Here is a 144179-nt window from a genome sequence, read left to right as displayed (position 1 = left end):
CTGAAAGAAATCACACAAGAACATAATCAGTTAAAAGATATATATGAATGAAAGTATGTTTGGCGCTGTCACAACACAGAGTGGCATAATGGTTAGGAACATAGGCTTTGGAAGTCAACCATCTGTGCTCAAAGCCTAGTGTCACCACACAGCCATTGTGGGACACTGGGCCTCAGATTTCTAGCCTGAAAAATGGGAGAACAATGTCTGTCATATAAAGTTGCTGTAAAGATCAAACTAGATAAGAAATGTAAAATACTCAACAGTGCCTGACACAAAATAAACACCAATTAATGGTAGCAGGAAGAAAAGAGCACTCTTCACCAACATTTTACCTTCAGAAATTGGTTAAGAAGAAATGAGTGCTTAGGAACCTTCCTGTTAGAGCTGGGAACACAAATAACCCCAAGATATGACCCAACTGAGAAATGAGACACGAGAGTCAGCAGGTCTCAGGACTCGAGAACATATCATAGATCTGGGGCCAAGGGGACCTCCCAATACCCCAGTCTTGAATTAGCCAGATGTGCCTTTCAGTCCTTGGCTGAGCTGGACTGAGGCCTCCTCCAAAGGGAGAAATAAATGCGCATCCTGAAGAGAGCTGACTCTGAAAGAGAGAGAAACCCACAGAGGCTGAGTTTCACCAGTACAACTACTTTCAAGCACATTCCTCAGTTAAGTCATTTCTCTTCCCAAGGGGAGGACTGAATGAGCTTATGGTGAGAGGCTGAAAGCTTTTCTCCTTTATTTTTCCCTCATGGGAGAGGATGGAAGTGCTATCCTTTCTGTGGGAACCTGCAGACTATGGACGTTTCCCCCAGCAGTTGGCATTGACTGATTTATCTGCATGTTTCTCTGTTCACATCCTCTATATGAAGAATCGAAGTGGGAATAGCTCCCCAAGTAATCTGATAGTACCAAAGCACTGTTCTAGTTTTGTATAATTTTTAAGTCTCTTCTTTAAATTTTTCTTTTTGCAGACTCCATCCCAGACACAGCATACCAGAGTCTCCAAAGGGCTAAGCTCAGCAATCTATTCTCAAGCTCCCAACAGGAGTCTTATATAGTCAGGCAGGCAATGATCATATATGGGGACCATTAGAAATAATCTAATGCATACCCTCTGAACTTCAAATTTTTAGTATTCTCATTTTCTGCTCAAGCTCAATTTCAACACAGTTCACAGTTTCTCATATCCACCATGGCATTCTGCCAAGGAACTACAACTCGTGTTCTCTAAACCCATCTGTTCTAAGAATGCTGGGCTGGTTATCAATTTCTAATGTACCTGCTTAAACTTTCCTCTCTCAATGTGTCCCTGACTGAACTGCAGAAGACAGAACAACTGTACTAGCCATCTCTTTCTGCATATCCCATGTCCCCACAGAGGCCACTGTGTCTTCATAAAGCTAACTGCCACGATTTTCACAAGTGATATTTTTCCTTCATGATTTTCCATTTTCTACTTGAGCATTAAAATACCAGGGAGAAAAGGAAGATAATCGTTTAGCAGCTGGGAAAACAAGATATGTGCCTCAGCACAGTACATGCTAAGTATTCAGAATGTATAGTTATAGTAGATAACTATAAATTAGATAACTATTAAAATAGTTATATTAGATAAGTAATAGTTTTCTCATCTTCAAGACTTAAAAAGTTAACTGTTTTAAGTGGTATTCAAAAAAGGAAGGTACTCACTCACATCAACCCAATTAAAACCACATTTCTATAGCTGGATGTAACAATCTTAATCCAAATCATTCACCAAAGTTGTTTAACTTTCTTAAAGTAAGGCTCTAGACATTTGCTTCTTTACAAGTATCTTGCAAAGCCATTATGTGGTAGAAGAAAAGTTTAAATGCACCACATTTTCCTACTGCATTGTAACTAAAATTACTACTCACAGGATGTGTATAGCTTCTGCATTTTGGTCCATCACATTTTCCACCATCAAATGAGTGTACTCTTAAGGTTCTCACTTTATCATCAGCATAACATATTTTGCTTCCAGAATGCCCAGTAAAGCTGAAATTTTTCATTTAAAGTGATAAAAAAGTTCCCCAAATATCTACTTAACAATTTTAGGTCTGAGTTTTAGCAAGACAGTTTAATGCATACACAATGAAAACACTATATTTCTCACTCTCTCTAACACGCACAGATTAAAACCCCAAAGTTTTCACTATATTTCCTCTTTCTTATACAGCTCAATTTTTAACAGGCAGCTTCCTTATAATCTAAACATAATTTTAAATATGATTATCATAAAAATATTTTAAAACAGAGATGAAATGTATAAAGGCAGATATAGATCATCCATGGTTACATTGGTTACATCACATTTCTTTAGAAACAGAACTGTTTCTACTCCTGTAGACAAACTTTTCTCTCACACATTTAAAGTGAGGTTAGTGCTGACATAAAATTATCGCTCTACTCACTGTCTGAGTGTTTGCGGTACATTTTCTTCATTTTCACAGCCCCACCACTCTTGAGAGTATGAGTCAACAGAAGTTTGCAGGCTAAAACCATTCAATAATATTTTCATCAATACTGGAATGATAGTAAGTAACATTACACAACATCAGAGGCCAAAAATTTTTCTTTGTTGAGCCCAAGATTTTAACTTATTCTTCATTACCTGAAAATACTGTTCATTTAACCTCTTTAGGAAAAAAAAATATTCTGTAGATGAATAATTCCTGCCTTAATGCTTCACCCAAGACAGTTCCTTCATACTTATCCTCTGATGCTTTGTTCTTTTCATCCATTTGATGTAGCAGGCAACAAGAATCACCTTTCCTTTGGTGATCTGACATAGCGATCTCTTATGTTTTTGCTAATTGTTTGATAAATATTTAGTAAATTTTTCCACCGTATGTATGCACTGTTTTTTGTAGTTCCAATTCTAAAGGTTTTATTAATGAATGAACATTGTCATCCTAAAAGAACAATTTCTCAGTGCTTCATAAACAGCTCTACATGCTGGTTGCTTATCATCATAGTAAACACCTCTGTTCCCGTGAAAAATAAAGATTCCTTCTTCTGCTTCTTGGCAACTGCTTCCACATAGACAATGATCTGGATGACACTTCCATTGACACGGGAAGACAAAAAGGCTTTCTGGATTATGAAAAAACATGATATCCAACAGATCTTGATCACCCATGTAATGTTTAACTTGTACATTTTAAGCCATGTCATAAGTATATCTCCTCATTGTGGTCACAGTTGTCATATTATTCTTGAAATACTTCCTTCTCATTCAAGTCATGTTTGTCAACATAACTCCAGAGTTTACTCCAGCTTTTCCACAGTATGGATGCCTAGCAAAGCGACTATACCATCCTATTTGACGTTCCTTTTGTTCTGAGGCCATTGCAGAATTTGTGTGGAATTAAATTTCTTTAGTAAAAACCAAATATTATCAGCTGGTCTTTTAAAAAGGCTATCAGTGTGAGAGTCAACTTCTTTCAGGAATAACGGCAAGGACAATCTCTGCAAACCACATGGTTTAAAGAGTTTTTCCACTCTGCTGCATTCTCACTTGGAAAGGTTATGGAATATATTGTATAATTAAATATTTGTAGAAATGCCCCCTGTCAAGCCTTCCTTTAAAGCTATGATGTAGTTGATCTTCAGCAAAAATCTGGAATTGAAGAGGTTTGATCCTGAAAATAATAGCTGACTTCAACACGGTCATAGTTTCTTCCAGTCTTTCACCTAGATGCATTTTCTCAACAGGCTGTATTTTCAGACTACACCTGTCCCACCTGCCGGGATGCGCAGCGGGACCAGCGCTGCCCGCGCCTCTCACCGCACCGCATCCGCCTCCCGCCAGCCAGGAAGCCACTGCGGCCTGAGGCTTCCCGCCACCACCGCGCGCTCCTTCCTCCGGGGACATGGGGAGCTGGCTGAAGGCGTAAAGGAGCGAGCACAAGCCTCAGGCCAGACACAGCGCCACCACGCGCGGTAGCGCCGCATGGCCCCAGCTGCGTTCCTCGGTCTCCGTCTCCGCCGCGCCCGCCTGGCGAACTGGAGCACAGGGACCATAGTTCTGGAAATTTATCCTTTTTCTCTCCATGGATTCAGCAGCAGTGTCTAAAAGAAAAAAATTCATCAATCAATCATTTATATATGTTTTAATATAAAGATAAAACACTGCGAACCAGTGGAAATGGATAGAAAGTAATTAAGTTTTACAGAACACATCTGTTTTTCAGGCTCTTACTTTTCTTAAACATAAAAGAGCCATATATATTTCTGTGGAATTCCCCTTTAACTTAAGAATTCATTATCAGCCAATTAGTTTAACGAGGCTGTTTTGTTAGAGGCTGTGGTTGCATTCAAAAATTAGAATAGGAACAACGACTTGTAAAAATTCAACACTTTATTTTATTTTTGAGACAGAGTCTCACTGTGTTGTCCAGGCTGGAGTGCAGTGGCTTGATCTCAGCTCACTGCAACATCCGCCTCCAGGGTTCAAGCCATTCTCCTGCCTCAGCCTCCCGAGTAGCTGGGATTACAGATTTGTGCCACCATACCTAGCTAATTTTTGTATTTTTAGTAGAGAAGGGGTTTCACCATGTTGGCCAGGCTGGTCTCGAACTGCCAACTTCAGGCAATCCTCCCCCCTCAGCCTCCCAAAGTGCTGGGAGTACAGGCGTGATTTAACATTTTAACGTTTTAAACTACCACTTACTATATTCACTGTGTCTGTGATTTAATATATCTTTTTCAGTGGCCACAAAATTATAAAATGGATACAGAATAGTCTCTTCAAAAAATTAAGGAAGTTCTTTCTTTTTCTTTTCTTTTTCTTTTTTTTTTTTGTGTGTGTGTTTGAGACGGAGTCTTGCTCTGTCGCCCAGGCTAGAGTGCAGTGGCGCGATCTTGGCTCACTGCAACCTCCGCCTCCCGGGTTTAAGGAATTCTCTGCTTCAGCCTCCCGAGTAGCTGGGATTACAGGCGCCCGCCACCATGCCCAGCTAATTTTTTTGTATTTTTAGTAGAGACGAAGTTTCACCATCTTGGCCAGACTGGTCTTGAATTCCTGACCTCATGATCAGCCCGCCTCGACCTCCCAAAGTGCTGGGATTACAGGCGTGAACCACAGCGCCCGGCCGGAAGTTCTTTCTTCTTAAAAGGATTATAAATATAATTCGTACTGGCATGACACTTTTACTGATATAGATTGACTTTTTGCTTCAAATAACCCATTCGTACATCGAAACTAATTTTGGTCAGTATGTGTGTGTCTGGATGTATGTGTGTGTGGATGTGTGGATGTAAATGGCAGTAAAGGGTAAAAGGGAAGGTGGAAAAAAGGGAGATGGCCTAACATTTTCCACACATTTTTTAAATACACAAAAGATATGTAGTAAAACAATGGTGTGGTGAAAACAAAATATTGCGAACTAGAAAAAAGACTTAGCTTCCGGTCCTGTCGGATCCGCCCCGCGGCGGCGCCCTCCAGCCGTAAGCTCCACGCGTTCAACAAGGGACCCGCCTACAGGCTCTTGGCGGACGTCCAGAACAGGCTTCTGTCCAAATATGACTCCCAGAAGGAGGCAGAGCTCCGCAGCTGGATCAAGGGATTCACTGGCCTCTCCATCCGCCCCAACTTCCAGAAGGGCCTGAAGGACGAGATTATTTTATGCACACTCGTGAACAAACTGCAGCCGGGCTCAGTCCCCAAGATCAACGGTTTCCGTGTAGAACTGGCACCAGCTAGAAAACCTCTCCAACTTCCTCAAGGCAATGGTCAGCTACGGCATGATCCCGTGGACCTATTTGAGGCCAACGACCTGTTTGAGAGTGGGAACAATATGCAGGTGCGGGTGTCTCTTCTCGCCCTGGCAGGGAAGGCCAAGACTAAGGGGCTGCAGAGCGGGGTGGACATCCGTGACAAGTACTCAGAGAAGCAGAACTTCGACGACACCACCATGAAGGCCAGCCTGTGCGTCATCCGGCTGCAGATTACCAACAAATGTGCCAGCCAGTCAGGCATGACCGCATACGGCACGAGGAGGCATCTCTACGACCCCAAGAACCGCATCCTGCCCCCCATGGACAACTTGATCATCAGCCTCCGGATGGGTACAAACAAGTGCGCCAGCCAGGTGGGCATGACGGCTCCCGGGAACCAGCGGCACATCTATGACACCAAGTTGCGAATCGACAAGTGTGAGAACTCCTCCATGTCCCTGAAGATGGGCTACACGCAGGTCGCCAATCACAGCGGACAGGTCTTTGGCCTAGGCCGGCAAATATATGAACCCAAGTACTAGCCGGGTGGCCCAGTGGCCCACGGGGCTCCCTCCGCCGGCAACTGCCCAGGGCCAGGGGAGGCCCCTTAGTACCAGGAGGAGATCAGCTACTGAGGCTCCCAGCACGCTCTCTCCACACATGGTCTGCCCGTCTGGGTGTTGGGTTTTTCTGTGTTTTCAACTTTTTTTTTTTTTTAACCTGTTCAGTGCTGCCAGTCAACCGAGGGTCTGTGAGCGGCAGCGTGGGATCAGGCAGCAGGGTTTTTTCCCCCACCTCCCCTTGCTTTGGTTCCTTCGCAGGACTGAGCCACCGGGCTGTGGGGGAAGGGATCAAGGCCGTATCCTGATGCGTGTAGGGTGAAGGTCCCCGCTGGCACTTCCAGGCTGTGGGCTGAGCTGTGCTGGGGAGAAGAGACCTGGGCATGGAGGGAACCAGTCCCTGAAGGTTTCTGGTTGCCTCTCCTCTTCCCCCTTTTCTCAGCCTATCAGTAAGTGGTTTCTGTACCTGCAAAAGTTTCAGGAAGTATTAACAAAATAAAAAAAAATTTTTTTTTCCCCGAGGAATGGGGCGGGGACAGTGGAGAGGGTGCTAGGAAATGAGTCCCCTGGGAGAGGGGGCCCAGCCACGATGCTAAAATATCTCAGGCTCCTGAGTGGCTGGATTTCCCTAGGACCCTCAGACCAACAGACCTCAGACCCCTCAGACCTATGCTGGGGCCCGGTGAGGAAACTGAGACCCGTACAAGTTAGTGGAATTCTGAGTTGCCAGGATTAAGCCTGACCCCTCTCCATCCTAGCTCCCCCACCTCCGTGGCCCTCAGTAGGGTTTTTTGTTTGTTTTTATTTTTGTTTTTTTTGAGATGTAGTCTCACTCTGTCGCCCAGGCTGAAGCGCACTGGAGTAATCTCGCCTCACTGCACCTCGGCCTCCCAGCTTAAGCGATTCTCCTGCCTCAGCCTCCAGAGTAGCTGGGACTACAGGCACCCACCACCACGCCTGGCTAATTTTTTGTATTTTTAGTAGAGACGGGATTTCACCATGTTGGCCAGGCTGGTCGGGAACTCTTTCCCTCATGTGATCCGCCTGTTTCGTCCTCCCAAAGTGTTGGGATGACAGGCGTGAGCCACCGCGCCCAGGCCCTCAGTAGGTCTTAAGGAGCCCCGGCCCTCCTTCTCCCTTTCCGGGCCTGACCAGGTCTACTGCTCTATCTCCCCCGGCCCCAGGCCACGCCAAGTACTGCACAGAGCCCTCCCCACAGGGGCCCTGCGCTGTGAGATAATGTGAAATACCGACTGTGGACCAAACGCAATAAAACCTCTGTTTTTAAGAAGAAAATGAAAAGACTTATAACTGGCATTTTAAGACTTTATTATATATTATTAAATATAAATTAAATATAAATGTTATACACTTTAGCGCCTCTATCTCCCGGTCTCTGATTAGGAGCTTAACTTTCCTAAGCCTCAATTAGTAAACACTTCTGGCCTAGCCACGTTGACCCGCCTCTCTCCTAACATCATCCAGTACATTTCAGAAGCGCATGCAAAACTCTCCCACCTTCTGTTTCAACAGATATGTCAACTGATACAATTATACAATAATTGCATAAGATAATATTAGATTTAATCTCACAATCACACTCAGCTTGATTACTAACCCTTCTCTTACATCTTGCTCACCTAAATTTATCTACATTTTCTGTGAATTGAAATAGCTTAGAAATGTATGCCATCTGTGTATTATAGTGTAAGTTATTGTAATATAGAAATATGGACTTTCTTTAACTCCCATTTGCTGCCTAGGAAATACCAATATTTTTTGAGCATGGCAAGTGTTTCCAAGCATTCAGAAGTGGAGAGTGTAGGAAATCCACTGCAGAATGAGGTCTGCTTGTCATCCTCTCAGTCTCAATTGCTCTCCCTCCTTCATCTCTCTCTGTTTCATTGATGAGTATAGAAGATCAGGCATTTTTATATGAAATGAAAATTGATGGAACTAAGGTGTTGATTTGAATATCCAACCGACCATTTACTGAGTTTCCATTACAAGTTAAATTGTGTTGTAGAGAACAGCTCAGGAAACGAATGCTTGACATTGATGTTCATAACAGAAATACAAACATGCCATTAAAAAATCAGACCTCTTATGAGCATCCAGATTCTCATTTAAGTTTTGTGAAGCTCTTTCAAGATGAGAATGTAAAATTTCAAAAAAAAAAATCATTTTCACAAGTCATTCTTGAGACAGAAAAGTGGAAATAGAAGATCATATATGGTTGTTTCACTAGCTCAAATCTTAAGTACAGTTTTTAGTCAATTGAGAGCCATATCATTCTTATTTTATATGCTGTTATTCATTAGAAACTACAAATTTTAAAAAATATTCGTCTCATTCTATGAATCAATCTAAAAATTTCATTCATTTGCTTATATTTCTTCATTTTACCTGGTCTTGAATACTTCTTTCCTGCCCAGCATTAAGTTTAATTAATGTCTAATTTGTTTACTTGGTTTAGTTACTTTTGGCCACGTTCAGTACACTTGTTATGAAGCAGGCATGTAGGAATGTTGACAAGTTTATGGTCCTCACTCTTCCAAATCCCAAATGGCGGCACCCCAACAGACACATACCACAATGTAAACACATACACACATACACACACAATCCACACCCACCCATACTCACCCACCTACACACAGACACACACACACACACACACACACTCCAGTGGATCAACACATGAAACACTCCACAGGCAAAGACATTATCCATCAGGGATCTCTTAGTGCACTACACACTTCTGTAAATTATCAGGACTCCTCAATTGAGGTGAGTCTACAGAGATTTCAAAGGCTATTTGAGCGCTAAGCTATCTAACTACTGGTTGGACACTATTTAAATAATGCATTAAACACAACTCTTGAGGCTCTGAAGAATTTCTGTGCTTTCCAATGAACCAGGAGTTACAAGGTCCTGAAAACCACAAGTGTGTTACATCTTTTAATAGATAAAGCAAGGCTGATATTAATGTGAATATACTTTATATTTACTTCTATTCGTGTTAATTTTTCTTTGCCTGTAATATACATTTTTATATAATGGGGAATAAGAAACATCTTAGGAAAAAGAAAACAAAAAATAAAATTTTGCTGTTTTCACTGTGCCTTGGTCCAGTAACCCTGCACTGTACATATACACTTTAAATTGGTGTCTTGGGGAACCACTTCGGTATTTCATTTTAATAGTGCATCCTGGAGAATATATTTGAGTGGATCACATATTACAGCTGATTTAAATTTTGACCCATATAGAAATAAGTTTTCAAAAATATGTCTGAAGCCTGAATACTGTAAAAATGTTTATCATCATAGAATAATAAAAGGTTAGCCATTAGTTACTCAGAAATTGTTCAGTAAATCTAAGACAACTTAGACATAAATGGTTATGAGTGAATATAGTTCATCATTAATGTTTGCAAAAATTAATGCTGTCTTTTATGGTTGAGAAAAACTAGAAATGTAACTTAATTTGATAGAGATAAATGACATAAACTTTACATAAAGCAAGAGAATAATAGATGTGTAAAAATGTTTTATAGATAAGATTTTAAGATGAAATTGTGCTGAACAACATGAATCAAATGTGTTTTGCATACTACATCTGCAGCTACAACATCACAGCCTTTTACATATTTCATTAACTTCAAAATGTAACTTACTGCTGAAACAATCTGATTTAATGAATTGGGATAACGGGTAATGATTGGTGTCAGCTGAAAGCAATGGTACACTTTTAAAGTTAGATTTCTTTGTGTATTAATACAAACACCAGAGAAGATGGTCAATAAAGTAATTACTGTACAATGACTATCATAATACTTAAACCTGGAAGAAAATCAGTAAATGTTAAGTGAATAGAATTGGTGAATTGCTTCCATTTTATACAATTTTTTGTTCATTTTAGGGCTTACCAAAACTTGCAGCTCTGAATAAGGCCCAATTATTTACTCCTTCAAATAAAACAAGACTGCAAGAATAAGTGTGAATGCTTTGTTTTGTTTTGTTTTTCACTGAAATATTCCAGTCTGTAGCTGCTCCAAATCACACTGATCTTTCTAGAGTCTGATACAGGTCCTGGTCTCAAGGCCAGTGTTACCATAATCATCATCTTTTGTGCTTCAAGGTTGAGCCCTCCTAATTTACCTGCATGAAATTGGAAAAGTCCCATTTCATACTTTAAGCAACCCAGATGTCTCTTTCACTGAAAGTAGTATTCTTCTTGTGTGTGTGTTTTTTTTTTGCAGCAAATGATGTCAACTTCTACCTACACCTGACATCTCAATTAATTTTTGACATTTTCTTCTTCACATTTCCATTTCAAATCACCAAGTATTGTCAGATTTTACCTTCTCTCTATTTCTTGAATGAATTTTTCTCTTTCTATCTTCATTGCCATCATGGATTCCAGCCCATCACTCTCTCACCTGGGCTATGGTGAGCACCTCTAAAGTGCTCTCCCTGATTCTCTCTCCAAAAATAGTTCTGTGCTATATCTGGAAGGATTACTTGAAATGCAAATACAATTTGCATTGTAAATTGCTTTGCTTAAAAACTCCCAAAGACTTCACATTAGTACTAGGATAAATAGCAAGAGTCCAAAAATGGGTTCAAGCAGTACAAAATTTGTTTCCTTTCTCTTTCCCCCCTCTTGTGGCATGAACATTATTGAACTAAATGATTCAGATATATTTCTTCTTGTCTCCTGGACTTTGGTCTTCTTATTCATATGCTTTTCCCACTACCATCCCAGATTTATATAATTAGCTCTTACTGGGTTTTGTTTGTTTGTTTTTTTTGAGATGGAGTCTTGCTCTGTTGCCCAGGCTGGAGTGCAGTGGTGTGATCTCGGCTCACTACAAGCTCCACCTCCCAGGTTCATGCCATTCTCCTGCCTTAGCCTCCAAAGTAGCTGGGACTACAAGCGCCTGCCACCTCACCTGGCTAATTTTTTTTTTTTTTTTTGTATTTTTAGTAGAGACGGGGTTTCACAGTGTTAGCCAGGATGGTCTTGATCTCCTGACCTCGTGATTCACCTGCCTCAGCCTCCCAAAGTGCTGGGATTACAGGTGTGAGCCACTACACCCAGCCAGCTCTTACTCTTATTTTAGTTTGCTCTTCATCTTCCCCACGAAGGGAGGCCTTACCTGATATCCCTAAATATGAAAGGCTTTCATAACAGTGCATAGCTTTTCTCTGTTATTTATAATATTGTTTTTAGGTTTTTATATTTTTATTACTATTTATAATAGATACATCTGAGCATGCTCTTTGATAATAAGTCTAATAAAGTTTTGATGCATTTAGTAATTCAGTACAAAATTGTTTTCCATAAGCCATGATTCTAGAGATTGAGGGGAAAGTGCAGTGGTAATCTGTCTCAAGTGGAAGGACAAATAGCCAGGCAATGTTGACCTACCCATTCATCTCTCAAAAACAGGGTTAAGATATTGATTCTTCTGTTTTCAGGATGAAGCAGGGACAGGGAGTTTCTTGTTATCCTCTCAACTCACTCTTTTTATGGAAAAAGTAATTAATCTGATAAATGACCCAAAAGATTTTGATGTTTAAGGTGGTGATTCCAAGAAGTTGAAATAAAAAGACTTCAGAGCCCATCTCTCTCAATCACTATCTTTGGTCTCTTGAGGATGCTTGTGCACAAAATAGGGAGCACCTGTGTAAGAGCTGCATAGGCTGGCTCAGTCCGGCTACTGGTTTCATAAATCCAACTTTTCCAAGCATGATGGAATGTCAGAATCCCGTGAGCCAAAAGTTTTGTGATGAGAGAGGAAGAATGATATTTTACTCCCCAACCTAATTTTAAAATTAAATTTTAAACAAAGTTAATAAAGTTAACAAACCTGAATACACACATGCATATACCCATGCACACGCACACAGGCTTCTTGCATTCTTTTTTTGTTTAATCATTCATGAGAAATGGTTGGATTTTGTATTTTCTATCTACCAATACTTGCGGAAACTCTGGCTGCAAAACTTTTGTTGGTCAAACATCAGCATTTGGGAAACCACATCCCTGCTGAGAGATAGAAGATCTTGATACAGCCTTAACTACATCATCAGTAGACATGGGACTGTTTTTAACCAGAAGGAGGCAAATGGCTTCCAGATAGTTGTGTAGCTGGTTTTAACAGTAGCCTGCAGTGACTTTTTGACAGACATAAACCTTACTAGTTATTATTAGGCTTCAGAGCATTAGTATGAAGTTTTAATTTGCTTATGTTAGAGATGAGAAGGTAGCACTATCCTAGATGCCCTAAATATTGCTCCTTGTCACTTTTCCCCCACTGAATTCAGAGGTAATCTGGGGACTGTGTCTAAAATGGTCTTATATTCATGTGTTTGCCATGGGTTTCTGAAGCTTTCATTCTGAACATGGTCTCAACTTGGCTCTTGAGGACTAATTTCATTACACATGATCATAGGCATAAATTTAAATTTGTGGAGGATTGTTTTGTACACCCCACATGAAGGGGTGACCTGCCCCTCCACACCTGTGGGTGTTTCTCATTGGGTGGGATGAGAGACTGAGAAAAGAAAGAGACACAGAGACAAAGTATAGAGAAAGAAACATGGGCCCAGGGTACCGGCACTCAGCATATGGAGGATCCACGCTGGCACTGGTCTCTGAGTCCCCTCTGTATTTATTGATCATTATCTCTACCATCTCAGAGAGGGGGATGTGGCAGGGCAATAGGGTAATAGTGGGGAGAGGGTCAGCAGGAAAACATGTGAACAAATGTCTGTGTGCCATAAACAAGGTTAGAAAAGGTGCTGTGCTTTGAGGTGCACATACATAAACATCTCGGTGCATTAAAGAGCAGTATTGCGGCCAGCATGTCTCACCTCCAGCCTTAAGGCGGTTTTCTCCTTATCTCAGTTGATGGAACATACAATCAGGTTTTACACTGAGACATTCCATTGCCCAGGGATGAGCAGGAGACAGATGCCTTCCTCTTATCTCAACTGCAAAGAGGCCTTCCTCTTATCTCAACTGCAAAGAGGCCTTCCTCTTTTACTAATCCTCCTCAGCACAGACCCTTTATGGGTGTCTGGCTGGGGGATGGTCAGGTCTTTCCCTTCCCATGAGGCCATATCTCAGACTATCACCTGGGGAGAAATTTTGGACAATAGCTGGCTTTCCTAGGCAGAGGTCCCTGCAGCCTTCCACAGTGTATTGTGTCCCTGGGTACTTGAGATTAGAGAGTGGTGATGACTTTTAACAAGCAAACTGCCTTCAAGCACGTGTTTAACAAAGCACATCCTGCATAGCCCTAAATCCATTAAACCTTGAGTCAACACAGTGCATGTCTCTGCCAGCACAGGGTTGGGGGTAGGGTTACAGATTAACAGCATCTCAAGGCAGAAGAATTTTTCTTAATACAGAACAAAATGGAGTCTCTTATGTCTACTTCTTTCTACATAGACACAGTAACAGTCTGATCTCTCTTTCTTTTCCCCACACCACAGAATCTGGATTCACTACCAAGAGACTGTAGCATTTATCAAAAAGAAGATAAAGAGAAATAAGAGTTCTTGTTGTCTAGGGAATATATCATCTTCTTTGGGTAATGCCTATTAATGCTCCTCAAAATAGCTAGAGCATTCAAGCTTTGTAACGAGTTCACAATGAGAGAAGTAGCTTCTACTAGAAATTAAATATGTTACTTCTTTCAATGAGTAACTATTGCTACAAGAATATGTTTGCTGAATAAATTAGCACATTTATTGACATAATTGATTTGCATACTGTGGCAGCACTTCATGGACCAAACCCTAAGTCCCATGAAAAATTGAATAGAATTATTTGACAGTGAAGTATCATTGGAAAAGCCTGGCTCTAGTTCTCAGGAAGCAATCTGGTTGATTATGTGTTTTCAGTGTGTAGTCATAATACAACTGTATATCACTAGTGTACATCAGACACTTTGTGCACTCTACATATATTTTCTCATTTGATCCTTCAATACATGCATAACAGAAGAAATAGACGTGGATTTCATTGCTCCGCTAGGGTCAAAGACCAAAAACCTCATTACAATGCCAATGTTAGAAATTCTTCTTCCAATTAAAATAAAGTTACCAGAGACAATTGTTCCTGCCATAATGAGAAAATATTGGATGAACTTTAAAAAATTGTTATTTTTTTGTTTAAAGCCATCAAAAAATTGTGGGCCTAAAGTTTCAATGAACTAAATTTCAGAGAAAAACAAGCCCTTCCTTGGTGATCACAGATTAGCAGCAGAGCCCATCTCTGAGGACATTTGCTGGATCTGGGGCCTTGAGTAGGTAGAAGAACAAGCCTACAATGTGCAGAGACAGCTGGAACACTGGGAATAAGCAAAATAATCTACAGGGAACTGCAAGAGGGACTGAAAACTAGAAAGATCACATGTTCTCCTCGCACTTACTTATTTCCACTTAAGAGACAGGGTCTCATTCTGTCACCCAGGCTATGGTGCAGTGGAATAACCACTGCTCACTGCAGCCTCAAACTCCTCCCTCAGGTGATCCTCCTGCTTCAGCCTCTCCAGTACATGGAACTACAGGTGCACAACATCATGCTTGGCTAATTTTTAATTTTTTTTGTGTGGACACAAAAACCGACTAGGTTGCCCAGGCTGGTCTAGAACTCTTGGCCTCAAGTGTTCTTCCTGCCTTGACCCCCACCCTCTCCAACCAAGCACTGGGATTACAGGTGTGAGTCACCACATCTGGCCTCCCCTAGCATTTAGATACTAAACTGTTGGAAAAATGAGTAAAAAATAAATATAAGTAGCATTTTGAGTATTTTCTTCCCATACACCCATGGATTGTTTAGTGTATCTTACTACTTCATAAAGGAGACCATTCCTGCATCAAACTATATAAACTAAGTATTTAAATTTGATTTTTGCCCTACAATAAGCTCTATGCTAAAGCTCATTACATTTGATTTTGACAATCTGTTTTTATACCACAGTTGCAAAAAATTAATCACATTCTTTATTTCATGAGACATTATCATTATTGTTTCCTACAAGTTTCTCTGGTTTTACTTTTTTCATTTTTTTATTCCTTATCCCTTGTCACAGACAGGCATGCTAATGTGTTTGATATAGGTTCTTTACTCTTAAAGAATTCTTACAAGATAAGAAGGTTGTTTTCTGAGTGTATGTGTATATACATGAGTGTATACATTTTGCTTAAAGAGTATTGTGCTATAAATCTAATTTTATTTCTAATTTTTTCACAGAGCATAACATCCTTCATACATTCCCACATTGCTGTAGGTTATTTTTGGTTGTTTTTTCCCCTGTAGCTGCTGCATAGTTTTCAATAAAATGAATCAACCACATTTTCCCTATCCAGTCTTGCAGTAGAATTCACACTGATATCCTGCTACTGAAATATTCACTTCCTTATGGTATCCTTATGAAAACACTTTTTGGTTATGTGTCACAGTTTGTCAGGGGCTGTGTTAGTCTCTTTGTATTGCTATGAAGACATACCCAATGCTGGGTAATTTATTTATTTATTTTTTAATAAAAGAGGTTTATCTTGGTTCAGGGTTCTGCAGGCTGCACAGGAAGCAATGGCATCTGCTCTGGGTGAGGCCTCAAGAAGCTTACAATCATGGCAGAAGGTGAAGGGGAGCCAGTGTGTCACATGGTCAGAGAGGGAGTAAGAGAGAGAAGGGGGCAGTCCCAGGCTATTTCTAACAATCAGATCTCTATGAACTCACTGAGAAGAACTCACTCAAGTGGATTGTGCTAAACCAAGCTTGTCCAACCTGCAGCCTGTGGGCTGAATGCAGGTCAGAACAGCTTTGAATGTGGCCCAAATTTGTCAACTTTGTTAAAACATAAGAGTGTGTGTGTGTGTGTGTGTGTGTGTTTAGCTCATCAGCTATTTTTAGTGTATTTTATGTGTGGCCCAAGAAAATTCTTCTTCCATTGTGGTCCAGGGAAGCCAAAAGGTTGGACATTCCTGTGCTAAACTATTCATAAGGGATCCACCCCATGATCCAATACCTCTCACTGGGCCCCACCTCCAACATGGGGGATCACATTTCAGCATGAGATTTGGAGGGGACACACATCCAAACTATATCAGGGATATGTACCCATCATCAAGACAGGTTGTAGAGTATGCATACTTTCAAATGGGTCCTGTCATGTTATTTTCTGAAGTGGTTAATACCATTTAATTTCCCATCCATTGCCTATAAAGGTTGTTTTCCTCATATCCTCATCACTCAATGTTACCTAGGATTCTTATATTTTCTAAGCAAGTGGTGAAAATACAGATCTCATTTTATTTGTGTATATTTGCATTTGTCAGATTGTTAATAATGTATTGGAATTTTTTGGCTCATTTTTCTATTGAGTTTCCTATCTTCTTTGTTCATCTGAATATCAATCATATTCACTTTGCCCTAAGCAGTGTCAACATTTTCTATTACTCTGTCATATATCTGATAACTTTGTATGCCAGCCTTTATTGAAATGAGTCTATGATTTTTCTACTTCTTCTAAAGTTTATGTATTTAATTAAATTTGTTGGTTTAGTATATCTTTAAACTGTAACAACAGCCCCAAATCTATGTTTTGTTGGGTTCATTCAGATTTAGAATTCAGATAACTTTTTGGAGGATAAATTCTTTGTATCAAAATGAAGAATGGCTATCATAATGCAATATGATTATTTCTGCCAACGCTTATTGTTTCATAGTCTACTTTGTTTATGTGGTCAGGAGGAAAAGACCTGAATGCCCTTGACCAACTCAGCTTTCTGTACCTCCTAATTCTCAGGATAATTTTAGAATGTTCCAAGAAGACAATATCCTGAGATGAGTAGAAACTGTCTGGGACAGTCTGGGCTCTGTCCTTGTTGTTCCTCGAACAGGATATCCCTGCAACTCTTAAACTCAGAGAGCCAAGGTGCACATGGGGTGTGAAACCTAGGGTGGAGCACTCAGGGGTTCCTCAGCGCAGTACACAGTGGGGCATGTGCAGAGGAGACTCCGTCAACCCTGGGCAATTTTTCTGACCTCAAGGGTCAGACTTGCCATAGAACTTAGGCTTTTGCTGATTCTTCCTGCTCCTCTGTGAGTAATAAATTTGGTTTGCCTGACTTACTGTGTCAGCATTCTTGTTTCTGGCAGCTTGGTTTACATAAAAAACCTCCTGCTAGACCTATGAATCTATGCAATGTGGAAGTGTCATAGAGGTAAATAAGCAACTTAACTGAGTTGAAAACTAACATACATAACATGGGGCCACTGCCCCATGGGGCAAAATGATCCTGCCAAAAAATCACATGTGACCATTCCAGACATATTGTGGAAGAAGAAGGATGTGGAAACTCAGAGAGATCTGAAGATCTTATCCAAGCCAACAGGAGGCTAATAAAGCAAGAGAATTCCACTGTACTTTGAATCAAGAGTACAAGCTTCATCTCATAGAAGAGCAATGCAATGGCCCCAGCGATCAGACCAGAGAGACCCTCTGCCACAGAGAAAGCAGAGGTCTAGAGAACAGCATGAAGACAGTAAGAGACTTCAGATTCACTATCCCTTTGCCTTGAGGCCACAGAAAGCCCAAAGCATCTGAACATCTTCCTAGAGGCATTTAACTAAAAGAGAGCTATTGAAACTTGAAGAAAAATGTGAATCAAGAAGCTAAATTTAAAGATATGTTACTTTCTCCAACCCTCCCCCACCAATTAACCATAGGATGAGTCCAGTGAGATAAAGCATATCATTTATTCAAAATACAAAAGTTGTATGTTCTTTATGTGAGCAGAAATATGTTCTAACTTTACTCAATAAATGTATTTTGTTTTACTATTAGAAATAGTAATTTTCACTTGGTCATTATTTTATTTTATAATTATCTCTATTTAAATTAGTATAGCTCACTCCTGGGTACCTACCTAGAGGAAAAGAAGTCATATGAAAAATACACATGTACACACATTCATAGCAGCACAATTCACAGTTGCAAAAATGTGGAACCAGGTTAAATGTCTATCAACCAATGAGTGGACAAAGAAAATGTGTTATAGATACACCATGGAATACTACTCAGCCCTAAAAAGGAATCAAATAATGGCACTTGCAGCAACCTGGATGGAGTTAGAGATGATTATTCTAAGTGAAGTAACTCAGGAATAAAAAACAAATATTGTATGTTCTCACTTATAAGTGGGAGCTAAGCTATGAGGGTGTAAAGGCATAAGAATGATTTAATGGACTTTGGGGACTCCGAGGGAAGATTGGGGGGTGAGGGATAAAACACTATGCATTGGGTACAATGTACACTACTCGAGTAATGCATACACCAAAATCTCAGAAATCACCACTAAGTAACTTTTCCATGTAACCAAAAACCACCTGTTTCCCAAAAACTATTGCAATAAAGTAATATATATGAAAACAATCAACATGATAGTCTTGAGGTGCAACATTCACTGGGTTTCATATGGGAGAAAAATAGCTAAAATCAAACACATGGACAGGCAGTCAGAACAATGTCCATCACATACATAGTAAAATTAATACAAGAACAAACATTCATGAGTGGAGTCCATTTGGAATAGCCCGCAGTGGAGACATATGCCTTAGGGCACACATAACTCAGGGAGAAAATGTATAATTTTACTCAATGTGAAAACATCTTCAGAAATAACTCAGTCTATGCTGTCCAGATGCAGTCCTGTACTGTAGAGATGAAGAATAAGAATCATCAAAGTGGAAAAACCTCTGTCCCTGCTCCAAATTCTGGTTCACACAGGAGTAGTACTACGGGAGAGAAAAGCTGTACGTGTCCCAAATGAAGGAAAGCCTTTAGGTATCAGTCATTTCTTATGCGACATTATGAAAATTCACACTGGGGAGAAACCTTATGAATGTAACAAAAGTCAGAAAGGCTTTAGATCTTCCCTACACCTTAATAAACATTTAAGAAAGAACACTTTGGAGAAGCCCTATGGATGTAAGGAATGTGGGAAAGCCTTCAGCAAGCCTCAAAACATGCACATATAAGGAGTCACGCTGGAAAAAACCCTATAAATGTGGAAAAGACTTGCAAAGTCATCAGAATTAAAAGCCATCTTAAGATTTACAATAGTGAGAAGCCCTGTGAGTGAAAGGCAGGGAAATCATCATTAATTTTTCACCAAACTGAACATGTGAGGGGTACATACTGGAAGGGAGCTCAATGAGTTAACATGCATGAGAACATCTTTCCTGAACTCTCCTATCTTACAGAAGTGTGAAAAGAAACCCTCTGAAGGTAAAGTCTATGGAAAGCCTTTCATCTTCCTTCATCTTGACTAGGTATTTGTTCTCACTAGAGAGAAGCTATGAAAGTAAGGAATATGAAAAAAAGCCTCAGTGTTGCCTCAGACTCATAGTTCATACAAGAACTCACACAGCAGAGACTGCTTATGGAAGTAAAAAATGCAGAAAATACCTCTTTAAACACTATCCCTCCTTTATACATGATTCCACTCCCTGGAGGGAGACTACAATTGAATAAATATAAGAAAGCTTTCAGTTCCAGCTCTTCACTTATTGGGCATGAATGAGCACAGGGTAGGACTGAAGCACAGTAAATGTTAACAATTGTTGCCTTTATCATTGTTTTATCCCTCAATTAGAACTCAAATTCATAATTTTGTAGTTTTTCCTTTCTTAAAAAATGGTATGACAGATATCTGTCTTAGCACCCTTTCCCCTCTGCCACCTTAATGTTGCTATGTGATAGCTTTGTTACAAGTCACTTACATACACATGGTTTCATTTTCAATGTGAAGCCCTTCTGAGCTCCATTCAATTTAGATTTAGAATTCGTATGCTCCATGATACTTTTTTGTCAGTTTGTTTTTGTTGGTCACAATTTGACTGCATTATGGTCACATTATGTGGTTTTAATGGTACTGATTTGGGGTACCTGTTATGACTTTCATTTTGGTCTAATGTGGCCAATGCTGTCCATTTCCCTGCTATATCCGTTATTCTCATCTTCTTCACTAAGGGAACATAGATTCACTTTATCCAAGGAGCACTGTTTAAATGTATTTATGTGTTTATCCACATTTTACTATTTAATTTATAATTTTTTGAAAAATGGTCTCACTCTGTCTCCCAGGCTGGAGTGCAGTGGCATAATCAAAGCTCATGCAGCCTTGAACTCCTCATGTGATCTCCCAGCTCAGACTCCTGTGTAGGTAGGACTGCAGGCATAACAGGTGTGCACCACCGCACCCAGCTTTTTTGTTTTGTTTTGTTTTTGTAGAGACTGGGTCTCGTTATGTTACCTGGACTGGTTTCAAATTCCTGTGCTCAAGTGATTCTCCCACCTTGGCCTCCCAAATTGCTGGAATTACAGTCATGAGCCACCATGCCTGGCCCTGGCTTATGTCTTTAAATGAGTTTCCCAGTTTTTCTCGTAACTGTAGTGAGCAGAGCTTATAGTCCTGGCCAATGTGAAATGCAGAATTCACTGCTTTGGATTTCTGAAAATCTGTTTGGAAAGGGGAGAGTTATTGTTCTTCTTTTCTCTTAACCAAGTTCCCTTTGCTCTCTCTGCTTGCTGCTCTCTTCAAATAAGATGAAGTGCCCTGAGTTGGGTTTAGCAACTTGAAGACAATTGGAACGATTGTCCCTACAACAAAACCTTCAATCTACAAGATTTCTCCCTCCCCAATGGCATGTAGGGTATCCCTGGCTGCCCTGGACTATTTCTGGACTTATTTCATGAAACTAACCCCTAGTAGAACTAAGAAACATTTTAGGAGAGATGTTTATAACAGATTAAATGATAAACCTAAAAAATGAATAAAACATATTATAAAAATAAAGAGAATAGACAAAATGGGCTTGCAGATGCTGACTGGCCACACTCATCTCTGGCACTCGCCCCCATGGATGCCTCACCGACTGTGACACTTGGAGAGCTGGCAGCCATCACTCAAAAAATCAGAACACAGTGGCCTCTACTGCAGCATCAGGGAATAAAAACTAAGCTTGTCAGCTCACAAGAAACATACTTATGTGTGTGTATATATATGTGTGTGTGTGTGTGACAAATTTATTCAGTGACTTTGAGGTATCTCATGCTAAACAGGTAAAATGAATTAAAACTAGTGCAAAGTTATGGCAACAGTACTCCCCATTATGTATCCAGGGCATTGAAAATTGGCACACATCACAGATCCTTGTCATTCTCTGAACCAGGAGGAGAATAGAGAGAGCTCACTGTATGTGCCAGTCACTGGACTGAGTGCTGTGCCTACAGGATCCCACTTGATGCTTGCAATAACCCTGCAAGATGAAAGTAAAAACACACACACACACACATAAATTCACACACACATACACACACACACATAAACACACTCACACACACAAACACACACACACATACTCACACATAAACACACACACACACATAAACACACACACACATATAAACTCATACAAACACACACATAAACACACACATATAAACACACACACATAAACACACACAAACACACACACACAAACACACACATAAACTCATACACATACACACACACATAAACACACACATACACACTCAAACACACATACACACAAACACACACATACACACACAAACACGCATAAACACACATAAACACACACACAAACTCACACACACAAACACAAACACACACACACACGCATAAACACACACACACAAACACACACACATACACACACAGATACACACACACAAACTCACACACACACACATAAACACACACACACACACACATACTCAAGCACACACTAGAAACTACAGAACAAAAAAGCACTGACAACTAATAGAAGTACAGTGCTGGCCAAGCAAAGTGGCTCATGCCTATAATCTCGGCACTTTAGGCCAGGAGTTCAAGACAAGCCTGGGCAACATAGCAAGACACCATCTCCACAAAACATTTTCTTAAATAAAAATCATTTTCAAAAACAGGTATAATGCCTAAGGACTCAGGGAAGCAATACCCCTGCGGCTGTATGGTAAGCAGCAGGCAAGGCTATTTGTGAGACCAAAGTGGTAGTGACTCCAGGGTTCCTTTGCACACTTAGCCAGGAGACTGGCTAGCTCAGCACTGCCTGGGTTCACTTTACCCTTCTACAGCTCTAAAGCTCTGGCAGGTGGGACCTAAGCATCAGAGAAAGTGCTATTATGCAGGACTCTCTTGACTGCAAGTGACTGACACCTAACTTGATCCAGCAGAACATTGAACTATTTGGCTCTACTTACTTAAAATGTCCATAAGTAGATGGGCTTCTGGCTCAATGGGATCAGGGGTCAACTAATATCAACCAAGGCTCATTCTGTTCCTTCATTTCCTGTGTCAGCTCTGCTTTTCAAGTGGCTGTTTTGAGACAGCAGCAAAAATGGCCCCATAAAGTTCACATCACTTACTTCCTTGCAAATAGCTATGCCAATAAAAAGAAAGCACCTCATTCCCAGCAGTTTCATCAAAAGTTCAGGGATGACTTCCATGAGCCCAGCTTGGATCACATGCCCACTCCTGAATGAATTACCCTGCTGATTGCCCAGGGTGGGTCAGCCTTCCCAAATGACATGGACTAGACATGGAGAAGTGGTCCTCCCATGGGAAAAAAAAAAAAAAAAAAAAAAAAAAAAGGAAGGATAGTGGCAGAGGAATATGAGTGGGAGGGCCTCATCTCTATATAAAAGTATGAGTGTATTTGTGTTCTTTTGTACATTCATTTGTAGTCACTGGGAAGAAAATGAGAAAAACCCACACATGACTTTCTACATGCCTCTGTGCTTTGTTTTGAACACTGAGCTGTGAGAAATTTAGTTATTAAAACAAAACTTTGAAACAATATAACAATTTGGGACAATGGAGACACTTAGCTGATGCAGCACAGGTGAGCAGTTCTTCTTTTGTGCCCATGAGGACACAATTCCCAGGAGGCTACCTGGGGTCTCCTAGGACAAGCATGTGGGCACCCACTGGCTGCAGTTCCACCTTTCCTTCCCTGGACTCTCAGGAAGACACGAGTTCTGGATTCAGCTGAACTGAGCTCAAGTTCAGGCTCTGTGACTCACTGGCTCTGTAATTCTGGGTAAGTCTCTTGCTCTCCTTGAGTCTCATATAATCCTTGGTAAAATGGAGAGGTAGAGTTATTGTTAGGTTTTGAAGGCAAAGCTAGGGTTAAAGAAAGACAGAGAGACATGGTTGGTGGCTTCAACAGCAACACCTTTATTACTAGCAAAACCCTGCAGAGGAGGAAACCAGCTTAGTGCCATCACCAACTGCCGCTCACAGGCTGGGGCGATCATGGGACTGGGAAGGAGGGGTCTGGGCGGTAGAGCTTGCTGCCCGGCAGGATATGGCAAGGATGTTCCTGCAGTCAGGCTGTTGGGCCTTCGCCCGGGAGGATGCGATAAGGATGTTTCCGCAGTCAGGTGGTCAGGAAGGATGCTTCTCATGGCCCGAGTTCCCAAGGAATGTTTCATTCTGACCAGGGTCTGCAAAATGGCTGCAGGTTTACAAAATGGTACAGGTTAGACTAACAGCAATGTCTCCCAGGTAGACAGTTCTATAAAGTAAACTTCCCTTGAGCATCTACACTGTACCAGACATGGTGCTAGGACCCAGGCCACAGGAGGAACAGAACAGATGAGGTCCATGTCATCCTAGTGCTCATGTTTGATGAAAGAAGCTAACAGGTCATAAGACCAGCTCAGATGGTGGTGGTAATGAAAGACATTACCAGAGTGAGATGAGCTAGAAAGAAACCAAAGGAGCTGTTCCAAACACAGTGACAGGGAGAGACCCCTCCAAGAGGTGACTTTTGAGCAGAAACCTGAGATATGTGGAGGGGGCCATGGAGAAGGACCAGCCCCTGAAGCCATCTCAGGATTAAAGACCCAGCAGCAGGAGGGCAATAGAATGGCCTGACCTCTGCGTCCTTCATGCTTCCTTCCTCAGTGGTGCCCAAACAGAAACATGGGACAATTCTGTGCAGGTCCATGGAGGGAGCATGAAGCAGCTGCAATGAAAAGCCAGGGTAGGGATAAAATCAGGCCCAACAGTAAAGCTAGAAGCAGGTGCTGTTTACTAATGACCGCAACACAGGTCATGAAGCATAACCAGTCCCTGAAGGCACGTCCAGGGCCAGACCAGCTGGTTGGGCTGCCAGCATCTTAGTAGAGATCCCAGGAGATCAGATGAGCTGGTTAGGGGGAGAAGAAAACAGGAAACCTTCAAAAAATTCCAGAGGATCCATGACACTTAGAATGAACTTCCCCGGAGTGGGATGTGTTTGGCATTGCTGGTTCTAAAGAGTTCGTCCCACCATCCCCACCTGCCCGTTGTCCCACCAGGGGAAAACTCAGGGTGGGGTCCACAGAAACAATCCCTGTGGAAGGGAAAAGGTTGTTTCCCATCCTAAACCAAGGGAGGACAGCCACAAAACACCACTCATAAGGAGCAGAGGGACCTGCAGGGAGAGACAGGATTCTGCTGCTCATTTGGGTATCTGCTTCCCAGTGGGGAAGGGGACCGTACAGGATAGAGGGGCTAAGTGGACCCTGGGCTGTGGAGCTAGGGGAGCTGCTGCTGACTCACTGTTGGAGCTGAGCCACAATAGGAGGCTTAGAACCCCACTCTGCAGCCTCTCCAATCTAATAAGGAGATGGTAGTGTGGTCGGTGGGGGCATCCACACGCAGTCAAAGGGCACAGGGAGTGATGTGTCCCCTGGCCGCCTCTTTCAGCTGTAGATTCTCTGAGTTATTGGAACAGCTTCTCCATGGCCCCACCAGCCTGGAGTGTGGTGACAGCTCCCAGATGACGCTAACACCAGGGCCCTGCGCCATCCCTCATGGTTCCCCTTGGCCCAGCCCACACCTTTGTAAACAGCTTTTTCTTAATGATCCTTCAGCCACTTCGAGGTCCCTGCCAGCACCTGACTGCCACATTCCCCAAAGGGACCAGACTCCTCGGCACAGTAGCTGAGGTTTCTATAGGCACAGAGAAAACACTGTCCCAACTGTTGGAATGGAGTTGGGAGTGGAAAAAAGAATGTTTTTTCTCAGTGCTTAGACTTACCAATTGCTTCATTTTATCACATGAAGGCTGTGTGGCACTTTGAAGTAGAATTAGTAATTTACATAATTACAAATTATGTGTTTTTTTTGAGATGGAGTCTCACTCTCTCACCCAGGCTGGAGTGCAGTCACGCCATCTTGGCTCACTACAAGCTCTGCCTCCCGGGTTCACGCCATTCTCCTGCCTCAGCCTCCCAAGTAACTGGGACTATAGGCGCCAACCATCGTGCCCAGCTAATTTTTTGTATTTTTACTAGAGACGGGATTTCACCAAGTTAGCCAGGATGGTCTCGATCTCCTGACCTCATGATCCGCCCACCTCGGCCTCCCAAAGTGCTGGGATTACAGGCATGAGCCACGGCGCCTGGCTACAAATTATGTTCTTAAAAGAAGCTGTTCAGTGCCATGCCTGACACAAGCTGGAACTCCACGATGAGATATGTGTGAAGCCAGGGTGCCATGGTTACAAACAAGGACTCCAGGTGCAGACTGCTTGGTTCAAACCTGGACCAGCAGTATGAATTTTTGCAACTCTCTGTATTGCTCTTTGCCTCGGTTTTTTCATCTAACAACTAGAAGTAAAAACAAGGTTATTGTGAAAATTAAATGAATTAAAGTAAGCGGAATGCCTACAACAACACCCCCAGGCACACGGTCAGCACTGAGCATGTTTTTCATTACTACTCTTAATGAGGTAAGAATGAGAACACAGGCACCAGCCATGAGCCTGGGGTTTCTCTGGCAAAGGCCTCAGAGACCCTACTTTTAACATCCTCCATTCATTCATTTGACCCTGATAAGGGAGGAGTCTCATAGGAGAGGAGCAAGCCTCCACCTTGGGGCCAGACATCCCATGGTCAAAGTTGAACTCTACCACTGTTCAGCTGGGTGACTTTGGGCAAGTGACTTTCCCTCTCTGATTCTCATGTTCCTTTTTGATAAAAACAGCACAATGTCAGGCCTATGGGGATTGAAGGAGCCGATAGAAAAATGTGTGTCTTAGTCTGAATTTCCTAGAAGTAGATCCTAAGGCAAAGATTCAAATATAAAAATTTTATTTGGAGATAACTCTAGGATATTAATTTGACTGCCAGTTCTTCCTTAGGGTGCTAATCCCAGGAAACACCAGTAGAGGAGTGGGGAACAGAGATAGGAAAGGAATGCAGCAGTTAAAGGGACTTTCATCAAGAAAGTTTCCACTGTGGCAGCCAGGACTCAGCCCTGCCAGGTACCTCTGAGAGACGCATAGAACATGTGCCTCAGAGTCATCATACCCAGAACAAGGGAACTGGGGTATTTATCCACCAATACCCACCAGTCACTCCTTGGGGATCCTTCCAAGGTCATGATTGCTCCAGAATGTCCTGCCTGCACTGCAAGGGTCAGACCTGGGGTTGACGGCAAGGCCCCTGACAGCACCTCCAGCAATGAGCAAAAACACAGCCTGGTGTGCACAGTTTCAGTCATGCAGTGACTCCAACACACAAACACACACACATTCCCACACCGCACTCCAACACCAACAAAGTATATATGTATATACACATAAATGCATACATGACTGTTACCCACATAGATCCTAGTGACTCCATGGGATAGATGATAAGCTGGGAATCAGAGGAAAGAGCAAAATTAAGGGGAGTGAAAGTCTTAAGAACAAAATGCAAATTTAGGCTGAAAATGAAGGCGGAAGAGGAGTGGTCTGGACACCAAATGCCTGCTGCGTGGCACCTGCTCTACACACACTGTCACTAATTCTCCAAGCAGCCTCGTGGTGTAAAAGAAATTCCTCTCAATTTACAAATGACAGAAACATAGCTCAGAAAAGAAAACTGATTTTACTAATGTCTCAGCAAGTTAGTGGGTGATATGGACTCCCAGATCTTTCTGTCCACAAAGCCTACAAATTCTCCCTTGTTAGGCAGGCTGGGTACCAGGCCCTGCTTCTGGGCTCTGCTCCTTTTCCTGCTAGGCAATCATGGCAGAATTCACAGAGACGTCATCCCCCTTCACCACCTGTAGCAGAGCCTATGAGAGGGGCTGGGGAACAGCCACGAGGCCTGGCACCCACCATTCAATGTCTTCAGAATTGCGGTCCCTCAGAACTCTTGCACCACATGGTGGCAGCACTCCCAGTGTCTGGGTGTCTTCTGAGGTTGTACAGGATCCAGTAGAGGCCACTGGCTGTGCTGTCATATCCTGAGTGGCAGGCTTGGGTCTCTCGGCTGCTTCAGCACCAGAGGTTGGACAGCGCCCATGCACTGAGGCCCTCAGAATGGGAGGGAAAGGAAGGGCAGAATGGAGTGATGTAGGGTCCATCCACCATGTCTCTGGATGGAGAGACCCCTATTCCCACAGTAGTCCACACCAGGACAACGATTGGCACTCACGAAGATGCCAGCCTTCATTTATATGTTCTTGTCTGACAACTCCTTCTCATTTTCATCCTGGAGGCAAGACCCCTGAACACACTAGCTCTGAGGACACCTGAGTGTAACCTGAGACATTCCCTGAAGACCTTTCATCCAAGCAGGATCCCTCCCTTGTCATCTCCAGACCTGCCCCACAAGCTCCCTCCCTGGTCTCCTGGCTCTTGTTCACTCCTTCCAGGCAGCCTTCCACAGTCATCTCTAAAACATATACGACTGTCCCTCCTTTATCCAACAACTTCTATGGCTCCTCAGAGCTCTCCAGATCAAGTTCAAGTTATTTGATCAGACACTTGATCTCAAGCTGCATTCTACCTCCTGAACTAAAATCCCAGAGAAGCCCACCTTGCTCAGCAAAAATGCATCACTGAAGTCCAAAATCTTGACTGTGGCCTTAGCCTTGAGGAAGTCATCAACACCCCGGCTAGTGAGGGTGAGGTGCTGCTCCAGGATGATGGTGTCTAAAGTTGTGCACCAGGTCATAGGCCCTGCGGAAGCATCTCCCCTCAGGAATGAGATAGTACAGGAAGTCTGTGCACAGGCAGATCTGCTGGTACCATTACACTAAGAGGGCACTGAGCCCCAAGATGGTAGCAATATATTCACTGGGATTCCTGCAGGGTGAGCCTGGAGAGAGGAAGCAGCTCCAGAATACATATGAAACGCTGGAAGCGCTTCCCAGCCAGAAACTCATGACCACATTACATCCAGATACGGGTGCCCTCTGAGCACACTTGTCTGTCTCCCACTCTGAGCTGCCTCCTGGCCCCATATGCCCCAGCCTGGCCCAGGGCTTGGAGCCCAGTGGGTGTTCAGTCCATGGTGTTGGCTGCTCCCTGGGCCAGGAGAGCCCTTGGTGGCTCTGTGACTCCTCCTGTGGAACCCCTCCCTCTGCCTTGAGACCTCCCAATTCCCATGGAAGCCCCCACAGCTCTGGATTGCCCCACCTGCCCTGGGATCCTCCAGCCCCATAGGCCTTACTTGATGCCTTAGCCCTCCCAGAACATGATATGTTTCTCAGAATGTGGCTGATGTCCAGGGCCATCGGTAGATGTTTGCTGGGGACCTCTTGCTGTTTTCCTTTATGGTCTGTAGGGCAGGGCCAAGAGGAGAAACCAGCCCAATCTCAGAATGGACAAAAGGCTCACTGCCCCAACAGCAACCACCAAACAGTCAGCAGTGCTTCTGGATGGAAAAGAGGTTTCATTCTGCAGAAAGCTCCTTGTTTGGCTTATTTTTGAAGCCAGGGAGGGGTACCAAGCTCAGCTTACCCGCGGTGCCTACATTAGCATCTGTGCCTAGGATGTGTGATGGGCTCCCACTGCAGGGTTGACATTCCTTCCAGCTGGAGACCTGGGCTCCTGATACCACCTGGCCTGTTTGTCCTGCTCTGGATGAGGGTGGAAAGGCTGTACCTGGTATTTCCCTAGGTCCTTGGTTTTCACCTTCCAGACATCCAGCAGAGTGACCATGCCCAGCCCCACACCTGAAATGGGACTCCCTTGTAGAGCAGCTGAAACATCTACGGATGGAAGAATGCTCTGGTGAGACAGGCCACAGGGGTCCCTGGGGAGGATTGGGGGCGGGAGGATTGGGGGCGGGAGGATTCTGGAGGTTTCCAGCCTTGGGCACTGTGGTTCCTCAAAGAGGTTAGGTTTACCTAGGACTAGGCCTCCCCTCCCATGATTCAAAGAGTGGATGAGTGCCCAGCATCAGAAACTCTGTTCTGCACCTATTTTTTCATTTAGGTCACCAAGAGACAACCCGTAACTCCCAAGCTAGGGACGGTCCAAGCTCTGGCATGAAATTCTCTTCCAGCAATGTGATGCTTGCAGGGACAGGGAGAACAGCCGGTGGCCAGGCCTGCTGTCCCCCAGGTAAGGACAGTGTGCTACCCAGAGGCAGGTGGTGCCAGGTCACTGCACTGGGTGCCTGTACCCCTGGCTCTGCAGACACCGGTCATGGAGGTCCTCCCCTCTCCACATTACCTTCTTGCTGCTCCTCGATTTCTTCTAGTCATTAAGCACTTTGAGCCATTTTTCTGTGCAGCTGATATGATATTTTCGTTATCAGATGAAACATGACAAAATAAGTCAAGCCACCAGGATTTCTGGAGGGAACCTTGGATGCTGCATCTTGGGCTCTAGGGCTCTGATGGGACTGAACCAGAAGAAGCCAGGGAAGGAAAAACACTGGGGCTCAGGCCGTATGACCCAATGGCCATTGGTGGCCTGTCCTCATGGCCCCAAGACACCCTGTCCTCAGGCCACAGACACCATGGGCATTGGTCAGGTCCCAGCTTCCCAGTAGTGCCCTGGCATTAGCGGGTGCTGACCCCCAAACCACAATCACAGTTGTGGGTTATGGGTTTGGTAAAACCACCTCAGGGAGACTTCTGGGGTTGGGTTTGGCAGGTGCCTCCAAGGTATGGTGTGTCACTCCTACTTGCCACGAAATGTGCACACAGGCTTTCCCACTTCCCAGCCCATCCTGCTGGACAGGATGGAGGAAGTCAGGGAACAGGCAGGGTGGACATCTGGGGTGCAGGGAGAGGCAGGTGCATGCTGGGAGGACAGACCCTGTGAGGGCTGTGGGGGCATCAAGTGGAGTGGGCTCCAGGTGCACCCTCAATGCACTGGGCAGGTCTCAGGCCAGGCTCCCTGGACCCCAGCTGGGTGATGTGGTCACTCCCTGGGGACTGCTGTCAGGCCCCAGCCACCCACCCTGGGCAACACCTTCCTATCTCAGGACTGGACTTTCTGAGTCCTGAGACAGGACAGTGCTGTCCAGGCCTGACAGATTGGGAGGACCTGTTAAGTCCTCCATCCCTAGACCAGCCTCGCACACAGCAGGGACAGTCTCTTACATTTACCTTCAGAGCACTGACTGATCCATCTCACTCTAAGGCAATCAAGGCAGAGCTGAGGACCTGTGCCAGGCTGGGAACCAGTCCCCTCCCTAAATGGGCCTAAGGAAAGCACCATCCCTGTCCCAGTGCGCCGCAAGTTTCAGCCCAGGAGACATATAGGGAAGGGAGGACTGGGCCTCCCTGCTGGCTGACACTGGAAATGTGGGACCTGGGAGAAAATGGAGCACAGGGCTGGCAGGTGATGCTCCAGGACCATGGAGAGCTCAGGCTCCACCAAGGGGCTGCCCCTCCTGGGCTGGAGGCTGTGCCCTCTGCAGGATCTGAGGAAGTCCAGTCCTGAGATGGGACAGTGCTGCCCATGGTGGGTGGCCGGGGCCTGACAGCAGTCCCCCAAAGGAGTGACCACATCACTCGGCCAGGGTCCAGGGAGCCTGGGCTGAGACCTGCCCAGTGCACTGAAGGTGCACCTGGAGCCCACCCCACCTGACGCCCCCACAGCCCTCACAGGGTCTGACCTCCCAATATGCACCTGCCTATCCCTGCACCCCAGCTGCCCACCCTGCCTGTTCCCTGGCTTCCTCCATCCTGTGCAGCCCATAGACTGTGACCATCTCTCCGACCACTCTGGCCCTTCCTTTACATTTGTCTTGTGAGAATCTCTGAGCAAGATCTCCCAGGTCCATCCAAACACCTGCTTTGTCCACTTTTGACTGGGCCATTGGACACCACTGAGCCATCCCAGCTGTCCACAGGGACCTTGATAACATGCATTTCCCCTGACATCTCCCATCAGGGCTCAGCAGTCCCCACTGACCAGGTCCCTGCTGACCAGATCCCGCATATCAGGTCCTCCTTGACCACATCCTCAGTGATTAGACCCCCATCACCAGGCCCCACTAACCAGGCCCCCGCTGCCACGCCCACAATGACTAGGACTCCATAAACCAGGACTTTACTGACAAGGCCTCACTGACCAGGTCCTTACTGACCATGTCCTTACGGACAAGATCTCACTGACATGGCCTCACTGACAGGGGCCTCACTGACATGGCCTCACTGACCACATTCTTCCTGACAAGGCCTCACTGACAGGGGCCTCATTGACATGGCCTCACTGACCACGTTCTTACTGACAAGGCCTCACTGACAAAGGCCTCACTGACAAGTGCTCACTGACCAGGTTCTTACTGACAAGGCCTCACTGGTCATGTTCCACCGATCATGACCCTATTGCCTGGCCCCACAGATGAAGTCCCACTGACCAGGCCTCCAGGGAATAGGCTGCCAGTGAACAGGCCCCTACTAACCAGGACTGAGGTGACCAGATGCCCCTGAACGGGACCCTAATGAGTAGGCCCCACTGAACAGGCACGCACTGCTCAGATCCCCACAGACCAGGTCACCCCGTAGACCAGTGCTACAAAAGCCACCACTGATCAAGTCCTCTCTGACCAGGCCCCCACTGATTAGGTTCCACTGACCAGGGCCCCACTGACAAGGGCCTCTGCTGACTAGGTCCCATGTGACCAGGCCTCCACTGAGTAGCACCCCTTAACCTGGTCACCAGTGACCCAGCCCATGCTGACAAGGCCACCACTAAGCCCCAGCTGACCAGGTCACCACTGACCAAGTCCCACAGCCCAGGTTTGCACTGACCAGACACCAAACATTTGTCTGCCACTAGGTCCCCACTCACCAAGACCTGCACTACTAGATCCCCCTAATGAGACCCTCTCTATGCAGACCCCTGCTGACCATGCTCCCAACTAAATAGGCCTCACTGACCAAGCCCCAACTGACTAGGTCCACTGAGCAGGCCCACACTGATCAGGGCCCTCCTAAACACACCAGAAGGCCAAGCGGCAATGAGATGTTTCACATGGCAGGAGTAGGAGCAAAACAGAGAGAAGAAAGAGGTGCCACATCCTGTTACACAACCAGATCTCATGAGAACTCACTATCAGGAGATCAGCGTCAAGAAGATTAACCACTGGTGAAGGATCCTCCACCCACACCACCGCCCACTGTTTCCAGGCAGAAGCCTCCTGCAGAGGCAGAGCCTCTTGAGAAACTTCCACTATGGCAGTGCAGAAGGAAAATATGGGCTTGGAGGCCCCACACAGGAGGCCACCATCCTCCAGACCCCAGATTCATAAGCCCACCAACAGCTCAAACCCTCAGTATGGAAAAGCAACAGGCACTTAACACCAGTCCAGCCCATGAAAGCAGCCATGGGGGCTGAAGCCTGCAAAGCCACAGGTGCACTGTCCTAGTAGTTTTTCCATGAGCCTCTGCCTCTGCAGCAGGTTAGTCCCCCTTCCTACTACCCCCTACCCTCCCACCACCCTACTGACAGCCTACTCCTCCCCACCCTACCCCTCCTTTTCCTTCCACCCCAACCCCCTCCCATCCAACATCAAATCGCCTCCCACCTGGCCCCACCTCCAACATTAAGGATTACAATTCCACGTGAGTTTTATAGGGACACACAGCCAACCCATATTATTCTGACCCCTGATACTCCAGAACCTCATGTCCTTCTCACAGAGCAAAACACAATCATGCCTTTTCAAAAGTTCCAAAAGTCTTAACTCATTCCAAATGTAAAAATTTCAAAGTCTCATCTGAGACAAGGCTATAGTCCCTTCTGTCAATAAATCCCTGAATTTAAAAGGGATTTCTTTTCTTTCAAGGTACAACAGGCATTGGGTAAAGTTTCTCAATCCAAAGGGAAGAAATTCCCCGGGAAAATAACACAAAGGCAAGTCCAAAACCCAGCAGGACAGTATTTACTCAATCTTTAATCTCCATAGTCATCAAGAGAACTCACTATCACACAGACAGCATTAAGGAGATAGTGTGTAGCCATTTGTGAAGAATCTGCCCCCACCCTCATCTTTCACCCTCATCCACAAAATAATCTCCCCCATTCTCCCCACACCCCTACACCAACACCGACTCTTCTCCATGATTAAATCACCTCCCGCCAGGCCCCACTTTTAACATTCCCCATCACTATTCCATGAGAGTATTGGTAGGGACACAGGGCCAAATCATGTTATTCTGACCAGGGTCCCCCCAAATCTCATATTCTTGTCACACTGCAAAATACTGTGATGCCTTCTCTCCCCGAAGTCTTAACTCATTCCAGCATTTACTGAAATGTACAAAACCCAAAGTCTCATCTGAGACAAGGCTGCCTTCCCTTCTGCCCCGAGCCTCTGAAATACAAAGCAAGTTAAACGCTTCCAAGATACAATGGTTGTACAGGCATTGGGTAAGCATTCCCAGCCAAAAGGAAAAATTTTGCCAGAAAGAAGCACAAAACACAGATGGGACTTACAGACCCCATGCAAGTCAAAAACCTGGCAGGCCAGTCATTGAATCCAACAGCTCCAAATCATTTTTTCTGGATCTACATCCCACATCTAAAGCACAGGGGTGGATGGCTGGGCTCCCAAGGCCTTGGGCAGCTCAGCATCTGTGGTCATGCAGGGTCTATCCCCCACAGCTGCCCTCATGGGCTGGGCTGGTGTTGAGCACCTGTGGCTTTTCCACACTGAGGGTGCAAGCAGCTGGTGGGTCTATGAATCTGGGGTCTGGAAAATGGTGCATCCCTGTGTGGGGGCTCCAACCCTATGTTCCTTGTGTACTTCCCTAGTAAAGTTTTCCCATGAGGCTCTGCCTCTTGGAAAAGCTCCTGCCTGAACACCCAGGTTTTCCTGTACATACTCTGGAGTCTAGATGAAGGCTCCCAAGCCTCTAGTTTTGTGCTCTGTGCACCTGCTGGCTTAACACTATGTGAAAGCCACCAAGGCTTGAAGCTTGCACCCCTGAAGTACTGACCCAAGCTGTACCTGTGCATCTTTCAGCCATGGCAGGAGCTGGAGCCGGAGCTGGAGCTGCAGGGATGCAGGCAGCAGTGTCCTGAGGATTGACACAGCAGCACAACCATGGGACTGACCCAGGAAACCATTCTTCGGTCCTAGTCCCCATGGCCTATGACAACGAGCTCTGCTGCAAAGGTCCCTGAAATGCCTTCAAGACCTTTTAAACACTGTCTTAGCTATTAGCATTGGGCTCCATTTTATGCAAATTTCTGAAGCCTTCTCAAATTTTCCCACGGAAAATCAGCTTTTCTTTTTGACCACTTGGCCAGGCTGCAAATTTTCCAAACTTTTAAGCCCTGCATCTCATTTAAATATAAGTTTCAACTTGAGGTCATTTATTCAGTCACACAGAAGACCACAGGCTGTACGATACAGACAAGACACCTCTTGAGCTTTGCTGCCTAGAAGTTCATTTCACCAGATATACCCTAAGTCATCACCCTCAAGTTCAAAGTTTCGGAGGACTCCAAGGGAGGGGCACCATCCAGCCAAATTCTTCGCTAAGGCAAAACAAAAGTAACCTTGGCTCCTGTTCCCAGTAAGTTGTTCATTTTCATCTGAGACCTTCTAAGCCTAGCCTTCACTGTCCAACCTTCAGTCACCATTTTAATTGTAACTATTTAACAAGTCTCTATAGTCACTCTTTTAATTGTAACTATTTAGCACATCTCTACAATAGTCTAAACTTTCCCTCATCTTTCTGTCTTCTTCCAAGCCCTCCAAACTGTGCAGCGTCTGGTCGTTACCCACTTCTGAATCTGCATCTACATTTTCAGCTATCATTGTGGCAGCCTGGCAATGTGGAAAAAGAAAAGTTCATTTTCAGGGGGAAAATTCAAGAAGGTTTCAGATATTTGCATATAAAAGAAGGCAAATGCTAATAGTAAAAAAATAAGGAAAAAAACCTTGAGGGCATTTCATAGCTCCACTCTACAGTACAAATTCTCTGTAATATTATTTTAAAAAAAGGTTTAAATGGCTCATGGTCCTGCAGGCTGTAAAGGGAGCATAGTGGCTTCTGCTTCTGGGAGGATTCAGGAAGCCTCCCAATCATACCAGAAGGTCAAGCGACAATGTGATGTTCCATACGGCAGGAGTAGGAGGAAGACAGAGAGAGAAAAGAGGTGCCACACCCTGTTATACAACCAGATCTCATGAGATCTCACTAACAGGAGATCAGCATCAAGAAGATTAACCAATGGTGAAGGATCCACCCACACCACATCCACTGTTTTCAGGCAGAAGCCTCTTGCAGAGGCAGAACCTCTTGGAGAACCTCTAGTAGGGGAGTGCAGAAGGAAAATACGGGCTTGGAACCCCAACACAGGAGGCCACCACCCTCCAGACTGCAGATTCATAGACCCACCAAGAGCTCACACCCTCAGTATGGAAAAGCTACAGGCACGCAACACCAGCCCAGCCCATAAGAGCAGCCATGGGGGCTACACCCAGCAAAGCCACAGGTGCACTGCCCTAGTAGAGACTTTCCATGAGCCTCTGCCTCTGCAGCAGGCTACTCCCGCCTCCTACTACCCACCACCCTCTCACCACCCTACTAACAACCTACTCTTTGCCCTACCCACCCCTTTCCTTCCACCCCCGGCCCCCCTCCCATCCGTGATTAAATCACCTCCAGCCAGGCCCCACCTCCAAAATTAAGGATTACAGTTCGCATGAGTTTTGGTAAAGAAACACAGTCAAATCTTATTATTCTGACCCTGATCCCCCGCAGTCTCATGCCCTTTCTCACAGAGCAAAATATATTCATGCCTTTTCAAAAGTTTCCAAAAGTCTTAACTCATTCCAACATTAACTCAAATGTAAAAAATTCAACATCTCATCTGAGACAAGTCTACAGTACATTTTGCCTATGAGTCCCTGAATTTAAAAGGATGTTCTTTTCTTTCAAGCTACAATAATAGTACAGGCATTGGGTAAACTTTTTCAGTCCAAAGAAAAGAAATTTCCCAGGCAAAGAATACAAATGGGACCACAGGCCCAATGCAAGTCCAAAACCCAGGAGGCCAGTATCTGTTCAAGCTCAGAGCTCCAAAATCATGAAGAGAACTCACAGTACAGCAGTAAGGAGATAGTGTTTAATCATTTGTGAAGGACCCACCCCCCACCCCCAATTTTCACCCCTAACCCCCACCATAATTCCCCCATTCTCCCTAACCCCCATCTTCCAACCCCCAGTCTCCACTGTGATTAAATCACCTTCCACCAGGCCCCACCTTTAACATTCTGATTACAATTCCACATGAGTTTTTGTAGGGACACAGAGCTAAATTTTATTATTCTCTCCCTGGCTCCCCAAATCTCATGTCCGTCTCACATTGCAAAATACAATGCCTTCCCTACAGTCCCCTAAAATCTTACATCATTCCAGCATTTACACAAATGTTCAAAGTTTAAAGTCTCATCTGACACAAGGCTACAGTAGCTTAGGCCCATGAGCCTCTGAAATACAAAGCAAGTTAACTACTTCCAAGGTATAATGCTTGTACAGGCATTGGGTAAGCATTCCCAGCCAAAAGGAAGAATTTTGCCAGAAGAAAACAAAACACAGATAGGACTTACCGGCCCCATGAAACTCCAAACCCAGAAGGCCAGTCATTCAATCCTACAGCTCCAAAATCACCCTCTTTGAAACCTTGTCCCACATCCAGGGCACAGGGGTGTGAGGGCTGGGCTCCCAAGGCCTTGGGCAGCTTGACACCTATGGCTTTGCAGGGTTTATGCCCCACGGCTGTCCTCATGGGCTGGGCTGGTATTGAGTGCCTGTGACTTTTCCACATTGAGGATACAAGTTGTTGGCGGGGGGTGGGGGGGATCTATGAATCTGGGATCTGCATGATGGTGACCTCCAGTGTGGGGGCTCCAACCCCGTATTTTCCTTCCGCACTGCCCTAGTAGAAGTTTCATATAAGGCTGTGCCTTTTTGGGATGCTTTTGCCTGGACACCCAGGCATTTGCATACATCTTCCAAAATCTATAGAGAGGATCCCAAGCCTCTAGTCTCATGCTCCATCCACCAGTGACTTAACACTGTGAGGAAGTTACCAAGGCTTCTAGTCTGTACCATCTGTAGCTTGGGTCACCCAAGCTGTGCCTGTGCATCTTTCAGCCATGGCTGGAGCTGGAGCTGGAGCTGGAGCTGGAGCTGGAGCTGCAGGTATGCAGGCAGCAGTATCCTGAGGCTGCATATAAAGGGGGGTCATGGAACTGGCCCAGAAAACCATTCTTCTCTCCTAGGCCCCAGGGCCTGTAGAGCAAGGGCTTCTGCAAAGGTCTCTGAAAGGCCTTCAAGGCCTTTTCCTTATTGTCTTGCCTATTAGCACTGGGCTCCTTTTCATGCAAGTTTCTGAAGCCTTCCTCAATTTTCCCCCGGAAAATCAGCTTTTCTTTTTGACCACTTGGCCAGGCTGCAAATTTTCCAAATTTTTTAGTTCTGTTTCTCATTTAATGTACGAGTTGTGACTCATTTAATGTAAGTCCCATCAAGAGGTCATTTCCTCCATCACACATAAGAGCACAGGCTGTTCCATGGAGACAGGACACCTCTTGAGCTTTGCTGCCCAGAAGTTCATTCCACCAGATACTCAGTAAGTCATCACCCTCAAGCTCAAAGTTTCACAAATCTCCAGGGCAGGGTCACTGTGCAGCCACATTCTTTGCTAAGGCAAAACAAAAGTAACTTTGGCTTCTGTTCCCATTAAGTTCCTCATTTTCATCTGAGACCTTCTAAGTCTAGCTTTCATTGACCATTTTCCCGTGAGCCTTCTGATCACAAGTATTTAACAATTCTTTATAAAGATCCAAACTTTCCCTCATCTTCTTGTCTTGGAAGCCCTCCAAACTCTCCCGAACTCTGTCTGCTACCCCCTTCTGAATCTGCTTCTACATTATCAGCTATCTTTGCCACAGCCTGGCAGTGTGGTAAAGGAAGACAAGTCCATTTTCAGGGGGAAAATTCAAGAAGGCTTCAGATACTTGAATGAAAAGAAGCTGAGTGCCGATTGCCAAGACAATAGGGAAAAGGCCTTGAAGACATTTAATAGTTCCACTTTGCACTACTAATTTTCTCTAGAATCATAAAGGAAAGATGTTTAATTGGCTCACGATTCTGTAGGCTGTAAGGAGGCCTAGTGGCTTCTGAATCTTGGAGGACTCAGGTAGCCGCCCAATCATACCAGAATGTCGAGGGGCAATGAGATGATTCATGTGGCAGGACGAGGAGCAACACAGAGAGAAGAAAAAGGTGCCATGCCCTATTATACAACCAGATATCATGAAAACTCACTATCACAAGGTCAGCATCATGAAAATGGTGCTTAATCATTGCTGAAGGATCAACCACTCACCCCCAACTCCCACTGTTTCTAGGCAGAAACCTGATGCAGAGGCAGAGCCTCTTGAAAAACCTCTACTAGAGAAGTGTGGAAGGAAAATATGGGCTTGGAGCCCCCACACAGATGGCCACCAACCTCCAGACCCCAGATTCATAAGCCCACCAACAGCTCACACCCTCAGTATGGAAAAGCTACAGGCACTCAACACCAGCCCAGCCCATGAGAGCAGTGGCAGGGGCTAAACCCTGCAAAGCCACAGGTGCACTGCCCTAGTAGAGATTTCTCATGAGGCTTTGCCTCTGCAGCAGGCTGCTCCCCCTTCCTACTACCCACCACCCTCACACCATCCTACTGCCAGCCTACTCCTCCCCACCTTAACCAACCCTTTTCCTTCCACTCCAACCCCCTCCAATCCATAACTAAATCATCTTCCCCAGGCCCCACCTTCAACATTTGGAATTACAATTTCACATGAATTTTTACAGGGACACACAGCCAAACCATATTATTCTGACCCTGCTATCCCAGAATCTCATGTCCTTATCACAGAGTAAAATACAATCATGCCTTTTCAAAAGTTCAATAGCTCCACTTTGCAGTACCAATTTTCTCTATGATCATAAAGAAAAGAGGTTTAATTGTTAATGATTCTGCAGGCTGTAAGGAAGCACAGTGGCTTCTCCATCTGAGAGGACTCAGTAAGCCTCCCAATCATACCAGAATGTCAAGGGGCAATGAGATGTCTCATATGGTAGAAGTAGGAGCAAGAACAAGAGAGGAAAAAAGATGTCACACCCTATTATACAACCAGATCTCAGAGAACTCCCTATCACAAGGTCAGCATCATGAAGATGGTGCCTAAACATTAGTGAAGGATATGACCCACACCCCAACTCCAACTGTTTCCAGGCAGAAGCCTCCAGCAGATGAAGAGCCTCTTGGAAAACTTCTATTATGGAAGTACAGAAAGAAAATATGGGCTTGGAGCCCCCACCCAGGTGGCCACCAACCTCCAGACCCCAGATTCACAGACCCACCAACAGCTTGTACCCTCAGTGTGGAAAAGCTACAGGCCCTTAATACCAACCAGCCCATGAGAACAGCTGAGGGGCTAAACACTGCAAAGCCACAGGTGCACTGCCCTAGTAGAGGCTTTCCATGAGCCTCTCACTCTGCAGCAGGCTACTCCCCCTTCCTACTACCACCCACCCTCCCACCACCCTACTGCCAACCCACTCCTCCCAATCCTACCCATCCCTTTTGCCTTCCACCACCACCAACTTCCTGTCCATAATTAAGTCACCCGCTTCAACATTAGGGATTACAATTCCACATGAGATTCATAGGGACACACAGCAAAACCATATTATTCTGACTCTGATATCCCAGAATCGTATGTCCTTATCACAGAGCAAAATGCAATCATGACTTTTCAAAAGTTTCCAAAAGTGTTAACTCATTCCAAATGTAAAAAATTCAAAGTCTCACCTGAGACAAGGCTACAGTCCCTTCTGCCTATGAGTCCCTGAATTTAAAACAGAGTTCTTTTCTTTCAAGGTAAAATGATGGTATGGGCATTGGGTAAGCTTTCTCAGTCCAAAGGGAAGAAATTTCCCAGAAAAATAACACAAATGGGCCCACAGGCCCAATGCAAGTCCAAAACCCAGCAGGACAGTATTCACTCAATCTCACAGCTGCAAAAGTCATCAAGAGAACTCACTGTCATGTGAACAGCATTAAGGAGATAGTGTTTAAACATTTGTGAATGATCTGCCCCCCCACCCTCATCTTTCACCCCCAACCACAAAATAATCTCCCCCATTCTCCTCACACCCCTACCTCCAACCCCCACTCTTCTCCATGATTAAATCACCTCCCACTGGGACCCACCTTTAACATTCACCAATACAATTCCACATGAGTTTGGTAGGGATGCAGAGCCAAATCCTATTATTCTGATCCTGACCCCCCCATATCTCATGTTGTTCTCACACTGCAAAATACAATGATGCCTTCTCTACTGTTTCCCAATGTCTTAACTCATTCCAGCATTTACTCAAACGTCCAAAGCCCAAAGTCTCTTCTGAGACAAGGCTGCCATCCCTTCTGTCCCTGAGCCTCTGAAATACAAAGCAAGTTAAGTACTTCCAAGGTACAATGATTGTGTACAGGTATTGGGGTAAGCATTCCCAGCCAAAAGGAAGAAATTTGCCAGAAAGAAGCACAAAACACAGATGGGACTAAAAGACCCCACGCAAGTCAAAAACCCAGCAGACCAGTCATTGAACCCAACAGCTCCAAATCACTTTTTAAAAAATCCAGATCCCACATCCAGAGCACAGTGGTGATCCCTGGGCTCCCAAGGCCTTAGGCAGCTCTGCACCTGTGGCTTTGCAGGGTCTAACCCCCACAATTGCACTCATGGGCTGGGCTGGTGCTGAGTACCTGTAGTTTATCCACAATGAGGGTCCAAGTTGTTAGTGAGTCTATGAATCTGGTGTTTGCAGAATGGTGCTCCCTGTGTGGGGATTCCAACCCTATATATTCCTTCTGTACTGCCCTTGTAAAGGATTCCCATGAGGCTCTGCCTCTTGGAAAAGTTTCGACCTGGACACCGAGGTTTTTCTGTAAATACTCTGGAGTCTACATGAAGGATTCCGAGCCTCTAGTCTTGGTCTTTGTGTACCTGCTCGCTTAACACTATGTGGAAGCCACCAAGGCTTGTAGATTGCACCCTCTGAAGCAGTGACTCAAGCTGTATCTGTGCATCTTTCAGCCATGGCTGGAGCTAGAGCTTCAGGAACGCAGCCAGCAGTGTCCTGAGGATGGACACAGCAGCAGGGCAATGGGGCTGGAGAAGGAAACCATTCTTTTATCCCAGGCCTCGGGGCCTGTGACAGCAAGGGTTGCTGCAAAAGTCTCTGAAATGCCTTCAAGGCCTTTTTAACATTGTATTGGCTATTAGCACTGAACTCCATTTTATGCAAATTTCTGAAATCTTCTTGAACTTTCCCATTGATAATCAGCTTTTCTTTTTGACCATTTGGCCAACCTGCAAACTTCCCAAACTTTTAAGCTCTCCTTCTCATTTAAATGTAAGTTTCACCTTGAGGTCATTTCTTTGGTCACATGTAAGACCACAGGCTGTTCGACACAGACAGGACACCTCTTGAGCTTTGCTGCCTAAAAGTTCATTCCACCAGATACACTCTAAATCATCACCCTCAAGTTCAAAGTTTCACAGGTCTCCAGGTTAGGAGCATCATGCAGTCACGTTCTTTGCTAAGGCAAAATGAAAGTGACCTTGGCTCCTGGTCCCAGCAAGCTCCTCATTTTCATGTGAGACCTTCTAAGCCTGGCCATCACTGTCCATCCTTCTGTCATCTTTTTAATTATAACTATTTAACAAGTCTCTACACTGGTCCAAACTTTTCCACATCTTCCTGTCTTCTTCCAAGACCTCCAAACTCTCCAATCTCTGGCTGTTACACACTTCTCAACCTGCTTCTACATTTTCAGCTATGTTTGTTGCAGCCTGGCATGTGGTAAAAGAAGAAAAGTCCATTTCAGGAGAAAAATTCATACAGGTTTCAGATATTTGTCTGAAAAGAAGCTGAGTACTGATTACCAAGACAATAGGGAAAAGGCCTGGAAGGCATTTCATAGCTCTACTTCACAGCACAAATTTTCTGTATAATCAGAAAGAAAAGAGGTTGAACTGGCTCATGGTTCTGAAAGCTTTAAATAAATCACAGAGGCTTCTGCTTCTGGGAGGACCCAGGAAACCTCCCAATCATACCAGAAGACCAAGCAGCAACGCTATGTTTTATATGGCAGAAGTGGAAACAAGACAGAGAGAGGAAAAAGGTGCCACACCTTATTATACAACCAGATTTCCTGAGAACTACGTATCACAAGGTCAGCATCAAGAAGATGATGCTTAACCATTGGTGAAAGATCTGCCCCCCCCCCCCCGCCACTGTTTCCAAGCAGAAGCCTGAGGCAGAGGCAGAGCCTCTTGGAAAACCTCTACTAGGGCAGTGCAGGAAAAAAAAAAAAAAAAAAAAAAAACCAAGGGCTTGGAGGGCCCACGCAGGAGGTTTCCATCCTCCAGACCCCAGATTCATAAGCCCACCAATAGCTTGCATTCTCAGTATGGAAAAGCTACAGGCACTCAACACCAGCCTAGCCCATGAAAGCAGCCATGGGGGCTAAACCCTGCAAAGCCACAGGTGCACTGCCCTAGTAGAGGTTTTCCATGAGCCTCTGCCTCTGCAGCAGGCTACTCCCCCTTTCTATTGCCTACCACCCTCTCACCACCCTACTGCCAGCCTACTCCTCCCCACCCTACCCACTGGTTTTTCCTTCCACCACTATCAACCTCCCATTTATGATTAAATCACCTCCCACCAGGCCCCACCTCCAACATTCAGGAATACAATTCCCCATGAGTTTTTTTGGGAAACACAGTGAAACCATATTATTCTGACCCTGACACCCCCAAATCTCATGTCCTTCTAACAGAGAAAAATAAAAACATGTCTTTTCAAAAGTTTCCAAAAGTCTTAACTCATTCCAGCAGTAACTCAAATGTGGTAAGTTCAAGTCTCATTCAAGACAAGGCTGCCATCCCTTCTGCCTATGAGTACCTGAATGTAAAAGGGCGTTCTTTTCCTTCAAGTTACAATGATGTACAGGCACTGGGTAAGATTTCTCAATCCAAAGGGAAGATTTTCCCAGAAAAAAAAACACAACTGTGACACAGGCCCAATGCGAGTCCAAAACCCAGCAGGACAGCATTCATTTATCATGAGAACTCACTATCACACAGACTGCATTAAGGAGATGGTATTTAACCATCTGTGAAGGATCTGCCAACCACATTGTCCATCATGATTAAATCACCTTCTACCGAGCCCCACGTTTAACATTCCTCATTACAATTCCACATGAGTTTTGGTAGGGACACAGAGCCAAATCATATTATTCTCCCCTTGCCCCCACCAATCTCATGTCCTTCTCACACTGCAAAATACAATGATGCGTTCTCTACAGTCCCCCAATGTCTTAACTCATTCCAGCATTTACGCAAATGTTCAAAGCCCAAAGTCTCTTCTGAGACAAGGCTGTCATCCCTTCTGCCCCTGAGCCTCTGAAATACAAAGCAAGTTAAGTACTTCCAAGGTACAATGATTGTACAGGCATTGGGTAAGCATTCCAAGCCAAAAAGAAGAAATTTGCCAAAAAGCACAAAATACAGATGGGACTTACAGACCTCATGCAAGTCAAAAACCCAGCAGGCCAGTCATTCCATCCTACAGCTCCAAATCTTCTTTTTGGAATCTATGTTCACATCCAGAGCACAGGGTGCTGTGATGGCTGGGATCCCAAGGCCTTGGGCAGCTCTACACCTGTGGCATTGCAGAAACTTTCCCCTACAACTGCCCTCATGGGCTGGGCTGGTGTTGAGTGCCTGTAGTTTTCAACACTAAGGGTGCAAGCAGTTGGTGGGTCTACAAAACTGGGGTCTAGAAAATGGCACATCCCGGTATGGGGACTCCAACCCTATACTCTTCTTCTGTACTGCCTGAGTAGAGGTTTACCATGAGGCTCTGCCTCTTGGAAGAGCTTCGGGCTGGACACTCAGGCTTTCTGATACATCCTCTAGAGTCTAGATGCAGGCTCTGAAGCCTCTAGTCCTGTGCTCTGTGCACCTGCTGGCTTAACACTATGTGGAAGCCACCAATGCTTGGAGCTTGCATCCTCTGAAGCAGTGATGCAAGCTGTACCTGTGCATCTTTCAGCCATGGCTGGAGCTGGAGCTGGAGCTGCAGGGATGCAGGCAGCAGTGTCCTGAGGCTGCACACAGGAAACCATTCCTTTCTCCTAAGCCCTAGGGCCAGTGACAGCAAGGCTGCTACAAAGGTCTCTGAAATACCTGCAAGGACTTTTTCCCATTGTCTTGAATTATTAGCACTGGACTCCTTTTTATGCAAATATCCAAAGCCTTCTTGATTTTCCCCCTGAAAATCAGCTTTTCTTTTTCACCATTTGGCCAGGTTGCAAATTTTCCAAAGGTTTAAGCTGTGCTTTTCATTTAAATGTAAGTTCCAACTTATGGTCATTTCTTTGATCACATGTAAGAGCACAGGCTATTCAATGTATGCAGGACAACTCTTGAGCTTTGCTGTTTAGAAGTTCATTCCACCAGATACACCCTAAATCACCACCCTCAAGTTCAAAGTTTCACAGAGCTCCCTGGAAGGGTCGCTGTGTAGCCAATTACTTTGCTAAGACAAAACAAAAATCCTTGGCTCCTGTCCCCAGTAAGTTCCTCATTTTCATCTGAGACCTTCTAAGCCTGGCCTTCACTCTCCATCCTTCTGTCAGCCTTTTAATCACAACTATTTAACAAGTCTCTGCAATGGTCCTAACTTTCCCTCATCTTCCTGTCTTCTTCCAAGCTCTCCAAACTCTCTAACCTCTGGCCATTACCCAATTCGGAACCTGCTTCTACATTGTCAGCTATCTTTGTCGCAGCCTGGCAATGTGGTAAAAGAAGAAAAGTCCATTATCAGGGGAAACTTCAAGAAGGCCTCCAATATTTGCATTTAAAAAAGCCCAGTGCTAATAGCCAAAAGATTCAGGGGAAAGCCTAGAAGGCATTTCATAGCTTCACTTTGCAGCATTAATTTTCTGTATGTACATAAAGAAAAGAGGTTTAATTAACTCACAGTTCTTCAGGCTGTAAAGAAAACATAGTGGTTTCTGCTTCTTGTGGAGGACTCAGGAAGCCTTCCAATCATACCAGAAGGCCAAGAGGCAATGAAATGTTTCATATGGCAGGAGCAGAAGCAAGACAGAGAGAGGAAAGAAGGGCCATATCCTGTTATACAACTAGATCTCATGAGAGCTCACTATGAGGAGATCAGCATCAAGAAGATGGTGCTTAACTATTGGTGAAGGATCCACCCCCCACCCCATATCCACCCCCGACTGTTTCCAAGCAGAAACCTGAGGCAGAGGCAGAGCCTCTTGGAAAACCTCTACTAGGGCAGTGAGAAGGAAAATATGGGTTTGGAGCCCCCACACAGGATACCGCCATCCTCCAGATCCCAGATTCATAGACCCACCAACAGCTCCCAAATTCAGTGTGGAAAAGCTACAGGCACTCAACACCAGCCCAGCCCATGAGAGCAGCATGGGGGCTAAAGCCTGCAAAACCACAGGTGCACTGCCCTAGTAGAGACTTTCCATGAGCCTCTGCCTCTGCAGCAGGCTACTCTCCTCCCACTACACGCCACCCTACAGCCAGCCTACTCCTCCCCACCTAACCCACCTCTTTGTACTTCCAGCCCCACCCCTCTCCCATCCATGAATAAATCACCTCCCACCAGGCCCCACCTGCAACATTCGGGATTACAATTCCACATGAGTTTAGGTAGGGATACACAGCTAAACCATATTATTCTGACCCTGATCCCCTGAATATCATATCCTTCTCACAGAGTAAAATACAATCACGCCTTTTCAAAAGTTGGCAAAAGTCTTAAGTCATTTCAGCATTAACTCAAATGTAAAAAGTTCAAGATCTCAGTTGAGAAAAGGCTACAGTCCCTTTTGCCTATGAGTCCCTGAATTTAAAAGGGAGTTCTTTTCTTTTAAGGTATGATGATGGTAGAGGCATTGGGTAAGTTTTCTCAATCCAAAGGGTAGAGGGTTACCAGGAAAATAACACAAATGAGATCACAGGGCCAATGCAAGTCCAAAACCCAGGAAGCCAGTATCCATTCAATCTTACAGCTCCAAAACCATCACGAGAACTCACCATCATGAGGAAAGCATTAAGGAGATGGTGCTTAACCATTTGTGAGGGATCACCCCCACCCCCACCTCTCACCCCTCTCCCCCACCATAATCCCCCCATTCTCCTCAATCCAAACCTTCTAACACCCACCACCCTCCATCATTAAATCACCTTCCACCTGGCCCCACTTTTAACATTTTGATTACAATTCCACATGAGTTTCTGTAGGGATACACAACCAAATCTTATTATTCTCTCCCTGCCTCCCCAAATCTCATGTCCTTCTCACTTTGCAAAATACAGTGATGCCTTACCTGCCATTTCCCCAAGCCACTATGTTTTTTACAGCCTGCAGAACCATGAGCCAATTAAACTCCTTTTTGTTATGATCATACAGAAAATTAGTACTGTGAAGTGAAGCTATGAAATGCCTTCAGTGACTTTTCCCCATCGTCTTGGCTAAGACCCCCAAGGTCTTAACTCATTCCAGCATTTACTCAAATGTCTGAAGCCCAAAGTCTCATCTGAGACAAAGCTGCAGTCTCTTCTGCCCCTGAGCCTCTGAAATACAAAGTAAGTTAACTACTTCCAAGGTACAACTGTCCAGGCATTGAGTAAGAATTCCCAGCCAAAAGGAAGATTTTCACCAGATAGAAGAATAAAATACAAGTGGGACTTACAGGTCCCATGAAAATCCAAAACCCAGCAGGCCAGTTTTTCAAACCTACAGCTCCAAAGTCATCCTTTTTAAATCCTTGTCCCACATCCAGGGCACAAGGGTGTGAGGGCTGGGCTCCCAAGGCCTTGGGCAGCTCTGCACCTGTGGCTTTGCAGTGTTCAGCCCCCGCAGCTGCCCTCATGGGTTGTGCTGGTGTTGAGTGCCTGGAGTTTTTAACCCATGGAGGGTATGAAGCTTTTGTTGGGTCTATGAATCTGGGATCTGCCCGATGGTGGCCTCCAGTGTGGGGGCTCCAACCTCATATTTTCCTTCTGCACTGCCCTAGTAGAGGTTTCCCATGAGACTCTGCCTTTTGGGCAGCCTTCTGTCTGGACACTCAGGCATTTTCATACATCTTCCAAAATCTATATGGAGGCTCCCAAGTCTCTGGACTAGTGCTCCGTGCACCCACTGGCTTAACACTATATAGAAGTCACCAAGGCCTATAGCTTGCACCCTCTGAAGCAGTGACCCAAGCTGTACCTGTGCATCTTTCAGCCAAGGTCAGAGCAGGAGCTGGGGCTGCTGGGATGCAGGCAGCAGTGTCCTGAGGCTGCACACAGCAGCAGGGCCATGGGGCTAGCCCAGGAAACCATTCTTCTCTCCTAAGTCCCAGGGCCTGTGACAGCAAGGGCTGCTGCAAACATCTCTGAAATGCCTCCAAGGCTTTTCCCCACATTGTCTTGGCTATTAGCACTGGCCTCCATTTTATGCAAATTTCTGGAGCCTTCATGAATTTTCCCCTGAAAATCAGCTTTTCTCTTTGACCACTTGGCCAGGCTGCAAATGTTCCAAACTTTTGAGCTCTGCTTTCCATTTAAATAGAAATTCCAACTTGAGGTCATTTCCTCAGTCACACATAAGAGCACAGGCTGTTTGATGCAGACAAGATCCCTCTTGTGCTATGGTGCCTAGAAGTTCATTCCACCAGATATGCACTAAATCATCACCCTCAAGTTCAAAGTTTCACAGATCTTAAGGGCAAGATCGCCCTGCAGCCACGTTCTTTGCTACAGCAAAACAAAAGTAACCTTGGCTCCTGTTCCCTGTAAGTTCTTCATTTTCATCTGAGACCTTGTAAGCCTGACCTTCACTGTCCTTCCTTCTGTCAGCATTTTAATCAAAACTATTTAACAAGTCTCTACAATGGTCCAAACTTTCCCTCATCTTCCTGTCTTTTTTCAAGCTCTCCAAACTCTCCAACCTCTGGCTGTTACCCACTTCTGAAACTGCTTTACACTTTCAGCTATCTTTGTTGCAGTTTGGCACTCCTGCCTTTCACGCGTAAACCCAAAAACAATCCCCCCCAACTCTCCCCACCCCCCCAATACCCTCCAACTCTCCCCATCCCCCCCATCCAACCTCCACTCTCCCCCAGGGGAAACTTCAAGAAGGCTTCAGATATTTGCGTTAAAAAGAAGCCCAGTGCTGATAGCCAAGACAATGGGGAAAAGTCCTTGAAGATCTTTCATAGCTCCACTTTGCAGTACTTATTTTCTGTGTGGTAATAATGAAAAGGGGATTCATTGGCTCATGGGTCTGCAGGCTGTAAAGAAAGCATGGTGGCTTCTGCTTCTGGGAAGACTCAGGAAACCTCCCAATCATACCAGAAGGAAAGCAGCAATGAAATGTTTCATATGGCATGAGTAGGAGAAAGACTGAGAGAGGAAAGAGGCATCACAGCCTGTTATACAACCAGATCTCATGAGAACTCACTGTCACTAGGTCAGCATCAAGAAGATGGTGCTTAACCATTGGTGAAGGAGCCACCCCACAACACACCTCCACCCCCTATTGTTTCCAGACAGAAGCCTGCTGCAGAGACAGAGCCTCTTGGAAATCCTGTTCTATGGCAGTGCAGAAGGAAAACAAGGGCTTTGAGTTGCTATGCAGGGGGCCACCATCCTCTAGACCCCAGATTCATAGACCTACCAACAGTTCACAGCCTCAGTATGGAAAAGCTATAGGCACTCAATACCAGCCCAGGCCATAAGGGGAGCCATGGGGGCTAACGCCTGCAAAGCCACAGGTGCACTGCCCTGGTAGAGGTTTTCCATCAGCCTCTGCCTCTGCAGCATGCTACTCCCCCTTCCTACTACCCACCACCCTCCCACCACCCTACAGCCAGCCTACTTTTCCCCACCCTACCCACCCCTTTTTTCTCCCACCCCCACACCTCCCACCCATGATTAAATAATCTCCCACCAGGCCCCACCTCCAACATTTGGGATTATAATTCCACGTGTGTTTTTCTAGAGGCACACAGCCAAATCATATTATGCTGACCCTGATCCCCCCAAATCTCATGCACTTCTCACACAGTAAAATACAATCATGCCTTTTCAAAAGTTTCCAAAAGCCTTAACTCATTCTCGCATTAACTCAGATGTGAACAGTTAAGTCTCATCTGAGACAAGGCTACAGTCTCTTCTGCCTATGAGTCCCTGAAGTTAAAATGGCATTCATTTATTTCGAGGTACAATGATGGTACAGGTATTGGGTAAGTTTTCTCAATCCAAAGGGAAGAAATTTCCAAGAAAAATAACACAAGTGGGACCATAGGCCCAATGCACACCCAAAACCCAGCAGGACAGTGTTCATTCAATCTCACAGCTCCAAAATCATGAAGAGAACTCACTCTCAGAAGGGCAGCATTAAGGAGGTGGTGTTTAATCATTTGTGAAGGATCCACCCCCACTCCTGCCTTTTACCCATAACCCCAACCAAACAATCCCTCCCAACTCTTCCCACCACCCCCCCCAATACCCTCCAACTCTCCCCATCCCTCCCATCCAACCTCCACTCTCCACCATGATTAAATCACCTTCCACCAGCCCCCACCTTTAACATTCCCCATTAAAATTCCACATGAGTTTTGGGAGAGACACAGAGCCAAATCATATTACTCTGTCCCGGGTCCCCCAAATCTCATGTCTTTCTCACATTGCAAAATACAATGATGCCTTTCCTACAGTCCCCCAAATCTTAACACATTCCAGCATTTACTCAAATGTCCAAAGCCCAAAGTCTTATCTGAGACAAGTCTACAGTCCCTTCTGCCATGAGTCTCTGAATTATAAAGCAACTTAACTACTTCCAAGGTACAATGATTGTACAAGCAATGGGTAACATTCTCAACCAATAGAAAAAAGAATTGCTAGAAAGAAGCACAAAACACAGATGGGACTCATAGGATACATAAATGTCCAAAACCCAGCAGGCCAGTCACTCGATCCTACAGCTCCAGAATCATCCTTTTTGAAACCCTGCCCCAAATCCATGGCACAGGGGTGTGAGGGCTGGGCTCCCAAGGCCTTGGGCAGATCTGCACCTGTGGCTTTGCAGTGTTCAGCCCCTGCAGCTGCCCTGATGGACAGGGCTGGTGTTGAGTGCCTGTAGCTTTTCCATACTGAGGGTGCAAGCTGTTTGTGGGTCTATGAATCTGGGGTTTGGAGAATGATGCCTCCCTGTGTGGGGGCTTCAATCTTATATGTCCCTTCTTTGTTCCCCTAGTAGAGGTTTCCCAAGAGGCCCTGCCTCTTGGAAAAGCTTCTTTCCTGGACATCCAGGCATTTCTGTGCGTCTTCTGGAGTCTAGACAGAGGCTCCCAAGCCTCTAGTCTCTTACTCTGTACACCTGCTGGCTTATCATTATATGGAAACCATCAAGGCTTGGAGCCACCTCTGAAGCAGTAACCCAAGCTGTACCTGTGCATCTTTGAGCCATGGCTGGAGTTGGAGCTGCAGGAATGCAGCCAGCAGTGTCCTGAGGGTGCACAGAGCAATGAGGCCATGAAGCTTCCCCAGGAAACCATTTTTCTCTGCCAGGCCCTAGGGCCTGTGACAGCAAGGGCTGCTGCAGAGGAACCTGAAATGCCTTCAAGGCCTTTTTCCCATTGTCTTGGCTATTTGTACTGGGCTTCTTTTTATACAGATACCCTAAGCCGTCTTGAATTTTCCCCCTAAAAATCAGCTTTTCTTTTTGACCACTTGGCCAGGCTGCAGATTTTCCAAACTTTAGGTCTCCACTTCTCATTGAAATAGAAGTTCCAACTTGAAATCATTTCTTAGGTCACACATAAGAACACAGGCTGTGCAATGCAGGCAGGACACCTCTTGTGCTATGCTGCCTAGATATTCATTCCACCAGATACATCCTGAATCATCACCCCCAAGTTCATAGTTTCACAGATCTCCAGGGCAGGGTCACCGTGCAGCCACGTTCTTTGCTAAGGCCAATCAAATGTAACCTTGGCTCCTGTTCACAGGAAATTCCTAATTTTCATCTGAGACCTTTTGAGTCTGGACTTCAGTGTTTATCCTTCTGTCAGCCTTCTGATCGCAAGTATTTAACAGTTCTCTACAGTGGTCAAATTTTCCTCATCTTGCTGTCTTCCAAGCTTTCCCAATTCTCCTGACCTCTGTCTTTTACCCACTTCTGAACCTGCTTCTACACTGTCAGCTATCTTTATCATAACCTGGCAGTGTGGTAAAAGAAGAAAAGTCCACTTTCAGGGAGAAAATTCATGAAGGCTTCAGATATTTGCATGAAAAGGAGCTGAGTGCTGGTTGCCAAGAAAAGGGGAAAGGCCCTTGAAGGCACTTCATAGCTCCACTTCATAGCACTAATTTTCTGTATGATCATAAAGAAAAGAGGTTTAACTGGCTCATGGTTCAGCAGGCTGTAAAGGAGGCATAGCAGCTTCTGCTTCTGGGAAGTCTCAGGAAGCCTCACAACCATACCAGAAGGCCAAGGGGCAAGGAGATGTTTCATATGGCTGGAGTAGAAGCAAGACAGAGAGGAAAGAGGTGCCACACCTTGTTATACAACCAGATCTCATGAAAACGCACTGTCACTAGGTCAGCATCAAGAAGATGGTGCTTAACCATTGGTGAAGGATCTGCCTCCCACCCCCACCTCCCACTGTTTCCAAGCAGCAGCCTGCTGCAGACACAGAGTTCTTGGGAAACCTCTACTAGGGCACTGCAGAAGGAAAATACGGACTTGGAGCCCCCACATCGCGGGCTACCACCCTCCAGATCCCAGATTCAGAGACCCACCAACAGCTTGCACCCTCAGTGTGGAAAAGCTACAGGCACTCAACACTGGTCCAGTCCATGAGAGCAGCCATGGGGGCTCAAACCTGCAAAGCCACAGGTGCACTGCCCTAGTAATGGTTTTCCATGAGGTTCTGCCTCTGCAGCAGGCTACTCCCCCTTCCTACTACCCACCACCCTCCCACCACCCTACAGCCAGCCTACTCATTCCCACCCTACCCACCCCTTTTTCCGTCCACACCCACCCCTGCCCATCCATGATTAAATCACTTCCTCCCACTCCCTCATCTTTCTGTCATGCTCTAATCCCTCCAAACCCTCCCAATCTTTGTTTGCTACCCACTACTGAGCCTGCTTCTACTTTTTCAGGTATCTCTATAGCAGGTTGGCTATGTAGCAATAACACAAAACCCCATTTAAGGGGAAAAATTCAAGAAGACTTCAAAAATTTGCATATAAAGAAGCCCTGTGCTAATAGCCAAGACAAAGGGAAAAAGGCCTTGAAGATATTTCACAGCTCTCTCTGCAGTTCTAATTTTCTGTATTATTGTAAATGAAAGGGGTTTAATTGAATCACTGTTCTGCAAGCTGTGAAGGAAGCATAGTGTCTTCTGTTTCTGGGAGGAATCAAGAAGCCTCCTAATTATACGAGAAGCCAAGACAATGAGATATCTCCTAAGGCAGGAGTAGGAGGAAGACAGAGTGAGGAAAGAGGTTCCACAGCCTTTTGAACAACCAGATCTCATGAGAACTCACTCACTATCAGGAGGACAGCATCAAGGTGATGGTCCTTTATCATTCGTGAAGAATCTACCCATACCCTTTTATAACTAAATCTTTTTCCACCTAGGCCCCACCTCTAACATTAGGGAGTATAATTCCACATGGGTTTTGATAGGGACACAGAGACAAACCATATTATTCTGTCCCTGACCCCATGAACGTCATGTCCTTCTCACATTGCAAAATACAATCATGCCTTGCCAGAATGAGTCTTAACTCATTTCAGCATTAACTCAAACTTACAAAGTCCAAAGTCTCATCTGAGTCAAGGCTACAGTCTCTTTTTCCTACGAGCCTCTGAAATAAAAAGCAAGTTCACAGCTTCTAACGTATAATGATGGTACAGGCATTGTGTAAGCTTTCCATATTCAAAAGGAAGACGTTTTCCAGAAAGCTTCTTATTTCTATCTGAGACCTCCTCAACCTGGCCTTCACTGTCCATGTTTCTGCCAGGATTTTTATCACAACCATTTAACCAGTCTCTAAGATAGTCCAAAAATTTTCGCATCTGTCTTCTTTTGAGCCCTCCAAACTCTTCCAACCTCTGCCCATTACCTAGTTACAAAGCTGCTTCCACATTTTCAGGTATGTTTATAGCAATGCTGCAATCGTCATTTGCCATTTTCTGTTTGATTCATTTTGAAAAAGAGGTTTAATTGGCTCATGGTTCTGCAGGGTTGACAGGAAGCACAGGGCTTCTGATTCTGGGAGGCCTCAGAAATCTTTCAATCTTTGTACAAGGCAAAGAAAGAGTGAGTTGTCTCACTTGGCAAGAGGAAAACACGCAGAGTAGGGAGGTGACGTAGAGTTTTCAGTGGCCAGATCTCAGGAGAAGTCACTCATGATTGTGAGGATGGTACAAGGGGATGGTGCCGAACCATTCATGAGAAATTTGCCTTCATAAATCAATCGCCTTATACCAGGATCCACCTTCCACATTAGGAAATATAATTAAATATGAGATTTGGTGGGGACGCATATTCGAATTGCATCATCAGTCTTTGAGTATAAAGACATGCACAGCAGGCTTTATCCAGCCAACTTATTTGAGACTCTTTATACGGTTTGTGGTCTACAGCATATACACTAAAATATTCATACTTCAAAAAGCAGTAAAGTGGTATGATCATTCTTCCAAAATTTACATTGGTAGTTTAGGCATTCATGGCATGATTTGGTTCATGTTTGCTACTGTTTCTATTCTATCACCATATTAACTGTTTCCTACACAATTCTGTATTCAGCTGGATTTCAGTTGAGCACAAAACCATCCTTGTGCTACCACGGATAGCTGGCACTAGCTCTTTGCTAGTGTTATTATTCTGTGTAGAAAGTATCCTTGAACTGGAAACAGTCCACAATCAAATATCTAGTCATTCAACGCTATCGATTACTGGATGACGTTTTGAAAAATTTGTATCTCTTGTTGCAAGAAATGCTGCATCTGTGATTTCATGTCTCTCATTCAAACTGGATGGAAGTGGTGAATTTCCACTGAAGTGGTGAAAGAATTCCTGTTCCTGTGATTCTGATGTCATCAGCCTCTGCATCGCTGTCTTCCCTTCTGCCACATGTTGCCTGCCCTCCGTGACTTTGGTAAGAACTTCCTTGTGTATGTGGATGATGTTCAGGATGTTGGTCTGGTGTCCCTGAGACAGCACTAACAGGTCCATGACTGGGTCCAGGTCCTGCCTGGGCTGATTGGCAAAGAGCTCACTGACAGTGTTGAAGGCATCTGTGGTGAAGTGGATGGCCTGGTCCAGCTCCAAGGCCTGGCTGAGGCTGAAGAACTGGCAGCTTTCTGATGCTCTTTCTCAAAGCCTGTCACCATCACCTGCTTGCATGTCAACTCATTGGCTGTGAAGTTGAGCTGAGTGCCCTGTTGTCCATCTTCTTAGTGAAGCACTTGAAGCCGTCAATCTTGCTCTCCCACTCCTGAAGTTTGAGTGTCACCCTGGGGGTGGGCTCAGGGCCAGGGAGAATCTGGCACTCACCGTCTCATCCTTCTCAGCCTTCCTCTTGCCCTGTCTCCAGGCTGTCTCTTCAGTGCTGGTGGGGCACATCAGGAAGTGACAAAAGATGTGGCACTAGAAGCTGGCCTAGTGGTTCATCCACCAGATTAGGCCCTTTCTGCACTTGAACATAGAAGCCTCCTCAAGAGGGCCTGTGGTCTGCCTCTTGGCACCCAAGAAGCCCACAGTGCTGTAGGAGCCCTGATGCATGGACTGGAGCCCCAAAGGCAGCGCACACCCTGCTCCTGAGCCTGCTGCTCATTTCCTATATGTGGCTCCATTTGCAGCACAGTTGTTGCACTGAGGCCTGTGCATGCCAGGCAAGGTCAAGCTGGCTCAAAGAGCAACCAGCCACCTCTGCAAGGGTGTGCCAGGAGCAGGTGGACCAGCCACCAACCTCACTTGCTGCCAGTCAGGGTAAATCAGTTATTCTGCCCTAGAGGTAGGGCCCCAGTGCCATCTGCTTTTCCTCAGGCCTCCACTCCATCAGCTGTCAGGTGGTGGTCACTCAGGCTGTGGGAACCTGGCCATCCCTGTTTTCCTTGAGTGGGTGAGGTTGGTGGCTGGTCCACCTGCTCTTGGCACACCCTTGCAGAGGTGGCCAGTTGTTCTTTAAGCCAGCTTGGACTTACCTGGCATGCACAGGCCCCGGGTATTGACAAGCTGCTCTGAGTGAGCTTGTCTTGTCTTGGGCCAAATTCTAAGTCTGGCCAGGGCTACAGAAGGCTGAGTCCCCTAGGTGGTAATCCTGGCTGCTGCAGGGAGGCCCATGATGCTCCTCCCCTCCCAGGACTCAGGATGAGGTTCAACTGGGACAGGACCCTTTAGGTATGGGACTTGTGCCCCAGGAGGGGGCCTCTGTCACATAGGTTGGCTAAGATGTATGGCATGCTTCTGGCTTCCAGTGATGTTGGGATGACACATTCACCCTTCCCTCCAGGGACCTCAAAATGACCAGCTTCCCCTTTGAGAATGACTTCCCAAGGCCTAGGAGCCATCTGGGGCTGCAGGGCAGCTGGCCGCATGCTGCCCTGGCTTCTTCCATGTTGTGCTGGTCACTCCCACCAAGGGGGGTCAGATGCAGGCACCATGAAGGGTGGTTGTCTCTGGACCTGCTTCTTGGTTATCATGGAGCTGGACTGGGCCTGGGTGAGAGGGCCTGATGGGGTTGTCCTGGGTCATCACAGGGGTGATCAGAAAAGATGCAGAATGGAATTGCTGCGAGGATGAATGAGAGGACTGTCAGCACAGAATAGGCACCCAGTGAGTGTTCAGGGATTACCCTCAGCAGCTGCCCAGAGGCCAAAACCACCCACCTGATAGCGACTGTCCCCAAGCCAGGAGAAAGAGAAGAGAGCAGGTCCCACTCACCTGAGTCTGATCAGTCAGCTGTGTTGAGATGTGCCTCTCACCTAGAAAATGGTCCTTCACGCAGAGCCACTCACAGACATGGCTGTGTGTCTCTAACTGCTCCACAACACAGAGGCGATGGGGGCTTAGCAACAGTGACATTGTGGGGTGACACAACCCACCACAATGGGAGCCTGGCATGGGTCAACAGGGCCCAGAGTCAATGTCCTCTATCCCCTGAACTGACATGTGTGGATGCAGTGTGTTTGTGCATGTGTGTGTGCCTGTATATGTGTGCACTTATGTGTGTGTGTGTTTCTCCTGCTTCTCTGGCCAGGCCTAGCTTCTCCACTCACGGGGTGCACCCAGGTCATCACTGAGGGCTCATGGCCAGCATTAGAGCTTCTATAGGTGCTCCCCAATCTCTGCCTTCCCCACCCATGGTGGTCCTGGGGATGCAGACAGAGGAGGGGCACCAGGCACAGCAGAGAGGGCTGGCACCCCCTCTAGGTGAAACACAGGTCATGTGTAAAGTTGTAGGTCGGCCAAGCAGTGCTGGATTCAACACATCTTCTCACCTTCTCTTTCCAGCCACCCTCCAAGGTGCCCTGACTCACCTTCTCTGCAGATGGAGGCAAGGAGACTCCACAGACAAACCCCCTGCCTGAGGTCACACAGTGGCCAGCTGGCCAGGTTCCTACTGATCAGCTGCCCAGGACCAGGTTCCCACTGATGAGGCCTCTAATGACCACTCCTCCATTTACCAGTTCCCACTGACCAAGTCCCCACTGACCATGTCTTCCTAACCAGACTCACACTTAATAGGCCTCATAGGCCAGACCTCACTGACCAATTTCCCACTGACCTGGTCCCCACTGACCAGGTTCCCACTGACAAGCCCGCAATTTACCAGGTTGTTGCTCACCTGACCCCCACTGAACAATTTTCCATGGATCAGTCCCCAGCTGACCGAGCCCCCTCTGACCAGGCACTCACTGACCAGGCTCCAAGCCACTAAGGCCCCACACTGACCAGGCACCTAGTATACTGTATAGGCCCCACCAACCAGTTTTTCATTGTTTATGTTCCAACCCATCAGGCCTCACTAAGAAGACCACCACTGACCAGGTCCCCATGGACCAGGCTTCCAATGACTAGGTCACCAGGTCCCCACTGATGAGGCCTTTACTGAGGAGGCCACAACTATCCAGGTCCCAACTGACTAGGTCCTGATGACCAGGCCCCCTGACCATGGTCCACTGACAAGGCCCCTGAGCAGCGTGCTCAAAGTCTCATTACAATGCCCACCTCAGCCCACAGACCATCCCTCCCTGTATGTGTGCCCAGAGGTCAGGCCCTGGGGTTTTTTTTGGGACATGGCTTTTCCTCCAAGACAGAGGGAGAGACAGTTGGCCTCAGGCTCCAGGTGCCCAGCTCCACACTCACCCCAAAAGCCCTCTGGGCCAATCTTAAAGGAGATAGTGAGGTGGCCTGGCACTGCCTGGACATGCCATGTAGCCTATTCCTGAGTGTCAGAGTGGGAGGAAGGCAGGGACATTTGGCAGATGAGACATCTTCTGCTGTTGGGCCTCCCAGGGCCCTTCCCACAGAGTCCCGATCTACAGACACAGCACAGAGGCTACAGGAAGACTAATGCAGAACCCTTGAGGCTGAGCCAGGGACCACATGAGGACTGTGCCCAGACAGCCAGAAGGCCCTTTGCTAGTTTCTTGGTACCTCATGGAGGCGGCAGCGGTTCTTCTGTTGGGGACCAGTGAGCACGTGCTGGGGAGGGCTCGCCTGTGCTTCCTCAGTGGCTCCACCTCTGCTTCTAAGAAAAATCACTCATTCCATGGCTGGAGCAGAGAAAATACAAGATGAGCTTAGAACATCTTGTTCCAGAAACTAAAAAAGTGCTGACAGAGTAATAAGGACAAATAAAAAAGACATGAAGTCAGCCTGAAATGTCTACCACTGGCCTAATCTTGGGGAATGGGAGCACCAGAATCATGAGCGTTCCCTTCTCAGTTATTTATTGGTTTTACTTCTCCATGTACAGCAAAGAATAGAAGAAAATAATCATCTGGCAACCATCATAGTAATAATTGTTCAAACACAAGTCATCCATGAAATGCTAAATCTAGTGGGTTCTGAGGAGTAACTGGATATTTACAGAGCCTCAAAATATCTCCCCACAAAATACGGTTCAACTACAAAAAGAAAATTGTCACATTAGCATGGACAAGCCTGGCAGGTACTCCTTAACTCCCCTAAGTAGTAAAAGCTGTAAAATGCAAAGAAGCCTTCGATGACCTTTACTAAAGTATCAATGATGACTTGGTTGTTTGGCTGTTTAAACAGCTGACATTTGGGCAATTTGAGTACGTCAAACTCAATAATACTGGTGTTCATTTGCAAGATCCACTTAAAACTTAAGGAGGCTAAAAAACAACATTTAAATTACCCTATAAATTATCATCATACATGTGATACAAAAACATCCTACTTCAGTAAAGATTGTAATGTTATATATTTTATGAGAAACAATTAAAATGTTGTGTAAATAGCCCAGTAATAAAGTTTTATAATCTTTTAAATAATAAAATTTTTCCTTAAGACTTTATGGTTAAACATTCTCTTCATTAGATGTGGCTTACCAGTGGATTATAGAGAAGTAAGTAGATGGGAGCAAGTGTCCAACACAGCAACAGCTGGAAAGAAAAAGAAAGAATTATGTTCTTTACCTAAAACACTTCAGTTAACTAAATGTGAATTTAAATACTAAAGAGTTGAGAACTTTATCAGAGTTAGTAAGAATGAGAAATATGTATGTACATTTACAATACAAAATTACTATTAAATAATTTACACGACATTAATTCTATTGTGTTTAAATATCAGAGGTTTTTCATTCTTCATTCATGTAATCAACAGCCACGTGCTAAGGTCCTAGAACCAGCACTGGAATTCCAAGATGAAGATGGTATGGGCCACCTCTCAACAGTCATATGCTATAACCTAAAAAAAACAGACAGGCAGGCAAGGTCCACATAGTGTCATAGATACTATGACAGGTATACAGCAGGGCACTACTGGAACACACAAAAGGGACATCTATCCCACTTTTATGTCAATATCATGGGCTTTCTGGTGGAGGAGATAACATAGGTTGATACCTGAAGGACAAAGAAAAGCTTACCAGATAGAGGGAAGAGGTGAAGGCCAAGAGTCTGAGGTGAGGAAGAGCCCTGCGGAGTTCTACTCTGTCCACTTTGGTGCTAGAGCAAAGGGCAGAGTGCTGTAAGTGGCAAGAAGCAAGGCTGAGTAACTTGACAAGAATCACATTGATGTGGGTGTTTTTACTTCATGGTGAAAAATTTGGAACTTTTCCTGAGAACAGATGTAAGCCAATGACACAGTAAATGACAGGAGATTTAAAATGTCACCTGTCAAGTGACTGCTTATGAAGGGTTATTGCCCAGCTAAGGATTTCAAAATGAGTCTCAGGTCTGTTGGCCTTCAATCTCTACCAAAACCCTGAGAACTTGGTGATGGCTTTGTTTTCTGAGAATCGTTTCAGTGTGCTGGCTGACAGTTCCATGAGAATGGCAAAACTTAAGAAAGTGTAGAGCCAGTAAAAAATGGATGCATAGACTTCTTGGGAATTTTTTAAGCTATGGAACATGATGAATTTATGGTGCATAAGTACAGTCTTCTCTGTGAAAGATTTTGTTTTCACATCTCGCATTAGATGTGTGTAAGATAAAAAATACTTGACATAGTATCTACTAACCAAACAATGAAAAGGAATGCCATTTGTTATTTACACTTTATTTCTAAAATAAACCTAAATGTAATTAATAAATGTTGGCAACATACTTCTCTTTGTTTCTCTAGTTATTTGTTCTACATAGTCCGGCTCCATCTAAAATAAGTAAAAATAATAATAATGTTTAAGTTAAACGAGAAACATTATGATGCAAATAATGTATCACTTACAAAATGTGGCCTTTAGTATTTTTAGCGACTAGACATAACTTGAAGTTTGCTTAAATAGAAAAATAATCACATAAATAAAGTAAAATTTCTACTTATTTTAAGTTTAGATAACAGAAGATGCATCTGTGTAATGCTGTTTAGAGTAATCGGACAAAAATACAGTTAATATTGGTCTATTGCATATACATGATTTTAGAAAGGTAGTGTTATTAGTACAAAGGTTAAACAATGGCCAGGTGTGGTGGCTCATGCCTGTAATCCCAGCACTTGGGGAGGCCAAGGCAGGCAGATCATGAGGTCAGGAGATCGAAACCATCCTGGCCAACATGGGGAAACCCTGTCTTTATTAAAAAGACAAAAATTAGCTGGGCATGGTGGTGCACACTTGTAGCCCCAGCTACTCGGGAGGCTAAGGCAGGAGAATTGCTTGAAGCCAGGAGGTGGAGGTTGCAGTGAGCCAAGATTGCACCACTGCACTCCAGCCTGGTGACAGAGTGAGACCTTGTCTCAAAAAAAAAAAAAAAATTAAATAATTAAAGTCATCTTTTGCAATGAATGCATTGCTTTGAAATTCTTAGCAAAACTCTGCCCTTTATACAAGTTTAATCCATTTTTTTACATCAATAAATTTTATCTTAAAAAGAAATTTCTATTCTCTACTCATAGTAAACTTTTTTAATAGTAAATTTTTCTTGTTTTTTTTTGTTTGTTTCTTTTTTTCTAGTTTGTATTCTAAATTAAGATGGTACCTGTGTAGGCTTCTTCCAGGAGTATACTGAGGGAGGCCGAGGTTTGGAGTACAGTGGAACCCATCACACAGGTAGTAAGCATAGGACCCAATAAGTAGTTTTCCAACCCTGGCCCACTCTGTCCCTCCCTGTTCTTATTTCCCAGTGTCTATTGTTCCCATGTTTATGACAATGTGCACCCAATGTGTAGCTCCCACGTAAGTGAAAACATGAGATATTTGGTTTCTGTTTCTGTGTTAGTTTGCTTAGGATAGTGGATTCCAGCTGTATCCATGTTGCTGCAAAGGACATGATTTTGTTATTTTCTTGGCTGCATAGTATTCCATGGTATATATGGAACTTTCCAATCTACCTTGGATTTTCAATCTGCCTTGGATGCACCTGGATTGACTCCATGTCTTTGCTGTTTTGAATAGTGCTGCAATGAACACACATGTGCATGCATCTTTTTATTACAATGATTTATTGTCCTCTAGGTATACCCCTAGTATAGTAATGGGATTGCTGCATCCAACGGTCATTGTTAGTTCTTAATTTCCAAACTGCTCTCCATAGTAGCTGAACTAATTTACATTGCCAAAAACGGTGTGTGTTCCCTTTTCTCCACTGCTTCCCCAACATCTTTTTTGTTTTCTTTTTACTTTTTAACAAAAGTTATTCTGATTGGTGTGAAATGGTATCTCACTGATGTTTTGTTTGGCACCTTTCTGATGATTAACAATGGTAAGCATTTGTTAATATGTTTGTTGGCCACTTACATGTGTTATTTTGAGAAGTGTCTGTTCATGTTCCTTGCCCATTTTTAATGGTGTTATTTATTTTTTGCTTGTTGATTTGTTTAGGTCTCTTATGGATTCTGGATAATAGGCGTTTGCTGTATCCATAGTTTGTGAATATTTTCTTCCATTCTTTACGCTGTCTGTTTAATCCTGTGATAGTTTCTCATGCTGTGCAGAATCTCTTTAGCTAATTAGATCACACTTGTCAATTGTTGTTATTCTTGCAATTGCTTTTGAGGACTTAGCCATAAATTAATTGAGAAGTATGATGTCCAGAAGAGTATTTCCTAGGTTTTCTTCTAGGATTTTTATAGTCAGAGGATGTACTCTTATGTAAGAAAAGCACAAACCTTTTTTTTTTTTTTTTGAGACAGAGTCTCCATCACCTAGGCTATAGTGCAGTGGTATGATCTTGGTTCACTGCAACCTCTGTCTCCCAGGTTCAAGTGATTCTCCTGCCTCAGCCTCCAGAGTATCTGAGATTACACATGCCTGCCAACATGCCGTGCTAATTTTTGTATTTTTAGTAGAGATGGGTTTCATCATGTTGGCCAGGCTGGTCTCAAACTCCTGACCTCAGATGATCCACCTGCCTCGGCCTCCCAAAATGTTGGGATTGTAAGTGTGAGCCACGGCACCTGGCCAAGCACAAAGCTTTTAACATAAAAATGGAAATGAACATTTTAGTGTTTTGTTTAATTCATAAAATGCAATTATTTTGGATTATACTAAATAATAAACATCTATATGTGGTAAACTGTTTGGATGCCAATCATTCAGTTGTGATTATGGGTGGGAAGAGTTGAGACAGTGCAAATAAACTTTTAAAAAAATGTTTTATATTCAAGATGAAGTCTCACCCTGTCACTCAGGCTGGAGTGCAGTGGCACAATCTCGGCTCACTGCAACCTCTGCCTCCTGGGTTCAAGCAATTCTCTGCCTCAGCCTCCCTAGTAGCTGGGATTACAGGTGCTCTCCACCACACCTGGCTAATTTTTTTTTTGTACTTTTTGTACTTTCACCATCTTGGCCAGGCTGGTCTTGAACTCCTGACCTTGTGACACACCTGCCTCGGCCTCCCAAAGTGCTGGGATTATAGACATGAGCCACCACACCTGGCCGGTGCAAAGAAACTTTAAAAGTGACATGGGCTGGATGTGGTAGCTCATGCCTGTTATCCCAGCACTTTGGGAGGTTGAGGCAGGCAGATCACAAGGTCAGGAGTTTGAGAACAGCCTGGCCAATATGGTGAAACCCTGTCTCTACTAAAAATACAAACATTAGCTGGGTGTAATGGCAGGTGCCTGCAGCCTCAGCTACTTGGGAGGCTGAGGCAGGAAAATTGCTTGAACCCGGGAGGTGGAGGTTGCAGTGAGCCAAGATGGTGCCATAACACTCCAGCCTGGGCAATAGAGTGAAACACTGTCTCAAAAAAAGAAAAAAGGCGGGGGGGGGGGGCAGTATGAACCACAGCTAAACTATAATCAATTAGAGAGTAAGCCAAAGCATCTCAAACCATATCATCAGTTATCAGGCAATAATATGCAATTTCTAAAACCTAACTTAAATGCAGCTTTTAAAGACATTTTAAATGTGTCAGTTTAGTCACATTTATTGAATAAAGTTAGTAAACGGGTATCTCTTGACAATGAGAGCTCCAGGGAATTAAAAAATGTAAAGTTCCCATTTTCTTTCTGTGTTAACACAGCTAATTATGATCTTTACTAAACATGCATAAGTCAACAGAACTCAGTATTTCACCAAATTAAAAACAAGAATTATATTAGAGAAATGAAACCCAAAAGAGAAACGGTCATGTAACTAACCGCAGTCAAGGAGTTCTTGAAGTTATTTGAAGTCTGTGGGCTTGAAATAGGAATTCTTATGGGTGTTTGGAAAACATATTTTCTGTTGAGTCCTATACTAGTAAGATTTTCAACACAAGGTGACTCTGGGTCTCGCCTTGTAGGAAGAGTGCTGAGAATATATTTCATCCGCTCTTTCTCCATAAGGAGCTCCATGCTGATCGTTGCTATTTTCTTATTCGATCTGTAAAGATAGCAAAGACAAACGCTTAGTATTTCATTTTTCCTCTAATGATTCTTAAGGACTTGCAGTTTTAAAAAACTTGCCCTGAGAGCAAACCAAATTATCCACTCAACAGTGTTTTCACACCGAAGATGTGTGAGAGCATACCTGTGGTAAGCAATTATAATTTTAACATCATTCTAAAGAAGCACCTGTGTTTCTAAGGTAATTTATACTGAACAAGCAGTACAAAGTAGACAGGGAAGAGAAATGGCTATCAGTGATGTATGGCTCAACAGGTAACACTTGCTGCCTTCTAAAAGGGCTCTACTTGTGAGATTCTGAAGATTCCATTAGAAATACTCGTATTTAAAGGGTAACAATGTGGGAAAAGAATATGTTGATTTGCTTGATTATAAGACCCACTTCACTAGAAATAATTGTATCAAAACATCATGTTGTACTCCTTAATGTAGGTTAAGAAAACTAAAATGAACTACAACAAAAAAATCTAGGAATACTTGTGTTTAGCAAACAAATTTTAGGTTTCACCCTTGTGCATTTCACCCATTATCTAGGAACAATTAACCATTTGGCTCTGAGGAATAATTCAGAACAACAACTCCTGGGGGAGAACTAGATTGGTTGGTTGATGATCAAAAAGAACTAAAGCATGTCTGAAGGCAATTAGCCCCCAGCACTGTGACCAAGGCACTAGAGGTGGGGTTTTTCCTTCTGCCTTCCACACACCCTTTCAGGCTGAACAAGGTTTTTTGTTTTTTGTTTTTTTATACTTTTTTAGGGTACATGTGCACAATGTGCAGGTTTGTTACATATGCCATGTTACATGTGCCATGTTACATGTGCCATGTTGGTGTGCTGCACCCAGTAACTCATCATTTAACATTAGGTGTATCTCCAAATGCTATCCCTCCCCCCTCCCCCCACCCCATGACAGGCCCCGGTGTGTGATGTCCCCCTTCCTGTGTCCATGTGTTCTTATTGTTCAATTCCCACGTATGAGTGAGATCATGCGGTGTTTGGTTTTTTGTCCTTGCGATAGTTTGCTGAGAATGATGGTTTCCAGCTTCATCCATGTCCCTACAATGGACATGAAATCATTATTTGTTATGGCTGCATAGTATTCCATGATGTATATCTACCACATTTTCTTAATCCAGTCTATCATTGTTGGATATTTGGGTTGGTTCCAAGTCTTTGCTATTGTGAATACTGCTGCAATAAACATACACGTGCATGTGTCTTTATAGCAGCATGGTTTATAATCCTTTGGGTATATACCCAGTAATGGGATTGCTGGGTCAAATGGTATTTCTAGTTATTTTTTAACCACTTTCTGAATTACACTTATTTAAATTCCTTAATAATTATTCCCTATTTCACAAGGATGCCTTTCTGTAACATCTTGAAAATGTTACACAAATAGTCTTTCTTGAGGCACCCTCTAGTGGTAATACTAAAGATCACAATCAAAAAAGATTGTGCCCAGAGTAGCAGTACCACTTGACACTTTGGGTTTAGGTTGTGATCTACCAAAAAATAAATTAAACTCATTAATATTTCTATTTAGGGAAATTCTGACAAGCAATTTTATAACAAGATCACTTTATTAATTATAAAGCTTCAAAAATACTTAGTGACAAAAACTAACAGATCAGGTTAACTACATGAGACTTTTCAGGGGAAAAAAGCCATACAAAAGCAAAAAAAAAAAAAAAAAGGGAGAGAGAGAGAAAGAAATGGGACAGAAACTATCCTTGACTAACATTTTAAAGGTAAGATTATTTACTAACATTATTTTCTGAAATTACATTATTAGATTAGCATTCACTTCCTACTAATCTCCTGAAGCCATCTCACTAAAAATTATGCTTTCAAAACAAATTAATGAGCTGAATTCATTTTCTATGAGTGTATGTTTTGACTTACTTCATTAACTTTTTTGACATGGAATTGTTATCTTTCAATGCTGCTGCAAAGGCTTCCTTATATTCTTCTAATTCGGTTGTAACCTCTTCATAAGCAGTTTTCATTTCTGAGAATTTACATTCCACATCTTTAAGTGTGAGTTCCTTCTTATTTAGTGAAGCCATATTATCCTTGTTTAACTGCTCTAATTGTTTTTCATATTGTGCTCGTTCCTAAAACAAAGGAAAAGAATACACTTTTAAAACAATTATAACCTAATTATTGTATGTTTGTTGCCTTTCATTTTGAGTCAGTGATTCAAAGAGCGATTTTGAATATGTTAGTAAAAGAGGCTGAAGCTTAAAATATCTATCAGCAATATCAAAACTAATAACTGAATTCAGAATTGTCTGATTTATAAAAATTCAAAATCATAATTATGTTAGTATTAATGTAATCTGGTCATATAAAAAGTAATAGAATCCATTCATAATTTTAAAAAGTGATTAATGAACGTAGCTTATGACCAATTCAAAAGTGTCACATAATTTCTAAATCACAATTTTTTCTTATGCCAACTGATCTTAATCATCAAACGACTCCACAGTGAGTTGTTACTCTGAAAGATTGATTTTGTTATAATAATAATGGAAATGTAAATATTTAAAAGAAAAAACAGATCTCATTTTTTTTTTCTAGAACTCTACAAAGCAAATTGCTGCAAGAAAGGCAGAGGAAACATAATATATACATATCCAAAATATAATTTGTGGTGAAATAAATGAAAGCACATTACAGATAAACTTACCTGATTTAAAAAACTAACCTGTAAGTGGATTTCTACTAATTTTTCTACTGCCTGCATTGCCTTTTCATCTAGCTCCGATTTATATTCTTGTAGTTTACTAAGTTCTACCATATTGTTTTCCATATGTGTCTTAAGATTTAATATTTCTTCTTTCAACATCTTTTTATCCTCCTCAAGTTTTTCACATTCCTGTTGTACTTTTTTCATAGATAAAAACTCCTGTTGAAGAACTTGATTGTCTTTAGCCAAATTGACACATTTTGAAGATAAAGCTTCCTTCTCTGCTGTAAGATCATCAAACTGCATGAATAAAATAATATAGCTTGATAATGAAGTAGGCTGAGAATAATCTAATACAAAACCAATAGCAAATTTTGAAATGCATTTACTTGCAATAAAATGTTATCTGTAATGCAGTGGATTCTTCAAATGTGAACCCTTAAATTACTCAGAATTTTAAGAACAAAGTTAAAGTTACCATGAGTCACAGAAATATATTATTTACTATCATCATCTTTGCCACAGAACTTTTGCACTTCATCTTACTTTTATTTTTCTGATAATTCATTTTTGTTCCTTCTTAGATGGCACTTAAGTTATCTCTTAGTAAAAAGTGTCTAACCACCTTCCCTCATTATCATTCCTCATAATATGTCAAAAAAAGTTGCAGAGATATCATATTGAGTTATTTAGGCCAAAGTCAATAAATGGCTCTCAGAATAAGACTTTGAAAATAATATAACACTCTATACTAGGCATGGTGGCTCATGCCTGTAATTGTAGCAATTTAAAAGCCTGTGCCAGAAAGATCACTTGAGGCCAGGAATTTGACATCAGCCAGAGCGACATAGTGAGACCCCCATGTCTACAAAATTTTTTTTTAAATTAGCTGGGCATGGTGGCTCATGCCTGTAGACCCAGCTAGTTGGGAGACTGAGGCAAAAGGATGGCCTGTACCCAGAGTTCAGGGCTGCAATGAATTATGACCACATCACTGCACTTTGCCTGGATGACAGACAAAGACCATATCTCAAAAAAACACAAAATAATGAATCCTGTAAATAAGGATTCTGATGCCATAAGCCCTTCCTTAAACTGCAAATGTTTCATACTAATTTGAATTGCATTTTAAGAAGTAATGATTCTTGGGGTAAAGGCCATAGAATACACACCCAGAAATAAATCCGCATATTTACGGCCAACTGATTTTGGACAAAGGTGCCAAGAACATACACTGGGGAAAGGACAGTCTCTTCAAATGAATGGCACTGAGAAAACTAAATATCCATATGGAGAAGAATGATACTAGCTTCCTATGTAACAGCACATAATGAAATAAACTCAGAATTGATTGAAGACTGAAATGTAAGGCCCAAAATTATGAAACTAACTCTAAGTAAATATAGGAAAAATGCTTGAGGACATTAGGCTGTACAAAGATTTTTATGGGTAAGACATCAGAAGCATAGGCAAAAACCAAATGATAGACAAATGGTATTACATTAAGATAGTTTCTGCCCAGCAAACTGAGTGAAGAGAAAACCGGTGGAATGGGAGAAAATATTGTCAACTATTCATCTAATAAGGGACTAATATCCAAAATATACAAGAAACTCAAAAAACTTGAGAGTAAAAAAAATCTGAGTTCAAAATTGGGCAAAATATCTAACTATACTTTTTCTTTAGAAAAAATAAATACAAATAGCCAATAAATAAATTTTAAAATGCTCAGTATCACTAATCCTCAGGGAAATACAAATCAAATCTTCAATGTGATACAATCTTGCTTCAATTTGAATAAATTGCTATCATTGAAAAGACAAAAAAATAACAAATGTTGGTGAGGTTCCAGAGAAGAATAAACTCTTACATGCTGTTGGTGGGAAGGTAAATTAGTGCAGCCACTATAGAAAACAACATGAGGGTTTCTCAAAAAACTAATAATGGGACTGCCAAGGGATCCCGCAAACCCACTATTGGGTATTCAGGCAATAGAAAAGAAAACAATAGATCAAAAAGATACTTGTACTTGTATGTTTATTGTAGCACTATTCACAATAGCTGATGTATGGAATCAACCTGCATGTCCATCACCAAATGAATGGACAAAAAACTGTGGCACACAAACACAATGGAATACTATTCACCATATAAAGGAATTCAATCCCATTATTTGTGGCCATGTGGATCAGTCTGAGGGATGTTATGTTAAGTGCAGACACAGAAAGATAAACACTGCATAGTCTCACTCATGTGTGGGAGCTAAAGAAAAACTGAGGGCTGGGCAACACGGCTATTGCCTGTAATTTCCTAGCACTTTGAAAGACCAAGGCAGGAGAATCACTTGAGGACAAAGTTCCAGAGCACCCTGGACAACATAGGTAGATAGCTCTACAAAGTCAAAAATCAGACAGATGCAATGGTGCATGCCCATAATCCTAGCTGCTCAGGAGGCTGAGGTGGGAGGATCACATGAGCCCAAGAGTTTGAGGCTGCAGTGAGCTATGATCAAGCCACTGTCTCTAGTCTGGGTGACTACAGTTGCCCAGAGCCCAGACTAGGCTAGCAAGGCCCTGTCTCTTAACAACAACAAAAAAGCTCACAGAGGTAGGGGAGGGGAGGATGGTTAAGGGATACAGAATTGCAGTTAGATAAGAGGAATGAGTTCTGGTGTTCTGTGGCATTGTAGGGTGAATATGGTTAACTATGATTTATTGTATATTTTTAAAAAGCCAGATGAGTTTGAATGTTCACAATTCAAAAAATGAAAAATGGTTGAATTAGTAAATGTGCTAGTTAGCTTGATCATTACACACTATATACATGTATCAAAATATCAACTCTATTGGCCAAAGTTATGTATACACATGTCAATTAAAACAAAAGAGAAGCTATATTTATCCCATTAAAAAAACAGAATATGGGCAATCCTTACAGACTTCCTTCTAATGAAAAGAATGCAGTAAAAGGGATATCACGTGGCTTCCCTATCTCAGACTGCTTTCCCTTTGAACTCAGGCCCCAGATTGTGAGAGAGATCAGGCCACAGAGACAGCCTGGGAGTGTCAGTGTCAATGTTCACGCTGCCTGCTCCAACCAAGGTTCCAGCCAATGGCCAGCATCAACCATCAAACATATGGGTGAGCAAAGCTTCAGATGATTCCATTTCCCCAGCTGATCAGCTGTTCCTAGGGAAGCTGAGGGGAGCAGAGATGACCTGTCCTGGCTAAGCTTTTTTCAAACCACAGGTTCATGAACAAAATAAATGTTTTTCTTTTAAGCCACAAAACCCTGGATAATTGTTAGAAAAACAAGTTTTAAAAAGAGACAACAGGAAACATAACTTACGCAGAGAAAAGAGTCTCCTTTAAAGTAGGATCTAAAAAATGCTGAGATTAATTTATTGATGGCAAACATTATTGAGAAGCAGTAGATAACCAGGAGAGAGACATAAGCTGCTGAGGAGGAACATTTCCTAAAACCCCCTTCAATTATGAACTCTGATATCAAGGCAAGGGTGTCTCCTTACAATTTCCCCTTAAGTTAGGAAATAAGACTGCAAAGCAAGAAGATGTATGATTTGAAAAACAACTAGAAATACTTGGTTAGATAACCAAAATCAGACATTTACCTGATTTCAGTTAATGGAAATTCTAAAAGAATAAACTTTGAGTATTTATTAATCAATCTAGTATTCAATTTTCCTTTTCCTTTTCTCAATGAGGAAATAAGGAGAACATTATGGAATGATTTTTAGTCTTCACAGAAGTAAAATAAACACAGTATGCTTTGAGTGTTAAGACATCAAATGCAATTTCTCCTTTACCTTACTTCAAGCTTGTTTGTATGGAGAAGTTAAGACCGTCCCATCTCTGTTATGCCACAATGCTTCTCTACAGCACACAACTTGGCTCTGAAATTTCAAAAGTCAAAATACTAATCTACTATTTGTCTCTGATAAATTGCCTGAACATTACCTGATTTTGAAGTGCTGCACTCCTAAGACTTTTTCTTGGAATGAGTTAAACTTTATATTCCAAGAATCCTCTACTGAGCTAGAAAGCAGAGCTGTGCATCTCTGTTTCAGTAAAAGGAGGTCAATACAGGGAACTGTGGTTTCTGAGAATGCAAGATCTGCATCAAGTAAAGGATTAGATGCAGTGCTACCCAAGAGAACCAGCTACCAGGTGGAAAGAGGATCTGCGAACTACAAGATGATGACTTCACTTGATTTCCACTGAGGAAAGCTGGCAGCTCAGACTTCTCCTTCCTGGATGGTAAACATCTATGGAAGATTCTATGAATTATAATGAGTTAGCAAAACATAATACACTAAATATTAGACTACGTCAGCAGAACCTGTGACCAAAACTTACTGAAAATATAACTATAGAGGGAGGCGATGGAATAGAGACTGAAGGTTTGAATAGAGAAAAAAAGAAAGTGTGTCTTGTAAGCCTGACTTGCCATCATGTCTTAGAGTAAGTAAGGTATAAGCTGGCCAGAGACTCCTTTGTGACACAAAAGGTGAAGTTAAAGATATTCCACTAAATTTAATTTTTATTATGATATAAGACAACTGGTAATATGCAACATGATTGAAAAAAACTTCTCATTAAATTCAATTTGGCCTTGGCATAAGAATAGATATAAACAAACTAAGAATTGATAATCTACAAATAAACCTGCACATTTACAGTCAATTGATTTTATACAAGGTTAACAAAAGAACAGAATGGGAAAAGAATAGTCTTTTCAACAAATGGTGCTGGGACAACTGGATATCCACATGCAAAAAATAAATAAAGTTGGACCAAATATCTTATTTAAAAATTACCTCAAAATAAAACAGTGAACTGTAACAGCTAAACCTATAAAACCCTCAGAAGAAAACCCTGGCATAAATCTTTGTGACTGCATTTGGCAGTATTTTCTTAGCTATAACTCCAAAGGAAAAATGGATTCAATGGACTTCAAAATTGAAAACTGCTGTGCCTGAGAAGACAGTATCAATAAGTGAAAAGGTAAGACACTGAGTAGAAGAAAGTATTTGAAAAGCATGTATCTGATAAGGGACTTACATATGTAGGATATATAAAGAACATCTGCAATTCATAAATAACAAGATAACCCAACTTAAAAAATGGGCAAAGATTTTGAATAGATATATTTGCAAAGAAGATATAAAGATGGGTAATAAGCACATTAATAGATGCTTAATGTAATTAGTCATTAGGAAAAAGTAAATCAAAACCACATGTGTTATCACTTCACACCACAGGATGAAACATTTTTTCAATAAAAAAGAGAAAATAAGTGTTAGGAAAAATGTAAAGAAATTAAAACCCTTATCCAATGCTGCTGGGAATGTAAAGTGATGCAGCCACTTTGGAAAACAAACTGGCAGCTCCTCAAAAGGTTAAGCATGAAGTTACCATATGACCCAGAAATTCCAGTCATGAGTATACTCCAGAAAATCAAAAACATACGCAAGCACAAAAACTCATACATAAATGTTTACAGCAGCATTATTAATAAGAGTCAAAAAGTGGAAAAAAACAAAACGTCCATCACCTTTGGGTGGGAAAGAACCCAAAGGTCCATCACCTGGTGAATGGATACATAAAATGTTTGATGTATCCATACAATGGAATATCACTCAGCAATAAGAAGAAACTGAGTACTGATACTGTATTAGGACGAGACAGCAAAATGCCTAGGCAGACATGGAAGGGTCCCCAGAGAATCCCCAACCAGCCCCACAAGTGTTTACACCAGATGTTATGTGCAGATAAGGGAACCTGGACTTGTCTTGCCTGGACATGCCAACAGCAGACCCGAGGCCCACAAGCACTGGGGGGATGGGGTGGAGTCACCAGGAATTCACGCCTTATGCAGAGGAGGAACCTGGCCGCTTCAGCTCTTGTGCTCCTGGTATTCAATTGTGAGGTGGAAACCTGTTTGCAGGACCCCCCCTCTTTGCTGAGAGCTTTCCTTTCACTTAATAAATTCTGTCCTCCTCACCCTTCAATGTGTCTGTGTGATTAATTTTTCCTGGTCATAAGAGAAGAACCCAGATTGAGCTGAACTAAGGAGCAAAAACCCTGCATCAATATCTGCTACAGCACAGATGCAGCATGGAAAATTATGCTAAGTGAAATAAGCCAGTCATAGTAGACCACTTGCTTTTCATTTCAGAGGCTTATAGGCAAATCTATACAAAGAAGGTGGGTGGTTACCTAGGGCTGAGGGAGGAAGGGAAAACTAGTGAAGATAGCTAAATGATGTGGGGTTTGTTTTAGGGTGATGAAAATGTTCTACAATTGATTGTAATGATGACTGCATAACTCTCTGAAAATACTAAAGTTAGTATATTGTATATTTTAAATGAGTGAATTGCATGGTGTGTTCATTATTTCTCAATGAACCTGTTACCCCCCACCCCAAATTAATTTGGTACTAGTGATCTGGAGACAGGTACTGCTTGGTTTCAGATCACTGGCCAGGGTTCAAGGCCTAAGAGCATCAACAGCATGTCCTTTTCATAGAAAAAGAGATTTATATTTTAAAAGCTATCCTTTTCATTAGTTTCAAGTCTGTAAAATTAAATGAAAAATCTTTCACTGCTTAAAGCACTGACAGATTTATATTGAGGAATAAGACCTTGTTTTCTTTGGCCCCAATTTCTATCTAAAGGGTCTGGGAACCACACCCTTCAAACTATCAAATCTAATCAGATGGGTTTTATTAACTCTTATAATGTGGCTTCCTTTCTAACCTGATTCTGGTGCAGCATCACAGAGAGAAGAAGCTGAAGGAAATCAAAATATTTTACCCCCAAATATATTTTTTGTCATATTTTGAAATGGCTGCTGCAGGGCCAAGAGATTGAAATGGCCCTCATTAACGTAGCCCAATCTCTCCCCTTCCAGGTCTTCCCAGATCTGGGGAAGATTAACTAAGAGCCTGAGGCATTGAAAGTCTGAAAAGATATATTTGCCCTCTATTTTCTCAACATATTTTGGCAGAATTTGGGTTTTCCATTATCAATATTTTCCAAAATTACATGATTTTTAATACCAAAACTGATTTAAAATTACCATATGTTGGAATATAAATTATTCTATTATAAAGATACATGCATTTGTATGTTCATTGCAGCACTATTCACAACAGTAAAGCCATGGAATCAACCCAGATGTCCATCAGTGATAGACAGGATAAAGAAAATGTGGTACATATACACCATGGAATACTATGGAGCCATAAAAATGAATGAGATCATGCTTTTTGCAGGGATATGGATGAGCTCAAAGCTGATATCTTCAGCAAACTAATGCAGGAAGAAAAAACCAAACACTGCATCTTCTCACTTATAAGTGGGAGCTGAATGATGAGAACACATGGACTCGGGGAGGGGAACAACAAACACTGGGGCCTGTTAGGGTCAGGAGGGAGAGCATCAAGATCAATAGCTAATGCCTGCAGGGCTTAATATCTAGGTGATGGATTGATAGGTGCAGCAAACCAACATGACACACGTTTACCTATATAACAAACCTGCACGTCTCACACATGTAATCTAGACCTTAAGATAAAATAATTTTTTTAAATTACCTTCTGTTTTAGCTTCTTATTCAGAATATCCATTTTCAGTTGATCTGTTTTTAAGTCTCCATGGCAATCAAAGTCTTCATTTCCAAATACATTTAACATATTTATTGTCATTTCCAGGAGTTTCTTATATCTGTAGAAATGTACAGAATTAGTAAGTCAAGTACTTTTGAGTAAATATTTAATAATTGTTTAAACATCTGTTATGGCATATCAAAGAAACAAATCTATAAACTATGTTCCTTTCAGTTTCAACTGAACATAGTTTGAAAGCATTCTATATGAAATTATAATTTTAGATAAATAATATGAAGAACAATTTTATGGCATATATGGCAGGTAAAGTGATATTATAGCCATATAGTGTTTTTGTTTTGTTTTTTGTTTTGTTTTGAGATGGAATTTCACTCTTGTTGCCCAGGCCAAAGTGCAATGGTGTGATCTCAGCTCACTGCAACCTCTGCCTCCTGGACTCAAGTGATTCACCTGTCTCAGCCTCCCAAGTGGCTGGGATTACAGGTGTGTACCACCACGCCTGGCTCATTTTGCATTTTTAGTAGAGACGGGGTTTCACTGGTCAGACTGGTCTTGAACTCTTGACCTCAAATGATCCACCCACATTGGCCTCCCAAAGTGCTGGGATTACAGGTGTGAGCCACCACTCCTGGCCTAACCATACACTTTTTGTAAACAAACTACTCATATCCATGTTGGTATGCTAAGTAAAATAACCTATTACTAAATATAAGCCATAACCCAGAGATGAGTAACCAAGATAAAAAAGTAAAACACATACGTTTAAAAAGACACAAAAGTACATTTTGATACCCATTGACCACAGTCTATCAGAAGAAAAAAAAGTACACACAAAAAGCATCAAGGAGATCATTCAATGTAGAAAAAGAGAAGAAAACATCTTTAATATCTGAGTTGAGGAGAAAAAGGATACAGGCAGTTTTAGAAAAAAGGAAAGGGGCAGAGAGATGTGTGACGATTTAAAGACTTTGAAGAAGAGATCTAGACATCTTTGCTGACATAATGTCAACAAAATGAAAGAGATACAAAACCATGTAGAGAAAGGCAATGACAGAAAAATGTTGATTCGAATCAGAAAACCAAATTAAGTGCTCAGTAAATAAATAGAAAAGTAGCTGTGTTCAGGGCTTCAAAGACAGATTCCATTGTTTTAAAAAAAATCTGTGATCAAAACATGAATGTTCATTTTGCTTTTTCTTTAAGTTATACATATATTTTTATATATATGAAATTTATTTATGTAAAACAAGTTTAATAACGTGTATACTTCATGTATACAACAGAGGTACTCATGTACAATGAGTAAATTTCCATATGTTTTATATCTAAAAGAAAAAGAAACAGAAACAAAATATAAGCTACATATGAAGATAAATTTGATGTTAAAGTATGACACAAACAGGTCTTCTTTAAACAATTTGAATGCAGCAGACGATACTACAAAAGGAAGAAAAAATGACCACAGACAGCAAAAAATATCTTCAGAAATAAAAATTCAAACTAGATAATGAAGAGTGCACTGGACATTATATGTCCAAGGCGTGGTCATTGTTTTCAAAATCATTAAAGAATAAGTGGCCGGGCATGGTGGCTCATGTCACTTTGGGAGGCCGAGGCGGGCAGATCACGAGGTCAGGAATTCGAGACCAGCCTGACCAACTTGGCAAAACCCCGTCTCTACTAAAAATACAAAAATTAGCCGGGTGTGGTGGCACATGCCTGTAATGCCAGCTACTCAGGAGGCTGAGGCAGGAAAATTGCTTGGAGGCATAGGTTGCAGTGAGCCAAGACCACGCCATTGTACTCCAGCCTGGGAAACAAAGCCAGACTTTTTCTCAAAAAAAAAAAAAACAAAAAAGAATATTTTGGCATTCAAAAAAAATTTCACCTTGCCCCAGCAGCTCAGCTGACTCCCGCCCCCATGACACACATGTCTAAAAAGTTGTGCTGTGAGTTTCTGAAATACATTTTAAAATAGAATTCATTTAATTATGAAAATGCAAACATAAAATGAATTTGTATCTGTTTTAGTCAAGTAAAATTAGCGTTAAATCAATTAATAAATGGTTAACATGTTCTACAATATGAAAACCATACCCAGTTGCCTCTTCTTCTAATTCATCATTTTTCTTTCTTATTCCATTCACATTATACTTCAGTGATGATATTAACTCAAAAAGTTTTCTTAATTCTTCATTTTCTTTTTTAGGCTTAAAAAAAGTGTTTAAAATTATTTTTGTAAAATCTGTAGACCCTCTTTTATCTCAAAAATATTATTTCTCATAAGTGGATGAGTAATATGTTTTTAGGCAGGTGTATAAAGTGCATTTTATAAACCTGATGCCAATAAGGTCAGATTTCAATAATAGTCACTTTTCTTAAAACTGCTAAAAATGATTCAAATTTTCATCATTATCTTTTCTGAAATTTAAACTGCCAACAATGTTTGTTACAAATGAGGGCTTTTACACACAAAATACTAAGGGTTAGTTAAAAAAAAAGAGTAGTTATATTTACATTTTAGTTTTTAAAGATGCTCTAGAAATATTGTTTTTAATAGTTTAAGATATTCCAAGTTTTCTTAAATTATATCTTACTAAGACAAATTTTAGAAAACTCTTATCTAGTTCCCATTACATTTTTCATCCTCATCTGTCTTCAGGCTGAGCTAAATACTGTCATTCTAAGTATTCACCCATAGGTTTCAGTTTTTCCCTTTCTCTTAACCATTTCTCTTTAAATAAAGTTTATTTTTTCTATAATAAACAAAAACAACTTTTGTCTACTTTTTGTGGCTTTTCTATTATCCTGTTTCTCCCCTTCCATTGGACTCTATGACACATGGTCTCATTCAGAAATATTTTTTCATCAATTATTGTGTTTTTTATACTGAAATCTGATTTTTAATAATTCCAATAAAAAAGTCCAAGGGTCATGAAGGACTTTATCCTACTTTACTCAGCAGAGCAGTGACCAAATGCTCCCTCTGCTCCTCTGACCCCACTTCCTTTCTAAATGCAGTGACCTCTGTTCTTCAGCCCTATCCCTTTCTATTCCTCTGACCCCGCCTCCTTTCTAAATGCAGCGACCTCTGTTCTTCAGCCCTATCTCTTTCTATTCCTCTGACCCCACTTCATTTCTAAATTTAGCAACCTCTGTTCTTCAGCCCTATCCTTTTCTGGTTTTTTGTTTTGTTTTTGTTTTTTGTTTTGAGATGGAGTCTCCCACTGTCACCCAGGTTGGAGTGCAGTGGCATGATCTCGGCTCACCGGAACCTCCACCTCCTGGATTCAAGCGATTCTCCTGCCTCAGCCTCCCAAGTAGCTAGGATTACAGGCATATGCTACCACGCCCAGCTAATTTTCTGTATTTTTAGTAGAGACGGGGTTTCACTATGTTGGTCAGATTGGTCTTGAACTCCTGACCTCATGATCTGCCTGCCTTGGCCTCCCAAAGTGCTGGGATTACGGGTGTGGCCACCACACCCGGCGGCTATTTCACTTTTTAAATTCTCTCAGGACTCCTAAAATTTCCTAAACTGTTACCTAGATTCCCTAATCTACATTTCCAGCTCTGACCTTTTTCTTGAGGTCTCTTCCTTCTAGAACACATATCATAGACAATATTCTCCACCACATGCTCATACATTGCTACTTGGTGCAGATTACTTTTGTAGATAGTGAATCTTGTCTATTTTATGTTGGTTCTTATTGATGTTACTTTTGAGTATACTGTTATTTTCTAATCTCAGAGGGGGACTATCTCACTGCTATGATACTAACCAATATACTTTGTCCTTTTTTTCATTCTTTCTTCTTTTTTGGACCAGTATACTTTGTCCCTTTCTTTTCTTTTTTTGAGATGGAGTCACACTGTGTCATCCAGGCTGGAGCGCAGTGGTGCCATCTCAGCTTACTGCAACTTCTACCTCCTGGGTTCAAGTGATTCTCCTGCCTCTGCCTCCCAAGTAGCTGGGACTACAGGTGCACACCACCACGCCTGGCTAATTTTTGTATTTTCAGTAGAGACAGGGTTTCACCATGTTGGCCAGACTGTTTTTGAACTCCTGACCTCAGGTAATCCACCCCCCTCAGCCTCCCAAAGTGTTGGGATTACAGATGTGAGCCATGGAACCCAGCCCTCTTTTTCTTTGATAATGAAAACTTTCCCATGAGAATCAGATTATCAATTGTTTGCCTTTGTTTTCTTTTAAAGAATTTCCTTTTCCATAGAGATATGGCATGATGAACATCTTGTTCTAAAGTTCCTTTTGGGGGACACTTAACTATGTCATTGGGAGGCTTCAGTAAGTAGAGATCTCCCTTCTTCCCATTCAAGATTCTTCATCTCAAAATGGTGTCTACCAAATGTCTTAATCCAGGTAGTCCCTTGCTTAGAAATTCATGAAATAAGAACCTTCTCGAGAAGTTAGAGGCATTGATTAAGATGGTTGAAAGCTGCCCCTTATTATATGTTTTACTCCCAAGGTAGACATCAAAGTGGCTAATAATTCTATGTCTGATATCTAACTCACTTCTATGGGAATCTATACAACATGTTTTATTTATGAGACAGAGTCTCCCTGTGCTACCTAGGCTGGAGTGCAGTGGCTTGATCACTGCTCACTGCAGCCTCAATATTCCAAGCTCAAACGACCCTCCTACCGCAGCCTCCCAATGTAGCTGGGACTACAGGCATGCACCACCATGCCTCAGCTAAGTGTTTAAAAAAATTTTTTTTTTTTTTTTTTAGAGACAGGGTCTCACTATATTGCTCTGGCTGGTCTCAAACTCCTGGGCTCAAACAATCCTCCTGCCTCAGCCTTCCAAAACCAGGTGTTTAACTGGGGACTAACATGAAGCACTTAGAAGACTACATGGAACATAGTGAGCTACATAAAATATTTGCTATTAGCATAATAATTTTATTGTATATCTTAACAAAATTGTGTGTTTTACGCAGGTGGCATGCCAATGGAAGTATTCTCCTATAGCTGCACTGAATCATTCTTACCACTGAGAGTTGCAGCAAATGGGGGACATAATTTATAACTTACTTTTCTCTCTGTATGACTCATTAGGCAATGACTATGTATGTACTACAATGTAAATAGCACCTCCTGGATGGAATAGTATGTAACTGACATGACCAGCAGAGACAGGCTAAAGACACTGAGCTGAGAACCCTGGACTCTATTGCTAAGTCAAGGCTCCTGAATCCGTTCACTCTGAGCAACTGTTGCTGTGGTGCTGCCTTCACAAGCACTCTGCTGAGCACTGAGATTAAGGGGCTGTGCTATCCTTCATCAGACAAGCTGCACCCAGAACTGTTCAGCTGACAGACTGGGAGCAGTCCAGAAACACAGTAATGGCTACATAGTGAAAAAAGGCCAATTAGATTCTTTTTCATAGAGAGAAAAACATAAACACGTGATTGAACGCGTCTCCTGTGTTAGACTAATTGCGTTAGATTTGATATTTAATTGCTAAAAATACATTTAGAATATAACCTTACTGTGTCAAGGTCTCAAAGAAGAAATACTTGGTATGGTATAAAGGATTGAACTGTATGCTACAAACCTCTAAGCTAAAATATTTTCAATGTATGCAAGGATAGGTGGCATACATATTATATATTATTCCCCCATTAAGCAAATTTATAATGAGAGAAAATTATCTTCCATAAAAAAAAGCCATGTAAAATTAAGGACTAAGTTTTTCAGCACAGACTAGACAACGATTGCTAACACATAAGGTCAATGAGAGAACAGTCAGAGAAAGCTTCATGAAAACAAAAAAATTGTCTGCCAGGTCTGAATGAATGAGGCTAGATGAACAGAAACTGAGAAGGCAGAAAGGATAGCATGAGCAAGACAAGTGCTGAAATCTGCCCAGTTAACTCTGAGAATAAAGTCCAATGGCAGGGAAATAAAAACCCGTGTCCACATAATAACCTGTAAGTGAATGTTCACAGCAGCATTTTTCATAATAGCTAAAAAGTGGAAACTAACCTAAAGGTCCATCAACTGATGAATGAATGGAAAACCAGTATAGCCATGGAATAGAATATCATTTAACTATAAGAAGAAATAAACTATGAATGTGTGCTAAAACATGCATGAATTCTAAAAACATTATGCTAAGTGAAAAAGCCAGTCACAAAGGACTACATATTGTATAACTCTATGTATATGAAACATGCAGAACAGGCAAACATATGGAGACAAAAGTAGATGGTGGTTGCCTACAACAGGGGTAGGTGGAGGGACATGGAGGAAGGCTGCAGTCATGCCTAGGAGATGTGGGGTCACTTTTCAGGGTGATGAAAATGCTGTGAACATACTAATAGATACTGAGTTGTACATTTTAAATGGTTGAACTGTCTGATATGTGAATGACATCTCAGTGAATTTTTTAAAATCCAAAGGCAGGATCAAGATAATTTTCTCAACTCTTAATTTTTGATGTACATGCTATATCAAATCTAAATATTTCTACAGTTCTACAGTATATTTTAAATAAAAGATAGATAAAGAAAATGCCTGACTTTTCAAATAGTTTGTAAATTAACCTAAAACATGCACATTTCAAAGAATAGTATAATGGCCTTTCTGTACAAGTTAACCTAGAATCTGTGAAACAAATAGACACAGATTCTGTGTCCATTCACAAAAGTGAAGAAATAAGACAATTTTCTGGAACATTCCATGAAACATTCTCCTCTGATTTAATCTGGCCTGCTTCATCAGAGCAATACAAAAATTACTTAAAAATACTGTTTAACAGGAAAAAAGTCAATTTTCTATGAGGAATGATGTATAATTCTCAACTTTTCCAAGGGTACATATTGTAAGAGAAAAGGTATGCAATGGTTTTTCAAAATGGTAGAATGAAAGTCACAATATAAAAAAATAAGTACATTATAAAGATAGTAAAATGGAAATCATTCATTATAATGAAAATAAAAAATCAAGCTTCTGCCAAAATTAGTATCCTAAAACATGTTATATAATTCAACTAGCTACAGAATAACTGTTGACATGTTAAATTCCATACATACTTGACTTTCCACTTGAAATAATTTCTTCTTTGAGGCCTGTGTCTCATCCAAATTAATGTGACAACGTGATATACCTTCCAGTGGAGACTCTAACGTTGTTAATTTTTTTACGCTGTCAGCCACTTCTTGTTGAAGTTGTCTCACAACCACCTGATAAAATATTTTTGTTACTGATTTTATAAATTGCCTTATTATTAAATTATGTTAATAATGTTTAATTCTAACATATCTACTTTGAAAATTATCACCACACATATCAATTCACCTTCTTTTAATCACATGTACACATTTTTATTTATTACTGAATTCAGTGAGGGATGCAGAATATGTTCTCTTCCTGCCAAATTGGTATTCTCTTACTTACACAACAGATTCACTCCAACATTCAATCATCTCAGAAGCTCAACTCAGCCTCAAAGTTCCTAACATATTCAATCACCTGTTCAAATCCTTCCAACAGATTCCTATCTCAGAATAAAAGTAAAATTCCAATGGCCTTTGAGGCCCTAGGTAAAAAGGCCTCTACCTCCCTCTCTGACTTCAAAGCTCCTACAACTCCCTCCTGTAATTATTCCATTCCCACTGTATGTGAAGCCTGCCACCCCTCAGTCTGAAAATGGAGATGTAATGCCTAACTCGTAAATCACAGACAGCTACAAGTATTTTTGTACTGAACAAAATTATATTCCAATGACAGTCATTAAGCCTTGAAATAAAAATTATGAGCTAATTATTAATATAAATATTCAAAGTAAACTATAAATACCAGTGGGAAGACTAAACCAAATATAGTTTTGCAAAGTTTTACCACATTTATCCTAAATTATGACTTTATAACAAGTAGGTGCCTTTAAAACATTACGTGGTCATAAAAATACGTAATTTGACATATTTTCAGATTTGTTAAATTAATATGAATAATAACAAAGCTATACCAACTAAAATACATAAAAAGCTAGTTAAAGCAAGGTATTACAAGACACAGCAATACACTTCAATTCATCTGGGGAATCTAGAATTAAGTGTCGAAGAAAATCACTTAATTAAATTTTAATTTGAAAATACTTCAGGTGTAAACATTTCCATTTATAACTACATTATGGTCTTAACATGTGGCAACATAAAGACATTAAAATTACTATTTCAGCAGTACAGAACTATCTACCTTAAAATATGACTCTGTGCCTAATAAAACTTCATAGGTGACACAATGTCTTTTCTCAAAGTAAATCATCTCTCACCTCTTTTATTTCCTAGAAATGAGGCATGTTTCTAAGCCGATATAGTAAACACATTTTTCCTTTCTTTATTAAAACAGCTTTGTTGAAATATAATTTACATACTATAGAATGTATCTGTTTTAACTTAAAGTTAAAAGATTTTTAGTACATTTACTGAGTTGTGCAGCCATCTCTACAATCCAAATTTAGAGCATTTCCATCACTGTAAGATTCCTCATGCCCATTAGCAGTCACTACCAGCTTCCAGCCCCAGCCCCTTGCAAACATTAATCTACTTTTTGTCCCTATACATTTATCTTTTCTGGATGCTTTATGTAAATGGAATTATACAGTATGGTAAACACACTTTTTATCTAGATTTTTATATTCAACTAAGTTCAACATGTATCCAGAACCAAATGTTTAAATTTTCTTTCTAGAAGTTTGAAAATATTTATCTTCCTTGATACTACTCCTTCTGCTTTCTCTCTCTCATACTGAAAGAGACTTTCTTTTAAATGATCACATTCATTCATTAGCTTCTTACTTTTCTCTTCTAGTACGAGGTCTTTCTTTCCACTCTCAATAAAGCCTCTTTGGATATTAGTTACTATATCTTTATGATCCTCTTTCTGATGAACGTCATCTAGTTGCTGTACAAGCCACGCATTTTCACGTTGGAGGTGACATATCCTCTCTTCTACACAGTTCCACTTTCCAGTGGAATTATTCACTTTAGCTTCTGCATTTTGATACATCTCTTTCATTTCCTGTGTTTGCTGCTGTGTTTGCCTTAGGTCGTTTTGTACAGTTTCTAAAGCCAATGACTTTTTTCTGAGACTATCTCTTGTCTTACGGAACTTATCTTTTAAGGCATTGAATTTAATGTGTGTTTCAGAAAGTTGTTCAGTAAGAAACTCATTCTCGTCTTTTACTTTGGAAATAGCAGAACTCATTTCTACTTGTACAGAAACATCTTGTGTTCTCTCTAAAGCAAGTTTTAGGTTTCTTTCTGTTTTCACACTTTCACTGTGTTTACTTATAGCAGCAGCCAGTCTAGACTGATAAGATTCAATGTCAGCTTCCAGTCTTTTCTTGCTTTCTTTTTCCTTCAACAGTTCGGCATTGAGCCTTGTATTCTCAGCCTTGAGATCATTAAGCTCTTGTTGATACCGGAATGCTGTTTCTGTTATCATTTCCTCATTGAGTTTTATATACTTTTCAAGGGCAGCATTTGTTTCTTTAACAATTTTAATGTCCTTAAGATATTTATTTTCTTTTTCCAAGTTGTCATTTTTCATTGTACATATTTCCTGTCTGAGTATGGCAATATCTGCCTTCAAAATGCAATTTTCATCCATCAGACCTTTCGTTTCTTCATGATTATGAAAATCCTAAATAAAACAAAAGAAAGTTTTAGCTAGTACTCAATAAAATAACATATCATGATTACCTCTGAAGTTAAAGAATAACCTGCACATCCGTACACTAAAAAGTTTACCATAAGTGGATATCCACCTGGAGAAAAAGTTGAAGCAAAACTTTGAACCTTATAGAGCATAAATTCCAGAAAGTTCAGAAATGTATTTAGAGTCAATGAATTTATAAAAGTAAACACACACATGCACACCAGAGAATTTTTAAGAATATCAGAATTGGAAAAGCCTTTCCCTGAATTACAACAAACTCAAAAGCATAAATTAAAGCATTAACAAATTTGACTAAATTAAGATATATCAAAAAATTGCATTTACACTTTGATATCTAACCCATACACCACCCTATAGTAAGAACTTTTGTTCACACGTATTTGGACAGATAAAATTTCCCAGAGTTATTACAGTTCTGTTTCACCGATAACATTCTATTTCAGTTTGACTCTTTTAACACTTTTATAGTCAGTTATAAGAATTACATTCACTAAATCATAAACTAGACATTATACTAGTCACTCCTATATACATTCATTGATGAACTCATCTAGTTACCACAATTTTGAAAAAGAAATGTTAAAAATATAAGCAAGCTACAGGATTTTCCCCAGGACTTCTGACTCTACTTCTAGTTCTCCAACAGATCACAGTTACTTCTGTGGTGTAAATACATCAATACGAAAGAAAACTTTTATTTCAAAACACCAACAGTAAATAAGATAAAATTTATAGAGCTCTTCTTAGAATATCATGAGATTATTTGTGATTACAATAATTTCTGTTTCCTCTTTATAATATTAGGTGCAGTAATCAATATGAAATAGGGGAAAGTACAAGGACAAATTTTACCTGGAACAAAATTTTTATCAATAGGTTATCACTAAGTATATATTATGGCATATTATTGTTTTCAAAAGCTCTTTGTAATAAAATAATATCCTATGTGGATGCCAAGATTTATAATAAATATTAATAATTGTACCTGTAAGTGTCATCATTCATTTTTAAAAATGAGATAACATTTCTGGTTTTAGACCTAAACAATATATATTAAATCAAGTGGATATTATAAGTAACAGTGATAAGATAAAGTTTAAAATATATAATTTTTACCAAAGATTGATTTACCCAATTTGGAGTATTTCTTGCAGTCTTTGATTTCATCTCTAGTGACTGAACAGTTGGTTCAAGTTGTTTTGCTTCAACTTCTTTCTTATATTGTTTCTCTTTCCTTTCTAATTCTTCTCTATTTTTTTTTGTACAGCATATTAACATTTGTTTTTTCTTCATTTTCTTGTTTTAAGGTGCATCTGCAGATAAAGACATTTATCTTAAAATTCATTTTGTTAAAAAATAAAGAGTTCATCCTGTGATATACCTCTGCAGATGTTGTTTATTATCCTAATAAAATTTCTATGTTCTGGATTATTTTTCCTTTGCAGTTCTCAGATATTTAATTTCTCACTTCAACATCTTCAAAAGAATGCATATACTTGAAAAGTAGTAAGGAAAGAATATTCTGCTAAAGTTTTTGTTACTAGTCACTCTAATATATATTATAAAAAAGGATACCAGAGATAATTCAGTAAAGTTACAGGTTCAAAATTACCTTTTTAAATCACACAGTCATAATTACTCCCTAATTAGAAAAGATCATTTACAATCAACTCAATTTTTAAAGTTACTATTTATTGACAAGCGTATAAGTTCACTAGAAATAAATTTTCATCTTTATGAAATATTGCAGGTGTTTCTCCAAATGATTTACAGAGTGAGATGACAACTTCAGATGTCTCTCACACAAACTATATCTGCAGATGACTGTCATCCAAAACTAGGCTAAAGAGTCTAACATCTGTTTCCCCACACTTTTTATAATTATTTCTTAATACTTTCAATTCACCTTCTTATTACATATATTTTATATATTCATTAACCTATTGTTCATTATGTGTAATATATAATTAATGCCCTTAATAAGTATGTGTATGTTTACACAAGTTATGTTTTCCTGTGAAATCTAGTCCCAGAAGTGGAGTTGTTGAGTTAAAGGGATGTCAGGCTATTTGAAATTTTGATACACAGCACTAAGTTACCCTTCAGAAATAATTTACTAATTTCCTATACCAACAGTGTATGAGAATGCCTTTTTCCTCACATTTGCCAACACTAGTAATTACTTCTTAAATATCAGCATGACTTTACAAAATATATCTTACTTTATGTTAATTTGCATTTTTCTGATTACCAGGCAGGGCTAAATACCCCTGGTAAAAATATAAAACTTGTTAATCATAAGGAATATTAGTCCAATTTTGAATTAGTTTATAGCACAATGACAATTATCTCCTGTGAAATACTACTATAGGCGGCCAGGCACGGTGGCTCACTCCTGTAAACCCAGCACTTTGGGAGGCCGAGGTGGGCAGAACACCTGAAGTCAGGAGTTCGAGACCAGCTTGGCTAACATGGTGAAATCCTATTTTTACTCAAAATACAAAAAATTAGCCGGGCATGGTGGCACATGCCTGTAATCCCAGCTACTAGGGAGACTGAGTCAGGAGAATCGCTTGAACCCAGGAGGCAGAGGTTGCAGTGAGCTGAGATCACACCATTGCACTCCAGCTTGGGCAACAAGAGAGAAACTCCATCTCAAAAAAACAAAAACAAACAAAAAAAACCCAAAACCAAACAAAAAAAAAACACACTGCTATAAGCTTACTTATCATGCTCTTCCTTCAGCTTCTTGGGAAATTGCTGAGGATACGTTTTCCCAATCTTTCTTTGTTGGGTTAATCTGCCAGCAGCAGCAGAAGATGTACTATCACATATATTTTCTGAAAGCTGTATTTTTTCACTTTTGTTTGTATTATTTCCTTCTTTGACCTTTAATAAAAGTAAGATGAATAATAATTGTTATTATTTTATTCAATAAAAAGAACTTTTTCCCTGATTTTTTTTACTTGATTCAGGTTATCATCACTTTAATGATAAAAGTATTTTGTGCTTACTTTAATTTTATCATTATACATAATTATTATAATTATAAGATACTCTTATTTTATCATCGAAATTTTTGTCAAATCTGCTCATTTCTGTTTGAGTGAATAGAAGAATTTTCTAAAATTTCAAAAAGGGCTCTTCTCCATTTTGTGCTTTTATTCCCATCCACTCTTTGCTATCTGGTATAAATTTTTATGCTATCTGGCTGGCAGAAACAGAGAAATAAAAAGACACAGGCATAACATATGTCTTCTGTCTTTACTACCTGGATTTTACATGAAATAGCCAGATTAAGAGGATGTGACATTGTAGGCCTTCAGGAACAGTAAAGTAGTTTTCCCTTTTCTGTACTGAGCTACTCTTTTCCCCACTGCCTTTTATCTCTTTTTTTTTTTTTTTGAATCCTGTGATATCAAAAAAGTAAAAAAAGTAAAGGTTCTCTTTGAATTATGGGAACCAACGTTTGCCACAACACAAGAAGCAGAGTGAAACTGCTGAGTTTCTAGTGCAGAATTCTGGAAAATGAGATGCTTCCCAGATTTCACATTCAATTACCACAAAAGTTTATAGGTGGAAGACATATGGTACAGTTACCTACTTTAACCGCATTATCTACTGATAATGGGAGTCAAACCAACCAAGACATATTAAATGTTTCATCCAGAGCTCTTGAGGTGGCATTCACTAGCATTTCATGGCACCATATAACATGATACAATTCCATATTGCTGAATTACATAAATTACCAAATAAAATTATCAAATTAGTCAGATATATTAAAAGTCTAACTTGAGCAAAGCAATTTAATGCCTCAGAGGGTGGAAAAAGGCCTCATCTGCTTTTACTTTGAAAGAAGAAAATCTCTAGATTTTTGTCTATCTTTAGAACACAATGTACAGAACTCAACTTTCTACTAAAGAGTCAAAGGCTAAATTTTTGGCTAAGAAATTATGCTTCTTATATGATAAAAATCATACATGCCAAAACTTACCATACTTTATTAAACAACATAATGTAAGGTCTGATTCAACAGAAATATTGCAGAATGGTGATTTTTTAAAATATGTGTAAGTATATGTTTGTTTTCAAAAATATTGGAAATAACTATGATGGGACTGTAAGTTCAAACAGTTTGAGCTAAGCAGATAAACTTGCATGCATGAAAACACATTAAACAGACTCATTTGGCTGGGAATATTCGTTGCAAATCTCAAGGCTAGACGTGTTTTTGTGGCTTGTCTCAGTCATTGCTTCCCTCCCATTGTATTCCCATTCTATCATTAAATAAATGTAAATCATCTCTAAATGAATACAGAAAAAAGAATCTAGAATCTAGAGCTTGTTTCTTTAGCAATTTCTTTATGTTGATCTGGTTCAGAAGGTCACATGGTATGTGGCTGAATTAGTTTCCCAGCTCATACGCCACTTGGAAGACTGATAGTGAGACATAGGTTGATTAATGAACAAACATTATGAGAACATTCTCCAGAACCATTATTTAGATAGCAGAACTAATCTACTTTGACACATAATTACACATTTAGATAACCCCACTGTAACTGTACACGAGATTTTCTTGAATAGAAAATTTGACTAAATCAAACAATTGATAAAGAGGAAAAAGAAGCAGCAAGTGAACCTCTGTCTTTTTGAAGTTGGACTTGCTTTTCTCCAAAGCCAGGAACTCAACTTGTAACATGCCTACCTCATTCTTTTATTATTATTATTGTTATTATACTTTAAGTTCTGGTACATGTGCACAACATGCAGGTTTGTTACATATGTATTCATGTGCCATGTTGGTGACCTTGGAATATCTTCCCATAAGTCTTCTAGCTACATTTTTGATGTTCTCTCACTATGTGGCAAAGAATAACTCACATTTTATAATTCAAGATTCATGCTTCTGTAGTTGTTAGCACTGGGATTGCCATATAGTGGCTTCTGGAATAAACGCTGTATTGGTTTTCTGTTTTCATAAGTATCTGTAGCAGCAGAAATACTGTGGCTTTCTATCTGAATCATATGCTTCATTTCTTTGGGGTGGGTAAACAACAAATCAAAAAGACTTTCTGGATCTCTAGACTGAAGCCAATGCCTAATGTCCAATTTACAATTAGTGGTATCTGGGTTTACATTTTTTGCCATTTGCATGTCAAACTCTTAATCATCTTTCATTTCAATCATAATTACTGGGTTCCTTAATTTTTTGGTTTCTGTATCATTACAAAAATTTTCATCATCTGTGTTAGAAACAAGCTATGTGTCTGGTTTGCTATCATTTTTATAGTCTGATTTATTTTCATTTAAATGAAGCTTAGAAGATGACTGGTAACTGTATTTCAGGGACCTGGAGTATGAATGGAATAAAAAGACATTTGACATGGGCTTCCTCTGTTCAGGCGCTGCCTGGACTGCCACAGAGTTAGACCCTCCAGATGCATCTTCCTCCTCACAATTAGGGACCTGATTCATCAGATTAGAGGGCACTCCTTTTTTGTTCGTCCCTCTTTAGAGTTACTATGTAGGAGCTCTTCCTCAGGGCAAGCAGTAATTCTGGAGTTTTCAAAACTTTCACCAATATTCAGCTTGAACTTGTTTGTAATGAATTTTAAAGAAAGTCATGAATATACAGACAGATTATTCCCTTTATCACAATTCTTACCCAGTTCTGGTTCTTGAGACTTTTTTTTTTTTTGGCAGGTGCAAAATGGAAAACAAATTTGCTTGTTTTGTTTCTCAGATGTCTTTTCTGTCAGAGTGCATGTTTTAAAATTAGCTTTAATCAAGTATAAACAAAAATACTAGAAAATAATTAAAATTTAACTGTGAAACTTAATCTATGTGTTGCCACTCTTAAATTATGGGATTGTAACTAAAAAGTGAAAAATAATTTGCCTTGGCTTAACATAGGACAGAAATATGAACTGGCAAGCTGAACTCTTAGCATTTGTTTGGATTAAACTTAATGCATTATGTGTAAAATCTACCAGAAATGAATTCAAAGCTGATAGGTAGTATTATAAAATCTTCCTCTCTTACAAAGATTTTACCTCAGCATACCAGAAAAAGTGAGCCCCTACAGTGCGTGTATGTTTCTGAAGATTAACTAGAGACTAGGCAAACACTGAATTATTAAGAGCCAAACTGAACACCAATAAGAAAGGGAAGCAAAATTTTAAATTCTAATTCAAATAATATACTATGATAGTGTTATGTACCTAGATGGATTTTCTGCTTATATCCACTTCTAATATATTTTAAGTTCCACTAGTGATAGTGGATGGATTTTTTAAATTTTAGTAACATTTACTATGTATTTATGTCAAAATAAAGTTATTGTTTGTACCCTGACACCAAAGGTCCCATTCCACAAGGTAGGATTCTCTTAATAGGCAACTGCGTTGATTTTTATGACCCCATTCACTCCCTGAACACAGACACAGAACTCAACTGGTGACCACAAAACAGAATAAATCTTTAAACTCGGCACTGGTGACCAGCAATATAAAACTGCAACATTTGAACCACTGGCAATGATGACTCCTTTAACACTACTTTAACTCAGTGGCCACTGTTGTTAAACTGTTCATAATTTCTATCCCTTAATAATATAACCCAATATTTCATGTTACCTTCTGTATTATGAGTAAGGTTATACAAATAAAAGAGCAAAATAATTCTGAAAATGTCTTGCCTCAATTCCAAGGGTAAAGACAGCTATGAGTTACTAGAGATAGTAAGAATTACCAGAATAACTAATAGTTACTACAGATAGTAAGAATATCTTAAGTTTCATAACTGGTTAAAATGTTTTAAAAAATTAAATATAAAATTATGATCTATTGGATTCTAAAGGTATAGTCTAAAAGGTCATGTCATTTGGACTATGCCTTGTTACTAAAGCAAAAAAACAAAACCCAATATTAAACAAGAAACTTAAATGTTCATATACCTGTGGTTGCTTCTTTTCACTTCTTTCATGCCTTTCTTGCTCTTCCTCTGAAGCCACTGGTAAGGCTTGTTCTGTTGACAAATTCACTGGTTTAGTTCAAATGAACTAAGAACAGTTAGATAAAGACTATAATCTATATAAAAATAAATGGAGAATAACATTTCTTTGTATTTTATATTTTGAGAGTTTCAATGAAGCTTAATGTTTACTGAAATATTTAGTTCTTTAAGAAATACTTCTAATCATCCAAAACTTCAACAAACCACTTGGGGAGACACTAGATATCACCAGGTTCAAGCCATATGAAATCTCAGGGTCACTCACAAATTGTTCCACCCAACATAAATCAACAAAACTGTTAGAAACAAAAAAAATTTTGAAATACAGTCAAAATATACAATGTAACACTTTACTATACTTCATAACAGTATCTTTTTAACAAGACACTAATTGAGTTGGCAGTTACTAATAATTTGCAAAATTATTGTTGTTTATATCTTAATTAGTGTGCACCCCATTTTTTACATCGCAAATGTTTTCCCCTACTATTCTGAAAAATTTATTTTCATCTTTTAAGACTCAGAAAGTAGGCTGGGCATAATAGCTCACATCTGTAATCCCAGCACTTTGGAAGGCCAAAATGGGAGAATTGCTCAAGGCCAGGAGTTTAAGACCAGCCTGGGAACCACAGATAACCTTGATTCTACAAAAAATTGGACAGGTATGGTGATATGTGCCTGTAGTCCCAGCTACTCAAGAAGCTTAGGTGAGAAGATCCCTCGAGCCCAGGAGTTTGAGGTTGCAGTGAGTCTCGATCACACCATCGCACTCCACCCTGGGTGATAGAGTAAGAACTTGTCTCCAACAACAGAAAAAGAAAAAAAAAAAGGCTCAGAATGCTGTGTGAAGTCTTCCTTGATTCTAGCTATCTTTCTCCACACACACGGGTGTCTGCTTCACTGGAGTCCCTTAGTACTTTGTCAATTTTTCCAGTGTCACTTTACCACCTGAACTGCACATCATGTCTTTACATGTAGATCCCCTTTGCTGCTAGACTGTAGAGGACAATCTTTTGAATCATCTTTGTATAAACAGTCTTAATTTTGCTAAATAATTACTTATTGAGTTCCTGCTAAGTGTTAGGCACTGGGGTATAAGGAAGGAAAATAAAAGCTGTCAGGGATGGCTTTCCTAAAGATCACGCATGAGCTGAGACTTAGAGAGTAAGGTTAGCCAGATTAAGTGAGGCAGAGGGCAGGAAAGGGTGAGCACATGCCAGGCAGCAACAAGAGAGGGAGAGAAGCCTCCAAGAGAGTATGTATTTCTCTGCAAAAGAGGAATGGTGAGGGGGCCATTACCAGCAGCTCAGTAATTCCAGAGAAAAAGGCAGATGGGGAAAGGGCTACAGATGGAGATTTGGGCAGAAATCAGTTTCCTTTTCTTTTCTTTTTTTGGGACAAGGTCTTACTCTGTCTCCCAGACTGGAGTGCAGTGGCATGATCTTGGCTCACTGCAACCCGGCCTCCCAGGTTCAAGCAATTCTCCTGCCTCAGCCTCCCAAGTAGCTGAGATTACAGGCATGTGTCATTACCACCTGCTAATTTTTGTATTCTATTAGAGATGGGGTTTCGCCTTGTTGGCCAGGCTGGTCTTGAACTCCTGACCTCAAATGATCCACCTGCCTCAGCGTCCCAAAGTGCTGGGATTATAGACACGAGCCACCATGCCCAACCCAGAAATCAGTTTCTGAAATCCTTATATAAAACTTTAAGATGCTTGGACATAGGTATTCAGGAGTGCTTCACAGATCTATTTGCATTAGAGATAATTAACTCTAATTATTGTGAGGAGCATAAAATTCTGAGGCATATAAATCAATGAACAAAGATAAAATATAAGGCAGTGTTGCAAAGATGATGCAGTCCTGAGGAGATGTTTTCAGAAATATTTAGGATACAAGTATCAGTGGCCATTATAAGAACGAATTTTTATTGAATGAATAAATGTATATATCTGGGTCCCTGGAGAAATACACTCTGCTCATTACTTTACAAATTTTATCAAATGAGAAGTAAAATAATATACATAAACTGTTTCAGTTACTTGTATTTACTTTACCCTTTTTCTGTTTCAGTTTTACTGTGCCAAGGAAATGCATTTGGGTTTTGTGGTGGTTGTTGCTGCTGCTGCTGTTGTTGTTGTTGTTGTTGTTGTTGTTGTTGTTTGAGATGGAGTTTCACTCTTGCTTCCCAGGCTGAAGTGCAGTGGTGCAATCTCAGCTCACCACAACTGCTGCCTCCCAGGTTCAAGTGATTCTCCTGCCTCAGCCTCCCGAGTAGCTGGAATTACAGGTATGTGCCACCATGCCCAGCTAATTTTGTGTTTTTAGTAGAGATGTGTTTCTCCATGTTGGTCAGGCTGGTCTCAAACTCCCAACCTCAGGTTATCTGCCCGCCTCAGCCTCCCAAAGTGCTGGGATTACAGGCACGAGCCACCGCGCCCAGCCACATATGGGGATTTTGTTTTAAAAGTTCTGTTTCCTGGATCTACCAAGCTCATGAGAAAATAGAAGCAAACAAGTCATTTGCATAGGTAAGAAACCTTGCATTTATACTTCGTCATCACTACTCTAGAAGATTATCATCATGTTTTGTAAAATAAAATGTTAATTCTAGACATAAGGGGAAAAAGAAATTAAAACTATAGGGGTGAAAAAATATTGCATAATTTATTACTGTTGACCTGATCATATGACTGATTAAGGGCACTGAATTTAACTTGTATGTGAAGTAGACCCCATATTAGCTGCAGTTAATCAATAGACCAGGTATTCTAGCAGAATTAAATTTGATGCTCCTGTGTTATCTTTAAATGATACAGCTCTTCTGAAAACCCATACTCATAGTGCATGATTATCCATTAAGACAAGGTGATGGAATGTGTGAATACAGCTGAGGAGACACCACAAGGCAAACGCTCAATGGTTCCCGTTAATATTGGGGAAATCAACATTATAATACAGAAAGCCATAGGCATTATTTAATATTTGGTTTTGCCATAGGCATTATTTAATATTTGTCACTAAAAATATTAAATATTAAATATTATTTAATATTTAATATTTTTAGTGACAATGCATACAGTTGTACCTAATAATTGCAAAATTAGAGATGTAAAAATAAAACAAAGGCACATTGTGTTTGAGTAGGAAATCTGTAGACGTCTAGCTGGTTTTCTATTCCAGGCCCAAAATTCTAAATATAATCATGGTACCCGCACACAAATTTATGTTAAATACCAACTTCAATGAAATTACTCTTTCTCCTCATTCTCTTTGTTATTTATATGTTGCTTTCCTTAAGGGAAGAATACAAATGCCTTGCTAAGAAGCATTCTGTTTGGTTGTAGGCTGCATAAAGGGAGTAAACACAAAGTACATTTGACCACAAAATGACTTTTTAAAAGCTAGAACTATGGTAGCATGAAGCCAACTGAGGTAATCTAGAATAAAATTTTCTATGTTTGTTTCCCTTCTTTGCTCTCTTTCTACTCTAATAACTGCGATTCACAGAGGTAATGAAGAGTATAATTCCCTGATAAAAACACAGCTCCAAGATTAATCCTTTCTTTAACTATGAAGTTCGCGTGTCCAAAGTCTTGTAGTTGCTGTCTGATTTTTGATCATGGATGGTGATACAGATATTTATCATCAACTCATAATTTCCCAAATCTTTGAAAAGTCTTACTATTGATGGTTCAACTAGTAGAAACATAATCTAAAATATCTGAAAATAAAGTTTTTATTAGAATGTAAATAGTAATACGAATTGTAATAAGGTGTAAAAGTTCTTTCTTCACTGAAGCAGGACCATGATGTCCTGTACCCCACAAACACACTACTCCCTCATGGTCTAATGTATTTTAAAAGTCCTGTAATTGCTATTAACTCAGACAAGTTTACTTAACTTGTTCTAAGCTTCTGTTATTTACTACAATTTACTTTATCACTCAACAATCTCTATTATATATGTTGTTTTCCATGAGAAATTTTTTTATTAATAATTAGGATTCTTCAGGGATAAGAAAATATTTGAATAACTAAGTTTGTGCATAAACACATTAAGGTCAAATACCCATGACAATATTGTGTGTTTCTGTGTACTAGAGACAAAAAATTCAAAAAAAATTTTAATGAATATACATTAAAAACTGCTTTCATTACACTGAGATGATCTTCCCTCAATGCATGAATACCTTCAGAATTCACAGACCAAAGAATTGTATAAAATATAATAGCCTTAAAAATCTTATTTGTACCTGGCACAGTGGCTCCTGCCTGTAATCCCAGCATACTGGCAAGCTGAGGCAGGCAGATCACCTGAGATCAGGAGTTTGAGAGCAGCCTGGCCAACATGGTGAAACCCCATCTCTACTAAAAATAGAGAATTTAGCAGGGTATGGTAGCACATGCAGGTAGTATCAGCTACTCGAGGGGCTGAGGCCGGAGAATTGCTTGAACCCGAGAGGCAGAGGTGGTAATGAGTCAAGACCGAGCCACTGCACTCCAGCCTTGGTGACAGAGCAAGACTCTGTCTCAAAAACACAAACAAACAAAAAACCTAATTGTTCCCACATAAGTCTATGTTCACACAAGATCTGAAGAGTACACAACACCGTGAGACAGGACAGACATAAATTTTAAAAGTTATATTCTGGTTTCTGTAAAAATAAAACGGTTGAATTTAAGCTTTTAAGACAAGTCAAGGAAAAGAGCAAAAAATGCAAAAGTGAAACTTGAAAGGTCATTTTCCCATCAAGGGCTCATGATCCACTGGACATTCACAAACTATATTGTTCAAAACATTAGTTCTGAATTTTGATCTGAGTATCCCTGGAGTTGCAGTTTCATTCAAAGATGTCCAAGAGGTCAAATAAGACAATATCATTTGCTATTTTCAGTTTTCTTTTCTGAGAACAGCACAACAAACTTCTTCAGAGAAATGAATCGTCCTAACTTCATAGGCTAAAGGCTCATGAGTCACAGTTCTAAGGGCATTTATAAAATATGGTGGTGCATGCTTGTATTCTGAACTTTTCAACTTTAAACTCTCATATAGTAAATATTAATAAATACAAACTGATTAAAGAAAAGCCCACTTAATCTGACATTATTTTTATTTTTCTTTCTTTCTTCATTTATCAGCAACAGGAGAGTCTAACTAAATGTGGTAAAGTGGTATAAGGGAATACAATGAAAAGTGTAAAATGAATTAAACCAGAGATAATCATATCAATGTGGATACATCTGGAAAATATAATACAAAATACACCAAAGAAAGTGGCAGAAAGGTATGTAAAGTGTATAACCACTCACATACCATTTTGGGACACAAATAAAAAATTCTGCATATTATTTCTGAGCATCGCAATATAGTTAAAGATTTCAAAAGGGCATTGAAATGAAAAACAACCAACTTATGATGTCGGTAGCCTCTATGCAATCATGTTTTAAAAACCTTAACACCAAAAAGTCTCAAAATCACCATTTTAAAAGACTGTGTCTACCAGTTACAAATGAATCATTACTTTCCTCATTTTTAATAGTCAAAGATGCCACAAACACATACATACACACAGCTATATATACACCTACACACACAGTCTTGCTCATTAGAACATCTGATTGGCTTCAGATCATCAGTGTAATAACACTAGCAGCAAGCCTCTAAAGTTAAAACAGAATCTGACATGTTAATAAGTAAAGCTTTCCTCTAGGTAAAGATCAGAACTCCAAGTAGCACTTAACTCACTGGAAATATCTTAGAGTCTCAAAATTCACTGCTTTGAATCCCTGACAGGTATAAAAATTTTATACTGAAAACTTCATGCTATTCAAAACATTAAAAGAGAAACATCTGAGTTAAAGCTTACATTTTTAAAATCTTTTTTATGCTTCTAAATTTATTTTTATTCAAATATGGATACCAACAATAACATTTATGTCAATGCCTTCCATTCAATTTTGAACAAATAGAATTAGGAATAAGAATAATGTGAGTACTTCCAATCATTGAATGTACTTATTTCCAGTATTCCATTAAATGTACCTGCTCTCAATGTCTGTACATTCTTTCTTTGTACTGCTCCTTTCACAGCAGGATCTTCCACTCCAGTGCTAGGCTGAATGGGTTTTAAAAGAAAATGATTCATAAATCATATATATTTTATACAACACGGAGTGATTCAAAAATATACATAATTAATTACCTTCAAGGAAGGATGTTTTGCAGGAGGCCCTACAAAGCAAAGGGGATATGTCATCAATTATATGTAAGTATGACAGGGCCAACCAAACATTCATGCAGTGGTACTATCGAGCTGAATTCTCATGCCTGGCTATAAAAATAATTACTTAAGGTTTTGAGGGTTCTTCTTGGCTTCTTTTCATTGCCTAGGACAGCAACATGACAGAAACATAATGAGGAAAATAGGAATATAGGATTCCTAAAATGCACAGTTTACATTTCAGTAGTGAGATTATGTTTCAAATGCCTATACCTAAAATAGAAAAGCATGGATATCACCGTGAACACGTGGACTGATGAGGAGAAAAGGGACCATTAAACAGAGGAACAAATCAAACCTGAGGGAATCGACGTCAAAGCTCATGGTGAATGTACAGAGTATTTTAACTCAACACATCAGAGGCATTGCTGCCAGCATGCCACAAACACATTCCCCTTGTCTTGTCACTGAGGAAATACACAGTTGGGATGACAGTTCAGGTGAATGTATGATTCACCTCTCATCAAAGAAAGTGTTCTACATTGATCAGCTAGTATACACACTTACGAAATGACAGCTAATCAAACTACTCATTTTTCCCATGATCACATGGGCTACCGCAGCACCTACATTTCTCCTGTCCCCTCATTTGGCCTTGAATTAGAGCTCCTTGATCCACTCATGCAAGGCGGTCCATAAAACACATAAAATAAACCATGTCAAATAAGCTTCCGATATCAAAATATTTATCAAAAAAGAAAACACTGAATTACCACAGACTTGCTGGATATGAATACATATTTATATTTCAAAATCAGTGCAGTATTTATTGAAAAAGAGAATTTTGGTATTCACAGAATGAATTTTATAATATGATTGCTTCTAAAATTAACTAAGTTTGGTGTATTATCTTACACTGTAAAGGACTTTTATAAAACAGCTATCATATCAAAGAACTGGCTGTCTCAAAAAAAATTAGCCAAAGCATCTATATGCAACTTAATCACATCTTATTCCCTCATGTCAGTGAAACTTCTCTCTCTGAGGCCTGACAGTTATCAAGTGAAATGAGCTGCTGTGGTTTACCCCAACTCTAGCACTCCCTCCTGCCTCCAGTACTCTCCACAGCAATAACCTCTTTTGTGAGACTGGGCATATGCTGAAGCAACTGGAAGTGAGCTGTCTCAAGTTTACTTGGCTTCAACTCCCAAGACCCCAGCAAATGTCTTTCTTTCCTCCCTCCGTGTCCTTTCACAATCCCTCTTCCTTTGAAAAATTGATTTTTAGAACTGTCATCCTGATGCTTCCCTTCCTAACTGCTTTTTATGGATAATTGTGACCACTTTTTTCATCTGTATTCAGCAGTAGTATACACCTGTAATCTCTCTGTTTTCATCTCATTCTCCTTCCTCTGTGGCTAGAATCATGCTCAGAAATAAAAGGAAATTAATGCTTTCCCTGGATTCTGTTATTTTTTAAATTGCTCTCCAATGGTTCTTTTTCCAGAGTTCTTTAAAGGAAGGCTATTCCCTTGCTATTCAGAGCTGTGTCCAAGGACCAGCACCAAAATCACCTGAGTACTCATGAGAAATGCAGACTCCCATACCTGCTGAATCAGAATGTGCACCTTCCAGAAGCTCCTCAACTAATTCATGACAATTTGAATGCCCTGTTCTACACTGATGTGCTTCCATATTGGTTTACCCTAATTGCCCTTTTGCCCTAGCCTCGATTTCTTCCCTATTATGTCCCTCAATTTAATACTACATTGTAAGCCATAATGTTTCTAATGAACTTTTAATCAGGCAATAACTTCTCAAATTAATTTATTCTCCATAAATCACCCAACACTATTCAATTATGTTAATTTGGCCTATATGATACTATCCTATGAGGTTACAACATTTTCTATAAAAACAAATTATAGCTATACATGGCTGACCATTTTTGGTGATGTTCATCTATGGTAGACAAAACACAGGTCTGTGTGGTGAGGTGCCTCAATCCTTAATGCCTCCCCAGTAGTGAGGATGACAGCAAGAGAAGGAAAATGTTATTCTAATTCTCTGATACATTTTCGTACTGGAAGCTCACTTTATCTTCTTTCCTGTTTCTAACACCATGTTCTTCCTTCTTCTACAGATCAATTTGCCTTTACTATCCTCTATTACTTACCTCTGCATATGCTTTTTTATTTATTCCATGTACACTCCGCTGTCCTCATTCTTTCTTTCTCTTTATTCATTTCCTCTTCCCTCTCTCCTGACTTGCCTCAGGTCTTACAGTATCTTAAAATGGAACTCATAACTCAGCTACTTTAGTGGTACTCCCGATAGAATCAACTGCTGACCCTTGGTTAGACACACAACTTATCACCATTTCACTTCTCCTTTACTTATTATACAGTTAATAAGACACTTTCTTTAGCTATTACACTCTATTAGTGCTCATATTTTCAAGAAACATTCCATCAAATGACCTTTTTTTGTTTTGTTTTTTCTGAGACGGAGTCTCGCTCTGTTGCCCAGGGTGGAATGCAGTGGTGGTATCTCCGCTCACTGCAAGCTTTGCCTCCCGGGTTCAAGCCATTCTCCTGCCTCAGCCTCCTGAGTAGCTGGGACTACAGGCGCCCACAACAACACCTGGCTAGCTTTTTGTATTTTTAGTAGAGATGGGGTTTCACCATGTTATCCAGGATGTTCTGGATCTCCTGACCTCGCGATCCGCCCGCCTCGGCCTCCCAAAGTGCTGGGATTACAGGCGTGAGCCACCGCACCCGGCCTCCATCAAATGACTTTTTAAATAAAATACGGTTCTCACCTTCTCCTTGTCCATTGACTATTCTGTTTCCTTTTTCATGCGAAGGTCCAGGTAAAGGCTCTGACACTTTCTCGGGGACACACTGCTAAGGTAATATCAAGAATTAGTTTCCATTTTAAAATTATAATGAGTTGCATCAAGAGTTTCTTATCAATCTCTTTTTATGAAACTGGGTCTCACTCTGTCAACCCAGGGCTAGAATGCAGAGGCCTGATTATGGCTCACTGTGGTCTCAAACTCCTGACCTCAAGCAATCTTCCCACCTCAACTTCCTGAATAGCTGGAACTACAGGTGTGTACCATCATGCCATGCTAATGTTTTTATTGTTATCTTTGTAGAGACAAGGCCTCATTATACTGCCCAGGCTGGTCTCAAACTCCTGGGCTCAAGTAAATCTTCCACTTCTGCCTCCCAAAGTGTTGAGATAAGCAGTGTGCACCACCACACCCAGCCCTAATCAATTTCTTTAAATCAGTCTCAATGCTGCCCAGGCATGGTGGCTCACACTTGTAATCTCAGCCCTTTGCAAGGCCAACGTGGGTGGATTGCTTGAGTTCAGGAGTTTGAGACCAGCCTGCGCAACATAATGAGAACACATCTCTGCTCAAAAAATACCAAAAGGAGTCAGGCATGATGGTGTGTGCCTGTAGTCCCAGCTGCTTGGGAAGCTGATGTGGGAGGATCACTTGAGCCTGACAGGTGGATACTGCAGTGAGCCAAGATCATGCCACTACACTGCAGCATGGGCAACAGAGCAAGACCCTGACTCCCCAAAAATTTCAATTTAAAATGTGAGAACGAAGAGAGATACAAACAAAAAACAAACCTAATTGGTCAATGAAATATGAGCTTAAGCCAAGAAAGAGAAGAAACAGCATGAAGTACAATAAAGTACATGGGGAAATAGATCTATAACAGAGCCTTTTGCTCTTTCATATCCCTGATAATACTAATTAATATTTATGCTACAATTAGTTTTTTGTAAGTACTTGTGTGATAGAGTTTATTACTATAAGACATTCAATTAGCTAAATATGGTCATCAACCACTACCTGAAAGAACATTATTATAAGAGAAGAGAAAACTAGAACTTTCAATCAGCTTTCCACCCAGAAAAAAATTGGTCACCAGAATTCTAAAGAGTAATGTATGGCAGACACATGAAAAAATGATCATCATCACTGGCCATCAGAGAAATGCAAATCAAAACCACAATGAGATACCATCTCACACCAGTTACAATGATGATCATTAAAAAGTCAGGAACCCACAGGTGCTGGAGAGGATGTGGAGAAATAGGAGTACTTTTACACTGTTGGTGGGACTGTAAACTAGTTCATCCTTTGAGGAAGACAGTATAGTGATTCCTCAAGGATCTAGAACTAGAAATACCATTTGACCCAGCCATCCCATTACTGGGTACATACCCAAAGAATTATAAATCATGCTGCTCAAAGACACATGCACACGTATGTTTATTGCGGCACTATTTACAATAGCAAAGACTTGGAACCAACCCAAATGTCCATCAATGATAGACTGGATTAAGACAATGTGGCACATATACACCATGGAATACTATGCAGCCATAAAAAAGGATGAGTTCATGTCCTTTGTAAGGACATGGATGAAGCTGGAAACCATCATTCTGAGCAAACGGTCACAAGGACAGAAAACCAAACACCACATATTCTCACTCACAGGTGGAAATTGAATAATGAGAACACTTGGACACAGGATGGGGAACATCACATACTGGGGCCTGTCGTGGGGTGGAGGAAGGGGGGAGGGATAGCATTAGGAGATATACCTAATGTAAATGATGAGTTAATGGGTGCAGCACACCAACATGGCACATGTATACACATGTAACAAACCCACACATTGTGCACATGCACCCTAGAACTTACAGTATAATAATAATAAAGAGTAATGTATGGCTTGAAAAGGTATATTTAATAGAATATGAGTTGGAGCTAATAAAAAGCTTAAGAAATGTTAATCTAAAATCTCAATGTTAAGATTCCAGTTGAATTATACTAGAAAATATATTGTAACCCTCTTTGCTACTGATGACCTATTTCTATTTTATTTCCTTTTTAATTACGGCATAATTTCTCAACATAACATATCAAAACTTATACACCCTTAAATATTAAAAAATACAATGTAAGCAATATTTTAAATACAATATTTAATTATTAGATACATTAGGTTTATTATATTACTTATAACATTCCATTATATAAAAATTCATTTGTCTATTTATTCAGATTAAACAACTATTAAGGCTGAATGTCTTATGCCTGTAACCCAGCACTTTGAGAGGCTGAGGCAGGCAGAACACTTGAGCCCAACAGTTAAAGACCAGCCTGGGCAACAAGGCAAAACCCTGTCTCTACAAAACTCAGCTGAGCATGGTGACACAGGTCTATGGTGACATAGCTCTACTGTTTCAACTACTGGGATGGCTGAGGTGTGAGGATCACCTGAGCCCAGGAAATGGAGATCGGAGTGAGCCAAGCTCTCACCAGTGCCCTCCAGCCTGGGGGACAGAGTGAAACCCCATCTCAAAAAACAACAAGTAAAATGCTTCTTACATGGAAGACTGTATTCTAGGTACTCCAGGATACACACAAATATGTTTGCTGACCTCCAGTAGCTTATGGTATGCAGGAGCTTCCAATGATTATTTAAACAACTAAATAGAAAACCTTCTGAAATTCAAAATTTCAGAATATGATATGAGGACTTTGAGTGGTTATTTTATTTTTTAAGATGTAGTCTTGCTCTGTCACTCAGGCTGGAGTGCAATGGTGTGATCTTGGCTCACTGCAACCTCTGCCTCCCGGGTTCAAGCGATTCTCCCACCTTGGCCTCCTGAGCAGCTGGGATTACAGGCATGCACCATCACGCCTGGTTAATTTTTCTGCTTTTGTTTTGTTTTGTTTTGTTTTGTTTTTGTTTTTTTTTTAGAGACAGGGTTTCACCACGTTGGCCAGGCTGATCTTGAACTCCTGAACTCAGGTGATCTACTGACCTCGGCCTCCAAAACTGCTGGGATTACAGGTGAGTCTCCACACCTGGTGAAATAAATATTTTAAATAAACTACAATGACAAAATTATGATGATAAAGTCTTACCATCCGTTGGTATTAAGAGTCTCTGCTTCTAGAACTGGTTATTTGCAGCAAAATACATGTTATTCAATTAGATGAAGTGCCTTATATAAACTCTTCATGGACAACTCATAAACCACACAAAAATTCCTTTGCAATACACATTTTGAGAACATAAATTTAAATTTCTATATTTCCACAATTTATATTTTTAAATCAGATACGATGTTGCCCAGGCTGTTCTCAAACTCCTGGGTTCAAGCAATCTTCCTGCCTCAAATTCCCAAGTAGCAGGGACTACAGGTGTACACCACCACACTCAGTTATTTTTCTACAATTTTTAATTTTTTTGTCTCACTACAGAACCAATAATATAAGTAGAAAAACAATCTCTCGTAAAAACAATATGATACCAAAATAATAAGTTTCCAAGAACAAAAGCTATATGCTATGTGCTGAATATTTTTGCCACTAAAAATCACCAGGAGGATCCCATGATTACTGCAAATAATTTGATCCACTGAAGATTTATACAGGCATAAATATTAAGAAAGTCACACTCGTATGATTTAAAAGTCAAAGTATTAGTATTTATCCAAATAAACCTTAACCAAATTTCATATTTCCTCTATTGGAGAAAGCGTTTCCTAATGTGATTTTCCTGTCACTACTAATTTTCCAATTCATTTTTTTTCAGCTCCCACCCTGTCACAGTACTTATCAATCTTTGTTAGTTACCAAAGTTAAACACATTTTTTGAATCAACTAGCCATATGTATGTTTTTCTCTGACCAACTTTCCATTACCACCATAAAACAATGATAGGTAAACCACTGCTAAATTTGAAAAGTAAATACTCTGCAAAAGTACATTCAGAGTGAGAAAATTAATTTTACAAGAGACCACTTTACCTTAGTAGCAACACTCAAGTCTTTGTCATCCGATGCAGGCAATGAATCCACACGCAGTTCATGGAAAATGCTTGAGAGCAAAAATACACAACGAAAATGAGCAAGTTGATTTCTTTACAATTTTTTTAACTGCCAGTTTATATCCAGCTTCCCCCTCAAAAAAGGAAACCATAATCTGGGGAAAGGTCAGCAATCTATATATTAAATAGTGATTCTTGATATAATTAAAATATGTCCTCTGTTCTAAAAATAGATTTTAGTTACCTATTTCTGCCTCCACCTGTCTAAATCTATAAAATATTCAATGAAAACTAACCTTGAGCTTTATAACAAATAGTGACAGTCAATAAATTGGCAGAGCCTGACAATGATTTGCCCTCACAAATTATCTGTCCTGAAGCTAAACTTAAAATTCAATTAATGGATGACATAAATTTTGTTACCTAAACTGGAAGAAAACTGATGACCTAAAACAAGGTAGAAAGATCCACTGTCTCTTTTCCATGATCTGTCTCTGGATAAAAGACTAATCTGCATCACTTCAGAATGGCAGTCTTGATTCCTCAGCATGGAACCCACTTAGGAAGGTCCTATTGCTTTCCTTTGCCCTAAATCAGTACAGGAAAGCCCCTACAATATTTGAAATGTATGAAAGCTAAATGTACAGAAGTCAAATAACAAAGGTGTATGTTCTTATTGAGAATACTTTTCCCAGAAAGATTGAAATATTAACAATTATAAAATCCCATTATTTTCACCCTATAGGTCCTACCTTATTCAGGTCCACATAAACTAGCAAGCCCTTAAAACTTTTCATAGGCACTCAGACACCCAAGGAGAGAGACTGCCAGAAAAAAACAGAGTCCTGGTAGTTGCACCTCTATTTCCCTAAGTACTCTCTAAGTATCTGTCTTCCTATGGGCTCCCAATTCCAGATTCCACTTCTGAAGGGCTCCACAGAAGTCTTCAATCTTTAAATCTTCAGTCTATGAAAGCAAAGATTCCTGAAAGGATGGCCTCAAATGACCAGGAGTAGGAGCTCTCTATATCCCTGCTCCTGAAAAACAAGCTAACTGGAGTCTCCATCACCTGCCCCCAGCTAGACACACTACCAACTACCCAACTGAACTCCATGACTGATTTGCCAGCCAATCATGCCCCTGACCCAGCCCACATGGACATGGGAAGGACATCAGTGAATCGGGAAAAGAGGCAGAGGTGAGGAGACACTTGTACTGGGCCACAGATCTATGTAGTTCAGCAATCTCCAGCCCCTTACTACTCCAGGGGCTCTAAGCCACCCCTTTGTAAGTCAGGATGGAAATAGATGACACCACATTTCTATCTGCTGCAGACACTCCTCCCAGTGTCTCAAAATGTTTTAGCATCTTTCAGTAAAAATCTTCAAGTTTGTCAGTCCTTGAATTAAAAAAAAACAGCAAACTTTTTAGAGCTCCCTTGAACCTTCTATTTTAATGTGCCTTTGTAGATAATTCCCAACATCTTGTGTCCTTCATTTTTATAATTTATCTTTATCAAACTTGTCATAAACCCCAATATTTTGATCTCTTATAGAAGAGTCTGTACTCCTATACAATCCAGTGTTGTTTATCTTCAAACTTGGACTTCCCCTGCTCGTTCCATTCTTATCTACTTCCATTGGGTTCACCAGCTAATTCCATTCTCATTCTACCCACAGACTCACTCCCGTTTGTATTATTAAAACACACGCCAATAGGATATAAAAAGAAGCAAGAGTACTGGGCTTTAACATGAGTTCAAATCTCATTTCTGCCAATTCCTATGTCTAAAAAAAAGCATCCTAATCTCTTTGAGCCTCACATTCTCTATCTAGAGAATCATTTGACCAGAATGTTCAACACAGGTAAAAATACTAGAAGGTATTTTAATTCATTCCAAGATTCCTTAAAATTCTGTAATTCTACGTCCTCTTGATACTATCTATAGAAAAACTTAGAATACATAGCCAGCAGAGTTTGAAAAAATAATAGAACAAAAGAAATACCAAGAAAAGCAGAGAAGAAAGTTTTTAAAAATGAAGACAAGATTATAGAAAAGTCATGGAAAAAGCAACAAGACTAAAAAATGTATTGTGGAAGTAAGCAGAAATACTTGCCTAAATGGAAAACCAAACTGGGAAGTCAAATAATTTGTCTCTAAGACTTGCCTAAACTTGCTTTTGTAAAACTTACACCCCTATGGCCAAAGCTAAGTAAGATCTGCCCTAGAGCCTTTGATGGTAAAAATAAGATACTGGTTACCACTGAAATTGTCAAATTTATTAGGACAAACTCTTGGACTAACCACATTCTAATGATAAACTTAAATGAGAGTTCAAGGTATTTAAACTCTCATTAATTTAGACATTAATCAAATTAATGAATCTGACTAATCTGATTCAGACCTATACCTTGATCCAAGGGCTGCACAGATATCTGTCAATCTATGCTGAGGAGCAAGAGACAGGATTTGGAAGGCAGGCAGGCTGATGGTCAAACTGTAGGCCAGCTACTTTGTTAACTATGGGATCATGAGGCAATTAATCAGCTCTAATCCATAGTTGTTTATTTAATAAACAGCAGGTTATAGGAAGACAGATGTTGTGATGGCTTTATGAGATGATAAATGCATAGAACATATTAGGATGTCTAGCCCACAATACAACACTCAACAGATATTCGTTTCTTCCATCTATATTTTCTTAGTTAACATAATTTTTTAAATCTATAAAATCCTACCTGACTGCAGATTCATCAGAACTTCCAACATCTATTAAAGAAAAAGGTAAAATGCATTTTAAATCAATAATAAATGTACAGAATATTAAAAGCATAAGTATGCACAGTGATGCATCCCTCTAATCCAAACTACTTGGGAGGCTGAGGCAGGAGGATCACTTGAGGAGCCCAGAAGTTTGAGACCAGCCTGGGAAACACAGTAAGACTCTACCTTCATAAAAAAATTCTGCACACTTGTATGTATGCTTTAGATCCTGTTTTTTGTTGTTGTTGTTTTTGGTTTGGTTTGGTTTGGTTTTTTAAAGCATAAGACTGATGCTTTGTTACAAAGCATTCCTTTGGGAGCATGCCTGGGACCTTATTAGAATTAACATTCGTTATACATATTGGTAGGTAATTAATGCAGTAAGAACTCTTCCCTTTGTATTTATTAGATGCAAAGAAGAATAAATTTATTAAAATTTGGTATCTACAAGTGAACTGAAGTATGCAAGTCATCCTAGCCAAACCCTATGAGATCGAGTAAAAATGGTATTGTTAGCAGAACAGGTGTGATGAGTCAACAGTGTCAAAGAGCATGATTTCTGGACCAAAATATGAGGTGCCATTAAAAAGTATACAGTAGTATCCCTTATCCACTATATGTGCAGAAAGACATACTTGACACATTTTTCTCTGCTGTCACACCACAGCAACAATCATCAACAAAGAAGGCTTCTGTGACCAAATATGTGGAGGGTTTTTCCCCACCAACAAGTAAGCAATCATTCCTGCTGATGACACAATTCAATTCTCACACCCTATCTGCTGGTAACATCAGATTCAATTTAATTTATAAATTAAACTTTAGCATAGATATGTATGTATAGGGAAAAACAGTTTGTGATTCAGTACTATTCATGGTTTCATGCATCCACTGGGGGTCTTGGAATGTATCTCCCACAGTTAAGGGGGAGCTACTGCACTTATTTTGTTATAACACAACACAGCCTCTCTAGCTCTTCAGTTCAAACTGCTCAGTTCAGAATAAAACACCCTATCACCAGAAGTCAGCAAAACATAGGAATCAGACCAGAAACAGGAATCCTTGCAAAGACTTTCCAGCTGCTAGTGGAAAAGAGCTCAAAAGAGATCAATGTATTACTCTGGCTACTACTCTTTGGGGACGGTGCTGGGTGGTTTACTTAGTTGTAGCTATTTGCTCTGCCCTACATATAGCAAGGCCCAAATTCACCTGCCATTTTACCTCCCACAGAAAAACCGCTGGAAAGATCACTCCTTTAAGAGCTTATCCGCTAGGAACCACACACACCTCACATTCAGAGAGAAGCTGAAGAAACACCAGGGAGGTGTGGTAGGCTGCTGGGCAGTACTATATGATGTGAAAAATATATAGAAAGAAAACCATCAATGCCCTTTTACTACCAGAATGTTCCAGTGCTTGCCCTTCTCCCTAGTAGGGGAAAAAAAATTCTTTTTCACTTCACAGAAAGCAAAACTCTCTTGCTATCCCTCATGACAGAATCTAGTTGTAGGTGAGTCACATCATCATAATACAGGCTGTTGTCAACCTCATCCCTCAAAGGAAGAGGATCAGTGAGGAACATATGTATTTACCTATGGCATTCACTGCCTGGTCTTATTTCCAACCGAAGGTAAGTATGAAAGACTTTGTGATTCCAGTTTTATAAAGTACAACCCCTTGCACTTGTCCCCTTCCATTACTAGAGAGTCTATCTGGACCCACCTCACAGAGCAAGTTGCTCCAGTTTGTGCTGTGTGGTACAGCACGGTGTCCTTTTCCTCAACCCTTTCTATTATGTGCCACATATCTATACAAATCACATTTTCTAAGTATGTAAAGCATATGTCATCAGAATATATCATTCTTTACAATGATAAAGAAGCAAAAGAAAAACAAAAGGACAAAGAACATCTTAAATGACTACATTCAACTGCCATGGAGCTTTAATTTTTTAACTATTCAAAAAGATATCCACTGTATTATTCCAACTATGTGACTCTTCTGAAAAAAGTGAAACTATGAAGACAGAGTAAACATCAATGGTTGCCACGAGTTGCTAGGGAGAAAGGGAAAGATGAACACGCATAGCATAGAGAATTTTTAGGGCTGTGAAACTGTTCTGTCGATAATATTACAGTAATAGATACATGTCATGTCATTATACATTTGTCCAAATTCACAGAATGTACAGCATCAAGAGTGAAGCCTGATGTACACTATGAACTTTGAATGATTATAATGTGTCAATGTAAGTTCATCAGTTGTAACAAATGTACCACTCTCTGGTGGAAAATAGTAATAATGGGGGAGCCTATGCGTGTGTGGGAGGCATGGCATATATGAGAAATCTCTGTACCTTCCTCTCAATTTTGCTGTGAACCTAAAACTGCTCTAAGAAATAAGGTTATTGATTTAAAAAAGATATTCAGCTGGGCTCAGTGGCTCATGCCTGTAATCTCAGCACTTTGGGAGGCAAAGGTGGGTGGATCACCTGAGGTCAGGAGTTCAAGACCGGCCTGGCCAACATGGCAAAACTTCATCTCTAATAAAAAATACAAAAATTAGCTGGGCATGGTGGCTGGCACCTGTAATTTCAGCTACTCAGGAGGCTGAGGCAGGAGAATCACTTGCGCCTAGAAGGCGGAGGTTGCAGTTAACTGAGATCGCACCACTGCACTGCAGCCTGGGAGACAGAGTGAGACTCCATCTCAAAAAACAAAAAAGATATTCACTGTCTATGCATCCCACGATCTCCAGAACAACAATTAAAATAAATAAATAAATGGCTGGGGGCAGTGGCTCATGCCTGTAATCCCAGCACTTTGAGAGGCCGAGGTAGGTGGATCACCTGAGGTCAGGAGTTCGAGACCAGCCTGACTAACATGGTGAAACCCCATCTCTACTAAATACAAAAAATTAGCCAGGCATGATTGTGCATGCCTTTAGTTCCAGGTACCTGGGAGGCTGAGGCAGGAGAATCATTTGAAACTGGGAGGTGGAGGTTGCAATGAGCCAAGATTGTGTCATTGCACTGCAGCCTGGGCAACAAGAGCAAAACTCCGTCTCAAAAAAAATAAGTAAATAAAATAAAAAATAAAGATATTCACTGAACCTGTTACTATGATATATTTAAGCAAGACACGGTGACCCTAAAAATTAGAGATCATTGAAGACCAAAGTAACAACATGTGGTCATTACTTCTCAAATTGAACTATATAAAATATATAAAATAAATAAATTTAATTGCATGCTTAGGTAAGAAAATATTGATAAAAATAATTGAATATTTTATCTTATTTCATAATTCTAAACAGGGATTTAGCACAATATGAAAACTAGACTATTCATGTAATCAAAATAAAAGGCAATTTTTATTCTAATTTTAACTCAGAAATTATTTTGCTCATTTAATTTAACAATTTTACTGAAAGGTTAATGAGATAAATAGGACAGATAATAATTACCTAACATTGCTATGGTAACTTATATACAAATAGCTGTTCATCACCAAAAGTCAAAAAAGTAACCAGCACTGCAACTTAAGATGGATCATACAACAGAAATTAGTACCAAGTTACCTTATCTTATAATATTATGTTATTAAAATGAAATTTTAAAACAACACCAAAAATTAAGTTGGGGTTACAAGTGTTGTGCAGAAAAGATTTCATATAGCAGGCAAGAGGCTGCCATCCATCCTTAGAAAGGCCTGCATGCAAGGCTGGCCCTTGGCTGGTGTTTAGGAAATTGGAAATGGGAGGGTTTCCACCATTCCCTGAGAAGAATGGCTCACTGTGTCTAAAGTGCTTATAGAAACAGTGTATTTACTCTAAACAGCTGCTTTCCTTGTAAGAGTCTGGAATTTGGGTACATGTGAGGGAGAGTAACCTCCATAGAAAAACTTGGGCACTTAGTCTCTAATGAGACTCTGGTACTGGTAGACATCACTGCACATATGTTGTCAAAATGTGAGCCTGGGAGAATTAAGCAGATCCCGGGAACTCCACAGGACAGAACTCCTGGAGGCTTGTGCCTTGTTTCCTCCAGAATTGACCACATGCACCTTTTTCCTCTACTAATTTTGCTTGTCCTCTTCCTTGTTATCAATTAAAGATCTGAGTATGACTATTTGCTGAGTCCTGTGAGTCCTTCTAATGAACCACCAAACCTGGGGTGGTCTTGGGAAACCTTGACACAAATTCATTGTGTAAGATTTGTATTAAGTTGATATGATACATGTAACTGTAATCAGATGGTTATTTCACAGAATAACTTTCCCTAATGTGTTTTTCTTTTCTTTTTTTGCCTTGATATTTGACTTGGAGATTCTTGTATTTCTATATCTATCCAATTGAATAAAGCCATAGAAGGAATAAATGAAAAAATAATGTCAGAAAATAATGTGAAATAAGCAGCAATCCTCTTTTATCCGAATAAAAAATAGAGAATCTGGGTGATTGACAATATGTTCTACAATATGAATGTTTCGAGAAAAAAAAAATGAAAAAGTGGTCAATTTTCTGCAACTAAACTGGGCTTCATTCCTTTTTATAATAATTTTGAAGGCCAGGTGCAGTGGCTCACACTTGTAAATCCAAGCATTTTGGGAGGTTGAGGCAGGAGGATCACTTGAGCCCAGAAGTTCCAGACCAGCCTCGGCAATATAGTGAGACCTCATCTATTAAACAAACAAACAAACAAACAAAAACCCTTAAAAAGAAAATTAGCCATGTGTGGTAGTGCATGCCTGTAGTCCCAGCTACTTGGGAGGCTAAGGTGAAAGGATCACTTAAGGCCAGCAAGCAGAAGTTGCAGTGAGCCAAGATGGCACCACTGCACACCAGTACTGACAACAGAGGGAGACCCTGTATTAAAAATAAACAAACAAATAAATAATTGTGTATCAGGCCAGATGTAACCACACAAAACTGTAGTCCCAGCTACTCAGGAGGATGAGGTAGGAGGACTGCTTGAGCCCAGGAGTTCAAGGCTACAGTCAGCTATGATTGCAGCAATGAATAGACACTGTATTCTAGCCTAGGCAACATAGAGAGACCCCATCTCCTATGATAATAATAATTAATTGTGCATCATTCAAGTAAATTGTATAACTGGAGAAAAACATATGACTATTGAATATACTATTATAGTCTACTACTGACCACAGAGTTCCTGTTTACTTGCTTCTAATCTTTTTCTTCATTTCTCATAAAACTAAAAACATGATTTAAACCCATTAAAGGCAGTTCATCATAAAACAAGTCAAAAAGTCAAAAGAATTGCATCCAAACAGTAGGATGCATTATCCACCGCTCTCTGTGAACAGTTGGATTTGGTCATTAAGAATCAGCAGGACTTTTAACTTTGTGTCTGTGTGCACAGGTGTGTGCACATGTGCATGTGTGTATGTGTACGTATGTAAACTATGACAGATAAAATCATTTTGCTTGTGTACGAATATGTAATATAACTTGTGCTTCTCACAAAGGAATTGCTTTTCCATCTTCTGTGCTCAGTAGCTATCTTCAAAAAATAATCTCCTATTTGTATGGGTGCACACTGGTTCAGTTCTACAGTTCTTATTGCCATTTATTTATGGTACCAGAAAGGGATTGCTGAGTTCCCGGTTCTAAAGATAGTTACTTTCTTAGTGACACAAATCAATATGTAATACAGTTCACCCTTGAACAGCAAGGGTTTCAACTGCAGGGATTCACTTATATGCAGATTTTCTTCTGCCTCTGCAATGGAGAGACAGCAAGATCCACCTCTCCTCTTCCTCCTCAGCCTAATCAACCTGAAGATCATGAAGACCTTTGTCAGGACTACTTATGCTTTATGAAAAGTCAATATGTTTTTCCTGATGATTTCCTTTCTAACAGCTTCATTTCTCTAGCTTATTTTATTGTACGAACACAGTATATAATAATGCAGCACAAACAAAATAGGTGTTCATCAACTGTTTATGTTATCAGGAAGGCTTCCAGTCAATTGTGGGCTATTAGTAGCTAAGGTGAAGGAATCAAAAGTTATACTCAGATTTTCAACTGCACAGGGATCAGAGTCCCTCACCCCCACATTATTCATGGGTCAATTGTAGTTATTTATTTACTAAATATAAACAATTTATTATAAAAATGAAATCGAAGATCCATTTGTATAACAAGTCCAATTTGTTATAATGTGACTATAGAGGAAACATACAACATACTAACTTAAAAATCTTTTTTCTTATTTATGCAAAAATATTATATAGGATTTTAGGGATCATAATTAAATAAATGAATGTTTTCAGACAATAATGTTTGAGATTATAAATTAGCTACAACTACCTTCTTAAATAAATCTGAATTTCAAACTAAACAAGTTAAATTTTAAAAATTTACATATGTATATACATATATACACATTCAATTTACACATATTTTTAAACTGGTCTTTTTTGACTGAAACTACCTTAATCTTACATCTTACTTTGTACTTTCTTATCAAGAGTAGGACCACCAAGAGAAGTAAGAAATTCACAATCAGAAGTCTTACCTGATTTCTCCTTTTTAAGTATCTTCTGTTTATGTTCCAAAATTTGTTGTTGAATTCTACGTATACAAAAGTAATAAATAAAATTGCTATTTTTATACTGAAATAAAAAATATTTACCAAACATATTAAATTCCAAAACCCTTTCAGGCAATATCAGACCTAATATCAGAATTTTAATGTCCCATACACTTCAAATTTGTAAAGCTTACAAGCTTATTAAGCTTATAATTAAAGAAGAAAAGAAAGTGAAGTACTCATAAATGGAGGAAGCACAGCTCAGTAAATGAACCCTAGTTAGCTGGATTTCATGCAAAGTGTCCTGCACTCAGAGTAAGTCCTCGCTCTGTAACCAAAATACCTCGCTCTGTAGGTATTTTGTCTTCAGACAAGTTGCTTCTCTTAGGCTTCTTCTAAAAAATAAGGATTCTGCTACCTTACTTCACTAGGTTGTTTGGAAGATGTAATGAGATTACATGTTTTAATGTTCAGAGAAATAGTAAAGCAATGGAATAATTTATTCTTGAACTTTATTGCTGAAACCATTTTGGAATCCCAAATAATGCTCGGTGTGTGTTTTTCTATAAGTTCTAATATTCAAATGTTGCAGTTTTCAGAAAATGTTATTAAGTGCTAATTTTGGTTATTACTTGTATTCATTGTGGCTTGTAATTCAGGGCATTTTCCCTAATTCATAACTTATTACTAAATTTATATATATATATATATATAAATTTAGTGAGCTCATCACTGAGCTCATCAATCACACCAAGGGCAGAAAACTAATAGGTGTCAAAACCTGGCTTGGACAACTACCACTCCTTCTCTACCTCCCCAAACTCTGAGCCAGCAGATCTGTGCTTGGCTGCTGGATCTCCATGGTCCTCTCCAACTAACAGACAAGACAAAACCCTGCTTTGATTGTTTTTCAGCTCCATGAAGGAAATACAAGTTGACATTTTCTCATTTCCAAGACATGTACTAACAACATGTAACATCCCCTTATTACTCAGCTCTGTTCCCATTTCAGAGATCACCATACGTCAATAGTTTCATAGCGATAATCACAATTTCAATATTGCGTGTCACCTGTTTTGGTTTTGCTCACACTGCTTCCTTGGAGCTACTCAACAAATAGTCAAATGGCCTTCCTGGGACTATGTAAAATATGGAATGTTTTCTGAATTTGTGTGCTATCCCTAGGCAGTAGCCATGCTTATCTGCTCTGTATTGATCCAATTTTAAAATATGTGCTGTTGAAATAAGTACAAAGCCCTGTTTGATACATGGATACTCATGAGTCATGGATGAGGCTTAGCTCTATTAAATCCAACTCACTTACTTCAGACTCAGAGAATTTTATTCAATGGCTTCCTGTGAGGTAGAATTTTAAAATATATTTAAAACTTGAGGAAGAGCTGCAAGTAGCCCAGGAGATTTTCATGATTATAGAGACACATTACTTGAGGGGCCAACTGCAAGCTGGTTCCCACTACTCAGTGGAAAGATAACATGGAACATTCCGCTATCTAACCAAAGCTGCTGCACAGGATATAAAAAAGCCTCAAGGTACAGATCTGATAGCAAAAGAGACAGGGAACTCTGATCTCTTCCTGCAACGTTATTTGAACATCCCTGACTATTGAGAACAATCCCAACTAATATTGGTTAAAGGAAAGACAAACGGCAAAGTCTAGCTAAGACGTGGGCTCCAAATAAGGTTTTTAGTGTACGGTGAGCATCAACTTGCTCAATACTTGTGTGGATAAAGCTAGGAGGCCTAGCTGCCAGAGCAGGGTGCTGGGAACAATGACCGAGCACAAGTACATAAACTAAGAAACACCGTAGCTTTGACCTCTATATATGAATCACCATGAAAACTGAGGGGTCTGAATCAGTGAAGGCATCCTGGTGGCAAAGGTCAATCATTATCAGATTGCAGGACCGGTTATAATGGCAACAATACAGCAAGTGAGTCCATGGAAACAACAGAATAATCAGAATGGCCTTTTTTCCCCTTCTTCTGACTTGTAAAGAAAGATTGCCTTCCTTGGACTTAGGAAACCCCTTAGCTTCTTGGAAAATTCAAAGAAGGAAGACACAGGAGAGAGCCCCAGGGGACAAGATTTCTGTTAAACTGGACATTACAAGACTCAATAACTAATTAGAAAAGTCAGGCCAGGCATGGTGGCTAGCACTTTCAGAGGCCGAGGCAGGGGGATTACTTGACCTCAAAAGTTCAAGACCAGCCAGGGCAACAGAGTGAGACCTTGTCTCTACAAAAAAAAAAAAAAAAAAAAAAAAAAAAGAAAGGAAAGGAAAAGAAATCAAAGACATGGCTCCTTTTATCCCATGCATGGGGATTATACTTAGAATAAAATGAATGACATTGAGATCCCTAGGGATAAAGGTCTCAAAAATCCAGAAAAAATCTCGCACTCTACTTCTAACTAATCTAGACTTCTGCTTGATTTCTGGCTAAAAGGTAGACTAACTCTTCGCTATTTCAAACTATCTGAACCAAACTATGAACTCTCACCTAATGTATAAGATGGAGTAGTTGCAATTATTTTAAACTTCAATTTAGCATTAACTGGCCTTTTAACATAAACACTTACTTTGTCAAATGATGAGAAATAGCGTAACCTTCTGCATCTCGTCCACACATGTCTTGAGCGAAGACATCAATATTTTGCTTAAGAAGGATATTGACAATACCTGGTGAGTCATAGTATACAGCAAGCATGAGAGCTGACCTAAAATAACAAAGAAATAACTCCACTCAATAACTTTAATAAAGACTTTTTTAAAAAGCTAGTTTGATACACTTTACCAATTTAATATCCGCCTGTCAGTGTAGATGTAATAACCATTTGCATGTACTAGCTTGGGTCTATAAGCATCTAGGGTGCTCAAGTGTTCATCTTTGTAAATTGTCACCAAGGCTAAAAGAAAGGGACAACAGGGAAGCCTCTTGTCCCACTGGGGTAAGACATAATACAAGTTGCTAACTTATAGTCCTTTGATGGCCAAGAAACTGTGCTGAGGTCACTTATCTAAAGTAGGCAAAGATTTAGATGAAGATTTCCCCATTGCTTTCCTAGTCAAATCAGCTAGGGGTCAGATAAGAGTTATCTGCAGGCTGAAAACAACAACAACAACAATAATAATAATGACAATGCTAGCAGTCATAAACTAAAAGTCCACACTTTAAAAATGAATAAAACTTGTCAGGTGCAGTGTCTCATACCTGTAATCCCAGCACTTTGGGAAGCCAAGGAGAGCAGATCACGAGGTCAAGAGATCGAGACCATCCTGGCCAACATGGTGAAATCCCATCTCTACTAAAAATACAAAAATTAGCTGGGCATGGTGGCGTGCACCTGTAGTCTCAGCTACTTGGGAGGCTGAGGCAGGAGAATCGCTTGAACCTGGGAGGTGGAGAATGCAGTGAGCTGAGATCACACCACGGCACTCCAGCCTGGCAACAGAGCAAGACTCCATCTCAAAAAAAAAAAAATTAATAAAACGAATACAAAACCCTTTAGCTAATAAAAGATTACAGTACCAAAATCATCTGATTATAAATACCAAACACTGTATATTATAAGAGAAGATGAATCCTACTATGTACTATTCTTTATGTTACTCAGTCCAAATATTTGCTGGTCTATCTGATTATTCATGGTGATATTTTTCATTATATGCCAATAATTATGTTAATATTCTTATTAATATTTCTGACTTGAGTGACCACTCTAGAATACTCAGGTTTTATTTGTAAAAAAAGAACTACTGTACCGTCTCAGCCTATCAACGGCATGTGTACTTGCTTTCTTTTTCAATAACAATTCCACCATTTTCTCTTTCTTGCAAATTGTAGCGAATAAAAGTGGGGTATTACTGTCCTATAAAACAGCAGAAAAATATTAATAATTCACAAAATTAAATATTTCTCAACTGAACTGAAAATCTTCTCTAGGATGCTTTGAACTTCAACATACAATATAGAAAGGAAGTAAATGAAAAGCAGTCCCTTCCTTCTCACTCCTCTGTGCTTTCTGATGTGCTGCGCTTTGCCTTGCAAACAACCCTCCTCTGTCTCCCCGGATTAACTGTGGTGATTGCCAAAACTCACTTTAAACATTTACTAGTCCCAAGAATCCTTGCTTTGATCACAGCACTTAGCATGGTACATTGTAGTCATTTCACTGTCTCCCACTGAAACCAAGAGCTTCTTGAGGCAAGGGCCTAAAACCCTAAGACACAGTAGCAAATATTTTAAGTTTTTTACATAAATTAATGATCTAAATTACTATCTCTAAAGCAGTGTTTCTTAAACTATATTCCAAAGAATATTTGCTTTATCAGAAGTATTATACCCCAAGAGAAAGACTCCATGACCATCTGTATTTGAGAAGTATTACAAAACTGTATTTTATATCCAATAATCAAGAAATCTCTTTAATTTTACCTAATCCCCCTTTGACAATACTATTTGTGGCAAACATTAACATTTGAGGAATTAAGAGTTTCAGAGATACAGTTGCCAGAGCTTCCCAATACAGGTGGCGGTTTCCTCTGGGTGGTACAAACTTGCTTGATTCACTTCTATCAGTGGTGTCAGGATCCCAGATGCCAATGTCAGGCACTCCTGCTCCAAATGGGTCACCATGGAAATGAGCTTTGAATTAAGAGAGATTGCCTTCAAATGCATTTATTTTCCTTATTATTAAATAGTCCATGGGTTTTCCCCCTAATACAAGAGATTTTTATCTTTACTGTTAGAAAGCTCAGTATATTCTGTGTAAGAGAGATAGGTTTAAAAAACTTAAGAACAAATATTTTAAAAACCAAAACTCAGTAAGAAATACTATTCTCAATTATAATGGTAATCCCGGGACCCTAGTGCAGCCCTACTTTTTAAATCCATTTTTACTGGCTTCCACTTAAATGGCTACTTAAAATTATTTTTTTATTTTAGACAAAATATAAATTGGAAATAAAAACATAATGGCTTATCAATAAAAGTTCTCATACTGATCCATATGGATTATTTCTGGCATTATACAAGCCAATAAGTCACTTGCATCTTTAAGGAAGAGCACTGAGGAGAAAGATGTACTGTCTGCAATATTCGTAAATTATCCAACTATAACCAGGAATAACCTAAAAAGGCTTCTAGGCATTCTTATGGGCAGAGAATTATTTGTGGTATATATAAAGAAAAGAGTTAAAAACTTCTAAACTCTAAAATTCAACTCCATAACTGAGGGATTTATATACTCTATAGACTATATATTATAAACAAATACATGCTGACTTAAAAACCTTGAAATTTTTATCAAAATATACTATAACATAGGAGTTGTAAACTCAGATACTTACAAGGACAAAGGAAGGTTGCCTGAGTAAGGGAAGTACTAAGGTGGGCACAGTAGCAAACTGGAGAATACATGCCTTCTATAAAGGGGCAACTTCTGCACAGCAGACCAAAGAATGATAGAAACTCAGGGGACACCAGATTTGATTTTTTAGGATAAGCCTGAAGTCCACATTTCTTCACGAGTCTTCTAAATTTTACATGTTGATTCAACTTATAGAGGAAAACAAACAAATCTGTGTACCACATTAGAATATGGCCCTTGTGTTTTTATATTCGCCATTAATGTGTTACTAAATGGTTGTGTATAATCCAAGTATTTGCATGTAAAATATTTTCTTTCTCTGGTATCATATGTTCTACCAAAAAATCAGGCTCTCATATATAATAAAAATTGCTAAAAAGACTCACAATACCTGCTTCAAGAATTTTTCCAACATGTATTCATTTAAAATATGTTTGTATATAATTTTCCCAGATTGTTAACCAAATAGATAATTGGTTCACAAGACTGCTAAAACTAAATTATTAAAAGAATTCCTATCTATATTCTTATTAACTTCATGGATTTCAGTGTTTAAAACTGACATTTTGGGTATGCTAAAGTTCTATAAACTTAAACATACTCAGATAGTTCATAATAAAACTTCAACTAAAAAAAATAGTTTAGGATTTGCTACTATTCTAATTGAGAAAGCCCAACTTGTAATGAACATTTGTTGACACATAATCACCTGCGTGGTGACAAAGGGACATGAAATCATGAAAGGGTCAGCCTCTACCTATTGAAAGATTACCCATAAGCAAATTTCTGAAGACTCTCTGAATGGTAGTGAATGATTCATGGTGGGAAGGAAAACATGTTATTCTGTAAGCTGAGAGATATTGCCAATGATATTTCCTTTCACTTCCCAGTCACAGATGTAGAGAAAGACAGATAAGTCAGGCTAATATTATTGAAAAGGAGAACTTTGAAGGAAGTGGCAACTATCAAATGCCAACTCTTCTAGAGATTTCTTACATTTTTGAGATACAGAAATTTATATATTGCACTTATCTATTCTGGGGTTTTTAATCAAGAGTGTATCCCAACCTTGAAGGTTTTTTGTTTTTTTGTGGTTTTTTTTTTTTTTGGCTATTATTGTTGTTAGAGACAAGAGTCTCACTATGTTGCTCAAGCTGGATTCAAACTCTTAGGCTCAAGCTGGGACTACAGGAATACACCACTGTGCCCAGCTTCAAGAAAACATTTTTAAACACGTTCAGGCCTTATTAGGTCTATTACATCAAAATCTTCAGGGGAAAGCCTACAATTGTAGATTTTTAACAAAATGTCCTCAGGTCACTGTAATGCACAATTCTGAGAATTAGTGCAGCAATCACTTCAGTCTCACCTCTCACCCACATGGCTAATTCCTTTGTCAGTTGGAGATGTGGCCAAAAAGAGAAAAGAGTAAGAGATAGTGTCATTTATTAAAACTCCAGTTAAGTTTCCTGGCTATGGGTAGAACAGGGACAAGTAAACTCAAAATCCCACTTGATTTTGCTATTTACAAGCTCCTTATCTCCCACCTTCCCACTAAGACATTCTAGATTTGAGAGGAGGCTTTAGGTTCTTATCTAAGTGGCTGTTTCTGCCAGGATGAGCAATAAGTCAGTTAATAATTTGTTCCACCTTCTGCTGAAGTGTTTCTCACTTCGTCACCACATATTCACTGCCAATCTGGTTTCCTCAGAGTCCTCCTAAAATTCGTCTCTAGGCAAGTTGCAACTCATTCTTTTTCAAACCAAAAATTATTAGACCCAAAGCTAAACAGCACCTTGTCTCAACACATAAAACAAACTTAAAAACACAAAAAAAAACCTCTTCCTGGCATTTTCCCTCATTATCTAATATCCAAGTGACCTGCATATTTCTGATTGCTCTCCTTCTCCCCTCCCATTTTTCCCTCTTAAGCCTTGCCACTGAGAGATAATACATCAGTTTTTCAGAAAATTAGCAGCAGCAGCAACATGTCCACTTTTTGTAAGTTGCTTTAGTTTTGTTTGAGTTTTAAGATAAAGCCTATTTCCAGGGAATATTTTCTTTCCTGTGTTGTTTTACACTAAGAAAAAAAAAAAAAAAAAAAAGAATAACCCTGTGTAGAAAAAAAGTTGAAAAGGTTTTACCTTTAACAAATGCACAAATACTTTCCAAAGTGCATTTTATAAAGCTGTGCCCTTTAATGCTTCTTTAAAAGTATCAATATTTAAAATAAAATCTTAGACAATTAAGTTATTTCAAAATAACTTAATTTGTATTTGCATTCAGGGAATGGTTGAGCTTCCACATATAAAAAATTGACCCTTACCTATGTCAATGTTAAAACAAATATTTTGGAAAGAAAGTTGACTGATCTATACCTTGGTCCAGTGCTTCAATGTGTGCACCATGGGAAAGCAGTTTTTCTGCCAGTGAGGTGCTCTCACTATACACAGCATAATGGAGAGCAGTGTTGCCGTAGATATCCTTAAGGTTTGGATTGGCGCCATGTTTCAGCAGAATAACGGCACAAGCCTCTTCCTGGCAATGGACAGCCTGTCCGTGTTAGACCAAGAAACAGATTGTAAATTCCAAGAATTCAAAATACACATTCCACAGGTTTCACTAACTAGTTACATGTAAATGAGATCAATTTATTTTAATTCTATATATGTAAATCAAATCCATGTCATGCTGAAAGAGTTGGCTCTAATATACCTGCATCAAAGGCATTCTGTTTTCTTTGTCACAGATATCAATCTGGCATTTTCTGTTAACCAGGAGAGTGACCACTTGCACATGGCCACTGGCACAGGCCAAGTGTAAAGCAGTTCTACGAGAGTAAGAGGATTTTTTAAGAAACTGTAGTACAATATCTCAAAACATACAATCATTCATGTAATTGTAAAAATTGAATAGCATGTTTTTCCTCTGCCTTCAAAACAAATAATTTTTTTGAAGAAAGTACAATACTTACTAGCTCTTATTGCTCACTGCCTTAATGAAAACAGCAGCCTATTTGAGTAGAAAGAGCTCAGTCTTTGGATTCCGTTCAACTAGGGCTTGAGTCCTACTTTAAGCCTTGACACTTACCAACTATTGCTTAGCCTTTCTGTGTCTCAACTTCCTCATTAATAAAGATGACAATAGTAGCTATCTCATAGGACGCCATCGTGATGCTTAAATGAGAAGCTATGTAAAGTATGTAGAACAGTTCCTACAACAACTCAATAATTCTAAGATTTTTGTTTTTTGAGACAAAGTCTCACTCTTTTGCCCAGGCTGGAGTGCAATGGTGTAACTATACCTGGAACTCCTGGGTCAAATGATCCTCCATCCCCAGCCTCCTGAGTAGCTGGGACTACAGATGAGCACCAGCATGCCCAACTATTTATTTAAAAATTTTTGTAGAGTAAGAATCTCACTTTGTTGTCCAGGCTGGTCTCAAACTCCTGGCATCAAACAATCCTCTCACCTCAGCCTCCCAAAGTTCTGGGATTACAGGTGTGAGCCACTGCACCCAGCCAGATATTATAATTATTACTATTACTACTAAACAAAACCATTTTAATTAGGTAGAATGATACAATTATACCTACTTTGCAGGATGACTTAACGAGTAGGTCACATTTTAACACCTCTGACATTGGAATGCCACTTATAATTCATGATTTGTTATAACTATAATTGGTAGCATTTTAAAAATTATCTTATTGATATATAAAATAGCGGGGCATCACGCAATCCATGAGACCTTACATTAAGTAGAATATGGTATACTCAGCAGGTCTAGGGCAGTTCTAGGCATGTAACTGAAACTTAAATACATTTTAGTTCTTAAAGGTACTATGGGGAAAAAGCACTGAAATAACAATAATGCATTTTTTAAACAAATTAATTCTTTGATTTTCAAACAACTTGAAGCCAAAGAAAACTCATGATTCAAATGAATACATATGGCTCATTGTATTCAGTATTTATACTTAGAGAATATATGCAAATAAGACTTTCCAATGATTAATATTAGTATTTAAGACTGATAAACTTTCGAAAGAGCAGTTAAAGGTTATCTTCTACTATTTTCTAACTTCAGAAATGCTTTTGTTTGAAAGGTGGGAGATAAAGTTTCAAGGAGATTAAGTCCCAATATTCCTATTTTAAATCTCTCAGCTTGTGCAGGCGGGGCAGGTAAACATGAAGTGTTTAAGGATGGACGGGTCCTGAGAGATGGTAGAATATGTCTGCTACATAGCAGGTACTCAGGTTACGCTTGATCCATAAATAGAATGAAAGAATGGATAAATACAGTTGGGGAGTTCAATATTTTTAAATAAACTCCTATAAAGCAATATTTTTGCAATAGTAATTATTATGTGTTATTTTATTTTTAAAGAATACAATTAAAATGAAATGATTAATCTATCTTTGCATAAATGGAATGAGTATATAAGAAAAACATGTACATAATAAAATATATAGATAATAAAATCTGGAAACAGATAAAAACATTCCCTTTTTACTTCTGAAGAGGCTAAAAGCTCAAAGAAGATAACAACACACACAATAATGATAAAAAATAGAAAGTGAGAAATTATTTTCATCAGCGCAAGATTCATATTCCTCTCTTCCCAAGGATTACTCCATTAATAATAAACTTTTACTAGAAGTTTTGTACATGCTCACTGCAGCAATCACAGATAAGAAAAAGGAAAAAAACTTTACTTAAAATACAAATGCTCAGAAATTACAAATTTTATATTTTGTACATATTTTTGCTAAAACAAGACCATAGTATGTTTGTGTATGTATAATTTAACTAATTTTTTTTCCTCGCTAGCTATAACAAAATACATCTTTGCACATCAATGTACTTCTGTATCTATTGCCACCTTCAGTGGTCACATATTCCATCCTATGGATGCAACTGAAATTTATTTATAGGATCCATTCTACGGGTTCTTTTTAAAGTAAGTACTGTGAAAAATAAAGTGCATGTATCTTTATTTCCTAAGGGTATTTTAGTATAATGGAATTGGTGGGTAAAGGGCATACACACTTTTTAAATGTAGTACTTACCATTTTCAAATGAGTACTTTGAAAAGTAATCAGCAACTTAAACTTTAAGCAGCAGTATAAAACATCGTCACAAATATCGTGGATAGAAAACTGTTTCATTCCTCTTTTAAATTCTTATACCAGAAATGCAAAGGATTTTTTCCTATGTATATAAATAACTTGTAGATCTGGAAAAAGGTACTTTGCCCACTTTTAGAGTGTTTGATGATTTGATTTGAAAGAATTCCCTGTAAAATGAAGATGTACTTTTCATCTAATGTGTATATATAACTGATATATATAACATATCTGTTATATATATATTACTGATATGTATACATATATATCTTATGATATATAATAAACAACATAGGCCAGGCGCGGTGGCTCACACCTGTAATCCCAGCGCTTTGGGAGGCGGAGGCAGGCAGATGACTTGAGGTCAGGAGTTCGAGACCAGCCTGGCCAACGTGGTGAAACTAAATATACAAAAATTAGCCAGGCACGCTGGCACCTGCCTGCAATCCCAGCTACTTGGGAGGCTGAGGTAGGAAAATTGCTTGAACCCGACAGGCAGAGGTTGCAGTGAGCCAAGATTGTGCCATTGGACACCAGCCTGGGCAAAGAAGCGAGACTCCGACTCAAAAAAAAAAAAAAGAATATAATGAATTCCCTATAAATGAAAACATACTTATCATCTGAAAATATATATATATATATATATAATATAGTAAATATTTTTCAAGTAAGCTCTCTTATCTGAGAACTTTTCGCCCACTGAAATAACTCACGGTATTTTTGATAGGGGAACGAGTTCTCTCATTAGGCACCTCCTATAATGTATATAAACCATGTTTTAAAAGTGCACGTTAAAAATAACAACGCTGTATATGCTTAACTTTGTGAGTTAAATCACTCGAATTCTCCAACTGCTCCAGCCAGAGAATTATGAGGGATGGAAAACAGCTGAGAGTCCGCTTGGTTCCGCCGCTCCGAGGGTGCCCGGCGCCCTGCAAGGCCCCGTCCCAGGGTCTGCGGGGAAGCCGGGCCTGGGGACCCCCTCCCACCCCGGGCTGAGCCCCCGCTACCTGTGCTGCTTGTCCCGGGCGTCCAGGTCTCCGCTCCTGCGCGCCAGGCAGCGCTCCACCTCCGCGGCGTCGCCTTTGACAGCTGCCCTGTGGATCTTCTGCAGTTCGGAGTCCCGGATTCGGTATCCGGAACCCGTGTAGACGTGGTCTATGGAGCCCTGGGCCGTCTGGCCCCTGCGGCTCCCGAAGCCGAATAACTTCATAGCGGTGACTACTTCTCAGACCCCCAACCACCGGCTCTTGAGCGGGGGCAGCTCCCTGTCACCTTTTCACCACCCCCCTCCCCCGACCCCGGCCGACCCAGCCCCAAATCCCCTATCCAACCCCAAAGCCCCGATCCAACCCCAAATCCGCTATTTCAAATCTATGATCTACTCCACAATCCGCGATCCAGCCCGGTCCACCACAGCCTTCAGCAGCGACACTGGCAGCCTCCGACCTCTCAGACCGAGTGAGCCTCGCAAAGCCGTTGGGCGCGCGCCTGCACCGCGGTTGCTGCCGGGCTCCCGGAAGACGCTCCCTGGCGGCGTGCGCCGGCAGGTGGGGCTGCAGCTCTGGGCGGGCGCCGATGGGCTCGCCGGTTCTCCTGGGATCGCCCGGGCGGCCCCAGAATCGCAGGCGCGCAGCCAGCCCGGCCTGAGAAGGAAGGCCTGTCTGGCCTTGCAGCCCGCCCCGCTCCTCCTCGGAAGAGAGATAGGGTGCTGGCAAGGGCACTCCGCGGCCACCTGAGTGGCTTCGCGGATTGTCTGGCTGAACGCTGAGGCTCTGGCCCTGGAGTCTGTGTGGCTAGTGTCAGGTAGCTAGAGAGGCATGGAGGCAGAGTCATGGGCTGCTCCTTCCCCCACTCGCCCTCACTGCTGCCAGTGCCACACGCGCGGTTTGCGGCTGCAGATCTGGCACTGGCGCAGGATGGCGGAGCTTCCCTTGGATGGCCTCAAGGTCCGCTCCTCTTGGACACCTTTCTGGATCCTGGGCCCTGGCGCTGGGCACTCTGTATCCACACGGATGAAACAGCGGCTGCTGGCGGGGGTCTCAGGTTCGAGACCAGCCTGACCAACGTGGAGAAACCCCAACTCTACTAAAAATAAAAAATTAGCTGGGCGTGGTGGCACATGCCTGTAATCCCAGCTACTTGGGAGGCAGGAGCTACTTGGGCTGAAGCAGGAGAATCGCTTGAACCCACGAAGCGGAGGTTGCAGTTAGCTGAGATCACACCATTGCACTCCAGCCTGGGCAACAAGAGTGAAATTGTCTCAAAAAAAAAAAAAAAATCTCAGACTTCTGGGAGACACTGAATTTATGAATGTGTACAGCATGTCACAATAACTTTTTTTTTTTTTTTTGAGACCAAGTCTCACTCTGCTGCCCAAGCTGGAGTGCAGTGGCCCATCTCAGCTCACTGCAACCTCTGCCTCCCGGATTCAAGCAATTCTCCTGTCTTGGCCTCCCCAGTAGCTGGGATTACAGGTGCTGCAACCATACCTGGCTAATTTTTGTATTTTTAGTAGAGACGGGGTTTCACATATTGGCCAGGCTGGTCTCGAACTCCTCACCTCAGATGATCCACCTGCCTCAGCCAATGGGTGGATTGTTAACTCAAAATACGCACCATTGAATACTGAGGAAAAGGTATAGCCATCATCACCAGCAGCTGAGATGCCAGTTGAGATACCAGAAATGCTCCAGCATGTAACTCTTCTAATTCTCACACACACACACACACACACACACACACACACACACACACTCATGGTAACCACTTCAGGATGGACACAGAAACAGCCATATTCTTTTTTGGGAGCACATTCCCCTATGACACTTAGATCCTAATACTGACTCCAATTCCCTCCCGGGACCTCCCCTCTCCTTGCAGCATGCTGGGCTTTCCCTTAGAAAACCCCATGTCATTTCCTGCAATGGAACATCCATCAGCTTCACCCACAGTGTCTGCATGTCTCTGTCCACAGCAAATGTTTTTATTACTTTAAAATATAGATTTTTACCTTAACTAGCCAAAGACTTAGGACCCTTTTTCCAAGCTCTTTTAGATGAATAAATGCAAATATTAGAGATGTGTATATGTGTATAAATATATGGGGAAAAGATGTTGCCTAGTTGTACAAATTAGCTTTAACAAAACTCCTGATTTAAATTATTTGTGAGAAGGGCGATTCTAACTCAACACACCAACAAAATAAAAGCCTTATCCCTCTGCTCCGCCAAGATATCCCATTCAGAGCCTGCGCGTGTGTGTACACACACTTGTGCACTCATCCCCACCTGACCGTATCAAATTTTTATTTAAACTAGATATTTTTACTTTGTTGCATAGTAGTAATGGTTTCTGGAATGAAAAAAAAAAGCAGGTAAAAATAATTTCTTTTAGAAAATGCTAAAGTTTGTCTTCTGAAATTTAATAACAAAAAAAGAACACTAGATGTCAGTAAGGAAGTGAGACCAGAAAAGACAAACTAAATTATCCTTACTAGGTTGGAATGGATGGGGTGGAGTTCCCATCAGGCTAGCATTCTGGGCGAAGTGTTTTTTTTTTGTGGAGGGGGGGGGATGGAGTCTCGCTCTGTCGCCCAGGCTGGAGTGCAGTGGCGCCATCTCCACTCGCTGCAAGCTCTGCCCCTCGGGTTCATGCCATTCTCATGCCCCAGCCTCCGACTAGCTGGTACTATAGGCACCCGCCACCACGCCGGGCTAATTTTTTTGTATTTTTAGTAGAGACGGGGTTTCACTGTGTTCACCAGGATGGTCTCGATTCCTGATCTCGTGATCCGCCCATCTCGGCCTCCCAAAGTGCTGGGATTACAGGCATGAGCCACCGCACCCGGCCAGATTTCTTTTTAAGAGATTCATCATACCTTGACCTGTGCCCCATTTCCCTCCTCCACCTGTCTGACCTGGTGTCCCTATTTCGGGAGACCAGAAGTAGGGGGAAGAGAAGGGATGACTGTTTCTTTGCTTTCACCATTCCTGGATGCCATGCAAAGGAAGGAATATTGCACTTTTATGTATCTGTTTTATTAAGTGGTTACTCTTCCAAGGACAAAAAAAAATGCAAATTGTTACGAAACTGGTAGTATTTGTAAGTGCAAGTACTACATGCTGCCTTGTTCTTTTACCAATTGCATTTGCATTTTAATGTACTACTGGTACAGCCATGATTGAGAACAGTTTGGAGGTTCCTCTAAACACTGAAAATAGAGGTTTCACATGATCCAGCAATCCCACTGTTGGGTATATACCCCAAAAATAGGAAATGAGTATATCGAAGAAATTATCTGCACTCCCATGTTGGTTGCACCACTTGTTAACAATAGCTAAGATTTGGAAGCAACCTAAGTGTCCATCAATAACTTAATGTATTAAAGAAAATCTGGTAGATACACACAGTGGAGTATTATTCAGCCCTAAAAAAGAATGAGATTCAGTCATTTGCAACAACATGGAAGGAACTGGAGATAATTATGTTAAGGGAAATAAGCCAAGCACGGAAAGGCAGACATTCCATGTTCTCACTTGTTTGTGGGATCTAAAAATCAAAACAATTGAACTCATGGACACAGTAAGTACCAGGGAGCTGGGTGGGGGGGAAGGCAGGGGATGGGTAATGGGTACAGAAATAGGCAGAAGGAATGAATAAGACATACTATTTGATAACACAACAGGGGGACTCTAGTCAATAATTGTTCATTTAAAAATAACTAAAAGAATGTAATTGGATTGTAACACAAAGGATACATGCTTGAAAGGATGGATACCCCACCCTCCATGATGTGATTAGTTCACACTGCATGCCTGTATCAAAACATCTCATGCACCCCATAAATATATATGCCTATTATATACTCACAAAAATGTTTGAAAATAAAAATAAAGGAACTACTGAAGGTTAGGTCAGAGTCGAAATGCAAAAATACTAATTAGAGAATAATGTGAATACAACAGGAATCCTGTTGGTGTTCTATTTGTATTGTAAACAGCAGCAGTTCAATTGTTTTGTCAAAGCAATTTCAATTTTAATCACTGAGCTAAAGAAATGGGCAACACTGACTTCCATAATATAGGTTCCACCTAACCATCTCTAACACCGCTGTCAAGGAGGACCAGTGTTAGGGTACATTATTAACAACCACACAAATTTTTAAAAGAAAAGAACACTCTTAGCAGCCTATGGTACTTTTAAATGAAATATTGCCTCTCATTCTAATTCTCACTTGTGTTGCCATTCTAAAAGTTTGAATTTGCTGAGGGTTATATTCTGGGTATTATATAACCATTGGTTCTACTTGGCATAACCCTACTAAATGGTGCTTAGAGCTGAATTACCTACAGAAACTTTCTGGTTTAATTAGCATAAATATTAGTGAGCCCATACTTCTGTGATATAATTATTAAACCAACTTAATGATTCTCACATAAGGTGTGAATTTTACTAATGCATTCATAATCTATGCTTTGTAGCAACATTTTTCAAATGTTTAAAATGCTAAATCTTCTCAATTTTCCAATCTTTTATTGAATCTATTAGATACCTATAGTTACTGAAAAGCTGGGTAACAAATACACCTAGTTAGAAATGGCACTGCTTTATAAAAGGCACTCAAGACGAGACTATTTCTATACTTAAATGCTGCTGGCAAGTGAATTCCTTTGTATATAAATGAAAGATACCATTAAGATGAAAGACTTGTTTTAAGTGTGGTTCTTACATTTCATTCATGATAGAGTAAATGGCTTTATAATTACTTTAAAATTTAACTCACTAGTATATTAAATCTGTTCATTGCAAGATTAGAATCAACTGTTACGGGAACTAATTTAAACAAGCCCTTCCTTAGTCTTTTGAGTCTCATATTTGCTGAAAGTACCTACAGCTTGCAGGATAAGGGAGTTCACGGACCACAGGGTGAGTGAACCCATGCACAAATTGCAAACTGCCCAGAGCTACAACATTTAGGATTTTCAGACCTTTAGTTTTCCAAGTCATAGAAATTTGTTACGAGTTCATCACATCTTTATCTAAATGGCAACTGAATTTCTTTAAAGATAGGTTAAAAAAAAGGCATAAAACTATGAACTATTATCCATTTGTGTGCCTCTATTTTTGCTTTAGAATTATGGAAGTGGACCCTGCGCATTTGGGAAACACTGTTATGCATACACATGGGTGAAAAAAAAATCTAATATTGTGTAAATTAAAATACTTTTTTTGAAGTTGAAAAGCATCCATTTGTTCTAAATCTATATATATTATGTGTATCTAGTACAGAATAAGCTGTAACTTCTCATTGAGGAATCTTAGGTTTTTACAGATATGTAAAGCTAAAACAACTCTAAAGAGTAGACACTTCAGAACAAGAAGGTTCTGGTCAATGTTGAGAGCAGACACTTTCACTGAAGGTTCTGGTGAAATGTGGGTAACTAATTGCTCGAAATCTGTAATTTGCTATATAGTTAACTATTAAGTTAAAATGTCATTTACCATGCTTTTTACACTAAAAGCTTTAACTTTTCTGATAAAATAATATTTTAAATGTTCAATTATTACTTCTGAGGAAAGCTACTTCTAGCATTCTTTGTCATGATGTGCTTGTGTGCAGTAAGTGGAGCATTTTCAGCTACTTACCTCTACATTCTTCCAGTTTTTCAGTTTCTGATTTAGCTTATAAAAGGAAAATGATCAATTTAATTTGATACTCAGAATTGTGTTTACCTTTAACGGACAAATATATGTCAGATACTTTGGTGTTTATTGGTATGACACTGTGTGGTTAAACAACGCAAGTATGTCCATGTGTTTCTTACAGGGTACACTTGAAACTAGTAGTGTTTATGCAGCTCACTTATGTAACTTGAAAATCTGGTACTATTGCATTCAGGACTGAAATCTTGGAGTTTAGGTGTCTTGTCTCTCATTTTGAAAGTAAGTGAAAGTTGAGAATGTAAAATCTATAAAGTTCATTTTTTTAACTAGGAAAAAAACACAAATTAATGACAGACACCAAATTACAAATCCAAAAAGCTCAGAGAACACCAAGCAGGATGAATATTTTAAAAATATAACTAGGAATATCATATTCAAACTGTAGAAAACCTATAACAAAGATAAAATATTAAAATAAGGCAGAGGAAGAAACATATTGTCTACAGAGAAAAAGACATAAGAATTACATTGGACTTCTGTTTAGAATCCATGCAAGTAAGAAGTGTTGAAAAAAATTAGAATACAGTGGGTATTTATTATCCAAGTATTCATTATCTAAAACTGCAAAGCAAAAATAATTGTAACAAGAACATATTCACTAGCAATCTGAGCACTCATGATATTAGTGACTGTTCTGGAGAGAATTATGTCCCCCCAGAATTCCTAACCTGAAGCCCTATCTCCCAGTGTGACTGTATTTGGAGAAGGAGCTTTTAAGAAGGTAAAGGTTAAATAGGGGCAAAAGGTTAAGGCCCTAATCTGTTAGGACTGAGGTCGTCATCCAAAAAGGAAGACACACCAGAGATATCTCTCTCTCTCTGCCTCCCTCCTCCTCTCTCCCTCCCTCTCTCCCTCTCCCCACATGCATTTGTTAAATTGAGGTTTTTTGTTAGAACATATATAGTGGCATTTTAATAAAGTGTTACTCTACTTAAAACACTCACACACACATATACATACAATTTTGATAAATTCTTTTTTGAGAATAAGGCCGGGCATGGTGGCTCACACCTGTAATCCCAGCACTTTGGAAGGCTGAGGCGGGTGGATCATCTGAGGTCAGGAGTTCAAGACCAGCCTGGCCAACATGGTGAAACCCCATCTCTACTAAAAATACAAAAAATTAGCTGGGCATGGTGCCGGGCACCTGTAATCCCAGCTACTCAGGATGCTGAAGCAGGAGAATCCCTTGAACCGAGGAGGCGGAGGTTGTGGTGAGCCAAGATTGTGCCATTGCACTCCAGCCTGGGCAACAAGAGCAAAACTCCATCTCAAGAAAAATAAAACAAAATAAAAATTAAAAAACACAAAACTGGGATGTGTCCCTGTCTTTTAGGAAGATATAACTTCACCATTACTAAAATTGAGCCTCAGAAACATTAATCATGCTACACAAACTTAGCTGGAAATGAATACTGAAATGGAACTTTGAATCCAAGATGATTTATTTTGAATCCCATGCTAATGCCATTAACTCCTATAGACCCTTCTCAGGTGCAGCCAGAGACACACTAGCCCACTGATGGACGGACAGACGTGGACAGGGTCCATCTCACTAAACCACCCACCACTGCCACAGCTGCCTACAACAGACACATCAGATGAGACTCCAGGCAAATACATAATTTTCACTGAGGACTTATTGGTTTTAAGAGTAGGTCCTGGTGTAGAGAAGTCCCTCAACCTACTGTGCAACATGTTTTGAGAAGCGGGTAAGCTATATGTTTTGTGGTTTTGTTTCATAAATGCATCTACAAGAAGACCAGTATTGACTGAATGAAGCTTTTGTTTAAAGGGCTAAAATATGCTTTGTGGTTTTATATGCGGAAACTACTTTAAACCTAATGACTATTAATTGTATCATAGCTTGTGATGTAGTCTGCTCATGGCTTTTAAGGTAAATTGTGCCATGATCCACTGCCATTCTAATTGCTTTAATTAACAAGTCATTACCACACTACTGTTACATCTTAATTATGCATACAGACAGGTAGACTTATTTTACATATGTGAACTAATAGTTGTCAAAGCAAATGCAAATTGTATTCTGCAAGTAAAGTCTCTCTGAAATTTCTAGGGATGTTCTTTAAGTGAAATTAATATTCAAACTGAAGATTTTAGTTAGAAGAACTGAGTGCAGATTAAAGTCTTGTTGTGATTTAAACATAGTCAAGAGTACAACTGTGATATTTCATGGAAGTTATGCAATAAAATGTCTCTAACCTGCAAACAAATCTATCAAGCAGACGGCACAGTACTGAATTTGAAACCAGAAATACTGGGTTTTTATATAAATGCTTCATAGATTTGTTTTATGATAAAGGGTACATAACTCTCCTAAACCTCACACCACCTCTTAAATAGGGACAGTAAGTCCACATCAACACGCCTGCCTTAGCTATTATTAAACTCTTACAGTATGATGTAAAGTGAAAGTACAATGTAACATCATTCCTAGGCCAACTTTGTCCAGTTTTATACAGAAACGTGCCAACTTTTCTGTTTCCAAGGATAATATCAAAGCAAACACCAGAAGGTTGTATCTTTGATGCATTTTTTCTAAATCATACACATAATAAACCAAAGACAAATGATGAATATTATTTCAGAAAATATAAAGTCTTCCCCTTTCTTCTTTTGCCAAGGAAGTCCAATATTTTCACCATTTTTATGCACACAATCAACTTTATTTAACCTGGAAGTTAATGTCTCATTGTTTTCATTGTTCTAAATAAACACCTTTTCCCTTGAGTATTGTTCTAAAAATTTTGAAGTCGTCTGAAAAATCTTTTTCTGATTTTTCACGGTTGTGTTGATGATATGCGAAAAGGAATACAGATGGTATTTAATTATGAACAAGAAAAGGTGTTAAATATCATTAGTCATTAGAAATTTGCAAATTAAGACCACAATGACTAACACATATATATCAGAATAGCTAAAATAAAAATAAAACATCAAACGCTGAGGAGCATGAGTCAAAACTAGAGCTTTCACACATTACTGGTGGGAATGTAAAATCGTACAGCTATGCCAAAAAGGAGTATAGTAGTTTCTTAAGAAACTAAAGGAACCCAAGTCCCCAGGCCTGCAGTCTGGGCCAAGGTCACAGGCCCTGGATCAATCAGGATGGGGTTCAAGAGCCTTCCTGGGGCCATCCAGTGTCCAAGGTGCCCTTTGGTAGCCTCATCTGCCCCTCAGCCCCTGAGCACGCCCCTCTGTGCCTCCAATCCTCCCTGTCACAGGGACATCTGTCACAGAGCCATGCCCCACCTCCTGCTTTCCGGAGATGCCAACTGCCCTCCCCATCTCTGGGTCCTGACCAAGGTGCTCTAATGGACACCCCCTGACCCAGGTCTCAGGGAGCTGCCAGCACGCTGGGTCCCTAAAGCTGAGATCCAGCAAGACACATGTGGCCTGAGGGTCCCACTCTCTGGCTGGCAGAACCCAGAGGTGGGAGCACACTGGAGTGTCCTTCAGGGCATCTTCACCCCATGAGAGGGCTGGGGGCTTTGGGAGTTTGCAGCTGGCAGGAGTGAGGGCCCAGTCTCCTATCTCTGATGCGTCCTTGGTCAAATCCTGTGCCTCAGCCTGCAGGGCCTATCGTGGTCACCACGTGAATGTGTTCCCTTAGTCTGGGAGCCCCAAGCAGGCAGCACCCCCTGCCAACGACTTCAGGGCATCTGGAAGTGGAGGCTGAGAGGTCTCCCACTTCGCAGAGCTGGGCTCTGGCCCAGAGGCCTTCTCGTTGGCTCAGGTGGTCTCTCGGGCTCCTGGGGCCACAGATCAGGGGACAAACACGGGCAGCTCTGCTCTGCTCTGCCTAAAGAGAGATGCCCAGTGAATGCAGGTTCCAGACAAAAGGTGGAGCCTGGCATCCTGCCCTGCGTGGGCTCCAGCCTGCTGCCATCTGGGGAAACTGAGTCATGGCGAGGCTCAAGGATGTTTCTCAGACCACACCAGTCCCTGAAGGTCCCCTGACCTCCCAATTTTGATGGACAGTAAGAAGAGGTTCCCAGGCCGCCTGCCACAGGTTCTGACTCGGCCTGGGTTAGGGTAAGTCTCCGGGCTGCTGTCCTCAAAAGCCCCATCAGGAGGCTGTGTCAGGCCAGGCGCACCGTGGTGACAGCAGCACGGACTGAGGGTTCTGGCCACGGGAGAGGTCAGGACGCGGGGAGGTCAGGTCCAGGAGGAGGGCACTGGCCGGCACATGGTGGGGCTGGAGAGACCCTGGGCGGGGTGGTGGGAATGGCCCAGGAGGAGCTCCGACTCCTGTGGCTGGAGTGAGGGTGTGGGCTGTGGTGGGAGAGGGGGTGAAGGTGGAGAGAACAGGGGCCCAGAGGCCTGTGCTGTAGGAAGGACTAGTGAGGACTTTCTGGTGGGGGGCTCTCAGAGAAGAGGAGGCCGGAGGGGCTGGGGGTCCCCAGGACTGCATGCGCCAGGCAGACGGAGGGGAGGCCGAGCCAGGAGCTGCAGGCTTCTCAGTGCCAGACCAATGCCGCCCTCCGCTGGCCGTGTGGGGAATCGCGCCTAGGCTGGGGCTCCCCTGGCCCCAGGTTAGGGGGACTCCGATGTGTCCTGGGGCGCTTCCTGCCCATCCAGCCTCCGCCAGGCAGCCTGGCCCTGAATGGCTTTGAGGGCAGCCTCCGCGGCATAGTACCTGCCTCCGCCCTGTGGGGCAGATTTGGGCGTCTGACTCTGGACACTTACCCAGAGGCTGAATTCAACTCCCCAGCGAAGAGCACACTCAGACTCCCTCCCCGCTGTGCCCAGCCTGAGGGGACCCTGGCTGGGACTTGGGAGGAGAAGGCCAGAGGCCAGGGCCTGGCTCTCAGGCACTAGGTGCAGGAGAAAATGGAGCAGAGTTCCTGCAGGAACTGCCTCAGACTGCCCCCAGGGGGACCTGGCCTGGAACCCTCCCTGTGCTACCAGGCTGCTGTTGGGGCCAGGAGGGCAGGGAGAGCAGCCACCTGTACGGTATCAAGTAACACTATCAGTCAGCACACCCAACACCCACACGACAGCCACAGCCCTCTGCCCTGAGGCGGCTGCAAGTGAGCAGAGTCTCCTGTCTTGTTCACCCTGAGCGCGGAGCTCCGCACAGGACAGGATCAGAGCGCAAACCAGGAACAAATGGATGAACCAAGGAAGGGGCCAGGGCAGTAGGTCCCCACCCACACCCTGAACTCTAAGGGTGGGACTCAGAGGCTGGAGACGGGCTGGCCCCAGGATCCTCTAAGTGACAGGAACCCTTGGCCACTGTTGATTGCCCCGAGGCGGGGACAGGGATGGTGGGGCTGGGGCTGCCTGGCCCTTTAAGAGGGCAGTTCTGCCCGCCACCCTGAATGCCCCTCCCCTAGCTACTGGAGAAGAGATCCCGTTTCTTGGCAACAGGAAGCTCTTGGTTTACACAGTGTCACCCAAGCGACTGGGAGCCGCGTCCTGCTCTGGGACTGAGCCGTTGGAGCTGCCCCGCTGACCGCACTAGGCTGACCGCAACTGGCTGACCACACACACTCCTCACTCCCCTGGCCCTGGTGGGCGGCAGGCACCATGGCGCAGACAGTGCCGCCCTGTGAGCTGCCCTGCAAAGAGTACGACGTGGCCCGCAACACGGGCGCCTACACGTCCTCCGGCCTGGCCACCGCCAGCTTCCGCACCTCCAAGTACCTGCTGGAGGAGTGGTTCCAGAACTGCTATGCTCGCTACCACCAGGCCTTCGCCGACCGCGACCAGTCGGAGCGGCAGCGGCACGAGAGCCAGCAGCTGGCCACAGAGACCCAGGCGCTGACGCAGCGCACGCAGCAAGACTCCACGCGCACAGTGGGCGAGCGACTGCAGGACACGCACGGCTGGAAGTCGGAGCTGCAGCACGAGGTGGAGGCGCTGGCTGCGGAGACCAACTTGCTCCTGGCCCAGAAGCAACGGCTGGAGCGCGCCCTGGACGCCACGGAGGTGCCCTTCTCCATCACCACTGACAACCTGCAGTGCCGTGAGCGCCGCGAGCACCCCAACCTCGTGCGCGACCATGTGGAAACGGAGCTGCTGAAGGTGCCAGCACCCTTGGGTGGCCGGGATTTGTGGGCGCAGAGAGGAGGAGCCCCCCCCCCCACCCGCAGTTCATGTGGACAAGCCACGTGGCTGCTGCAAGCACGCGGGAGCCCAGCCCTCTGCATGTGAGACCCCTGAGTCCCGAAATCTGGCCCCTTAGTGACAGGAGGCAGCTTTGCCCCAGAAGACCCCTGACTTCCAAGCAGCTGTTTCTCCTCTCCTCCTCTAATCCCTTTGAGTCCTGGCACAGTCATCCTGACCCTGGGCTCCCTGGGCTAAGCCACAAGGCACCTCCCCAGAGACCCTACCTCGCTGGGACAGTTGCTCCCAAGGTGGAAACCCAGGTCTGGGCCAGCACTGCAGGTGTGGACAGGTAAGGTGGGGTGAGCTGGGAGCCACTGCTCCCATTCATCCTATACAGAGCCGGGGACACAAAGATCTGCACCCACAGGTCCCCTCTCCTCCATGTCCCCTATAACTTCCCAATCCAGCCCAGCTTGTCTGTGGGGCAGCCCCATAGGGTGAGAGAGTAACCCAGTCCTGGCCCAGATGCTGGCTCTGGAGAATTCTCTGACCTCTCAGAGCCTGGGGCCTCCCTGAGAACCACTACAGGCCTGTAGACATTCGTGAAAGATGTGGGGTGGGGGCAGCTGGTCTCCTGCCATACCCCAAGCTCAGGCAAGAACCCTTGAGTCCCTCCCTCCCCTCATGCCTTCCCTCCTCCCTTCTTTACCCTTCTGCAGGCCCTTCCCCCTGCACTCTCTCAGTGCCTCAAGAACTCCTGCAGCTCCCGCAAACTCTCTGCCCGCAACAAGGGCGCCTGCCAAGTGATGGAGACACTGACAGTGCAGGAAGAGGCAAACCCAGGGATAGAGGGGCGCAGGACCCGGGCCCTGGCACACAAGGAAGTACCCAGTGGTTGAGGCAAAGACCCCAATCACAGAGAAAAGGCTTGTTCCTACACACAGAAAATTAAACTGGCCAGGCAGTAAGAAGAAACACAGGGTCCTTCTCCTGTTCTTGGTGTGAGGATGGCCTTTCCCAGCACAGAGCCCTGAGGGGCAGCCTGGGCGGGCATCTGGGCCCCCAGAGTTTGGGTCCTCAGGGGCTGTCCAGAGGCCAAGGGCAGGTCAACGTTCCCAGGTGCACTGAGTGAGCAGCAGCGATGACTCCTGAAGCCTGGGGGGTGGGAACTGCCGCTGAGGGACCTTCCCAGCAGCCCACAGAAGGCCCTGGAGGAAAACACCCCACTTACAACGCACCAAGGAGAATGCCCAAAAGCCCAAGATAAACCCAGTGAGAGAGCAGAACTTACACAGTCAGAGCTCAGGCCCGGCATTCAACTCCTTGTGGTTGCTCAGGTGTTGACCAAGGCCTGCAGCAGCTGGGCCTCCTGGGATCCTCACCAGGGACTGGCTCTGGTGCTCAGGGCGTCTCCTCCCTCAGGAAGCCGAGCTCATCCGGAACATTCAGGAGCTGCTGAAGAGAACCATCATGCAAGCAGTGAGCCAGATCCGGTGGGTAGAGGGCTGCCCAAGGGATGATTCCTGACCCCACCCACGGCTGGTCCTGGGGCAAGGCATTGAACGACAGGACCCTGAGACTCAGAGCCAGCAAGGGCTGCCCCAGGTCACAGTGGAGCGCAGGGCTGGGTGGGGGAGGTTCCGGCGCAGCCTGAGGTTGAGTGGCCAGAGCCCAGTGCCACATCTGATCTGCAGCCTCCCAGGCTGGACCGCAGCTCCTGGTCACTGCTGAGCACGAGGGCTGCCCGGGACAGGCCCACCCAGAACTCCCTCCTGAGGCAGGCATTGGGGCCCAGCCTGCAGCACAGAGGGTCCCCAGCAGGGCCCTCCCTGGGCACACATCAAGGCCCTGCCCCACCCCGCCCCAGACTGAACCGGGAGCACAAGGAGACCTGCGAGATGGACTGGTCGGACAAGATGGAGGCCTACAACATCGACGAGACCTGCGGGCGCCACCACAGCCAGAGCACCGAGGTGCAGGCTCATCCGTATTCCACCACCTTCCAAGAGAGGTGGGCCCCAGCTCTGCCCCTGCACTTGCCCTGGCTGTGGTCTCGCCTCCCTCTGCCTGGGGGCCCCAGCGGCGCTGCTTTCACCAGCCTGGCCCGGAGGCCCTCGCCCCCGAGGGCACTTGGGCAACTGTCTGCCCCTGGCATGAGCAAGCGACCAAGACCTCCTCAAATGTCCAGCACGTGCACAGCCTGGCTGCCGGCAGACAGGACAGAGTAGGGTGGGGTCAGACCCAGGCGCCCGCAGGATTGCGTTTCCGCCCAAGGCCAGCAGAGGGAGCCTGACCACCGCCCACTTGAGGGCGGCAAACTCCTGGGAGCAAAAAGAGGACGCGGGCGCTGGGTACTAGGGAAGGGGGGCTGCGGGGGCCGGAGGTGCTGCAGAGGGGGCCTCCGGGGCAGCGGTGCTGGGAACAGGGTCGCGGGGGCACGAGGGGACTAAGTGCCCGGGGTGTGTAGGGTGTGGGGGGACTCAGGGAAGTTGTGGCCAGGGGGCACTCGGGGGCAGGGAGCCTGAGGGACTGGGCTTTGTGGGGCAGCACGGGGTGCATCGGAGTCCATGCACGTCCTCCAGGAGCATGGGGCGCGGACAGGGCATGGGGGCGCAGCAGGGCTCCCAGCCTTCGGCAGAGCCTCCCCGACCCTCTCCTGGCTCTCCCCCGCCCCGCAGCGCCTCCACCCCGGAGACCCGGGCCAAGTTCACGCAGGACAATCTGTGCCGTGCCCAGCGCGAGCGCCTGGCCTCGGCCAACCTGCGGGTGCTGGTGGACTGCATCCTTCGCGACACCTCCGAGGACCTGCGGCTCCAGTGCGACGCCGTGAACCTGGCCTTCGGGCGCCGCTGTGAGGAGCTGGAGGATGCGCGGTACAAGCTGCAGCACCACCTGCACAAGGTGGGGCACCCTGAACCCCGAAGACGGCCCCCTCTCATCACCTGGCCTGGGCCCTCAACACCTTCCTCCTCTGTCCCATTTATCCCGAGGGACCCCAGAAGCAAGTGTCTCCTCTCCGTAAACCTATGTAAAACCAGGTGACACTGGGTATGATAGGCCGGTGTTGCCACCCCTATGACTCAGCAGGAGGAGCTGTGGGGAGGATGGAGGCAGGAGGTGGTCTGGGGAGCACTGACCGCCCGGGAGGTCCCCAAGAGTCCTGGCCTGGCAGGCAGGGTTCTGAATCTAGGGTCTCAGCGTGGCCTTTACCACCTCTGAGTCCCCAGTCCTTGAGCAGGATTCAGGTCCTGGTGACCACCAAGGATGGGGGTTCTTGGACCAGAGCTAAGGGACAACAGGCTTCCTGACTCTCCAGAGCCCACTGGGGGCCCCGTGCACATTGTTCCCCTCATCCACGCCTCCCCAGGGCCACTGGTCAGGACTGCCCTCTGGACACAGCCCCAAGACCTGGGTAGGACCAGCCTGGTCTCAGCGTTCTATATACCCGGGCATGGGGGCACAGGCCCAAGGAGCACTGTCCTGTCTGCAGACGCTGCGGGAAATCACAGATCAGGAACACAACGTGGCGGCACTGAAGCAGGCCATCAAGGACAAAGAGGCACCTCTGCACGTAGCCCAGACCCGGCTGTACCTGCGCTCGCACCGGCCCAACATGGAGCTGTGCCGTGACACAGCCCAGTTCAGGTGCTGCCTGGGCCTCTGAGGCAGTCCCAGGTGGCCCTGTCCACCTCCTCCCTGTGACTCTCTCCAATAAACACTCCAACACCCCGCACACACATCCCCCGCAGGTGCTGAGAGGGGAGGGAGACTTTGGGGCCACATGCAACAAGCAAGCACGCCTTACACACACAGACATACACATGACACTGGGCAGGTCATGGGTCGGGGGGCTCCTAGTGCCAGGGACCTGTGCCCACGTGGTCTCACCCCACCCTATGCTACCTCATCTTCCCGGGAGGAAGCTCCTTCAGACAAGGTGAGCTCCAGGAGGCCACAGGGCCAGAGAGGCCAGGCAGGGCCATTCCCTGCTGCCCTAAGGGTGCTGTCCACACCTCTGGTGGGAAGTATGACCTACGCCTGCGCTACAGGCATAGATGTGCCGTCCTTTTGTTTCCCTTGATAACGGATGCCCGGTGGCCCCTTCTAAGTACCTTTCTTCTTTCCCTGCCCCTCAGTTCCTTCAAGGAACTGGGGGCCTCCTTCCATCAAGTATCAGGAATGGAAAGAACTGAGCCTGGTAGGCTGAGGCCAGTCCTGTCCTGCCAGGGTCGAGATTGCACACGGGTCACTCATTCCCACTCAGGCCCACGCTCCCTGGGAGGACCCTCGTAATTTACGCTCTGCCCTAGAGCCGCTTTCCTGGTGGGGTTCTTTCATGGAGTCTTCCCAGGACCTCCTGCCAGCTCCCATTGGGAGTTTTGGGTCCCCTACACCCCGGTAGGTGCATACTTCTGCCCTCCCCAGCCCCGGCTCACACCCCCCCAACACCCCCAGGCTGTTGAGTGAGGTGGAGGAGCTGAACATGTCCCTCACAGCACTGCGAGAGAAGCTTCTAGAAGCGGAGCAGTCCCTGCGCAACCTCGAGGACATCCACATGAGCCTGGAGAAGGACATCGCCGCCATGACCAACAGTCTCTTCATCGACCGCCAGAAGTGCATGGCCCATCGTACTCGCTACCCCACCATCCTGCAGCTGGCTGGCTACCAGTGAGCAGCAGCACGGTGCTTCCCCCGAATCCCCCAAATAAACAGCACGTTAGCTTTCTGCACAGTGTGTGTGTGTGCACGGTGGGACCTCGAGTTGCTGTCCATCTGAACTGGCCTTTGGGTCCCCTGTGAGGCTGGCTCTGCCTATGGACTCATCATCCTAACAGTTGGAGATGAGGGGTCAGAGCCAGAACCAGGAATCCCTGTGCCTGAGAGGACAGGAAGTGCCCAGGTGGGGACTGGGGCTCCACAGCACAGCTCAGGTGTGGGCGCAGACTGTGTGTCCAGCTCAGAGCCAGGCCATCCAGCTCCTCCCTCCCCACTTCCCCACCAGTGCTGGCTCCTCCATTCCTTCACCAGGGTCTTAGGACCATGGGACATCTTTGGGACCTCTGCATCTCCCCAACTCCTCCCCCTGCACCTCCAGGCCCCCAGCCTCAGCTCACATACTCCTGTGGACAGGGCGCTTACTCTGCTAGAAGCTTGTCTGGCTGCTAGGTGCACCTGCTGGGGTGATCCTCCAGGCAGGCCCCACCCAGAAGTGCCCATTTCAGCATCCCCTCTCTGTCCCCAATGACAGTGTGTACCTGAGCTCAGCCCAGCCCAGCTCTCAGCGCCCAGGACCCCCGAGGCTCAGATGGGCAGATCGGCAGGGGTACATGGAGTTCCCTCCTGGGTGTAGGCCCAGTGTGGGGAGAGGGGCCTGAGAACAGCCCAGAGTGGGCATCCACCTGGAGAGCATGTGGGTGGGGGTCCCATCTCCAACATCCAGGCCCACAGGGCTCTTGTCTCAGCCTGGAGGGGACCGGGAGGTAACAGCCCCTTCCCCCCAATCAACCACAAGGACACCCAGCTGGGCAGCTCTGTGAGCTGGGTGGGGTCAGCCAGGTGGAAGTTGCTGCTGGGGGTTGCTGGGAGGAGAGGCATGGGCTGCCTTTCACGTGGGGCTAACTCAGACCTCTCTCCCCAACCTGCTAGGACCCCTCCAGAGGCCACTGTTGAACACGAAAAACACTACTGCTGTTCACTGGGGGAGGTGATAATGTTGACTGCAGGCAGTTGCCTCGGGGAGGAGCCCTCTTGGGAATCTTACTCAGCCTGGATGGGGAGAAATCTGGAAGAGGCTGTGTGTGAGCAGGCAGTGCAGGGAGGGCTTCCTGGAGGAGGGAGCCTGGCTTCCACCACACAGGCCAAGGCACAGGGGCTGGGACCAGGGAAGGAGGTGTCTGGGCTGGGTCTCTCGGTTTATCTCGCTCTGGTTCACTGCAATAGGCTCACTGCTAACCAGGCCCGGCCCTCCCCAGCTCCAAACCCGACTATCAGGCAGGGAGGATTCTTCTACCCACCTGGCCACTCTCGGAGATGCAGACCCAGACCCTGGAGGGTGGGCCCAAAAGCTTCCAGGACCTTCTCTCCACTGCAGATTCAGGGGGAAATGTCACTTCCTGTCACCATGGAAGCCACACTACTACTTGTCGCAAACCACCAGTCACTACAGTAACACCCAGGCCCACTCTTATTCTTTGGGGTGCCATTTAAATTCGCCCTGGATGCTGTTACCATGGGGCTTTGAAAGCCAGGAGCAGAGGCAGTGGGACACAGCAGCCAAGCCTCACCTGGGGGCTGCAGACAGTTCGTGTCCTGTCCATGTAGCTCCTCAAAGCTGCTCCAGGACACCAGGCAGGAGCTGAGGCAATGACCTGCCCAGGGAACACCAAAGAACCATCTCCCTGCAATCACCCCCAGCACAGGGAAAACCTGTAGTGAAGCAGATGGTGGTGAACTCAAAGGCCCCTGAGCTGGGGGAGGTTGTTGGGTGGGGGCTTCACTCCCTGCCACCCTAGACACGATGGCCAGGGAGGGGTCAGGTGTGTGTGGGTGGTGGCTGCAGAGCCCTCCCTGCCTGCTGCAGGGGGATGCAGGTGGTCCAACACCATCCTGGGCCTGGTCAGCCCCGGTGCCAGCCTCAGCACAGTAACGAGGAGTCCCCCAGGAGAGCCAGGAACCTCCATGGGAGGTGGGTGGGGGCGAGGCCCCCCCATGCTGTGCCCACCCCAGCCTCAGAGGGAGCTGCTGGCACTGTCCCCTCTTGAGCAGCAACGCTTTTCCCGGACTCTAGGGAAGTAGCCATTAAGAGGCCCAAGAAACAATGGCTCCCTCCATGCAGGCCCCACACTCAGGCTCCCATTATCGCCCAGGCCCAGGTGGCACTGCCCAGCCCTGTCGGGTCCTCATCAGGCTCAGGACCTCCTTGTCCCACCCTGGAGGGGGTGGCTGATGGAGAGCTGAGTGTGGGGGGTGCCAAGGGAGGGGGCCTGGGAGAAGTGTTTCATCTCTGATACCAGACGGTGGCACCAGGCTACGAGGCACCGAGCTACGTGCCAT

General features: G+C 42.1%; 2 protein-coding genes, 1 non-coding gene and 3 pseudogenes across 4 annotated transcripts; 2 read left to right on the top strand and 4 right to left on the bottom strand.

Annotated features, from left to right (window-relative positions):
• Window positions 1-2793: 2793 nt before the first annotated feature.
• Window positions 2794-4084, bottom strand: LOC112207915 (glucoside xylosyltransferase 1-like; annotated as a pseudogene).
• Window positions 4085-5292: 1208 nt separating this feature from the next.
• LOC112208135 (calponin-2-like) lies at window positions 5293-6359 on the top strand (annotated as a pseudogene).
• A 17216-nt stretch (window positions 6360-23575) lies between these two features.
• On the bottom strand, window positions 23576-76943 carry LOC129135424 (ankyrin repeat domain-containing protein 18A-like; annotated as a pseudogene). Its single transcript, XR_010149073.1, has 14 exons — window positions 76757-76943; window positions 74627-74756; window positions 67028-67309; window positions 66223-66434; window positions 64071-64293; window positions 60597-60642; window positions 59375-59428; window positions 58455-58573; window positions 29868-30039; window positions 29151-29401; window positions 28861-29064; window positions 27522-28367; window positions 24303-24392; window positions 23576-23879 (listed from the first exon to the last, which is right to left on the bottom strand). The product of XR_010149073.1 is annotated as an ankyrin repeat domain-containing protein 18A-like (transcript).
• A 6403-nt stretch (window positions 76944-83346) lies between these two features.
• Window positions 83347-125628, bottom strand: LOC112207981 (ankyrin repeat domain-containing protein 20B). The gene is given in 18 exon segments (XM_054678010.2): window positions 83347-83411; window positions 83414-84332; window positions 85500-85628; window positions 85630-85681; window positions 87094-87257; window positions 91330-91400; window positions 97437-97509; window positions 97597-97625; window positions 100435-100519; window positions 104466-104535; window positions 107225-107255; window positions 113791-113846; window positions 116406-116543; window positions 117589-117690; window positions 120224-120227; window positions 121574-121748; window positions 121911-122025; window positions 125336-125628. Coding segments are annotated over 18 exon segments (2466 nt in total). The 5' UTR covers window positions 125539-125628; the 3' UTR covers window positions 83347-83361.
• LOC112208217 (U6 spliceosomal RNA) lies at window positions 114950-115056 on the bottom strand. The gene has a single exon (XR_008546515.1). It is a non-coding gene; the product is annotated as a U6 spliceosomal RNA (small nuclear RNA).
• An 8099-nt stretch (window positions 125629-133727) lies between the features above and the next one.
• LOC129135316 (tektin-4-like) lies at window positions 133728-141852 on the top strand. The gene is made up of 6 exons (XM_003309120.7): window positions 133728-137102; window positions 138549-138619; window positions 138994-139137; window positions 139805-140027; window positions 140617-140771; window positions 141582-141852. Exons 1-6 carry the CDS (start codon window positions 136605-136607, stop codon window positions 141796-141798), a joined length of 1308 nt encoding a protein of 435 aa, XP_003309168.4. The 5' UTR covers window positions 133728-136604; the 3' UTR covers window positions 141799-141852.
• Window positions 141853-144179: the final 2327 nt, after the last annotated feature.

The sequence above is a fragment of the Pan troglodytes genome, chromosome 12, assembly GCF_028858775.2.
Source record: "Pan troglodytes isolate AG18354 chromosome 12, NHGRI_mPanTro3-v2.0_pri, whole genome shotgun sequence".
Taxonomy (NCBI): Eukaryota; Metazoa; Chordata; class Mammalia; order Primates; family Hominidae; genus Pan; species Pan troglodytes.
The sequence above is the reverse complement of the archived record's forward strand: the minus strand, read 5'-3'. Positions and strand labels throughout refer to the sequence as shown.

What these genes read in the sequence shown, in the direction of transcription:
- LOC129135316 (XM_003309120.7), top strand. Translation starts at nt 136,605, where the DNA reads ATGGCGCAGACAGTGCCGCCCTGTGAGCTGCCCTGCAAAGAGTACGAC. An exon ending in TGGAAACGGAGCTGCTGAAG is followed by an intron (nt 137,103 to 138,548) that starts GTGCCAGCACCC and finishes CTCCTCCCTCAG; the next exon opens with GAAGCCGAGCTCATCCGGAA. An exon ending in CAAGCAGTGAGCCAGATCCG is followed by an intron (nt 138,620 to 138,993) that starts GTGGGTAGAGGG and finishes ACCCCGCCCCAG; the next exon opens with ACTGAACCGGGAGCACAAGG.